General features: G+C 38.8%; 7 protein-coding genes, 3 long non-coding RNA genes and 3 pseudogenes across 21 annotated transcripts in view; 4 read left to right on the top strand and 9 right to left on the bottom strand.

Moving 5' to 3' along the window:
- Nucleotides 1-6678: 6678 nt before the first annotated feature.
- LOC133730924 (proton pump-interactor 1-like) lies at nt 6679-11166 on the bottom strand (annotated as a pseudogene).
- Nucleotides 11167-11268: 102 nt separating this feature from the next.
- LOC133730923 (cysteine-rich receptor-like protein kinase 29) lies at nt 11269-15746 on the bottom strand (annotated as a pseudogene).
- A 21958-nt stretch (nt 15747-37704) lies between these two features.
- Nucleotides 37705-40715, top strand: LOC133727974 (uncharacterized). 2 transcript variants are annotated; one of them, XR_009855474.1, is made up of 2 exons: nt 37705-38501; nt 40490-40715. It is a non-coding gene; the product is annotated as an uncharacterized LOC133727974 (long non-coding RNA). The 2 variants fall into 2 exon arrangements; XR_009855475.1 differs by lacking the exon at nt 37705-38501 and adding an exon at nt 39292-40379.
- Nucleotides 40716-44434: 3719 nt separating this feature from the next.
- Nucleotides 44435-47592, bottom strand: LOC133730922 (cysteine-rich receptor-like protein kinase 44; annotated as a pseudogene).
- A 509-nt stretch (nt 47593-48101) lies between these two features.
- Nucleotides 48102-54414, bottom strand: LOC133727970 (proton pump-interactor 1). 2 transcript variants are annotated; one of them, XM_062155400.1, is made up of 8 exons: nt 54263-54414; nt 52959-53360; nt 51711-51899; nt 51436-51621; nt 51129-51323; nt 49387-49485; nt 48799-49302; nt 48102-48693 (listed from the first exon to the last, which is right to left on the bottom strand). In XM_062155400.1, the coding sequence occupies exons 2-8, from the start codon at nt 53322-53324 to the stop codon at nt 48391-48393; spliced, it is 1842 nt and encodes a 613-aa protein (XP_062011384.1). In that variant the 5' UTR covers nt 53325-53360; nt 54263-54414; the 3' UTR covers nt 48102-48390. The 2 variants fall into 2 exon arrangements, with proteins under 2 accessions (XP_062011384.1, XP_062011383.1); XM_062155399.1 differs by lacking the exon at nt 54263-54414 and adding an exon at nt 54043-54236.
- A 6940-nt stretch (nt 54415-61354) lies between these two features.
- LOC133732034 (uncharacterized) lies at nt 61355-62919 on the bottom strand. The gene is made up of 2 exons (XR_009856912.1): nt 62228-62919; nt 61355-62102 (listed from the first exon to the last, which is right to left on the bottom strand). It is a non-coding gene; the product is annotated as an uncharacterized LOC133732034 (long non-coding RNA).
- Nucleotides 62920-66376: 3457 nt separating this feature from the next.
- On the top strand, nt 66377-66896 carry LOC133734550 (large ribosomal subunit protein P2-like). Its single transcript, XM_062162178.1, has one exon. It carries the CDS (start codon nt 66397-66399, stop codon nt 66745-66747), a length of 351 nt encoding a protein of 116 aa, XP_062018162.1. The 5' UTR covers nt 66377-66396; the 3' UTR covers nt 66748-66896.
- Nucleotides 66897-75691: 8795 nt separating this feature from the next.
- On the top strand, nt 75692-79474 carry LOC133727969 (beta-glucuronosyltransferase GlcAT14A-like). 2 transcript variants are annotated; one of them, XM_062155397.1, is made up of 5 exons: nt 75692-75924; nt 76830-77536; nt 77648-77723; nt 77837-77952; nt 78667-79474. In XM_062155397.1, the coding sequence occupies exons 2-5, from the start codon at nt 76969-76971 to the stop codon at nt 79164-79166; spliced, it is 1260 nt and encodes a 419-aa protein (XP_062011381.1). In that variant the 5' UTR covers nt 75692-75924; nt 76830-76968; the 3' UTR covers nt 79167-79474. The 2 variants fall into 2 exon arrangements, with proteins under 2 accessions (XP_062011381.1, XP_062011382.1); XM_062155398.1 differs by lacking the exon at nt 75692-75924 and adding an exon at nt 75974-76217.
- A 4009-nt stretch (nt 79475-83483) lies between these two features.
- Nucleotides 83484-89400, bottom strand: LOC133727964 (protein SPA1-RELATED 4-like). 5 transcript variants are annotated; one of them, XM_062155390.1, is made up of 8 exons: nt 89081-89396; nt 87846-88850; nt 87519-87676; nt 85880-86840; nt 85656-85802; nt 85214-85525; nt 84521-84580; nt 83484-84001 (listed from the first exon to the last, which is right to left on the bottom strand). In XM_062155390.1, the coding sequence occupies exons 2-8, from the start codon at nt 88731-88733 to the stop codon at nt 83813-83815; spliced, it is 2715 nt and encodes a 904-aa protein (XP_062011374.1). In that variant the 5' UTR covers nt 88734-88850; nt 89081-89396; the 3' UTR covers nt 83484-83812. The 5 variants fall into 5 exon arrangements, with proteins under 5 accessions (XP_062011374.1, XP_062011372.1, XP_062011375.1 ...); XM_062155388.1 differs by having other exon boundaries at nt 87846-88847; XM_062155391.1 differs by having other exon boundaries at nt 89135-89396.
- Nucleotides 89401-99463: 10063 nt separating this feature from the next.
- On the bottom strand, nt 99464-102229 carry LOC133734761 (uncharacterized). Of its 2 annotated transcripts, XR_009858557.1 has the most exons (4): nt 102152-102229; nt 101901-101956; nt 100283-100407; nt 99464-99946 (listed from the first exon to the last, which is right to left on the bottom strand). It is a non-coding gene; the product is annotated as an uncharacterized LOC133734761 (long non-coding RNA). The 2 variants fall into 2 exon arrangements; XR_009858556.1 differs by lacking the exon at nt 102152-102229 and having other exon boundaries at nt 101901-102113.
- Nucleotides 102230-113513: 11284 nt separating this feature from the next.
- On the bottom strand, nt 113514-114314 carry LOC133730921 (L-type lectin-domain containing receptor kinase VII.1-like). Its single transcript, XM_062158423.1, has one exon. The coding sequence runs from the start codon at nt 114312-114314 to the stop codon at nt 113514-113516; it is 801 nt and encodes a 266-aa protein (XP_062014407.1).
- A 382-nt stretch (nt 114315-114696) lies between these two features.
- Nucleotides 114697-123289, bottom strand: LOC133727961 (probable serine/threonine-protein kinase At1g54610). 2 transcript variants are annotated; one of them, XM_062155383.1, is made up of 9 exons: nt 123001-123289; nt 122111-122758; nt 119819-120103; nt 119221-119538; nt 118204-118431; nt 117587-117687; nt 116711-116822; nt 115427-115885; nt 114697-115274 (listed from the first exon to the last, which is right to left on the bottom strand). In XM_062155383.1, exons 2-9 carry the CDS (start codon nt 122516-122518, stop codon nt 115068-115070), a joined length of 2118 nt encoding a protein of 705 aa, XP_062011367.1. In that variant the 5' UTR covers nt 122519-122758; nt 123001-123289; the 3' UTR covers nt 114697-115067. The 2 variants fall into 2 exon arrangements, with proteins under 2 accessions (XP_062011367.1, XP_062011368.1); XM_062155384.1 differs by having other exon boundaries at nt 122111-122549.
- Nucleotides 123290-136673: 13384 nt separating this feature from the next.
- Nucleotides 136674-137633, top strand: part of LOC133727960 (probable hexosyltransferase MUCI70) — a 5865-nt gene continuing 4905 nt past the window's right edge. Inside the window, exons 1-2 of one of the 3 annotated variants that reach the window (XM_062155381.1) lie at nt 136674-136844; nt 137253-137573. In XM_062155381.1, the coding sequence (XP_062011365.1) occupies nt 137309-137573 (265 nt within the window). In that variant the 5' untranslated portion in view covers nt 136674-136844; nt 137253-137308. Of the gene's footprint in view, nt 136845-137132; nt 137574-137633 lie in introns of those variants that run through there. The other 2 variants (XM_062155380.1, XM_062155382.1) reach the window with 2 other exon arrangements.

Genomic DNA, 137633 nt, shown 5'->3' with positions numbered 1-137633 from the left:
TTGGTCCCTCATCTTTTTTTTTTTAATCAAACCCATCCCTGATCTCTCAAATTGCATCAATCTAGTCCAAAATTTGAATTTGGCTCGAAAGATGACGTCATGTGCTGAGTTGGAGCCGACACTGGGACCCACTTTTCAGATTTTAGAAGGGCAAAATGGACATTTCATATTTAATCTAATTTCTAATTTTTTTCTTCTAATTTTCTCTATTTTCTTCTCTCTCTCTCTCTCGATCTCTCTCTTCTTCCTCTCTAGATCGACGACCACAAAACCCCTTCTACCACCTCCACCTCCACCTCCCTTCAATCTGAAGCTCCACACCACGCCGTCTCGCTCCTCGTCCTCCTCCTCGATCGGAATTGGTGGCGTAGGCACAACCTTCTCTCTATCTCCCCAAACCCGATTAAAGCCCTAATTTCTCACATTCACCCAATTCCATCAAATATCACCCCCGGTTGGTTTCTCCATGACCTCCGAGTCGAGCTCCGGCGACGAAAACTTCGACCCGAAGCCCAACCAGATTGCAAAGTGAAGGAATCGATCGAGGGTTTGGGGTGTGATGGAGGTGGTGGTATTCTGTGGGCGAGGACCGAATCGGAGCTGGGGGCCGACGGGCCAGCGAGGCCTAGCAGCAGCGGTTATGCCTGCAGGTGGGGTACCCCTGACCTCCGATCGCTTCCCTTCCGATCGCCGCCTCAGATCTCTGGTCCATCCTCAGGTAAACAATCACAGAGACGTGCTCTGTTGGTTTTGTTATCTATTGGGAACTCTATTGTTTTGGGAGGCCTGTGATTTGGATGTGCCCAGAAAGAAGAGTTTTTGGGTGTAGAGAGAAGATTTGGGGGCCGGCCATTTCGGTTTGGGAGTGCTGCTGGTGAAGCTCCAATCGAGATGTTCGATGGTAGAGGACGTAGCGAACGTCATCGTTGCAGGCGGTGCGGTTCCAGCTTGGTGAAACATCTGCAAGCGCCGCCGTCGACCGGAGTTTGATGGAGGTGTTTGGACCCAAAATAAGCATTTTGGCCTGACAAGGCGTGTCTTGGAGAAATTGAGCCAATGTCAGTGGCTCCAGCTATATATTGTCGACAAGTTCGAAATATATATTTAGAGGCTAAATAAAGCCTACTATGAAAGCATGGAAGCATGGAAACATGAAAAATCAACTTTAGCACATTTTCCTACTTCGGCTAGGAGAAACCGAGCTAAACAAGGAATGAGGGGCGGCAGACTGACCAAATGAACTTGAAATGAGCTGAAACTCTGCAGATCCATTCTAGACAGCCCAAGGATCATTTCTTATGAAGAGTGCTAGAGCTTTTTTTGAGTGAAAGGCCTTCAAACAATCAGCCCAATTTTCTACAGAAGCAAAACTGGAAAACTGGACCTGTAAGAGGTCCAGCAGCATTTTCGGCCCAACCACATGGAATAAAAATCTGAAAATTTGTCAGGATGATCTACACTCATAGTGGAACATTTCATATGAAGAAGTCGAAGGCATATAATGAAGTCTTGTTGGAGAAATAATTGAAGGAATAAAGGGGGAGAAACTGACCTAAAACCAGCTCAATATTCACATGTTCATGTTTCCTACCCACATGAAGAAAGCTAGATGCTTTTCTCTTTTTCCTTGGATATATTTTTCTTCTACAATCTCTTTAATAGATCATCACCACTTCCGTGTTGCTGCACCTTCATGCTTTGCTTTCATTTCATCTTTTCTCTATCTTTTCCATATTTTACAAGTGAACTTAGATCTACTTTCATTATTTTTCTTCCACTCATCATTTCACTCTTCTTTTTCTTCCCTATATAAACACCTTCTCCTCTCATTCTAAGAGACACATTCACAACACAACATCAAAACATCTCTAAGATGATCTAAGTTCTCTCTAGAGCAAACCTCTCTAAGAGCAACTCCTCTCCCTCTCCTTCTCTTTCTCTTAGCGGTGATCACACTCCTAGTCCTAGTCTTCTCAGAAGCCGACTTTCAGTGCCACCAAACCCTCTGTCAACGTACTTCGGTCCTAGTCTCCTCGGGAGCCGACGGTAGTGCCGCGACCACAACGGTTACAGAACCAGCCAAGCAAGGGTAACGCCCTAGCAACCCAGCCAAGCTAAAGTCACGCTTTAGCAAGTTCTCCTCACTTCCCGGTGGTTCTCGCTCTGCTCGATCTACAACATCGAGTATCGATTGTGATTTTCAAGAAGCTCAGCAAAAGTCCTCGCCACGAGGCACAAAGAATCCCACGACGAGGTTGGTGCTCTCCTCGTCCACAATTGCTTGATAGAAGTCAGGTCAAGGGACATCCCCGACGACCGCACCAGAACGGTGCTGGCACGCCCGCGCAAGAAAAGAGACTGTTGACCAGCTGCAGCAAAATTGGAGCCAAACATTTTGGCACGCCCAGTGGGACAACATCAGAGTCTTTTCTCTTGAAGACATTCAACCACCGGGCTTCAAAACATACATTTTGGCACACCCGGTGGGACCTACTGTAGAAGCTTTTCTCTTGAAGCACATTCAACCACCGGGCTTCAAACCAAACATTTTGGCACGCCCAGTGGGACAAGGTTAGAATTTTTTTTTTTTCTTGAAGACATTCAACCACCGGGCTTCAAAACAAACATTTTGGCACGCCTAGTGGGACTACACCAGAGTCTTTTTATGTTCACCATCATTGGGATGCCAAAGGAAATTCTTTACCAAAAGAAATTCCTGAAGTCATGGCGACGATAGAAGGCTATGTGCCCATTCCCATTCCAGAGAATGCGAGCATAGAAGAGCGGCTTGATATCCTTCAAAAGAATTCTACCGCATACCATGAGAATCTGAGTAAAGCTCTCGCGGAGGACCGTCGACGGCTCGATGAGTTCACGATTCTAGAACCTGCTCGTGAAGAGGTCATTTCTGAGACTAACTTGCCTATAGGTGGCAATCAACGTAAGGGTCTCACTGTTGAGTCACAGCCTTACACAGAGGTTGTGCATGGAGAAGACGGTCCACAAGAATGTTTTTCTGACAATGAAATTGTCTATGAACATATAGCTGATTTCTCCACTGATCAAGCCAAATACGTGGCCACTGATCAGATGCATGGGGGGCAAGATATGGCCCATGATCATCCCTTTGATCAAAAGAAGCAAGTTCATGATCATTTTAATTGTGACTCTGCTACTGGACGTCATGGGGAAGGTGATCAAAATCAGGACCAACTTAATTATCAATTAAGTTGTGGTCTACAGAAGCCAATTTGTGGCTTTATTAATCAATTCAACTTGAAGTTCTTCATATATTCTTCAAGGCCAAGCGGTGGCTTTGATATATGTGGAGGGCACATCTACAACCCAAGTTGCATGAATGGCCAGAACAATTATTCTAGTGGCCAAGTTGTCCTTCGCAACTGTAAATTTGAGTATCATCAATACAAGTTAACTCTTGTTTACAATTATCCAGCAAGTGAAGCTCTTGATATTGAGAATTCAGACCAGCAAGTGGTCGTCTATAATGGCCAATCTGTGGCTAATCCTGAAGACACCATGTTCTATGACATGGTAGTTGGCGACAAAGCCGATCTTGAAACATCTTCATCTCCAAAAGTGCAATTGAAGATCATGCTTCGTCAACCAAAAAAGATACTTGGGGGGCAAGATTACCCCTCTCACGAGCCAAATTCCTCCAAATTCTTCAACGAGAAGTATCTTTGTTCTTTTCCTACAAGCTCTCACAGGAGGGATTTTTACCCTACAAATTTTGATACATCGGAGCTTGGAATGAAGCATAGATGGCCTCCCCCGTGGTCTTCTAGAGATTAGCGAAACATGGTGTTGCTAGCTTCTTTCTTTCTTTGCTTTTATTTTTCTGTTACTTTTTCGTTTTCTTTTCATAAAAAAAAAATTAAAAAAAAATAAAAAATAAAAAAAAATAAAAAAAGTTGAATTTGGTAAAGGGGTTGTGAATCATAACGGAATAGGTGAAGTCTCTTTTGTTAATATTGGCCTAAACTCCTTATTGGTGCCTAGTTCAGGTCCCTTAAGGTTAAGGGCGGCTTTTATTAACACTTGTTGAACTGTCTTCACACTTATGACCTTTCTCATCTTAGTAAGTATAGCCTATGTGAAATGGTGTCTAGAAAGGGGACAACGTTCATGACAGGTTCTTGAATCCAGAAGTGCGTGCAAATGGGCCTAAACCACTATGTGGGAGTAGCTCATGCCAAAATGGATTCTGCCTCTCTTGTTCGCCCTCCCCCACCTGGCCATTTCAGTAAGGTTGCCCAAAGGATTTGAAAGAAAATTTGTGTCTAGACGACTATACTTGGGCCGCATGTCTAAACCTTGATTCACAATGTCTTATTAAAATTAAAATAAAAAATACAAAAATACAAAAAGAGTTTCAAATTTGTGCGTCGCGGAGGATGCAAAAAATTGTGTTCTTGCCTAATAGTGGCTGGAACTTGCTAATATACTTAAGAGGCCATTGGTATTGGTCTGGGCACATATACAAGAGGCATTTAATATGCCTAGTATGGTATTAGCAGTGGAGGAGGTCAAATCAATATTTTTGCCAATAATTGTGGCGAAAGCTGGGTTGCGAATTGTTGGCAGCGAAGTGGTTTTAATTACATGGCCTCGCAAAGGATGGTTCGCGAAGGAAGACTGGCGATTAATATATGTATGCTCACTATGTATAATTAAGAGGGAGAGAGGCTACTGTTCAAGTAATTTTAGTCAAGCCAATACAAGTGGCTTTGGAGCAACGACATTATAAGAGGAGTGCTGATTCAAGACCTCTTCAGTCAAGACGAAGACCTTTGACTTCGAGGTCTGGGGGGCAATGTTTGGACCCAAAATAAGCATTTTGGCCTGACAATGCGTGTCTTGGAGAAATTGAGCCAATGTCAGTGGCTCAAGCTATATATTGTCGACAAGTTCGAAATATATATTTAGAGGCTAAATAAAGCCTACTATGAAAGCATGGAAGCATGGAAACATGAAAAGTCAACTTTAGCACATTTTCCTACTTCGGCTAGGAGAAACCGAGCTAAACAAGGAAGGAGGGGCGGCAGACTGACCAAATGAACTTGAAATGAGCTGAAACTCTGCAGATCCATTCTAGACAGCCCAAGGATCATTTCTCATGAAGAGTGCCAGAGCTTTTTTTGAGTGAAAGGCCTTCAAACAATCAGCCCAATTTTCTACAGAAGCAAAACTGGAAAACTGGACCTGTAAGAGGTCCAGCAGCATTTTCGGCCCAACCACATGGAATAAAAATCTGAAAATTTGTCAGGATGATCTACACTCATAGTGGAACATTTCATATGAAGAAGTCGAAGGCATATAATGAAGTCTTGTTGGAGAAATAATTGAAGGAATAAAGGGGGAGAAACTGATCTAAAACCAGCTCAATATTCACATGTTCATGTTTCCTACCCACATGAAGAAAGCTAGATGCTTTTCTCTTTTTCCTTGGATATATTTTTCTTCTACAATCTCTTTAATAGATCATCACCACTTCCGTGTTGCTGCACCTTCATGCTTTGCTTTCATTTCATCTTTTCTCTATCTTTTCCATATTTTACAAGTGAACTTAGATCTACTTTCATTATTTTTCTTCCACTCATCATTTCACTCTTCTTTTTCTTCCCTATATAAACACCTTCTCCTCTCATTCTAAGAGACACATTCACAACACAACATCAAAACATCTCTAAGATGATCTAAGTTCTCTCTAGAGCAAACCTCTCTAAGAGCAACTCCTCTCCCTCTCCTTCTCTTTCTCTTAGCGGTGATCACACTCCTAGTCCTAGTCTTCTCAGAAGCCGACTTTCAGTGCCACCAAACCCTCTGTCAACGTACTTCGGTCCTAGTCTCCTCGGGAGCCGACGGTAGTGCCGCGACCACAACGGTTACAGAACCAGCCAAGCAAGGGTAACGCCCTAGCAACCCAGCCAAGCTAAAGTCACGCTTTAGCAAGTTCTCCTCACTTCCCGGTGGTTCTCGCTCTGCTCGATCTACAACATCGAGTATCGATTGTGATTTTCAAGAAGCTCAGCAAAAGTCCTCGCCACGAGGCACAAAGAATCCCACGACGAGGTTGGTGCTCTCCTCGTCCACAATTGCTTGATAGAAGTCAGGTCAAGGGACATCCCCGACGACCGCACCAGAACGGTGCTGGCACGCCCGCGCAAGAAAAGAGACTGTTGACCAGCTGCAGCAAAATTGGAGCCAAACAGGAGGAGAATTTTAGTGGATAGTGGGAGCGTGTGAGGTGTGAACCCAAGAGAGAGAGAGAGAGAGAGAGAGAGAGAGAGAGAGAGAGAGAGAGAGAGAGAGAGAGAGAGAGAGAGAGAGAGAGAGAGAGAGAGAGAGAAGAAGAAAATAGAGAAAATTAGAGAAAAAAATTAGAAATTAGATTAAATATGAAATGTCCATTTTGCCCTTCTAAAATCTGAAAAGTAGGTCCCAGTGTTGGCTCCAACTCAACACATGACGTCATCTTTCGAGCCAAATTCAAATTTTGGACGAGATTGATGCAATTTGAGAGATCAGGGATGAGTTTGATTAAAAAAAATGATGAGGGACCAAACTGATGTTTGGCTTAAAGTTTGAGGGACTAAACTGAATTTAATCCTTTGAAATTACATAAACCATACAAAAAATATGTCTCCTCCACTGAAAGATACTTTGGACTGAGCTACCAGCCTACCTTCAACATTATGAGTTCCGAGAGCATCCTTGCACACATGCAGGATGTAAAGAACAGGAAAACTTAATTTAACTAAAAGATAGACTTCTTCTCTTGCAAACTTACCAAGTAGAAAGCATTAGTTCTCAACTCTCTCTACCTTGGTTCCTGTTTTAACTTCCTCAGAGAAGATAGTAGTAACTGAGAGCTAGAAACACCATAACCAACAAAGCTGCAGGAGCAGCCCATACCCAATAATTATTACTCTTCTTCCGCTTCAGTATGGCTTTCAGAGTGAGTCTGGACCTCTTGGACGACCCCTATTCCTGATAGTTTTGTCCTTTTGCACCTTCTCATTAGCAGGGACCGGAACTTCAACATTTTCATTTACCTTTTCTGGCTCCGCAACTTCAGCAATTGGTTCCGTTGCCTCATCAGGATTGCTCTCAGTTGCTGATGTAGCCTTCTTCTTTGCCTTCTTTTCACGCTCCTAAGTTCAAAATGGTAAATGTCAGTTTAACTCCGAAACAAATCAACAAAGATCAACATGAAAAACAAAAAAAAAACAAAAAAACAAAACAAAACAAAGAACAAAAATCAAATAAATAACGACCTTGAGCTTCTTTTCGGCTTCTTTTTGAGCTCTAATTTCTGCTTTAACTGCAGCTTTTTCTGCCTTTTTCTTCTTCCTTTCCATGGCCTGCTTAGCTTTAGCAATTTCCTCTTCTCTTTTCATCTCCTTCAACTTTGCTTCATCAATTTTACTTTCTTTACTGTCCTTTTTCGGCTTCTCAAGCCCATAAATCTCCTCCTCTTCGTCTACAGTAGATTTTGGAAGCACTGCTTTACTTTTGGCTTCTTTCTGAACCTTCTGCACTGGCAAACTATCTAATGGAGCAGATCTGCCATCTTCCTTCACTTGTTTTGTATTAGCTTTTGTTGCTGACTCTACTACTTGTTGGAGAGGAAAGATCCAACATTGGAAAAGTGACAAATAAAAATATAACTTATAAGTGGGTGGCTCTTACCCAATTGTACCGAGGCCTTTTGTGATTAAAACCCAACACCTATCGGGTGGTTAAGTTGGGACAGTATTGGTACAATGGTGGGCCACGGACCACGCTTGTCGCTGTTTAACATGGTATCAGAGCGGGTCCTTCTCCAATTGCGTCTCCACGTAGGCACGTATCATGAGCCCAAATTGGGGTTCCCTGTATTGCCATCGAAATTACCAAGTGTCCAATGTGGGCCTTGGATTGTATCGACCAAGTCTCCGATATGAGACTTGTGTCCCAATTTCTAATGTGGAAATTGGATTAATTAATTTCACGTGCAGACCTAGAGTTAGGTTGCACGTGAGGGGGCGTGTTGGAGAGGAAAGATCCCACATTGGAAAAGTGACAAATAAAAATATAACTTATAAGTGGGTGGCTCTTACCCAATTGTACCGAGGCCTTTTGTGATTAAAACCCAACACCTATCGGGTGGTTAAGTTGGGACAGTATCGGTACAATGGTGGACCACGGGCCACGCTTGTCGCTGTTTAACACTACTACGGGTGTGGACACTTCATGAACCACCAATGGCTTCTCATCTGGGTTTCTTATTCGTCCATCCCTACTCAATTGCCGACTATCCAGAGACGAAAAAATTCTTTTCTCATAATCATCCCTAAATCCTTTTTACTATTCCACTGGGACATAAATTTCTCCACCTGTCAAATATATCAAACCTTTAAAATACCCAACTACATTTAAGTATTTAACAATGAGTGACAATATCTAAGGAGTGGTTGTTTAAAAAACCTCTGTATGAGTAAGCTCTTCAAGCGCTTTAACATCATTCTTCATAGCCAAACCTCTAGCTTTGTTCAAGATATTACGGCTTAGGTAAAAGGAGGCATTCTGCAAATCAGTATCAATTAATTGTAAGAGTGACAATATTACATTCTAAATAAAATACAGCCATTTCTTTCCACCCCTTCATGTCAGAAGGTTACCCTGTTAAAATTTGAGAACATTTGATAGAACAATAGGTTAACGACCTCCACTACAGTTTACAAACGTATAACTACCATGTGTCCAAACAAAATTAATTCACTACGATAAACATAATTCTGATAATATATTTAGACATGGTATATCAAAAATAGGCAACTTCAGACATGAAGAGAGAGAACAGAAAAGATAATGAAAACAAAATCAGAGGATCCCAATTCGTACATTTTATGATTGTAAAATTTCACATTGCAAGATGATCCAAATGAGTGGTTATATACCACCAGACACATATTTTTCACTAATTTCAAGGAGTTTAAAGCTTGGATATCTACCCGCTACCCATCCCAGTCCAGGCCACTTGAGTAAAGGCTCCTGGGCACCAATACAGTCTACTCAACTAGATTCTAACACACCCTTCCAATAATGCCTCAAATTTTCACCTTTATCAAGAAATCTCTACATGTGACCGGAGTGAATAAAAAATTCAATTAGACCCAAAGACACTTCCAAGTTCATAATATATATATATATTAAGGAGAAACAATGAGAAGGTGAGTTGCAAATGAGAAACTAGAAAGCACTGCTGAAAGTAAGCAACTAAGCAAGTCTAAAGATTATAGAAACTAGAGGCAACCCAATCACGATATTAATTTTGCTGAAGGCCATCTCTTGTGAAGATGTATTTAAAGCATTAGTTGAATTGTGAGCAATTGGATTACGAAGGACGCAACCAGTGAACGGAGAGGAGCTTGTATATAGGAGACAGGCAATGTAAAATTATATAAAGAATAAAACAAAGTCAAAAAAAAAAAAAAAATTTGAACAAAGTCAAAAATTATTTCTAGCAATACACTGTCAAAGTGTCCAACTGATATAACTATTCCTGTTGGAATAGTACCATGTTAACAGTGGAATCTTTTTGCCCTCTACCCTCAAATTTCAAAACGAACTTTGAAATCCTATTTGCAAAGACTAATTTAAAGCTCCAGCAACATATTGGATTTTGAAGTGAAACTAAAAGATGACAAAAAAAGGTTCACTTTATCATCCATAATTCCATATCCAGTACATCTGGCATCACTAAAAATCTTATTTATTTATCATAAACAGTCCAACCCTTCCTTGTATCTTTCCTCTGCCCAAAAAATACATCTCTGAGCTTAGAGGATTGAAAAGTTTCTTCATTTTAATACGCATCTAGAGAATCAAATCAATTCATTACCTATTCTGTTACAAATGCTATTTTCAAAATTCAGCAAAAACAAAAAATTCAAAGAACAGTTCAACAAACAAAAGATCGGAATATCCAAGTACTAGGGTTGACCTATAACAACAGAATTACAATGAAAACAAAAGGACTCGTGGTTTCTCAATGGAATAAGCATCATGTGGTTTCATAATCACAACAACAGATGTCCTCAAAAAAAAAAAAAAAAAAAAAAATTACCAACCCAAGAGTACAGTAGAGAGAGGATGAAAATGCGAGAGAGAGAGAGATGTTGCAGCAAAATTTATGTTCACTTACTTGCTGATCAAGCTGCTGCCTAAATGTAAAAATGCTCTGTTGTGTTTGATCCCTCTTATCAGTTACAATCTTCAGCTCATCCCGTATTGATGAAATTTACTTATCTACGGCCTTAATTGCATCATCAAGTTGCTGAATTTTGGACCTAACTGCTTGTTGCTCTTTCCTTACTCCCTCCGAATCACCACCTATAAGCTACAATCAGATGATGGTGAAAATGATTAGCATACAATACATAATAAAGAAAGTCTGCAAAGAAAAATCAAGAGATTGTTCAAAAAGATGCAAATGTTAAAAGTCCGCTTACTTTAACCTGGTCTTGAAGGGCCTCTTTGTCTATATGAACCACTGATTCCTGAATCTTGGCTCGTACAGCAGCATTAGCAATGACTTCTCCACGTGTGTTTTCAAGTTGTTTGATCTCTTTAAGGATTTTCTTCTCCTCGGACAACGGAATGCTCTCATGTTGTATGATATACTGCAAGCCTTTGATCTGTTCCAACAGTCTAAAATTAGAGAGTAATATATAAGGCAAGTAATCACAGGACAACGATTAACAGATGAATTTGGAGATAACAAAGCTTGGTAAGAAGACATACCCGAGCATCAAGCTCTTCCTCAGATGAGCACAAACCACCATTGCGACCAGCATGATCTGCAGTGCGGAGCTTTTTGAGATCCTTCTGCAGAGGCTCAATCTCCTTAAATTTCTCATCCGCAATTTTTCTAATTTGCTGGTTGTCAGATCTCAGAGCCTTAATCTGCTCTATTAACTCAAATCTCTCTGACTGAAGGAAGGAGATAGAGAGAGAGAGAGAGAGAGAGAGAGAGAGAGGGAAGGAGATAGATAGAGAGAGAGAGAGAGAGAGAGAGAGCAGTGAATTAGAGGTTTGCTCTTCTAAATTCTCAAATAAATAGCACTCGATTTGATCAACTTACATGCATTCTGATGCCATATTAATTTAGCTCAGCTTACAAATAGGAACACAATTTTCAACAAGTACACCCCCTTTAAACAATAAGATAATGTCATAAGAGACCCAACATGTGAATCCTTTTTAAACAGCAAAAAGAGATATTTGATATGGAGGCCGTGAAGGTACTGAGATTTTGAGAGAAGGACTATTAAGCATGGAAACAACTGAACCGATGGTTGGTCTGTCATTCACATTTTCTTGGACACATATATAATAAACCAATCTGGATGCATCTGATTATTTCAGATCTTGAGCCTATTGTTAACATGGGATCTATGATATTTAGAACTGTATCATCCCTCCAATTTCTCCAGGCCTACAAAATTTCAAAATTATTTCAGGAAAAAAAAAATTACACTTAGTTGCAGGCTATAGGGATAAATAGAGAAGTAATGTAACAAGTTGATTATATATTCCTACTCACATAGCTTAATAGGTCGTCTTCATTTTCACCATTTCGGAAACTACCACTCTTCTTGCCAGTAATTATTTCAAGAACTAACACACCAAAACTAAAGACATCTGACTTGACAGAAAAGCGCCCATGACTTGCATATTCAGGTGCCATGTATCCACTATATAATTGCATCCACATTAGAAATTCAATTATTTTGGTTCTTAAAATTGAAAAATGTAAGTTAGAGTGCAACATTTACTTCCTATGTCCCAACAATGGTATTTGTATCTCCTTGAGTTTGATCCATCACAAACAACCTTGCCATACCAAAATCTGCAATTTTAGGATTCATATCTTCATCCAACAAAATGTTGCTGGCTGTTGGTGACGAAAAATTCTGTAGAGGATTTTGACTCACCAATGAATGCGGACTGGAGCGGGAGCTGACCGGGAACAATCGAGAAGCTTCCCTCGAGCGTTGGCTCAACGTTTGACCGTCGGCTCGAGGAGGAGGGGAGGTACCTGCAGAAAACTCTCCGATGCCTAAGTCAGTACGTTTCTTAGTAGTGGAGTAGAGAGAATTGGAATTCGATGATTTACCTTGACGTCGGGTGGCCTTTATATAGGCGATGACTTACTTGGGGGACAAGCCGCCATTATTTCTGCTTTTATGGCTGCATTTATTTACACACTTATGATGACAATTATTGCTGCACTAATAACAGTTAATCATTGTGTACTTACGACCGTCATTTATTGCGTATTCATGATAGTCATTCATTGCGCACTGATAATCGTAATCATTGTACGTAGTTATTGTCGTAGTAATTGCCGCATTCATGACTGAAATTTAACGTCATACTAACTACGGAGTTAATCGCCTTAATTGCGGGCCCAGCAGAATTTGACAACTCCCACAATGCCCCCAAATTTTCTCTTTGAACACTCGTCCTAAGAGGAAATTTCCATTCTCTAGCTGTTTCGAATCTTGCCTCGAATATTTCCTCAAGCCCTGGTCGTCCCGATTCTTTCCTCGAGCCCTGGCCGCCCCGATTCTTTCCTCGAGCCCTGGCCGCCCCGATTCTTTCCTCGGGCCCTGGCCGCCCTGAATCTTTCCTCGGGCCCTGGTCGCCTCGATTCTTTCCTCGGCCCTAGCCGCCTCGATTCTTTCCTCAAGGCGAAGATTCATTTTTAGCATGAGACATGGAATTGCCCCCATTTCCCTTTGAATCTGATCGCAACAACATTTTATTCTCCTTGGCCACCGGCCTCGGGTATTTACTCTAGCCACCAGCCTTACACATACATTTCAACAACACTGACCACAAATATATTTCAAATATAAAAGAAAAAAATCATAATATTATTACTAAATGAAAGAACGCTAGTCTACATTACGCAAACTTTTGTCACTTCGGGGCTTGTATTCCATCACTCCCAGTCCTTAGTGACAGAAATGAAATTTCTTTAGGTGCAGCTCCCGCCATCACTTTTTAGGGAAAAGTGTTTCCCACAGACGGCACCACTTGTTGGTGACGAGAAATTCCGTAGAGGAGTTTGACTCACCAATAAATGCGGACTGGAGCGGGAGCTGACCGGGATTGATCGAGAATCTTCCTTGGAGCGTTGACTTGAAGTTTGGCCGTCGGTTCGAAGAGAAGGGGGGGTACCTGCAGAAAACCCTCTGATGTCTAAGTTAGTACATTTCTCAGTAGTGGAGTAGAGAGAATTGGAATTCGATGATTTACCTTGACGTCGAGTGGCCTTTATATAGGCGATGACTTACTTGGGGGACAAGCCGCCATTATTTCTGCTTTTATGGCTGCATTTATTTACACACTTATGATGACAATTATTGCTGCACTAATAACAGTTAATCATTGCGTACTTACGACCGTCATTCATTGCATATTCATGATAGTCATTCATTGCGCACTTATAATCGTAATCATTGTACGTAGTTATTGTCGTAGTAATTGCCGCATTCATGACTGAAATTTAACGCCATACTAACTACGGAGTTAATCGCCTTAATTGCGGGCCCAGCAGAATTTGACAACTCCCACACTGGCTTTGAGATCATGGTGAATAATTCGAAGTCGAGAATCTTCATGGAGGTAAATAAGACCGCGAACAATTCCTCCTATGATTTTGTAACGTGTTTCCCAGTCCAAATGTCCATGATTGGTTGGGTCTGAAAACAATTTTGTTAGAACAATGTAATGTGTGCCAGTGTTGTGTGTTGTGTACCTTAGTTTTATCTACCATATATAAAATCTAGAATTATAATTATAAAATACATATACTGAGGATGTAGAGGATACCATACCAAAAATGAAGTGATCAAGACTTTTATTAGGTATATATTCGTAAATGAGGAGCCTTTCCTCTCCTTTCAAGCAAAAACCTAAGAGCCTCACTAAGTTCCGATGTTGAAGTCAAGCAACTAACGTGACTTCATTTTTAAATTCACGATCACCCTGTTGAGAACTCTTAGATAGCATTTTCACAGCTATATATTGTCCGTTATATAGCTTACCCTGAAAGTAAGTTTATTAAATTTAAGAGAAAATACAATTAAAGAAAACAATCATTTCGGTAATCATATAGTGTACAAAAACAAAAATAGTTTTTACCACTTCAAAGGTTAACAAATTAGCAAAAGCACAATTGCAATTGAAAAAGTAACTCAGTTTTTTTACCTTATAAACGGCTCCAAATCCACCTTGTCCAAGCTTATTTTCATCAGAAAAGTCATCCGTTGCAGATCTTATATCTTCAAAGTTAAATTGTAACGATTCCACGAGGGTAATTACTCCAGAAATATCATCTGAAAAGGTACAACATATTTAGATAAAAAAAAAAATCGTTTGAAAACACAAGACAAATACGTACAATCTCCAAACACTAGACAGTTCAACTTACCGTCAAGTTTTACCCTTGGGTTCTTGACTCTTAAGAAAATGCATATGCCACCGAGAAGCATCGTGACAAAAGCAATCACAACCAAAATGATGATGATTTTTCTTTTTGTGTTACTCTTCTTTCCTGCAGAAAATCAGAAGGGGGTGTAGGGGTCACTCCGCGATTCACGTAAATAATTCGGAGGCATAATACCTTGTGTATTGTATGGTTGACCGGAGTGAGGATGGATGTACTTTCTCTAAGAAAAGATGGCTTGCTTACATATACATAATATAATATGAACATATATTGTGTGTGTGTGTACCTTGCTTCGGTGGAAGTACTGGAGTTGTTGGAGTAACCGGAGCTGGAGCTGAAATATTTAATTCTGAATCGGCTGTAGACTCATAGAAAATATTGTTCTCAAACCTTATATTACAACTTGGTTTAAGAACTCTTGCTCCTGACTTTCCACTGCAACATTGTGGAATAGCAGATATGCAACTGTGCAAGCAATTACTGCAATTGACTTTGTCGATGTCCGGAGTGGCGGAGTGCACTGCGCATTTGCATATATCGTTTCGTATCCTGGATTACCTGGAACAATTTTATGTCCTGCTGCATATTTTTTTCGAGAATCACCTGAAGTTGCTGTGTCTCTTAAAGTTTCCAACACGGGGTTAAAGCACCAACTCGAACGCTTGCGCGTTCTTAGCGTCGTTCGGGCTGGGCAGATATATAAAAGGGTGCTCTTCCTCAATACCAAATATGAAGTCTTGAGAGTAACGTACCATGCAACGCTCTGCCCATACGATTGCTTCCTTTTTATATAAACAGTTTCGCAGGAGACTCTGAGTGGACTCACTGAGACAGCTACTACAGCCTTCGAGGTCTCCTCTGCACAATGCCAAGGCATTCACTTTGTTGGAGCCTTGTCCAAGAGAAGAGTTTTGAAAGCCATAGTTGGTTTGGTTTTGGGAAGTGTTGGAAAAGGAGGAGAGGAGGCTGATGAGGTTTTGTTGGTAGATGCTGCCATTAGTGTATTTGCGGGAATCAGCACAGCTCCAGCACAAATCAGCTGCAAAGTGCATGAGACGTCATCTTTTATTATGGTTTGAGCAACAAGGTGGTGTAAGGTTATGGGAACGAAGAAGAAAAGAAGCAGCCAGATCGAGGATCCCATATCTCTTTTAAACTCGAAACTAGTTCACAAATATTCTTTCAATGTTCTTGAGCTTTAAAGACTAGTTAGCAAGCATGATCAACCCACTCGATGTCCATTCTATAGAAACGAAAATTAATTCTGTCTTATCTCTAGTCCTATCATTTGTGGTTTAGGTGGTCTGTGCTACAATATTGACCAATCCTCGTATTTACTTTCCGAGGATTTTCCGGAATTTAATTAGTGGTTATTGGACGATTTTGTGGCTCGTGGATGGAGCAAAAGTGTTTTGGGTGGGGGGGGGGGGAGCAAGGATTGACTTTTTATTCGTTGGGTATCTCTGAAAACTTCCTTCACGAAAGTCGTAGAGCGCGTCGATACAAGTTCGTGGATATGTGGAACGCGGAAATCAGAGTTCGTATGTGGAAGTTATGGTTTGCGGAAGTTTTGGATATTTTTGGAAATCACTATAAATAGAAATTTCCCTTTCGGGAAATTTACTATTTTCATTTGGGTTTCTATTTCCGGAAATCAGAACCTCCGTTCTCTCTCTTCTTTGCGTCAAACCGACCCGAACCCAGAAACCCGACCCGACTTTTCCGGCGATCTCCGAGCACCTCTAGCGGCGGGACCTGGGCAGACTGACTCGCCTACTTGTTCTGGTCCTCCTGGTGGTGGCCTCTAGCATCGATTCTCGGTCACGGTGGTGCAGCAACGCGGCGAACTAGAGTGCATTCGGACCCGATCTGAAATCCTAGTTCCGGCGACGTCACGGCTTCAAGTTTTCTGGGTTGAGTTCGTAGAAGCCTCCTTGATCGATCTATGGTGTTTGTTTTGATCGATTCACTTTGGAATTGGATCAACTCAAGGTGACCAGTTCACGGTGGCTTGTGGCGGCGATCTAGGCTGTGTTGGCTTGAACCCTAGGTATTAAAGTTGATCTATTTGGTGTTCTTGACATTTTGGACGGTTGGATTAATCTAGTTTTGAGTTTTGACCGGTGATGGTTGTGGTGGTTGTGCCACCGACTGTGGCGGCGTTTTTGGTGGCCTTCCGGCCATGTATTGGATAGTTTCTGGTATTATATATCATCTACTCGTCGATACGAGCGTTTCGATATATAATACTTAATTTTTGGAGATCGTATGAATATGTTGTGATTTTTACGGTTTTGGACCGTCCGATGTTTCGATCCGTGAGGATTTGAGCGTTCGATCGACTTGTGGTTTTGTCACATCGATCGTAAAAGCATTCCGGAGACTTTGGGTGGTCTCGGATGAGGTTTCTCCTCGATTGGCGTTACTTTCAGGGTTGTTGTTCTATTTGGGGATTCGAACTTTAATCACTTGGTGATTCGTATACTGATTTGAGACCATTGGTGATTAGGTGCTTCTCAAGGTGATTTGGACGAGTTGTTGGTGTGAGTGTTAGTTCGGTTCTGTATAGAAGACGCCGCGGGATTCTGAGGTGAGTAATCTCACAATGTTCATTTATGAACGAAGTACCTTTATTGTTATGAGAGTTATTTAGTTAACTGCAAACTATAGTTGGTATTAGTGGCATTCCTGAGTGAATGACCACGTGTATATATATTTACGTGAAATATGTATATTCTTATGGGTTGATGAGTGATTTAAGCAATAGGGATTGATGGGTTTCATTCTATTGTTTTGGGGCTTGACTTTTCGGGAAACATTGTTTTAGGAATTGGGAATTTCTATTGTTTGAAAAGTGTCAAGATTTGGTGTGAGTTGCTTAATGTTTTGATCTAACGACCGGGGGTCGGAAGATCTGAGAGTCACAAGTGGTGATTTCTCCTTTTGATTTGATTTAACATTTTGATCTAACGACCGGGGGTCGGAAGATCTGAGAGTCACAAGTGGTGATTTCTCCTTTTGATTTGATTTAACATTTTGGGTCCAGTGCGACTTGATTAATGTTTTGAATCTGACTACCAGGGAGGTCGGATGATTCAGAGGTCACGGGGTGACATCTCCTTTTGAGAGTCGAGTAACTTTGGTCCTGAGTGACTGCTTTGAAATGTTTTGATCTGACGGCCGGGGAGGTCTGAGGATTCGGGGTTACTGGGAGTGACCTCAGGCAAATATATCGGGACTTCACGCCTTTGGCCGGATTTGTGGATACGATCAGTTAGAGCTCTAGTCTGTTGCCATTGTACATCATGGGGGGTAGCGGGGAGATATCTGATGCTCATGAGTACGTATTTTAAAAGGGAGTTTAGGGGATTCTTTCTTTTAAATGTCCGGGGAGGACTTGTGTATCATATTTAATTGTCAGAGTTTCAATTATTATGATTTTGTCACGGGGTGACTTGTGTTGATTTGAGAATGTCTTTTAAAAGGGAGTTTCGGGGATTCTTTCTTTTAAATGTCCGGGGAGGACTTGTGTATCATATTTAATTGTCAGAGTTTCAATTATTATGATTTTGTCACGAGGTGACTTTTGTTGGTTTGAAAATGTGTTTTTAAGGGAGTTTCGGGGATTCTTTCTCTTAAATGTCTAGGGAGGACTTGTGTATCATATTTAATTGTCAGAGTTTCAATTATTATGATTTTGTCACGGGATGACTTTTGTTGGTTTGAGAATGTATTTTTAAGGGAGTTTCGGTGATTCTTTCTCTTAAATGTCCAGGGAGGACTTGTGTATCATATTTGAATTGTCAGAGTTTCAATTCATATGATTTTTGTCACGGGGTGATTTGTGTTGTTTTCTTTTGGGAAAAGAATGTGTTGTTTTGGGAAAACAGGGTGTGTGTTCCTTTTTCACAAGTTGATGAGTTTCCTCGTGGGCGAGTTGTGCGTGTGTGATTTGAGTTACTCATACGAGCTTGCAAAAGCTTACCGGGTTTGTTGTGTGACAACCCGGTGCACCATTCAAACGGTGTAGGGGTTAATCCTGTAGGTCAGGATAATCATGGCTGAAGTTGAGGTAGCGCCTTTGCAGCTTTACGGTAGGAAGCCATTTTTGTGACTTTACCGTTATTAAGACTTCCGCTTGTAGTAAGCTCTGAGGAGCATTTACTTATTATCTTGTTGTGGCAATTTAATTTGTAAACTCGCGTAATATATAACTCTGCGGAGCGAGTATATATTGACTTTGTGGGTTCCGGGCGTCAGTATGTACTTGGTTTAAAAGGAAAAAGTTTCCTAAGTATTTGTATTGATGGCTGATCATCACGCATGTATAATTATGGGATTATATATATCGATTTTTATTTATGTTTAAAAATCAGGGGCGTGACATTTCGACCGTTCAGTTTTTAAGTCTATATGAGTAGATCACTTAGGCAAATTTTTCGCCAAATTGATGATCGTTAAATCATTCATAACTGCGTACAATCATAAGCACAAATGGTTCAAGTTGGACAGATTCGATTCGTTTATTGATTTAATCTAGTTCGATACCTTAACAGTCATCAATTTGGTTGAAAATTTGCATAAGTGATCTATACATTAATTAGGACCTAAAAACTGAACGATCGAGATGCCAAATTGCAATAGAAAAGTGAGTCCCACAAGGGATCCCTTAAAATGATCGAGAAAAAAAAAAAAATCTTTTTATGGCCATTCTAAGGGATCTCTTATGGAACTCACTTTTTATCACATATCCACATCTCGACCATTTAGTTTTTATGCAAATTTTCAGGAAAATGGATCGATTATAAGGCATTTATAACTGCAATTTACAATTATAAACATGAACGGTTCAGGTTGGACAGATTCGGTTCGTCCATTGATTTAATCTAGTTCGATACCTCTACAATCATCAATTTGGCTGAAAATTTGCATAAGTGATTTATACATTAGAACCCAAAAACTAAACTGTTGAGATGCCCAAATGCGATCAAAAAGTGAGTCCCACAAAGGATCCCTTAAAATGACAAAAAAAAAAAAAAATCCTTTAGTGGAAGGGCTAATACAGTGGAAATTCTTCTATGCACCGGCGGTATAACTAATCCGGCACTTATTAGGTAACCTCAACCCTTAATATTTATAATAACATTTTTTTTAATAATAAAAAAATGTATTTAATGTTATCCACCCGTTCATTGTGTTGGAGGGAATGCACGGTTGTGCTCCGAATCCTCTCCCCTTATTCGAGTAGTCAAAGTCGGCAACTAGATGATATTGTGGATATCCAAAGCAAATTAAAATAATTAATCTCAAGTTGTGATTCACAGCTCACAACCAATGAGACAAACTTGACTGAAAACAACATTACTAAAATAGGTAAAAAATTGAACATGTTTTCTAAATAACTAAAAAGTTAAAATAAAGTGTGACACTCAAATTGTTGCTTTATAACAACAGTCCCCCTTTTTTTTTTTTTTGGTAAATATCGTCAAAAACGTTAACTAATAAAACACTAGGTTGTAGTCCAGCGCGATGCTGCGGGGAAGAAAATTGCTAGTGCATTTAATGCAGGACTTGTCTGAAGCAGTGATGCATTATCAAGGAGAACTGTTTAGTTTCTTTCATCCATTTGATCAATGGGTGAAGCTTACCTATGTAAGATTAGAATGGACATTATCATTTAGTCCAATCAAGCAATCAACAACTTGTCAATCTATTTTCAGAATAAGCAATGGAAATCTTGTGACTTAATTGCAGATTGCTTATTCATTGTGTGTCAAAATGGATAATGCAAGAAATCTGATAAAAAAACTTGGAAACCAAACCAAGTGATAATGTTGTACAACTAAAATTATGTGATTCAACATTGAATGGTTTCCTTTATGGGAGGGAGCCAAACCTCGAATGAATCATATATAAACCAGGTCCCTGCACTCTCACTATCATCATCAACACACATACTTGTCCCATAGAGAGTTTTGGTTAGTGAGCAGTGCAGAAGACTTGAGTTTGGGATCAATGGCCTCATCAGGTTTGTTGATCCTCTAAGGAACTCCTAATATGCTTATTGTGTGATATTTCATGATATGATCTTCTTTTGTATTTATGATCCTTTGCGTGTTAATTTACTTATCAGTATTTTATAAGTTAACATGTGGTATCAGAGCCACACACACAAAGGCTTAAATCAAATATGGTTTCTCTGGTGAGTTTACACTTGCATGTTTTCTAGGATTTTCATTTCCAGAAAATTAAGTGAATAAATGAGGGAACTACTGGGGCCTAGACCTTTTTTTTATCAAGGCCTATTTTACTCAAGCACCATCACACAAGACACGGGGCCAACAAGTCCAAAAGATTAAAACAGCTGAGAGAATAACTTCTCTCTAATATTGCGGATTAAAAGCTGACGGTCATCTTTTGCTGGGAAATTTTGGGGCTTAGGGTTCTTACATGTCTCAGAAAAGGGGTTTTTCATTACTCTCTATTTGTGTTGAATTGGTATGTTTTCTGGGATCAGATTATTATGATTATATGCTGCTACATACTATTTGCTTCCACTAACATGTTTTATGCAGCGCGGGATAGCGATCGGGTCAGTTTTCGAATTGCCCATAAAACTTTTATCTTTTATCAATTTACAGTACTTTGATCATAATTATAGCACTTGTGGACTAAGTAGATTATAAATTTGTGCTTGATTATAGAATTATGTATTTAATTCAAACTGATGTTTCGTTCATGTCTCATGAACTATGAAAATTCTATGAATTGATCAATATTGTTGATTGATTTATTGCTTGTGGTGATCATCATGTGATGCATGTATAAAGATTAAGTCTCCAAACTTGCATAAATGCATCCGGTTTGTGTATAAATATATATATGTTCATCACAGGTACAGTTGGTAGTTCATCAAAATCTTGATGAATATACGGAAAACCAACAACTGGTTTTGAGTCAATAAAGGTTTCAGGGGTACATATTGCACAAAGCAATCTATCTCTGGGATTTTCATTGACCTTGTGGATACAAAAACCAGGGATAATTGTGTTTATACATCTTAGTGCACAACTGTATCTTACAAATAAGGTTTAAACTTTCTGTGTTCTTAATTTGTGTAAACAGCACATCACAAAATAGATTTAAGTGCATCAGGTTGCCTAGGTCTTTTCTTCTTGCCATTAAAGGTGCTGACTGATCTAAGCAAAAAGCATTTTCATCTGTTTTGGTTTTGTGATACAGAAAATAAGGAATGTTGTGTTATTTTGCCACTAAAGGTATTACATGACATTGATAAATATGGGACTTGATATGAAGTGTGTGTCTGCTGAAATTGATTGTTTTTGAGAATTGCTTGTTTTTGATTGCTTTTGACTTAATTGTATAGGTCTTAAGCAAAACAGAAAGACTTAGCAAAGTTTCTTTTATTTTCTTATCAGCTTTGGGAACATCAGGCATTAGCCTAGCTACCATTGAACCCTTAACTGGTTCAAATTTTAAGAAGTGGAAGGCAGATATTGAGATCTACCTTGGCTTGCTGAATATTGATGTGTGTTTAACTGAGGATGAACCTGAGCCCATTACTGACAGTACCACAGACCTTGACAAGGTTAAAGCACAGGAATGGATAAGAGCTAATAGAATGACTAAGCTCATTGTCAAGAGGACCATGAGTGAGACTGTGAGAGGAAGTGTCCCAGATGAAGGCACAGCCAGAGAATACCTGAACAACATCTCTGAGATGTATCAGGAAAGTGAGAAAGCTGAAACTGGTCAGCTTTTGGATTCTTTGCTCACTATGCAGTATAGTGATTCCACAGGAGTGAGGGAGCACATCATGAAGATGATAGAGACTGCCACAAAGCTGAGGGATTTGAATATCTCAATTGATGACCAGTTCATAGTACACATGGCATTAAACTCCCTGACACCAAAATTTAGCCAACTGAAAACTGCTTACCACACTCAAAAGGACAAGTGGTCCTTGAATGAGCTTATTGCTATATGTGTCCAGGAGGAAGAGTTTCACAGGAAGGAGGTGGCTGTGAACCTTGTAGGGAAGAACAAGGGTAAGGTTTGGAGATTTAAAGGGAAGAAGGCTGCTACCACTAGTGATATATCTAAACCTAGTACCTCAGGCACCAAACCAATTGTGGCTTTCAAACCTAAAAAGGGCAGTGTCTTTAAATGCTATTTTTGTAAGAAAGAGGGTCACATGAAGAGGGATTGCTCTAAGTATAGGGACTGGCTTAAGAAGAGAGGTAAACTCATAGTCTTATATATTGAAATTAATCTAATAAATGTTTCACCAAATTCTTGGTGGCTTGATAGTGGTTCACCAATACACGTTTCAAATTCCTTGCAGGGGTTTCTAAAGTGGAGGGAACCAAAAAGGAGTGAGCAGTGTGTCTGCGTTGGGAATGGTCAGAGAGTCACTGTGAAAGCAGTGGGAGTAGTTCGTCTAGAATTAGAATCAGGACAGTTTTTGATTTTGAATAATGTTTTCTATATTCCTTCATTGAAAAGGAATCTTATTTCAGTTAGTCTTTTGTTAAGAACTGGTTATTGTTTTTGGCTCAGTGAATCTGAAATAAAAATCTCTCTACATTCCAATTATATTGGCTCTTGTTCTCTTATTGGTGATTACATTCAATTGTGTTGCTCTTATCCTTCAAATAAATCTGTCTTACTCTTAGAGTCTACTGAAAATGTTGACAAAACAATTGGAATCAAAAGAAAATTTTCTGAAAACTCTTCTTTTCTATGGCACAAGAGACTTGGCCATGTTTCTGTTGAAAGAATGAAAATTTTGGAAAAACAAAACCTTTTGCCTCAGTTAGATTACACTGATTTTCAAACGTGTGTTGAATGTGTAAAGGGAAAATTGACTTCAAACAGAAAGAAAACCTCCACTAGAAGCTCAAATTTGTTAGAAGTCATTCATACAGACATTAGTGGACCATTCAGAGATCAAACTATCTGTGGAAATAAATATTTCATAACATTTATAGATGATTTCAGTAGATACTGCTATGTGTACCTCATGAGTGACAAACTCCAGTCCCTAGAAAAGTTTAAGATTTTTAGAGCAGAGGTTGAGAAGCAGTTGGATAAGGTGATTAAGATAGTAAGATCTGATAGAGGGGGAGAATATTTTGGCAAGTATGATGAATCTGGGCAGCATATGGGACCTTTTGCAAAGTATTTGCAAGAGAATGGGATTACAGCCCAGTATACCACACCTGGCACACCCCAACAAAATGGAGTGGCTGAAAGAAGGAATAGAACCTACCAAAATATGATTAGAAGCATGATGAGCGCTTCTGGTCTTCCAAAATTTTTGTGGGGTGAAGCATTGAAAACAGCCAACTATCTCACAAATAGAACACCAAGCAAAGCCATAACCAACACCCCATTTGAGCTTTGGTGCAGCAGAAAACCAAGTTTTCATCACCTACATGTGTGGGGTTGTAAAACAGAAGCCAAGGTGTATAATCCGCAGCTGGGGAAACTTGACAGCAGAACAGTAAGTGGTTTCTTTATTGGATACCCTGAAAAGTCCAAGGGCTTTAAGGTTTATTGCCCTTCACATAGCACCAGGATTATTGAAACTAATAGAGCCATTTTCTATGATGAGATGCTTGATAACAAATCTGCAGAAGAATACTCTTTTGAATGTGAAGAAGCTTTGAATGATGATGAGACACAAAGCACACCAAATAGCATACCAGACACCATTCTACCCTTAACAAAATTACCAGCCCCAACTATAACTGAACCTGTTTTGCAAGGAGACAACTTAAATTCTGAAAATGACAATCTGCAAGAACAAAGTGTTGAGCCTGAACGTGAACCCCAAGTTGATCCATTGCCTCAAGCTCAAGCAGAGATTCAACCTCAGCTTGCTGCACAACCACAGCAACTAAGAAGATCTGAAAGAGAAAGAAAGAGTGCAATAAACACAAATGACTTTGTTGTTTACTTGCAAGAAGCTGAAACAGATTTTGGGGAAGATGATGATCCACTGAGTTATAAACAAGCTACAGAAAGTGAGAATGCACAGAGATGGGAAGAAGCAATGGAGGCTGAACTGAAATCAATGAGTGAAAATAATGTGTGGGAGCTAGTTGAACCTACCGGAAAGCACAAGGCAATTGGCTGCAAGTGGGTATTCAAAACCAAGAGATGCGCAGATGGTACAGTTGAGAGATACAAGGCAAGATTAGTTGCCAAGGGCTTCACACAGAAGGAGGGAGTAGACTTTAATGAGACTTTTTCACCTGTGTCCACCAAGGATGCTTTTAGACTGATTATGGCCCTTGTTGCCCATTTTGACATGGAGCTGCACCAAATGGATGTCAAGACTGCTTTTCTAAATGGTGACTTGGAGGAGGAGATTTACATGAAGCAGCCTGAGGGTTTTATTGCAACTGGAACTGAACATCTAGTGTGCAAATTGAATAAGTCCATTTATGGATTAAAACAAGCTTCAAGGCAGTGGTACTTAAAGTTTGACTCTGTCATCAGCTCATTTGGTTTTGTTGAAAATATGGTTGATGAGTGTGTGTACATGAAAGTCAGTGGGAGCCAATTTATTTTTCTTGTGTTGTATGTTGATGACATATTGCTGGCAAGCAGCAATTTGGCCCTGTTGAATGAGACCAAGAAGTTTCTGTCAATGAATTTTGACATGAAAGATCTTGGCGAAGCTTCTTATGTACTGGGAATAGAAATAAAGAGGGATAGAAAGAAACATCTACTTGGTTTATCTCAACAGAGCTATATCACCAAAATTTTGAGGAGATTTGAGATGCAAAACTGTTCTGGAAATGATGTACCAATGGCAAAAGGTGACAAGCTCACTAAACTGGAAACTCCAATGACTGAATTAGAAAGAGAAGAGATGAAGAACAAGCCTTACTCTAGGCTTGTTGGCAGCCTGATGTATGCACAAGTGTGCACCAGGCCTGACCTTGCTTTTGCAGTTGGTATGCTAGCAAGATTTCAATCAAATCCAGGGAATGCTCACTGGATAGCTGGTAAGAAAGTTCTGAGATACCTACAAAAGACCAAAAATCACATGCTTGTTTATAGAAGAGTTGAAAATCTAGAAGTTGCAGGATACACAGATTCTGACTTTGCTGGGAATTTTCCATCTTCAAAGAAATCTACTTCAGGCTATGTTTTTGTACTTGCTGGTGGAGCAGTGGCTTGGAAGAGTGTGAAGCAAACCATTACAGCAACATCAACCATGCAGGCTGAATTCATTGCCATTTATGAAGGAGTGTGTCAAGGACTTTGGTTAAAGAATTTTCTCTTGCAGACCAAAGTTGTTGACTCCATTATTTCTAGACCATTAAAAATTTTTTGTGATAATACAGCTGCTGTGTATTTCACCAAAAATAACAAGAGGTCTACAAACTCCAAACACATTGACTTGAAGTATTATAGTGTGAGGGAAAGAGTGAAACACAGAGAGCTAGAGGTTGCAAATGTTGGCACTCTATCTCAGCTAGCAGACCCCTTCACCAAAGCCTTGCCAATTGTTGCTTTTCAGAAACACATTAAGAGCATTGGAGTTTTAGCAAATTTTGATTGTTAAAAACAGTGGGAGCTTGTATTGGGTTTTGTTTTGTTGCTTTCTGGTATGTTTCGTTTTTGAACATTCCTACTTGTAAATGAAGCCTTGGGCTTCATCAGTCAAGGTTATGATGCCCAATTTATTCAAGAATAAATTTCAAATTCAGTCTCAGATTGTGTTTTGCATTGCTGCAGCTTTACTATACTCATTTGAATTGTCATTGGATTGTTCATTTGGGTGATATGTTGAATGAATATATGTGATATGCAACATATGAAATAGCTATTTGTAAAATTGTTGTTGAGGTTGTCAAAACAACATAAAGTATCCTATTTTTACAGATATTAAGAAACACATCCAGACTGCAGATTTGTTAAAGACATTGTGTTTCTTGTGGACCACAGCATTAGAAACTATATTGATACATTCTGGAACTCTAATGCAATTACAGGTACATCATTGTTGGTAATTCATGTAGTTTGTGATTATTCCATCAGTAGTTATGCAAGTCTTCAATTCTGTTGAACTTGAAGCTCTTTCATAGCTCTATGTTACAATTGCAAATTGACAGAATTTTGAATCAGATTATTGAGCACTTGATTTCAAAATGTGCACTAAGGAACTTATTGCTATATCTGGTCATCTTGGCATTCTTGTTGAATGAACTTCATGATATGTCCAAGTGGGAGAATGTAAGATTAGAATGGACATTATCATTTAGTCCAATCAAGCAATCAACAACTTGTCAATCTATTTTCAGAATAAGCAATGGAAATCTTGTGACTTAATTGCAGATTGCTTATTCATTGTGTGTCAAAATGGATAATGCAAGAAATCTGATAAAAAAACTTGGAAACCAAACCAAGTGATAATGTTGTACAACTAAAATTATGTGATTCAACATTGAATGGTTTCCTTTATGGGAGGGAGCCAAACCTCGAATGAATCATATATAAACCAGGTCCCTGCACTCTCACTATCATCATCAACACACATACTTGTCCCATAGAGAGTTTTGGTTAGTGAGCAGTGCAGAAGACTTGAGTTTGGGATCAATGGCCTCATCAGGTTTGTTGATCCTCTAAGGAACTCCTAATATGCTTATTGTGTGATATTTCATGATATGATCTTTTTTTGTATTTATGATCCTTTGCGTGTTAATTTACTTATCAGTATTTTATAAGTTAACAACCTAAAGTTGGTAAGATCTCATATGGAGGTTTAAATTTCCACTTGCCAGCTAGTTTTCATATTCAAATTAATGTCACTAGATTAATTCAGTATACGATTTCCATGGATTTTCTTATCCTATTGGGGCTGAAACTTTTACAGCATGGAAGAGAGGGGAAGAGTGGATGTGACCCAAACTGAGCTGATTAAAATTCAACAAAAGGACAATAATGTAGGGGATGTTCAACAAAAGTTGGATGCCGAAAGTTGGAGTGGATGCTGTGAAATTTGCTGAAGTTTCAGAATTTTTTGTCAATTTCTGAAACTTCCCAGTTTCCCACCGACACTGTCGACACATACCAAATCAATATTTACCATCAGTACATATGCCTACCAAATTCAATTGTTAAATGTGAACTAAATTCACAGAATCAACCAATCAACCAACCAACAACTTCCCAATTATTGGTTTTTATGGTCCTATCTACCCTATGGCATTTTGACCAAAAAACATTGACCTTAGTTTTGGACTACAGGTTCAACCATGTACAACCATCCAACCATCAAAATTTCCTTTGTTACGTTTCATCTGAAACTAGTTCATATCTATAACATAGAACAACTAGCACAGTACCACGCTGAGAGCAGTTAATGATGTTGAAAATTATACACACATGTCCAAAAGTTAAAAACTTCAGCAAATACAAAACCCGCAAAACAATATGATGAGAGCAGCAACTGAGTTAAGCTTACACATGGAGACTCCTAAAAACCAGGCCAAAGAGTTCTCTTGAAGATTTAAGTCTAAACTGAGCTAGTAGAATTAAAACAACCAGCATGATGCATGATGCATGAAAGCATGGATCCCGCTCCCATCTTTAGCAAGTTAATATAAATATTTGCATTATCCTCAACGGTATTCTGTTTGCTTCTCTTGCCATTTCTGATTTTTATCCAATCAATTCAAGGTTTTACCTGTATCGTTTGGAGTTTCAAAGACATACCCTTTTTATACTTTTGTCCAGTGGAAGAACATTCACCATTGGGATCTCTTATAATGCAAGCATTCAAGTTGAAAAGTGTAGCAATGCCAATATAGTCAACATGTTAAAAAGTCGAAAAAGATTCAACCTAGCTAGCTTCGATTTGTAAACCATACGAGTCAGTTATACAAACGTTGGGTACAGACATGATTCACTTTGTTTTTCTTACCCCTCAAGAACTGCTTGATGTAAAAATCATTTCCCTATATGGAAGTGTAACTTGAAGTCACAATCTATACTGGAAAAGATATCAGTTTTCGTTGAGATCCAAATTGCTACATTACCCCTCCACTCAAAATTATGTTACTAACCAAAAGCACATGTAATATTATCACAATATTACCCATGAAAAGCACATAATTACTTAATCCAGGTAATGCAGTAAATAATGACTGGTAGTAGATATGGAATTACTATGTTCATTAATTAGGTTCCTCAAGCTGAAGGAAGGGCGACGTGGACATTAATGCGGAGACTATCCATGAGGAGGAGCAGAAACCATATCTATAAGAATTCCCCCCTGCCAATGAACATTGTAATCACATTTAGCAAGTATTTTGGAGAACAAAATGTCCCAGAATCAAAGCTTCAGCTAATATAAACAACTAAACAGACAACCGATGGATAAATGATAATGAGATAGCACATACACTCTTAACAAACTAAGCTAAAGACCTTTTTGATTGGTACTTGCATGATAAATAAAGAAGTATTATAAAGGAAGTGCAACACTGAACAGTCAATCTATCTATGATTGTACATTGAGCTTTTTCTAGTAAGTATTCTGTTCAAGGGGGTAAGACGGGAGGGAAAAAATCAAACTCTACCCAAGATACTGGCTGAGTAATCTTCAAGACAATATCAGCATATATAGAGGTGTATAGAGAGAATTGTTGAAAATTAAGTAGATACAGACCGTAGGCAAGAATTTGCACAAACAGAATCCTGAGTTCCTGATCATGCCAACTTATCTCTTCACTTTCACGAGGTTTAGGGGATGGCTGTTTGAATCCCTTTGGAGGCTGTTTTTCACGTCTTGATATATAGGCACATCAGTTAGATCAATCAACAATGCATCTTCAGCTACGTCACTAACCTTCCATATATAGGCACATCAGTTAGATCAATCAACAATGCATCTTCAGCTACATCACTAACCTTCAGCTACATGAGTGAAATATGTGTCATAAACAAATAAGAGGATTGTAGAAAGTTCATCGAGGTGAACAACAATTATGAGTGAGCTACATGAGCTTCATGCTGATATGAGTTCTTTTGGAACAAGTTACGTACTTTTGTTATAAGTGTCATATGAGCTGAGTTCTAGGACATCGAGTGCTACTTGAAAGTAACCACAAAATGAAGTACACTGTACATTACAAAATAACGGAAAAGGTACATATGGGAGATGAAATGATTTAGAGAAGGACGTTTTGGCAAAACGCCAAAACCTTTTGGCCAGCCAAAATTAATGTGCTCATATATTATCCTAAGCATGTCTGAATCCTTCACTCGAATGAGTTTCCTGGATTACCACAAGAAATATTTGCAGTATTCTGATTTAAGTCGCAATCAAACCAAACACTAGTACTATACCAACCGATCACTTTGCACCCTATATAAATTCATCAACATGCAAGAAAGGGACTCATCAAAGAGGAAATTTCTTGTTTGCAGGCTTGCCAATTTTCTGCGTTTAATCTTAGCCGTCTATTACTAGTACAACGATTCTCGTATAGTAAAAATCAGTAGTAAAACTCAAAGTTAACCTTGTATGTGTGATGCAAGGCTGGTTAAATTTAAAAAGTCAAGCAATGCCAATACAGCGGCCATCGAACTCGGACCAGACCTTGATCAACCACATACCAAATCAATCCCACCCAACAAGCAAAGTTCCGCCGTTGGTACCAACACTCCCATTAATGGAGCAACTGATGGACCAAAAGAACACTGGCGAGGCCAGAGGCCAGCACTGCACTACAAGAAAAAACATGTTTAACAACATGCAATTTATGTTGTCAATCATTTTCGACAACATTCAGCGCATGTTGTAGATGCCAAAGTCATTAAAAGTTCAAGAGACCTTAACATCGCCATTTGCACGTTGTCGAAAAGAGGCGAAGCAAATGCGCTTTGCACATTGTCATAAATTATTGACAACGTTTCAAGCACGTGTTATAATTTTTAACTAAACTCTCGGCATGTTGTCTTTAGTTTTCGACAGCATACATGATATGTTGTCATATTACTAAATACGTTGTTATAACGTATCAGTTTGCACCCAATTTGCTAGGTTCTTCTTTCCTGTACCTCTATAAACATTCGCCATTACTTAAGCACATTCATAAGCCAATATTAATACACTTTAACCATGTAAAAGAAAATTACATTTCATTAAAGTTCTGATACATAATTCTTTACAAAACATGCATGACAAAGTTCTGAATTCTTCTTTGTGCATCTAGTACAGCAGAGCACTTCCAGTTTTCTAGTATAGCAAAAGCACATCATGAAGAGGCAGGCTAAGACAGATCCTCTGAAAGACAACAAAAATACTAAAGCAGCAGAAATCCTTCAACTTAGCAAACACTCGCAGGGTGCAGAAGAGTAAGAAATGGTGGTCCAGAATTTAGGTACTTGTCATTGCTTCCAATCTACACCGTAAAATGAAGAAAAGTACCACAATTGAATATCAACAGGAAACTAATTCATCAAGAACTATGGATTGCCATTGAGCAAATACTAAGTGATAACATTAGCTGGCATCAAGTGGAAGTAGTTTTGGTTACAGTACTGCAAACTAATAAACAGGATGTACCTCGGGAAGTTTAATATCAGACTGAGACAGAAGATCATGAGCATTTCTTAAGATATCCAACAGCGAACCATCCGGAGTCTGCATATGAGTTTAACATAACGATATTAACTTAAGGAGAAACATTACCCTCTGCACTGTGTCGCAACAAAAAGGGTACACTTCAATTTATACTCTCAGGAAAAGGAGACATAGAGCACCATTACATACTTGGGTAAAGATTTGTCTGCATGTCTTCTTTTCCTCTTAGTAGATGATGTAACCCGTCTTCTTTTCTTAAAAACAATAAAGGTACGTATCAAGCTTATCTGCCAACAGTTAGCAATATAGTTACTCATAAGCATCAAACATAACAGAGATAAGTAGTCAGAGTAATTTGCAATTTAGACAGTAATAATACCTTCAACGCCTTTATAATCTCTAGATGGACATGTATTAAGAAAGTTGTCTGCAATATTTTGCATTATGCATTCAAGCCTGCCACCAGGAACACTACAATACAAGGAAAGTGTAGAATTTGGTTTTCATTGATTCAATTGTGTTTACAATGTACAGATATATAGGCTAGATATAATCTACAGTTACAAAACTCTATAAAGAGCATTAAAGACTATATGTACAAAGGATCAAAACTGATTAACAGTTACTGAATCAGTTTTGAATGCAGAGAGGAAATCTCTCTAACACCCTCCCTCAAACTTGGCGGTCCTTGACGAACAAGTTTGCGAGTAAGTAAGACATGTCGATGCTTATGGAGAGGCTTGGTGAGAAGGTCTGCAGGTTGATCAACAGATGGAACAAAGCAAACACAATGGCTGCCAAGAGCCACTTTCTCACGAACAAAGTGATAGTCAAGTTCAATATGCTTAGTGCGTGCATGAAATACCGGATTAGACGCCATATATGTAGCACTAAGATTATCACAATGCAAGAGTATAGGATACTGAAGGCGAGCACCAAGCTCATAGAGTAAGAAAGCTAACCAAGTGGTCTCAGCACTAGCATGAGACAAAGAACAATACTCAGACTCAGCGCTTGAACGAGCAATGGTGGGCTGCTTCTTAGAACACCAAGAGACCAAATTGGTGCCAAGAAAGACAAGATATCCGGATGTAGAAAGACGAGAATCCGGACATCCAGCCCAATCCGCATCAGCATAGGCAACAAGGAAAGGAGGTTGGTGTTGAGGACCAAAGAACAAGCCATGATCAAGGGTGCCTTTGATGTAGCGAAGGATGCGTTTGGCAGCAATCAAGTGCGGTATGCGTGGCTGACTCATGAACTGAGAGATGGAGTTTACGGCAAAGGAAATGTCAGGGCGGGTGATGGTAAGATACTGTAAAGATCCAACAATTTCCCGAAAGATAGATTGATTAGGAAGGAAGTCTCTTTCAGTAGCAGTGAGAGTCGCCTTTGCTGACATAGGAGTGCTAAATGGTTTACTAAGCAACATGTCATGCTTCACAAGGAGATCATAGGCATACTTGAGTTGACTGATATGAATCCCTTTATTGTGAGGTGTAACCTGTGTAGGGAACCAAGGTCCTTGATGTCAAAGCCACGACCCAATGCATCAATAAAACTCTGTAAAAGTCGATCATCACTGCCGGTGACCACAATATCATCCACGTACAGTAGGAAATAAATAGTATGACTCCCAAGATGAAAAATGAACAGAGAAGAGTCAGCCAAACTTTGAACAAAACCAACGGATAATAAGAAGGATGTCATACGATGAAACCACGCACGCGGAGCTTGCTTAAGGCCGTAGAGAGCCTTGTAGAGCTTGCAAAGGTGAGAGGGCCGAGAACGGGCAATGAAACCCGGTGGTTGTGTCATATACACATCTTCTTGAAGAAATCCATGGAGGAATGCATTCTTAACGTCCAATTGAGGAAGTGATCAGCCCCTAGACACAGCAATAGATAGCACAACACGAATAGTTGCAGGTTTAATCACAGGGCTGAAGGTTTCGGTATAGTCAATACCTTCTTGTTGATGAAACCCTTTGGCCACAAGTCGAGCTTTGTGGCGGTCAATAGTGCCATCTGGTTTGTGCTTCACGCGGAAGACCCATTTGCAACCAACAAGATTCTGGGAAGAAGATGGGGGAACCAGAGTCCAAGTATTATTTTTCAACAATGCATTGATTTCATCAACCATTGTAGCACGCCACACTTAATGTTTAGAGGCCTGAGAGTAACATGTAGGTTCAGCCGATTCAATGGCAGTTAGGAGAGCACGAGGAATTGGGTATTTGACTGTGTCATCGGTTCTAACTCGAGGCTGCACAATACCATGCTGAAGCCGCATCCTCCTGGGCTCAATTGGAGGCGGGGCTGGATTTGGAGGAGATGGAGGAGTGCCGGCCGGCACCGGAGAAGGGGAAACGGGCGGTGGAACAGGAGCATCCACTATCGGCGGCTAAACGGAAGAGGATGAAATAGGCGGTGGTGGAGCTTGAGGCAACCGGCGGCTATGATAAGTTTGTAATGGGGCAGGAGTGGGTGCCGGCGGTGGCGACGAGGCTGGTGGCGCTGGAACTGGAAGAGGAAGGCTCACTAGAAGCGGATCAGAGTGAGAGGACGAATGAGGTTGTGCGACAACAGTAGGAGAGTTGTCGTTCCCAGCAGGATGGTTTAGGCTAGATGAGGTGGGCTGTGAGAGAGGGAGGCCCGGACTAGATAAGAGTGTAAACTCCAATGGGCTAGGTGCTGGAACTGAATGTGCCTGCAAACTTTGTAAGGAAAAATAGTTTCGTTAAAGATAACATGCCTAAAGATGTAGACATGACCAGTGGTGGGATCTAAACAACGGTAACCTTTGTGTTGAGGACTGTAACCTAGAAAAACACACTCAATACTACGACTGGAGAATTTGTCAGAGACATAAGACCCAAGATGAGGAAAACAAGAACAACCGAAAACTCGAAGAGAAGAATAAGAAGGAGGAATACCATAAAGACTAGTATGTGGGGTATCCCAATGTAGAGTAGGTGTGGGAAGAAGATTAAAAAGATAAACAGAGGTTAAGACAGCTTCAACCCAAAGATTATGTGGGACCCCAGAAGTGAGAAGAAGACTGCGAGTCATAGTGACAATATGACGATGCTTGCGCTCGGCAAGACCGTTCTATTGAGGTGTATGTGGGCAAGAAAATCTCTGCTGAATGCCCAATGATTTGCAATAATGAGAGAAGGCAGTATTAACATATTCAGTGCCATTGTCGCTTTGAAGAAATTTGATGGTATGGTGAAAGAGATTTTGGATCAGGGCAACGAAAGTTTGAAAATGAGTGAGCACTTCATTTTTGCGACGCATGGGGTAAATCCAAGTGTAACAGGAGAATTCATCAGTAAAAATAACATAATATTTAAATCCACTAACAGAAGCAACAGAAGAGGCCCAAACATCACTATGAATAATATGAAATGGAGAACTGGCAGTCTCCTTATGTGTAGGAAAAGGTAATTGGTGAGATTTGCTAAGTGTACAATCTCGACAAAATGAACGAAAAGACAATTTGGAATTTATTGAAGAGCCTAGGCGAGATAAAACAGTGGATGACGGATGACCCAAACGATTGTGCCAGATGGATGAGTGAATGGAAGCAAGAGCTTGTGGAGGAGTAGAGACACTGGACAGATTAAGCGGATAGAGGCCATCTTTACAGGGGCCCTGAAACAAGAGACGACCAGTAAGTAAGCAATAGATCTGATAGAAATCAGGAGCAAAAAGAAAGAAAACAAGATTGTCTTTAGTAAAACGAGCAACATAGAGCAGATTTTTACGAATGGATGGAATGCGAAAAACATTTTGTAAAGTGAATTGAGAAGAGCCTAATGAAAGGGGAAGGCTACCAGTATGGGAAACAGGCATCGAGTCCCCATTACCCATATAGACATTATGAGGCCCATTGTAGGATTGAGGATTGGTGACAGGCAAGGCGGTCATGTGATGGGTAGCACCCGTATCCGGGTACCAATTAGGATCAGCAGCATAATGAACTCCAGCGAAAGGAGGTACAGTAGTTGGGCAGGAAAAACGATGCGGGCATTGATGCAGCCCATGTTGACTTGAGTGACAATTAGGACACCATTGTGGAGCAGGACCAAGAAGCCCATTAGAGGCAGGACGCGCGGCCCAGGCAGGAGAAGTAAAAGGCCCAGGGGCATTGTGTTGTTGCATGACATAAGGAAGCTGTGCGATATGATGCTGCTGATGTGGCGGAGGAAAGGAAGAACGCGCACCTGGACGTCGGTTCTGGCCAGTGGAATGAAAGGGACGTCCGGAATGTGAAGGGCGACCGGTGGATGGGCGGTGATCACTAGTGGAGGAGTGGTGATCACGGCTAGAGGAGGGAGGGCCATGATTGAAAAGAGCTGTGGCCGTACCATTGTCAGAGGTGCGAGTCTGTTGAGCATCAAATGAAAGGATATGAGCACGAAGCCTAGTGAAATCAGGAAGTGGGGATTTTTGTGTAAGAGCGGTGCGGAGCATGATGTAATCGAGGCCAAGACCGTGGAGAGTAGCAATGACCAAATCTTCGTCTGACACAAGCTTGTTGATGGAGACCACGGCGTCAGCAACGGATTTGGCATGGCGGAGGTATTGGTCAACAGATTGGGTGCCCTTGTGGAGATCCAGGAGATGCACTTTGAGATTAGTCACGCTAGCCACAGACTTTTGGGAAAAGTGACGTTCAAGGCAGTCCCAAATTTCCTTGGATGTGTCATAGCCAATGGTAAGCTGTGCGATGCTTTCTGTGAGGGTAGTGGTCAAGGTGCTGACGATTAACTGATCCTCCGTATCCCATTTTTCATATGCAGGGTTGGGTTCTTGGGTGGTGGTTGGGCCATTGGTGGAGGTGAGAAATCGTGCAGGAGCGGGCTTGGATCCATCAATGTAGCACCAGAGTTTATTCCCTTTGAGATAGAGTTTGATTTGACGAAGCCAAACAAAATAGTTTGTTTCAGTTAGTTTGATGAAGCTGGCAGTATTGGGAGAAGGATTGTTGGAGGTAGCCATGAGATGGGAAGGAAGGAATGAAGAAGAAAGTGAAGAAGACAGACAGGATCGAGGGAAGGATCCTAGACTACTGATACCATGTAGAATTTGGTTTTCATTGATTCAATTGTGTTTACAATGTACAGATATATAGGCTAGATATAATCTACAGTTACAAAACTCTATAAAGAGCATTAAAGACTATATGTACAGAGGATCAAAACTGATTAACAGTTACTGAATCAGTTTTGAATGCAGAGAGGAAATCTCTCTAACAGAAAGTCATTACGAGCCGGGCTAACATTATTCATGTTTGCAAGTTCTGTTTCTTTCATAGTGCAGTCTATAATGATTAGCATACCATGTACATATGCACCCGTTACAAAGAATTAAAATAATAATAATAATAAATAAATAAATAAACAAATAAATTGTAGGTAGATGGAGTCTACTGAGGTTTTATCTTTGGAGGATCTGCCGTCAAGTATTATTGACACAGACATAAAAATCAATTGTGAAAACAGCAGTTAACGGTTTTAAGAAATACATGTACGTGTGGATTTCCAAAATTGTCTACAAATGATATTGCCTTTTTAACATTTAACACCATGCCAGGTAAGCTCTCTGTATTCTTACTTGAACCCACCAACTCCGCGGAAGGTAAGTCTACATACGAAATGTTTATATTGGCAGGGAACTCTGCCTGCAAAATTGAACATAGAAAGCATGGTTAATGTTGGACTATAGAACTGAAAATTTAAATTACCTAGTAAAAGTCTTGGTGAAAGTGACGCAGACGGATTGATATCTAGGTTTACCAGCAATAAACCTAAGCAAAGGATTCTGGAGTCCACCAGAGATAAAAGAGAATAATCTCAATTTTATTGATAAAAGATGAAAAATATCCGTTCTGCAGCCGCTTGCGGCTGCATAAATAAGAGAAAAGTACCCTAGGGCGACTAACAGCGAAACCCTAAGGCCCATGGATAAAAACGACAACAACCAAAAAATAACTAGGAAAACCAAAAACGGGTAAAATAGAAAAATGCAGTTTTGAGGCCCTAAACGACCCCGAAAGCCCGAAAAATGCTACAGCTCATGGCAAAGCGATGAGTCTTGTTTCTGGCGCGATTCCCTTTCCGGAAAGGTAAGGTGTCCCAATCAGACACCGAACTGCTGTTTCCTGTCTAGTCACTTTTCGTTTTTCTCCTTTAGCACGATCTAACTGTTCCTCAAATTGGGCTGCTATCCGCTCTGCATGAGAAAGAAACGAATGGCCAAAGAATAAGAGAAAGGAATAAAACACATTGACAAACAACTTTGGTGCTTTAAGTTGGAAAATGTCTTGCATTTATGGTTAAATGAATTACACAAAATCACAATTTTGTCACGAGGTTTGCAGTAAAGGTCTAGATTACAAATTTCAAGGATAAAGGATATGAGATCACACCATCTACTACAAGTTATATTACAAATTTTTAATAAGATCGAGATAGTCCATCCAGATTTTTCTTATCAATTAGAACATTAATTTCTTCTATAGTCCCCGAGTTCCTCTTGATTGCGCTAGAAGCTCCATTACTGTTATCTGATATCTGCACAGGTATGTAATATAAGCTTAACAATTCACATAACCTGATGCAAAGCTTTCCATATAAGATCAAAGTTCAGACGAAAATGAATTCGAAGACCAAAATAGTGGACTGACCCAATCACTTCTCCAATGCAGTTATAGAACTGTTCAACCTCTCCCAAATTCTTCAATAGCTTCTTTTAAGTCCTCAAAATCTTCATCATTCAAAGCAAACCGAATCTTCTTCTTCTTCTTCTTCTTCCCCGAACCATCACTATTCACATCCAATTTCTCAATCATTTCAACAATCGGGTAAAACGCTGTCTTCACGGGGCTCCTGGCCGACTTCACCTCGCTCTTGGCGAACTCAAATCCAGCGAGGCCAAAACCGCAGAGAAGAGTCGGTTGTTGCCGGAATTGAAGAACTTTTTCACTCTGGAATCTCTCTCGATCACTCTGATTTTGGCGCGGGAGATTCGGGCGGGAATGACAGAGCAGAAGCGGCCTCCCCCTTGCTTTTAAAAGCCAGAAGCCAGGAAATCACTGTGGCGCTGGTTACATTAATGAAATTTTGATAATACCGGTCTCTATCCTCCCTTGTTGAGGCAATTACTTGATTGCCATGAAACCCGTCTTGATAGATGACAGACGCTGTCATCAATCTCTCATCACAGACGCCCCATCAATCTCTCTCCCTCTGACGCCGCCTCATCTTGCCTTTCATCACGATTTTGGGTTGGAAATCGAAGCCTCACTCAAGCAAGGCTGCTTGGCGATTTGATTCAGGTTAGTTTTTTTTTTTTATCTATTTCAGTTTCAAATTTCTATGATTTTGATGAAGGCCTATGATTTGAGTACTGCCCGCGTCCTTGTATCATTTGATATCAGTGGGTTGAGTTCGATTTTGTTTAATTTGGTGAATTTTCTGGACCCTTTTCACTTGTGTTGATTGGTGTTGATCCCCTTTTGTTTCTACTTCTAGCACAGACACAAAAGACTGTTGTGATGCTTTTAAATGTTTGAGATGTTGATATTCTGCAATTGGTATAGACCCATGTAAGTAGATATTTAAGTTGGAACTGTGATTTTCGAACTGAGGAGTGTTAATTTTGGGAACTGTTGCCTTCTGGTTTTGGATACTGATCTCAACATCATGGTTATGCAACAGTTATAGATTGGGATTATACACTCTGTGATGCAAGATTAGATTTAGCTGTATAGATTGGAATTTACTCTCTGTACTGGTTGCTTGTTGTTTTTATTTCACTTGATTAGATAGAGTTATAGATTGATGATAATTTGCACTCTCTGTGCTGCAAGATTAGGATTTGCTCCTGCTAGTTACTTTGTTTGTTACTGGTCTTGATGATAATTTACACACTGCTGCAAGATTAGGATTTGCTCCTGCCAGTTGCTTAGTTTGTTATTGGTCATGATTTGCTCAAACCTTTGTTTTAGTTTGTTATTGGTCATGATTTGCTCAAACCTTAGTTTCTCTGCTACCTTTGCTCCATTTGCAGAACCTGATAGATCAGATGCTCCTAAGTCCTAACTGCTTTCTTACGAGATCATGAAACCCATTCTGGTGCCATAATCTTTTTTTTTTTGGATAGAATTCTGGTCCCATATCTTGTCATGAGCTAGAAGCATATCTTTCCATTCTTTATCCAATTTTTTAGCATGGTCTGTTGGCCGCCAGTGGGATTTTACCTTTTAATATACTAGTCTAACATGTATGTATATGATAATATGAAGAAGCACCCAGAGTATTTTAATAACAATAGTACCCGTAAGGGGTAGACTCCATTTAATAATAATAGTTTTTGTAATATTTGATTCTACAAAAAAATGAATTTTATACTACATATATAAATTCCAGAATGTAAATAGCTATGTAACATGTATGGTTATGCTTGTTCCTTCATTCTGCAGTTCCGTTTTTGCTTGTTCCTTCATTCTGCATTCTTCATTCTCTTCTGTCTATTCCCCCTGTCCACTATCACAGATTCATAGGTCAGGATGTCGTCCATTTTGCTAAAAATATCTGGAACAATACGTTTAAAATATCATTGGGTACCCTTTCCTCAACTCTCTCAAGGAGAAATTTGTTTAAAATACGTTTAATATTTTTCTGCTGGCGCTTATTAATCTCAGTATGGAAGTTCTGGCAAGTATATGTTAGGAAAGCCTGGTTAAATGAATGACACAGGTTTCAAAGCAGGTTGTGTGGAAGTTGAATCCGTTTCTGTATATGTTGCTGTCACTGCACTACTATTAATTGCTCGTTTCTGGTGTTAAAAAGGTTTTCTGGATGTCATCATTCAAGGCAGTGATTAAACTTAGAAATTGATAAAATTATTTTATAGGGAAAGTGATATTCAGAATCTCATCATATATTCATATCTCACTGTTCTGTGGGAACATGTCCATGTGTTTTTCAACTTTTTGGTTACATACTTTGTATAGCTAGAGCATCTCTATATGCTTGTATTCCTTTCAAATATGCTTCCTGGTTTGAAGAATGTAGATACGGCATCCTTTCACATGTTACAGTTTTTACTCTGTCTGCACTTTGGAGATTACAAATGGATAATATCAATGGAGCTCCATCACATAATTTTGTAACATATTTTGTGTGGATAAGTGGTTTAAAGAGATACATGGGTATGCTTGTTGCCATCCCCTGCTTTTATTTTTCATCATTATCCTTCATTTTCCTTCATTTTCCTTTGTTTTATATTTAAAGTCTCTTGGTTTCTTTTCCTACTGGATAGGTGACCTTGGAGTTCTTGGAACTGGAATACCAATAGGAAAACTTGATATGTATGTTGCTGCAGCTGGTATTAATTCAGAGTCATTGGGAGATCAAGTGGAATACCAAGCAACGCAGCAAGTTATATTATCTTTCATCATGTAAAACTTAGCTAGGAAACTTGAAAATTGAAATGTATGAATGCAATAACAATGTTCCTTAAATTCAGTATTTGATAAATTGATGTATCACAAGGCTTTTGGTACAAATATTGATCATGGTTTGCATTCAATTTGATTTCCAATTGATTATTATTGTGCGTTAGGTAAAATGAACTAAAAAACTAGAATTCGGTTATCTAATATTAATCATATGGTCATTGTGATTTATAAAAATTAAAAGTTAACAAAAATTTATCACGCCATAATAAAGATTAAAATGATAACAAGAGCATTTGAACAACATTGTATTACCAAACAATCAAGGCAAAATAATCTCTTATGTCCAATTTGGTCATTCCACAAACAAAAAGCACAAGCCAGTTTGAGTTTACCAAACACTTTGACACTGCTTTTGTCACTGACAGCACTTATAAAAAGCCAGTTTACCAAACACTCAGCTACTTTGCTTTTCAGCCACTTATTCTCAGAAATAAGCAGAAGCCAGCTTTTCTGAGAAGCACAGCCATACCAAACATAGCCTTAGGGCTGCACTTCGAGGAGTGCAAAAGGCTGAGAGGCAGTAGCTTCAAAATGTCGAGGCTTCTGTTTTTTTTCTTTCTAAGTTTCTAATGTCTAGGGCTCGAGGCTTTCTGTTGAGCCCATATAAGAAGAAAGTGGGCTAAAATTATCCGCTGTTTTTTTTTTTTTTTTTTTTTGAAATAGGGTCAGTACGGCTGCCCTCAAGCCTTGACCATTAATAAAACCTCAGAATACATGGGGGGGACATGATACCTAAACCCCAAAATACAATAAGCATAGAGAGAACATCCTAGATTAAAACCGGGATTCTCCACAAAATCTATGTATTCTAACAAGCACCAATTAGCGAAGAGTGCATCATTGGCTACTCTATTCGCTTTACAAAGGTGGTGACATACCGGAAAGATTTTGCTCACGCGGAGCCATAAGTTACTATGACTATCAGCTTTCCCACTATGTTGCCACCGAAAAACAATTTCGGTGACACTAAGTTTCATCCTGCCACTAGGAGGTTGCGACCATTTGGGAACTCGCCACCAAGCTAGGGCAGACCAGGCACACAAAAGGTGCAGTCCGGGACAGAGCCCACGTCGCCCTACCACTACTCGGTAGGGACTTATTACCGGCATAAAGCCACAATTAACTAATAAAAACCAAAGACAATAAAACATAAAATAAAAGGAAATTGGGCCCATAGCCCAAGCCCAGGCCCAAACCCCACTTAGCCCAATCGAAGAGAACAGCTGCCTGCAAGCATCTCGCCACCGATCTGCAAGCATCTCCCCACCACCCCGTCTGCAACTCCTCCGTCGTTCCATCACCGGCAGTGCCTCCGCCGGCACCTCCCTTGCAGCATGCGAACGCAGGTCGCCCCACCAGCCCTTCCTCATTCCCAGCACACCAAAGAGATGAGCCGCCTCGCCCAAGCCTTCCTCTCTCCAGATCGGATCCACACGAACTAAACCCGATCGAAAAATTCCGATCAGATCCAACCCAGACAGAACCCAGCCTCGACCACCTCCCCAGATCGGATTCCGATCTGATCTGAGATCCTCAGATCCAGCCTTCACTCCCTTGGACGACTCCACCACTTGCAGACCGCCTTCCGGTCGTGGGGAGATCGAGCCCAGCCCCACACTCAAGCCACCGAGCCCGCAAGCACAGCCACCACGCGGTTTGGGCAGCGAAACCACCACGCAGCCTCCTCTCCGATGGGATTTATTACATGGACAACCACCACCGGGCACCAGGCCCCTTCCAAACCCGTCCGACGACGCCGCCACTAGGGCGAGCCGCCGGAGGGAACACACTCTGGTTTCTCTCTTCTCTTCTCTTCTCTTAGGGTTTCTAGTTGGGCATGCTGTTTTTCTTTCTTTAATTCTCAGAATTTTGACTGCATTCATCACACGTTGTGGTTATTAAAATTTGAGTTAATTAGATTGAAGTCCAAAATCTAGACCTCATATTGATTGTAGTCCGCATCAATTTTTCTTGTTAATTGCGGTCCGATGACTCAGCTGGCACCTCGGATTTATTTTCTTTTCCATCTTGCTGACTCAATCCTCATTCATTTTTCTTTTTTACATGACTAATATGCCCTTATTGAATGTCTTTGAACATAAAAGGTAAGAATTAATAGGATTAAAATTAGCAATCTGATTAGTAATTTAATATCATATTTGATGTATATCTTTCTTAAATTATTCTTATTGATCCGGTATAAAATTATGGAATTGATATGACATTCAATACCATATTTAATGTAAATCATCCCTAAAATTATTCTAATTAAAAAGATGTCTTCTATAAGTTAAGAATCTTTCTAAAGCAATTTTTTTATAATGTTTTTCTTCAACACCAAAGCTTCTATGGTTATGGCTCTTATATGTAATGTCAAGTTTTTTATGAACGTGGTTCTCCTTCTTTAACATTAAGATTTCTATGGTCAAGGTATTTTCTTGTTGGCCCAATACGATTGTGATCCTTTTGGTGTAAATCATTCCATGGATAGTAGCTATTCTTCTTCTTCTTCGTCTTCTTCATTTTTTAATTTTTTTACATTTCCTTCTTAACTTACCTTTAACCTAGAAAGGAACATGTCTGTCTGTGTGTGTGTTGTTGTTGGTTGACAAACCACTATTGTAACCTTAAACCTTATTCTAAGGTAAACATTACGCAATTTTTGTGGTAGATGTATTAAGAGCTCAAAAATTCAGCATTGTAGTATACCTCATATATAGATAGTTTTTCTCACCATATGCATCTCGATTATTTATACCTACAATATAGAAGAAAACTAATCCGTAAATTTATATCTCTTACTGAGGTACCTATCTCAATTATAGTAATTGAAGAACATTACCGTAAACATATATCTCTTACTTAGGTACGTATCTCTTACTTATGGTATACCTACAATAGAAGAAAGTTATTCCGTATATCTCGATTATTTATACCTACAATAGAAGAAATCTAATTCGTAAACTTATATCTCTTACTTAGGTACACATCTCGATTACAGTAATCAAAGAACATTAATCCGTAAATGTATATCTCTTATTTAGGTACGTATATCTTATTTATGGTATACCTATAATAGAGGAAATCCTTAAATTTATATCTCTTACTTAGGTAATATGTATCTTTTAGCTAGAATGTTTTGATGAACTTTTTTTTGTACCTTCCAGTTAGGTTGATTTCTCATCTCTATTTGCTAATTTTATAATACTAATTATATTTTCAATTATTGCAGGTTCATCATGGGTTCAAAATTCAAATTGAAAAATAAATAAATGCTAAAAAGCTATTAATTTGTTTCTATATTTAACTCAATGGGAAAAATGGGCATGAAAATATAATGACAATAGTCAATGGACCTAGATTAATAATAAAATTACCTATGGACTACATCCATTATGACGAAATGAAATTGGAGTTATATTCAAAAATCTCTTAAAATTTTCAACAAACGTGCATGCTTGCTTGTTGATAACTTAATTAACAACTTACAAATAACAACGTGCAAATGTAAGTTATTAATAACCAAATTGACAACATGCAAATGACGCATGTGGTGATAAATAATTTTCTACAACATACATTATTTCCCCGTTGTAGAAGACTATAGGTAACAACATGCTGAAACATGTATATAGACTTTCTGCAACTGTTTTGAGTTTGATGAAAGCAACTAGCTAGCTAGCTTAAACGATCACGTAACAAATAGAAGAGTCTTCATTAATGCTAGTAAATTATATACTTGGCCCCTACCGCGGATATGGTTCAGTAATATTTGAAATCTCATTTCTCGACACATGCACAAAGCTTTTGGATTGATCAGACATCTCAGTGACTCTGAAAGAATGATTGTTAAGCATGGAAGGAACTGAAGACAGGGAAGAATGATATGCAGGTCTTAAGGGTGTTGAGAGTGTGAAAGAATGATTGAGCATGGAAGCAACTGAAGACATGGTTGGTCTGTTGTTTACATTTTCTTGCACACATAATAAACCAATGTGGATGCATCTGAATGTTTCAGATCTTGACCATGTTGTCAACCCAGGATGAGGATCTATGATATTTGGAATTGTACCGTCCCTCCAATTTCTCCAGGCCTTCAAAAATTAGAAAAAAATATATAACTTCCAAATTCCGATTATATATGTTGCAGGCTCAAGGCAAAACTAATGTAACAACTTTGATTATATAATCTTACTTACGTAGCTTAGAAGGTGCTCTTCATCCTCGCCATTCCGGAAACTGCCAATCTTCTTACCGCTGACTATCTCAAGAACTAACACGTCAAAACTAAAGACATCCAATTTAACAGAAAGGCGCTCGTGAAATGCATATTCGGGTGCCATATATCCACTGCAATATGACATCCAAATATGAAATGCAAGTATGCTGATTCTTAGAGGCGCCATGTAAGTTAGAGTGCAATGGTTACTTACTAGGTCCCAACGATAGTCCCTGTATCTCCTTGAGTTTGATCCATAACAAACAACCTTGCCATACCAAAATCTGAAATTTTGGGGTTCATTTCTTCATCCATGTAAGTTAGAGTGCAATGGTTACTTACTAGGTCCCAACGATAGTCCCTGTATCTCCTTGAGTTTGATCCATAACAAACAACCTTGCCATACCAAAATCTGAAATTTTGGGGTTCATTTCTTCATCCAACAGAATGTTGCTAGCTTTGATATCGCGGTGAATAATTCGAAGTCGAGAATCTTCATGGAGGTAAAGAAGACCACGAACAATTCCTTCTATGATTTTGTAACGTGTTTCCCAATCCAAATGTCCATGATTGGTTGGGTCTGAAAACAATTTTGTTAGAATATATGTAATGTGTGCCAGTGTGTTATGTGTTGTGTACCTTAGTTTTACCTACCATATATAAAATCTAGAATTATAATTATAAAATACATATACTGGGGATGTAGAGGATACCATACCAAAAATGAAGTGATTAAGACTTTTATTAGGTATATATTCATAAATGAGGATCCTTTCCTCTCCTTTCAAGCAAAAGCCTTAGAGCCTCACTAAGTTCCGGTGTTGAAGTTGAGCAACTAACGTGACTTCATTTTTAAATTCACGATCACCCTGTTGAGTACTCTTAGATAGCCTTTTCACAACTATATATCGTCCGTTATATAGCTTACTTAAGTCTATTAAATTTTTTTAAAAAAATACAATTAAAGAAAACAATTATTTCGGTTTTCAGTGTACAACAAGAAAAAATATTTTTTACCACTTCAAAGGTTAAATTAGCAAAAGCACAATTACAATTGAAAAAGTAAAGCTCAGTTTTTTTACCTTATAAACAACTCCAAATGCACATTGTCCAAGCTTATTTTCATCAGAAAAGTCATCCGTTGCAGATCTTATATCTTCAAAGTTATATTGTAACGATTCCACAAGGCTAATTTCTCCAAAAATATCATCTGAAAAGGTACAACTTAGATAAAAATAATAATAATAATAATAAATAAATAAATAAATAATCGTTTGAAAACACCAGACAAATTCGTACAACCTCCAAACACTAGAGACAGGTCAACTTACCGTCAAGTTTTACCCTTGGCTTCTTGACTCTTAAGAAAATGCATATGCCACCGAGAAGCATCGTGACAAAAGCAATCACAACCAAAATGATGATGATATTTCTTTTTCTGTTACTCTTCTTTCCTGCAGAAAATCAGAAGGGGGTATAGGAGTCACTCCGCGATTCATGTAAATAATTTTGAGGCATGATACCGTCTGTATTGTATGGTTAACCGGAGTGAGGATGGATGTACTTTCTCTAAGAAAAGATGGCTTACTTACATATACATGGTATAATGCGAACATATATTATGTGTGTATCTTGCTTAGGTGGAAGTTCTGGAGTTGTTAAAGTAACTGGAGTTGTTAAAGACTTAAAGTAACAGAAGCTGGAGCTGGAGCTGGAATATTTACTTCTGAATCGGCTGTAGAGTTATAGAAAAGATCGAACTCAAACCTTATATTACAACTTGTTTTAAGAACTCTCTTGCTCCTGACTTTCCACTGCAACATAGTGGAATAGCAGCAGAGATGCAACTGTTCAGGCAATAATTGCAATTGGCTTTGTCTATGTCCGGAGTGCACTGCGCAAGTGCATATATCGTTTCGTATCCCGGAGCAACTGCATGTCCTGCTGCATATTTTTTTCGAGAATCGCCTGAAGTAGCTCTGTCTCTTAAAGTTTCCAACAAGAGGTTAAGCACGAACCCAAAAGCTTGCTCGTTTAAGGCGTTGTTCGGGCTGGGCAGAAATATACTAGGGTCCTCTTCCTCAATACCAAATATGTGGTCTTGAGAGTACCGTACCATCACTACCATGCAAAGCTCTGCCCATAAGATTGCTTCCGTTTTATATGAACAGTTTCGCAGGAGACTCTGAGTGGACTCACTGAGACAGCTACTACAGCCTTCGAGTCCAAGGTCTCCTTTGCACAATGCAATGGCATTCACTTTGTTGGGGCCTTGTCCGAGAGAAGAGTTGTGAAAGCCATAGTTGGTTTGGTTTTGGAAAGTGTTGGAAAAGGAGGAGAGGAGGCTGACCTCATTTTGTTGGTAGATGCTGCCATTAGTGTAATTGCGGGAACCAGCACAATTCAGCTGCCGAAGTGCATGAGGCGTGACCTAGGGTTATGATTTGAGCAACAAGGTGGTGCAAGGTTGTGGGAACGAAGAAGAACAGAAGCGGCCATATTGAGGATCCCATTTCTTTTTTAAACTCGAAACTATTTCACAAATATTCTTTAAATGTTCTTGAGCTTTAAAGACTAGTTAGCAAGCATGATCAACCCACTCGATGTCCATTCTATAGAAACGAAGATTAATTCTAGCTTATATCTATCTCTATCTCAATTCTCAAACCTTACCCTTAGTCCCATGTCGCTGTCTCCTGAACTGTTTATAGTCTAGTCCTATCATATGTGGTTTAGGTGGTCTGTGGTTCAATTTTGACCAATCCTACTAAAACCAAATAAATTGACTACCCACAGTGCTTTCCAATGGTAGGGACGTAGGGTTACCAAAGCTCCGAAGAAACACGGAACCAGGCTAACTAGTAACATCACAACCAGGCTAACTAGTAACATCACAATAGCAACATGTCTCTGCGTGACTATTAAGAAGAATCACCGCTAAAATTACTTACGAGAATAAACAAAAGTTTGTGGTGCTGTTGACATGGTTGGCGAATTGGGTGAACACACCATATTGCAGTGCCCGTATCTACTTACCATATTGCCTGTATGATATATATTTATTTTAAGCAAACCTAATGCACTGACAGATGTGTGCATTAGCGCAAGAAGCTAATTTGGTGCAATTTATTCCCAGTATTTATATTGATGTAGCTTACTGAATGGAATAAATATAAACGAAGAAAATTGTGAAATTCTGTAAGATCACAGTTGAGTTTGAGATTAACTTAAACGAAAAAAGACGGTCAAAATTTGAAATTACATAAACCATACAAAAAGAATGTCTCCTCCACTGAAAGATACTTTGGACTGAGCTACCAGCCTACCTTCAACATTATGAGTTCCGAGAACATCCTTACACACAGGATGTAAAGAACAGGAAAACTTAATTTAACTAAAAGATAGACTTCTTCACTTGCAAACTTACCAAGTAGAAAGCATTAGTTCTCAACTCTCTCTACCTTGGTTCCTGTTTTAACTTCCTCAGAGAAGATAGTAGTAACCGAGTGCTAGAAACACCGCAACCAAAAAAGCTGCAGGAGCAGCCCATACCCAATAATTATTACTCTTCTTCCGCTTCAGTATGGCTTTCGGAAGTGAGTCTGGACCTCTTGGACGACCCCTATTCCTGATAGTTTTATCCTTTTGCACCTTCTCCTTAGCAGGGACCGGAACTTCAACATTAGGTATTTCTGGTTCTGCAACTTCAGCAATTGGTTCCGTTGCCTCATCAGGATTGTTCTCGGTTACCGATGTAGCCTTCTTCTTTGCCTTCTTTTCACGCTCCTAAGTTCAAAATGGTAAATGTCAGTTTAACTCCAAAACAAATCAGCAAAGATCAACACGAAAAAAAAAAAAAAAAAAAACACACAAAAACAAATAAGAAACTACCTTGAGCTTCTTTTCGGCTTCTTTTTTAGCTCTAATTTCTGCTTTAGCTGCAGCTTTCTCTGCCTTTTTCTTCTTCCTTTCCATGGCCTGCTTAGCTTTAGCAATTTCCTCTTCTCTTTTCATCTCCTTCAACTTTGCTTCATCAACTTTACTTTCTTTACTGTCCTTTTTCGGTTTCTCAAGCCCATATATCTCCTCGTCTTCATCTACAGTAGATTTTGGAAGCACTGCTTTACTTTTGGCTTCTTTCTGAACCTTCTGTACAGGCAAACTATCTAATGGAGCAGATCTGCCATCTTCCTTGACTTGTTTTGTATTAGCTTTTGTTGCCGACTCTACTACTATGGGTGTGGACACTTCATGAACCACCAATGGCTTCTCATCTGGGTTTCTTATTCGTCCATCCCTACTCAATTGCCGACTATCCAGAGACGACAAAATTCTTTTCTCATAATCATCCCTAAAATCCTTTTTACTATTCCACTGGGACATAAATTTCTCCACCTGTCACATATATCAAATCTTTTAAATACCCCTACTACATTTAACAATGAGTGACGATATATAAGGAGTCGTTGTTTAACAAACCTCTGCATGAGTAAGCTCTTCAAGTGCTTTAACATCATTCTTCATAGCCAAACCTCTCGCTTTGTTCAAGATATTACGGCTTAGGTAAAAGGAGGCATTCTGCAAATCAGTATAAATTAATTGTAAGAGTGACAATAGTAGATTCTAAATAAAATATAGCCATTTCTTTCCACTCCATGTCAGAAGGTTACCCTCTTAAAATTTGAGAACATTTCATAGAAAAATAGGCTTACGACCTCCACTACAGTTTACAAACGAATAACTACCATGTGTCCAAAGTCCAAACAAAATAATTTTGATAATATATTTAGACATGGCATATCAAAAATAGGGAACTTCAGACCTGAAGAGAGAGAACAAAAAAGATGGCCAAACAAAATCAGAGGATCCCAATTCATACATTTTATGATTGTAAAATTTCATTGCAAGATGGGTCCAAATGAGAGGTTATATACCACCAGACCACAAATTTTTCACTAATTTTAAGGAGTTTAAAGCTTGGATATCTACCCGCTACCCATCCCAGTCCAGGCCACTTGCGTAAAAGGCTCCTGGGCACCAATACAGTCTACTCAACTAGATTCTAACACACCTTTCCAATATAATAATGCCTCCACAATTTTCACCTTTACCAAGATATTCTACGGGTGACCGGAGTGAATAAAAAATTCAAATAGACCCAAAGACACTTCCAAGTCAATAATATATATATATATATATATATATATATATATATATATATATATAGAAGATTATAGAAAGTAAGCAACTAAGCAAGTCTAAAGATTATAGAAACTACAGGCAACCCAATCACGATATTAATTTTGCTGAAGGCCATCTCTTGTGAAGATGTATTTGAAGCATTATTTGAATTCTGAGCAATTGGATTAAGAAGGATGCAACCAGTGAACGGAGAGGAGCTTGTATATAGGAGACGGGCCATGTAAAATTTTATAAAGAATAAAACAAAGTCAAAAAAAAAATTGAACAAAGTCAAAAATCATTTCTAGCAATACCCTGTCTAAGTGTCCAACTGATATAACTATTCCTGCTGGAATAGTACCAAGTTAACAGTGAAACCCTATTTGCATAGACTAATTTAAAGCTCCAGCAACATATTGGACTTTGAAGCTAAACTAAAACATGACGGAAAAAAAAGGTTCACTTTATCATCCATAATTCCATATCCAGTACATTTGGCATCACTAAAAAATTTTATATATTTATCATAAACAGTTTCAACCCTTCGCTGTATCTTTCCTCTGCCCAAAAATAAATCTTTGAGCTTAAAGGATTGAAATGTTTCTTCATTTTAATATGCATCTAGAGAATCAAATCAATACATTACCTATTCTGTTACAAATGCTATTTTCAAAATTCAGCAAAAACAAAAACAAAAAATCGACAGAACAGTTCAACAAACATAAGATCAGAATATCCAAGTACTAGGGTTGACCTATACCAACACAATTACAATGAAAACAAAAGGACTCGTGGTTTCTCAATGGAATGCAGGGAAAACAATTTGAGATTTTGAGTAAACTATGGTGAAGCAATTACGATTTTCTGAGCCAAGAATAATATACAATTTTTCATAATCACAACAACAGAAGTCCTTAAAAGAAAAATAAAAAAATATATATAATTAAAAAATACCAACCCAAGAGTACAATAAAGAGAGAATGAAAATGTGAGAGAGAGAGAGAGAGAGAGATGTTGCAGCAAAATTTATGTTCACTTACTTGCTGATCAAGCTGCTGCCTAAATGTAAAAATGCTCTGTTGTGCTTGATCCCTCTTATCAGTTACAATCTTCAGCTCATCCCGTATTGATGAAATTTGCTTATCTACGGCCTTAATTGCATCATCAAGTTGCTGAATTTTGGACCTAACTGCTTGTTGCTCTTTCCTTACTCCATCCAAATCACCACCAATAAGCTACAATCAGATGATTGTGAAAATGATTAGCATACAATACATAATAAAGAAAGTCTGCAAAGAATAATCAAGAGATCGTTCAAAAAGATGCAAATGTTAAAAGTCCACTTACTTTAACCTGGTCTTGAAGGGCATCTTTGTCTATATGAACCACTGATTCCTGAATCTTGGCTCGTACAGCAGCATTAGCAATGACTTCTCCACGTGTGTTTTCAAGTTGTTTGATCTCTTTAAGGATTTTCTTCTCCTCAGACAACGGAATGCTCTCATGTTGTATGATATACTGCAAGCCTTTGATCTGTTCAAAAGTCCAAAATTAGAGACTAATATATAAGGCAACGATTAACAGACGAATTTGGAGATACAAAGCTTGGTAAGAAGACATACCCGAGCATCAAGCTCTTCCTCAGATGAGCACAAACCACCGTTGCGACCAGCATGATCTGCATTGCGGAGCTTTTTGAGATCCTTCTGCAGAGGCTCAATCTCCTTAAATTTCTCATCCGCAATTTTTCTAATTTGCTGGTTGTCAGATCTCAGAGCCTTAATCTGCTCTATTAACTCAAATCTCTCGGACTGAAGGAAGAGATACAGAGAGAGAGAGAGAGAGAGAGCAGTGAATTAGAGGTCTGCTCTTCTAAACGTACCAATAAACATCAAAAATCATCTTCTTTTATCTCATTGCAGTAATTGTTATTATCAGCAACAATAAACAGTGGAAGCAATCATTTTCCAGGACAATAATAAACATTATTATCAGCAATAACATTGCTGTAAAAGTGTAAGCTATCCCTGCCTTGAAAATGTGTAAGCTATTAGCTATAAATGTCAAAAATCAAACTCAATGGCACAAAATTATTAATGTATAAGTGGAACACTTCACAGAAGCATGGAAACCAGAGGAATGGCTTCACTATATGGATATCATAGATATATGTATGTATTGGTACTTCAAAAACAGTGTTTATATATATACACGTGTACATGCACAGGCATTCATCACCAAGTATGATATTTTCACAGCAGCTAATGATCAAGTTCCTATTCCTGAAATTCATACATAGCTATACAATGTATCTATTACTTTGTCAACACATTTACCACCCGTGCTGAAAGAAATACTTACAACTACAGTGTAAATAACTTACTAAAAAGCTTGTTATAACTTATGAGGACCCATTGTATAAAACAGTCTCTTCTATATGTTTCTGATTATCTAAGTAGCTATATCTGATTAGCTTCTACAGCTTTGATAGTTAATTCATTACTAGTAACTTGTTAACATCACCTCTAGTTCGTCTCTCTTGAGGCTCTCAAATAGTCTTCCATTAAAGAATTAGTTCAACTAGTGATTATGCATGCAATCATACTGCTTTCAATCCATCTTTTCTCTGCTTTCAGATTATATAGTAGATTAATAGCATCGAGTAGTAAATATAGGTTTAGCATAGCGATGAATTCCTGCAAAATTATCATATTTCAGTAGCAGCAGATGAGAGCCTCTGTTTCAATGTTCTAATGCCATGTGTCCACATGTAATACTGTAAGGAACCAATGATGTAAAAACAAACAGATAAGAGTAGGTTATGTTCAAAACAAAGCTCTCACTATTAAGGGCCGTGGACTTCAACTCACCCTCTTTGCATTTAATGCTTCAAGGACTCGAGATCGAGCCTGATTCTTCTTCTGAACTTCTACATTAGCCTGCTCAATTTTGGCTTTTAACTTTGGATCATCAAATGTCCGGTACCTGACGAAATAAAAAGAATGGATCTGCTTAGGGGCAGGCCACTCATCAACTGCATCTTGAGGGAAGTTTTGTACCGCAACCCCATTCCCTTCCTTTTTAGTCATTTCATCACCATGTGATCCAAATTTTATGGGCTCATTATGCCCTGACCCTTCTTCCAGTTTCCCATTTTCCTTGGCAGAATTCTCTCCTTCACTAACAGTCCCAACTGGTCCTTGGACCTTCTCAAATCCCAAATCTTCGACCCCCATATCTTCCACCAAAGAACAGCCTTACAGACCAAAGTCCTGATATAAAGGCAAAATCATGTCATCTGAAAGAAAAACAAGGAAAAGGATACTGTAGAAAAACAAAAAAAGCCACAGCAGTTCAAATCAAGATTATTTCAACAGGGACTCTAACCAAGAATCACAGGATTAATCTTCTAAGGCCATTTTAATTGATCACAAGTCTACCAAAATAATCAAAAAAAGAAGAAACGCATAAATCTAAAACTCATAAATTTGCGCATCCTTCACTTAAGATCATGAAAACAAAAGACTAAAACTTTCAATCAAAACCCAAAAGATAACTGCAGTGCAGAACACTAAAAGCTTCATAGATCATTCCAAACACCAAAACAAGATAAACCCAGATTCTAAAATTAAACAGATACACAAACACCCAACAATCAAAATCAGAGGCTCAATACAACTACAACCATTCTCACCATTTTACCAACCCAATATCCACACAGACATGTAAATCTGATCAAGAATCACATTACACAACATGGCATCGGATTCCAGAATCAAGCCATTCAACAAATCCAATCAAACAAAACCAAACAAAAAGCCAAAGATTTGATCTGAACACAATTATTTTACCAAAGACAAACGAGATCAACCGGATCAACCCACCAACCAAAACAACATCCAAAACTGAAAATTGAAGCAACAATGGTGAAACAAACAGACAGCGGATCATTACCAGGAACAGAAACAAACGGGGAGCAGTAAAACAGAGAGAGAGAGAAACCGCGAGAGACAGAGTATATCCCTTTTTATCAAAAGAAAAAAGGGCCCCAAATCCGAGTTTGGCAAAACCCAGAATTATGGTCAAGATCTCGTTTCCTTGTACTTATATATAAAATTTAAAAAAAAAATTAAAAAAAAAATTCCTTTCTCTCAAAAACAGAGACCCTTCCTACCCTGTTTCCTTCTCCGTTCAAAGTCTCTCTCTTTCTTCTTCTTCTTCTTCTTGTTCCTATTTCCAAGAGAAGGGAGTGACCGGCTAAATTAACTATGTGGGTTTATTTAGAGGGAGTGAGATGGAGACATTTCAGGTGAAGCAGAAGAAGATTTTGGGGTATATCGTTTAATTTCTACTTTCAGTAAATATTCTTGGACTGTTTGAGGACGTTTCTATTGTCCCCCCTCCGTTACAAAAGTTTCTTATAAATAGTAAATCACAATAAAAATGGGTTTCTCTTTTTCTTTCTTTTCTCTTTTCAATAATGAATATTAATGGATATTTTTCCTTTTCTGTAATCTCATTAAGGGTCTTGGATTTTAGAATATTTCAAGGATTGGGGATACAGATCCTTCCTTTTTATAGATTCAAGTAAAACATAAAATATCACCATTTTTGGAGGTATAAGATACCATGTTCATAGGAGCCTATAATTTGGCAAGTGAACTTTCCATATAGAGAGAATTTGAATCTTTACGTGCCCATAATTTGAAAGATGTTTCTCCAAATTTGTGCGGATGCACGGAATAAACATTTTTGTAATATATTAATGTAGGATGTCAAGCCTAAAGTTAACATGATCTTATCTTTAGGAATCATAATGTTGGTGAAGATTTTTTTTTTTTTTGAAGAAATGTTGGTGAAGATTTTAGAGTTATTGAGGTAGCATAAAAATTGAACTTGAGATTTGTATTGAAGTTTGAAAATTTTTCAATATTGTTCTTTTGTTATATTGAAAAGATTAGTCTTTGATCCACCCTCCATCTTAATCACCATTTAGCTAACTCAATGGCTTAATCTTTACATATTTTATTTGTGAGATTAAGACATGAAATGTGAGAGTAACAAATGAGTGAGATAGCTTCTAATCTAAGAACTTTCACATATTTTAAAAAAGTTATAGCATTTTATTTTTTTAGAACCGATAAAACACTGTATGGATAAGAAGAGAGTGACCTCTTACACTATGGTTATATTTCATCCTCTACTTGCAATTGAAAGAAACAGGATAATAGATTTTTGTAGATGAAAGAATTTCAAGCTCATTATGGGAATCTCTTTATCCATCTAGTTGTAATAAACAAAAATCCTTTTTTTAGTGTTTTTCCCCTTAGTTCAATCAAATACATTCGTTAATGGAATGTAACTACTCATCTAAAACTTCATAGTATTATAGCTTAATCTTGCTCTCTAGTGTAATGGCTTCTTCTTTTTTGTACGAAAAGACAACAAAAAATAATAGAAAATTTTTCATGATCACTTGGTAGAGACACAAGTCTCTCATTTGCAATTGGGATATTCTGAGTCAGCTTACAAACTAATTGTTATGCACTATCAATTGTTTTGGGAATGAAAAATAATTATTAGTTATCAAAATCTTGGATATTTTTTTCCACAATTGGAGATAACCTAGGAATTGTGTATGTAGACTCTAGCATTTGACTTTTTTTTGTTTAAAAATGAGGTCATGGACCATATATTAATCACAAACCAGAATAACCATTACATATCTTTCATTCTTTCCGCTGCCATTAATACACAAACTAGTATTTCTCCACACATGCTCTGCATGTGCAAGTTTTTTTTTTTTTTTTCTGAAAATAAAAAGAAACGGTTATTGTAGAGGAGATAATGGGAGAGAAAAGTGGGTTGTGGGTTATATTTTTATTAATTTTTTTAATAAAAATATATTTTGTAAATGTCATAACTGTCCTTATGATTTAATTAATTCTCAAAGTTTATTAATTTTTTAGGGTCATTTCTGTCAAAATTTAAAATTTTGGCTAACAAACCCTCTTCTCTTAATAATAGTATAGATATGGTGGTACTGGTACCAATACCTCTAGTCTTTGACTATTGATTTCTGATGATATCTATTTTTTTTTTTAAAAAAAAAACCTTATAAATTGTTCATTTGTGCTAAATGTTGGAAACCCTTCAAGATAAATTGAAAAATTTGAAAATTAAAACTGAGATCTCAATTCTCTTGTTCTTTTTTTTTTTTTTCCTTTTTCTTTAAATTACACTAGCAACCTCTCACATGCTATGCATGTGGTGAAACAGTTATTGCAGAGAGAATAAAATAGAAAGAGAATTTTGGTTTTGAATTTTTTATCTCTTATTTATTTTATTAAAATGTATTTTATAATTGTCATAATTGTCTTTATAGCTAAACTGATTTCTAACAACTTATTTTAATGTTAAATAATTTTCGTAAAAGATTACAGTTCTAACCGACAAGCCCATATTCTCTTAACAATAGTATTGATAATTGTTGCTGTTTTTTTTTTTTTTAAATAAAGAATTGATAACAAGCTAGAGTCTAACTGTTGTTGCTGTCGTTGTTGTTGAGAGTCCCACCTACATCAGACATCTATCTTTATTTTTCTTCATTTTATTTTTATTACTTATCCTCTCTCTCTCTTTTTTTTTTTTTTTTGAAAATTTAAAAGAATGCATAATAAGTGGAATACAATCCACTTAACAAAGAAGACTTCCCTCCTCACGAAGTATTTCACCTACCGCATAAAATATTAAGGAGCCAAACACGGCGTGAATTTACCCTCGGCGGTGAATTTCGACACGTCCAACAAAAAGAACCTCTCCGCCCCAAAACGACGTAGCATCATCAGGGGCTCGTGGGCTGGTTGTGGCGCGAGCGAAAAGTCCAGGCAGTTAACGTTAACGCTTGCGTCTGGCGAAGTCAGTTTCTTCTGGACAAAAAAACACGTGTTTCGGGAACGCGCTTCAGTGCCGCCACGTTTGGTCGATGTTCACAAGAAGAAGAGAAAGCGAATCTAAGACGGGGGATTGGGAAATGGGGCAAGGAGTTGAAAGTACGGAACTGCCCCCCTGTCTTGAATGCCCACCAGATTCACACGTGTCGTGTCGTGTCGTGTCGAAGTCTCTGACCTTTTCAGTTGGGGGGTGGTGATGATGAGGGGGTCTGGCTGGTTGTGGATTTTTATTGCTCTTTTGAGAGGACAGAGGGTTGGGTTAGATCAGCAATGGATTCGGTTTTGGATTTGTTGGAGCAAATTCTGAAATTACTATTCCTGAATTGATGGTTGGGTGTAGGACAGACAAAGGCAATGACTTCATAACTAGTACATTTTTTCTTTTTAACTACCCGAAATTGGTGTAACCCAGAGAAGAATAAGGTTACAACCAAAAAAAAAAAAAAAACTCAATAAGGTAAACTTTGGTCATGCAAACCGAATTCCCAACTCGTGCGGCCTGTCATTTTAGTGAAAGATAGATGTTCAAAGGTTGTGAATTCATGTTGCCAAGTTTTACTCACTAAATTTCTAGTGTTAATATTGCTATATTTGATTTTTTTTTTTTTTTTAATAAAGGGCTAGTGCGATTGCTCTCAAGCCTTGATTAATGAAACTATCAAATACCCCTAGGACATGAAGCCTAAACCCCTTATTACAATAAGCATTTAGAGTATGTCCTGAAATAATATCAAGAATCTCTACAAAGTACATGGATTCAAACAAGCATCAACTAGCAAAGAGTGCTCTACTGGCTGCTCTATTTACTTTGGCATAGCTGTGACATAACGGAAAGATGACTTGATTATGTAACTCGATTACAACGTAGCATAATTACCAATTGCACAGCTTTTCTATGATATCCAACGTAGCTGTATTTGATTATTGATGTTCAAAGGTTGTTGAGATTGTTGAGTTTATGTTTCCAAGTTTTACTCTTTTTGGTGTTATTTTGTTGTTTGGTTACTCATGACTAACTCAATCAGCGTTGTATCGCTTTACTTCTTAATTTTTTTATTTCTGTGGGTATTGTTTGCTCACCAATAACACATTTCAAATTTAGCAGATACTTTCTCATGCGAGAAATTAAGCACTTGACACGTGCTTCTTAAAATCACTTTCAAATACTCTTAAAACTCAAGACATATTATATATTTTTTACAGTTATTTTATATTTATAACTAATTTTCCTTTTCTTTACTAGTTCAAAAACGCTTTCTGACCCACTCAAAAACAATCATAAACGAGCTTTATGTTTTGGGTTCAAAATGAGACACAATATTTTACACAAATTTTTACATATCTTATGACCCATTAGATTTAAAAATATTTAACGGTCTAGATTTGTTGTTTGAATGATGTCAACACAACACTAAATGATGTGAAAAATGACATGGCATTGCATATAACAAAATCAAAATTCGGGGAAAACTGTTATGATCGGAATTGTACACGATCCAAAAAAAAAAAAAAAAGAAGAATTGCAGAAGAACAAGGATGAGAAGAACAAACGGCAAAAGAAGAAATAAAAAAGAAAGAGAAGAAACTAGGGTGATGTTTGTTACATGGGATTGGATGTGATTGGATGGGCTTATCTAATATAACAAGGATTATCCCTTGTTTGGTGTGACCCGGGACTCATTTAAATGAGACTCTAGAGTCCCAAAAACGGAGTCAACCCCTTCTTCCAGAGTGACACCAAAACTCATCGGACTGTGGAAGCTTCCTTCTTCGCTTCAACCTCGCCTCGTCATTCTCACCTCTTTACTTGCAATTCTTCTCCATCTGAGCATCTGGATCTTTTGGGTTTTCAATTTCTTGTCATCAATTCCTTATTTCTTATCATTGTCTGGGTTTCTGGTTCTTCGATGGTGCTCTCTCTCTCTCTCTCTCTCTGCAATTTCATGGAGGTACCAATGCTTTGTGGGTTTCCAGCAAAGGACGAGTTGCTGAAACACTAGAAATTGACCTCCGTCTTGCGATCCAGATTTCCAGCAAAGGACGAGTCCCAGCAAAGGCCGTCTTGCTAATTTGAGTAGGAATTGGAATGGTTAGATGGTTTCGAGAGAAATTGAGAATGCCCAGAACGTTTGAAGAGGGTTTTGCAACCGGAGGAAGAATTGAAGAGTTTGAGGAAGAATTGAAGAGTTTTGCCCAGAAATTGGTTGCAAGAATTGAAGAGTTTGAGATAGAACCAATTCAATTCCAGGTATGGAAGAGGGTTTTGCAATTTGTGTTTGATTTGCTTGCTTCTATTGTTGAGCAAACCTAATTTTGTTGTGAATTGTGAGGATTGTGCATATGATTCATGGATGATTGTGCATATGATTAATTAGTTGCTTCTGTGTTCTTTCTTGCTGCTCCTTAGTCCTAGACAGTGCCAAACATGATTCATGGCTTATTATAGCATAACCCAAGTTAAAGGAGTCCAGGACTCTTGTAGAAATTAAGGTCGGGAGTGATAGTCCGGTGAAACAAACATAGCCTAGGGGTGCTAATGGATCAACTATGAAATAGGGTTCATAGCTCTATAATCACCAAACATGATTACGGCCGAATGCAATTCAATCAAGTGGTATAAAACAATCAATTAACATATTCAGATTCTACACATGGAAAAACAGAAGATATAGTGGAGGAACACAACAACATGAATATCAATTCGAACTTGAATGTATTGAATGAATAGCCAAGTTCGAATTGATAAATCGATACAAAGGCAATACATTCAAGTGGAGGAACTCATTAGTTTCTGGGCTATTCATCGAACTTAAACAAATTAAATTGCCATGGGAAACATGTATGATTGCCTAGTTCATACATCGATATGATTTGAATTTGAATGTATGATTGCCATGTTTATGTTTTCTGCTCTTCCTTTTTTCTTTTTTCTTTCTTTCTTTTAGCGTTTGTTCTGTTGCTCGTCCTTTTTCTTCCGCTATTCTTCTTCTTCTTTTCATTTGGTCGTGTATAGTTTTTGATAAGAACAATATTCCCCAGATTTTGATTTTGTTTTTACTATTTAATAAAGAAAAGTTTAACCTATTATAATATTTGATATGATCAGTCATGTCATTTTTCACATCACTTTGTATTGTGTTGATATCATTTAGACAACAAATTTAGGTCCTTAAACGCTTTTAAATCTAACAGCTCACAAGATTTGTAAAAATTTATGTAAAATATGATGTCCTATGATCCGGACCCTTATGTTTTGCATTGTTTCACTATATCTTTTTTTTTTTTTTTTTGAGTTGAAAAGATCATCAATTATACAATTCGGCAAGCAGTATAATAATGATTTGCCCGTTAGAGCTGTCAGAAAAAGCCAATACATAAAGCACACAAAACTAGCACACCCCTCACACGAGCATACTACTAAGTACACCTTTAGCGCACCCACCTTTTTTTTATTAAGCCCAAAAACAATAAACAGAGCTACCCCAAGAACAAATAAAATTAAGGATTAAATTTTGTTTAGTCCCTATACTCTGACCCTTTTTTCGTTTCAATCCCTGACATTCTCAATTAATCTGAAAAGTCCCTGAGGTCACAATTTCCGTCTGATAGGTCCTCACCGTTAAGATTCTGTTAAATTGAGCTGTTAAGTTGCTGATGTGGCCATCCAAGCCACGCCACCTCAGCAATTTGCTTGCCATGTAACCTGTAAAATAACCAATATACCCCTTCTGCATTTTCCCCCATTCTTCACCAAGTTTTACAAAGCAAGACAACTGTACTGAAAATTTTTGGTCAACCCTAAGCATAAACAATAAGATTACACCCAGTTAAAATAGAGACAATCTAGTGGCCAAATTTTTTTTTTTTTTTTTCCTTCAACAAATAGACAAATTTCCCAAAACAAACACCAAGTAACGAACGCATAATATCATGCTCTTTCTAAGGACAATGACCATAAATCACTTCAGATTTGTCAGAGGAAGAAAGGAAAAAAGAAAAAAGGGAACAAAACAATTTTGCTCCAGAGACTGATAACATTGACACCAGCTTTGGTAGTTCCTACAACAAAAATTCCCTCCAAAGTGATTGAAATTTTCACAGTGATTTCATGGAGAAAAAACAAAGACTCGAAAATCAGCTGCTCCCTTCAAAGTAATATAAACATCTCTACAATTGTGGCTTTGAAATTTTCATATAACTAAACCTCTGTCAAGTTATATGCTTATTTACCAAACGAAATTTTTTTATGAAATCACCAAGAGCCATTTTATCAACACGGACAAATGGATAGTTGATCACATATAGAACACCAGTTTTTGAAAATTACCATCAATGGTAGCATGTGTAATAGATAGAATACAAAGAACACTGGGTATTCAAGCTTAAGGTCAGTGTCAAGAGTGAAATAGCAAAGAATCACTTATTGAACATTTTGTCTAGAATAGATAGAACTCTGTATCATCTAAAGCATAAGATAACAGGAGAAATTGGACCTTCAGTTCAAGACATCAAGTTGCCGCCTCAAACTGCTTCAACATGTCACAATGTGGTGTTTCGCGTACAAATCCCCTCCGAAGACGGCATGAAGTTGAGAAGCAAAATAAGTAGCACAAGCAGCACAGTCCGAGCATTTAACCCACTAGAGCCATACTCAGCAGACCTCGGGCCTTGTTCTTATCCGGATGAACCTTCAAACACAGCTTCCTATAAGCTTTTCGAACATCTTCAACACTACAACTCCTCTCCATCCCCAAAATCTCACAATAATCCTTCTTCTTCTTCAATTGCCTCACAATCGTAGCTTGCTTCTCCGTATACCCACTTGCTGACCCAAACCCAACATGGACAGCCCGTCGACGGTTTTAATGCCATCTAAAGTCGGCGAAGGATCAAAGTCTTTCTCAACCGACGATAACATATCGTCGATCGGTAACGACGGATCAAAACGACGAGCTTTAGACAAAAACTTTACGGCACAGCTGCAATCTCCGCTGTCCAAAGCTTCTTTCCCAATTCTAAAACATTTCAAGGCGTCGTTTTGTTTCCGTCCATCTCAAATCTCTGAGAGACACGAACCCAAATCAATCCCAAAATACACAAAAACTAAGGCAAAGAAGAATAAAAATTGAAAGTTGATTTGAGTAAAGAAACGAAATTTAACCCAAAATTGGGGAAACTGAACTTACTGATGAGATGGATATGAAGGAGGCCTCTTCTGGGTATTGATCTTTTTCTGGAGATTCTGATCGAATCACTGTGATTTCATGGAGTCACAGTGATTCGATCATGGGCCTCTCTTGGTCTCGCAGATACAAACTGCTCAGCATGGTGAAGAAGCACTCGGGCTTCTTAGCAAAGACAGTCGTTGGCGCCGACGACGCCTCCGATGTCGAAATGGACCGCCGGTTGAGGCACAACGTCTTGGATTTGTACTTCGTTCGCTCACACAAATCGAGAATTGCAGAACGATGGAGAAGATCGATATAGGTCTCAATCTGGGTGTCGAGGCTGGAGGCGAGGCGGAGGCGGAGTATTTGGGGTTGATCATTTGAGAAAGGAGGGAGACAAACAGAAGGAGAGAGGAGGGAGATAAACAGAAGGAGAAGACAGAGATGGGGAAGAAGAAGAGATAAACAGAATAATAAAGGGCATGGATAGTATGGACATTTCGCAATTGAAAAGGCTGAGTTGGCGTTGACTTTAATGCCACGTCAGCCTACAAACGGAGCAATTGGACGGAGTGTACCAATTAAATGGAAATTGTGATATTAAGGACTTTTCAGATTAAATGAGAATGTCAGGGACTGAAACGAGGACAACGTCAGAGTACAGGGACTAAACAAAATTTAATCCTAAAATTAATCAAGAAGCAACTTGTCTCTTATCGATCTTCTCCTCTCAAAAAAAGAAAAAAGCAGGCTCATTATCTTTTCGTACAAAAGGAAGAATGCTCATTATGAAAATAAGACTAAAAATAAAAACAAAAAACCCAGGATCCAAAAAATCCACCCCAGGCCCAACAACTATTCTCCCATGAAACCCTAGCATCAAAGTAGCTGCCCCACTCATCGAGAACACCGTCAGCACTGCCGTCACTGCCCCCATAGCCCATTTCAGAGCATGACAAAGTTGGTTCTAGTTTCGGCAGGGAAATCGTACTCCACCACCATCGCTCAAACCCAATCTCAGTCCAACTTCAATGATCGCCGCCACCTAAGAAGGACTGGAATTACCTTTGATATCATCATCCTCGACCGCCGAAGTAGCAAATCGATGACCACCCCAATTTTGCCAGAGTTTGCTATTATCGCTGCAACCCGCAAAGCCCCAAACACCGATCCCCGCCCTCGCAGCCATCAAACTTTGTTTCACTATATCTAGTTATGCTTAAGGCTATAATTTTGCTCATTTATTAATGAAATGCTTTTTGAGGGATTATACACACACACACACATACATATATCAAAGTTTGTAATTTGATTTTTTTCTTTTTTAACTAAATATAGTTGTGTTCGTATGCTCAATAACTGAGCAAGAAAATTATGTTCAACAACTCTTGGATGTACATTTAATGGTGAAAAATAAAACAACTGAAACTTAAAAATAATTCTTTCCACCATTGAATCTAAATTTAAGGGTAGTTGAACATAATTTTTTTCTCAGATTACTATCACTAAATAATCGTTAAAAAAACATAAATTCATTCTTCTTCTTTTCTTGGCAAAAAAACATGGAGAGGTTCTATCAACTTGTTTTTATGTCCCCAACCAACAAGCAGGCCTAATTGTCACAAAAACTCGGAGCAAAGTTGTATGCTTGTATTGATGTGTGTGCGCTAATTGCTAAAGTCTACAATAGTCCAGAGTCCAGACCAAATAAAAAGATGGGCTACAATAGAACTGGTCCATGCTACATAGGGTTAGTTTGGGATTGCTGTGACTTTAAAAAAAAACTGTTGCTGCTGTGTTTTGAGAATAATCAGCTGTGAATTAAAACAGTTTCGTATTTGGTAAATAATATTTTTAAAAGTGTTGTTAGTACATAAAATTATTGCAGAGCCTGTTTTGATCCACAACAACTTCTAAAAGTAACATCTGGGCTGCTTCTAAAATCTGCTGCCAGAGACCTATAATTTTCAATTGAAGCTGCTTTTTATTTATTTACCAAACATAATAAAATCTAAAATTTTGAACAAAAGCTGATTTTTTTTAAAGTGAAGCAAACCCAAACGGGGCCATAGTCTTATCATTGTAGATATGTAGGTTAAGGCGGAGAAGTGGGCGAAAAATGAAGCCCAATTAAAATCTAGTAATACTTAGTATAATAAATGGATTAAATTAGTGGTCCATATATCTGTAATCCGGTAGATGTAGATATTGATTTGGATTCATAAACTCTCTTTTTTTTCCTCCCTTTTCAGAAAAGATACACTTCAACTTTTCTCATGGTCTTAAATATCCACTTGTTTTGTATCAATATCTGTAATCGTATCTGTATTCAAAAAAAATTCCGGCGAGGTCACAAAAGATACTATCACTAGCAACAAAAGCTACGCTGGTGAGATTTCCGGCGAGGTCACAAAAGCTACTATCACCAGCAACAAAAGCTACTATCACAAACAAAAGCTACGCTGGTGTGATTTCCAACGAGGTCACAAAAGCTACTGTCACCAGCTTGCTGTTGTCACCGTAACAAAAAAATACTCTCACCAGCAAAAAATGGCTACTGTCACCATCACCAGCAACAAAAGCTGTTCTCACCATCACCAAAAGCTACTATCAAGCAAAACAAAAACTATACTAACCAACACCAAAACCTACTCTCACAAAAACCAAAAGCTACTACCAATAGAAAAAAAGCTACTCTCACGAAATTATTCATATTGACATATCTAGTCAATCCCACCAGCTTAATCACTTGCTAATCAAAGAAACAAATATTCCAGTATCAATCTTTCTCTTTCAAGGTCAGAACAAGTAGCTTTCTCTTCAAGGTCAGATCAAGTAGCTTTCTGTGCATAGAACATGGAGAAATCACCCAACATATGCTCAACAATATACTCAAATTCACACCAAAAAACGACGTCATTCGAGAGAGGGGCTTACGAGACGGAGGATAGCTCTCTGACCAAACGGCGGATTCGAACCAGACCTCGCCGTAATCTCTCAGATCACCTAGCCGTAATCGTCGTCGAACCAATGGTTCGATCTCACCTGAACAAATGCCCTTGAACCCGCTCCTCCACCTCCTTGTCCACACCTTGGAAAACGTTGTCTCCGGCGGAGATCACAGCGCTGGGAACTTAGAGAAAGACCATTGGTCGCCTGTTAAACATCATTTTTGTGTCACTCCAGATCGCCGGAGCCTAGCTCCAAATCCACGACCTCAACTCGCATACCAGATCCACGACCCGCGCTCGCATACCAGATCTTGTGGACGACAAGGATGACGATCTGGTCGCAACGGAAGATGGAGGAGACTCTGACCGTGGTCGATGAAGCCATTCCCTCCGGTGACGCACACCTCCTCCGGCCAGGCCCGCATCAGAAATCTCGACAATGAATTCAAACTGTGGAGAGGCTTAATCACTCTCTCCCAGCAGGCCGACGACCAATTCGAACAGTGGAGAGGCTCGATCACTCTCTCTCGGTGATAGTTAGCTCCGGTGGTCCAAGAGCTCCTGAGAAAGGTTGGTGGTTACAGGTATGGGGGAGAGAGGGAGGGAGGGAGAGAGAGAGAGGGTTTGTTTTGTTTGTAGAGGGGCACAATTGTCATAGATGAAATAACTTGAAGATGGAAGTGGCCTGATGTGTACAATAAAACTTTGGTGGCCTTATGGTTAATTAAAGTTTCAAAGTGACACTTACGAGTCATTTTCTAAAAACTTGATTCATCCATATGTGATTTAACTCACAATCATTATTTGTATTCGTTTGAGTATCCGTATTTGTATCTCAAAATGCAAACCCTAACTCTTCTATTCGTCTTTACATACAAATCTACTCCTTACCAGAATAGAAAACAAAATAAAATAACAAAAAATTGCATGGTATTTCCTTGTAGTACCCGGTTACCTTGAAGCCCAAGTAATAGCATAAGATACTTACCATGCCATAAAACTATAATCACCATAATTCCACGTAATACCTACCATAAGAAGTAGATACTTACCATGATCACCACCTGATCCTCCTTGAAGCCCGAGGATTGCTTTTTCGTTACTTGCTCTCCACGTCCTCATCAACCGCCAAGGTCGGATAACCGACTAAACCTCTCTCAAACTCTATATAAGCCACCACGCTGTAAATATTGAAGCAGCCCTAATTGAAGAAGCCCTCTTCCATTGTAAGACGAGATGAAGGTGGTTGCTGCCTATTTGCTTGCTGTTCTGGGAGGGAACACCAGTCCCTCTGCTGATGATGTGAAGAAGATTCTCGGATCGGTTGGAGCCGATGCCGATAGCGATAGGATCGAGTTGCTGTTGTCTCAATTAAAAGGAAAAGATGTCGCCGAGGTAGTTGCCTCCGGAAGAGAGAAGTTGGCATCTGTGCCTTCTGGTGGCGCAGTTGCTGGTGTCGCACCCGCAGCCGGCACCGCTGGTGCTGCAGCTACTGCTGCTGGCGAGCAGAAGAAGGAAGAGAAGGTTGAAGACGAAGAGGAAGAAGATGATGCAGATATTGGTGGTCTCTTTGGCGACGACGACTAAAAGATCACTCATAAGCTAGAACTTGTTAATGGATGTGTTTGAGGTTTCGCGGTGCAAGTACTGCGTTTGATTTATCTATTTCTAAAATTGTTTGTTTAGATTTTGAAGTGTTGTAAGACATGGTTTTCTTTATTACTTTCGGGTTTTTGTTATTAGAGTTTATATTTCAAATTGATCTACGTCTTACTCTCCTTATGAATAGGTTGCAATTCATTCTTTATAAACCTACTGCAAAAGATAACCCTGATGCTTGTATAAAGCAAACCTCATCAATGCCCAAAATCCAAAGTCACAAACGGTTCAGAATTAATCAAAAAGAGAGGCATAATTACCTTATATTGGACTCAACGATCACAATTGAAGGATATCTCATCCTTGTCAGCGTACTGCCGTAGCCATTGTAATTGTTTTGTTTGTTTGTAATATTGGTGGTGTATATAGTTCAAACTGGCACTATTAACCTATGAACATGCCGCTTCATAATAAATGTGTTTGGAGATCGAGTAGTCTCTCCTGACATAGCACTAACGACCGAAGCAATTACCATTGCAATTTTCTTTCAGAAAAGGTCTTCTTCTCCATCACAGCAGGTGAAGATCTTGATCAACCTCTCTGATGGTAGAGAGGTTGATCAGAGACCATGCTCTAGATGGTAGAGACATCGCCTTAAACCAAAATCTACTGAGATTCATGACCCCTATACCTGGGGCCCAGACCCAAACCCAAACCCAAACCTCAAGTGTGGCGGTTGTTGCGTGTCCAACACTCCAAACCTGCCTCACAACCTAGATCCAACTCCAACACCCAGCAAAGCCTCGCTGAAGGTTCAAACAAGATTTTCAGGCATCAGGACGCTGCGTTGATTCAGCTGGATCCAACAAGCGCGAAGCCATCATGGATCCAAGCCCGAAGCCTTGTTATTATTAGACCCCAGCCCCAAACCTTCGCCAGTTCGCCTGGATCCAAAGTAGGCCATGCCTTCCTCACAACGGGCACCAACGAGATCTTAAACGAGGTATGAGATCCTTGATAGAGCGACGACAAGCACTAGTAGAGAAGGGCAGCGGCTCTTGCTGCATAGGGTTTTTTTTCTTCACTCTGAATTATTTTGAATTAAAACAAACAAATATAAAAAAAAAAAAATTAGGGTATTAAAGAAGAAAACCTAGTCACTTCAAAAAAAAAAACCTAGTTTATGGTAATGTGATGTTTGTCATATATCTCTACTACTATAAAGAGAAGCCTAACTTTAGTGTCATAGGCTTAACCAAAATTTTGAAACACCTAAAATTATTTAATAAATTATCATATCAGTATTTTTTTTATTTTTAAAGGTTAAAAAATGTAAAACATATTTTTATTTTTAATTGTTAGATAAACATAAAATGAAAACAAACAAAATTAAATGAACAATCACAGTATGGGTTATGGCAAAGGCAATCTTCTCTTTGGTCGTCTGGAGGGTCGTTCCTGTTCTGGAGTTGGGTCAGCAGAAAAAGTCTGGCTGTGGCATAGACAATCATCCTTGGTCTTCTAGTGGGTCGGGCCTGTCTGGTTTCGGGTCGGAGGCGATGGCGATTTGGAGCAGTAGTGGATTGACGGTGTTGACATTAAGGTGGTGACGATGTTGGGTTTACTTTAGTCCCAGGTCTGACAACCCAGCAATTCACTTTGGTCGGGTTCGAAGTCACAACGAGTGTAGGCTTGGTCGATCAAAGGTAGGTCCAGTGGACTCTGGGTGGCGAGTTAGTGTTGACAAAGTTGAGTGTCAAGGATTCACTGTTCCTGTGTATGTTGTCTTTGCCATATAGTCGTTGTGCAAGTTTTCTCTTAGTCTTGTTTAAGTCTGTAGTTGTCATTTTGTGAAACGCGATGGCACCAAGATTGCTCACCGTTTGGGCGGTTTGGCAAAATGGCTTTGTTTGGAGTCGGGGCCTTTTGGGTCTTTCAATCAGTCTTTATAGAGTATTAGAGTTCCAGTGTGAAGTCTAGTAGCTATTTCTATGTTAGAGATGTTGCCCAAAACTCGTTGTAACCAGTTCATTATTAATGAAGTTCTTCTTTGATCAAAAAAAAAAAAAAACAATCACAGTATCACACGTTACTCTCTTCAATTATTCTTGTAAACACGCGAGTTAAAGGCTAGTCATTTTTAATTGAACCAAAACTACATATGTAATTTGGTTCAAACATTGATAATAAGATCATCCATTATATTTCTACGATTGATACTTGATAGTACTGTAGAGCTTTCCTTAAAAAAATAAAATAAAAAAATAAAACTTCTTATCTTGCCATTTACTTAATACACCTCCGAAAACATGACAATAATAAGGTGACAAAGTATTCAACAATTTTCAATTGAATGCATCCAAACAACATTTTTTTTTCTTTCTGTTACGGGTGGAGCAGGTTCATAGTATTAATGAAACCAATCAAAGGTCGGAATAGTACATACACCAATACATGAAACACAAGCACATACTTTTACATTGGTACATAAACTACTCCTTAGACAATAAAGCTCCAAGTCTAAGCTAAACAAATTCACTTCGCCTTCGAAGGAAACATATAGACTGCTACTTGTGCCTACCAAGCACGTAGTTGTGGTACGAAACACATGTAACACTTCTAAGAAGACTCAGAGAAGAACTTCAATGATGATAGACCAGAAAAACTTGAATAGTTTGTCACCTAAACTAGAAAAAAGAAAACATACAAAATGCATAGGCCGAGTTGAAGCCTACTACCATTCCCTAAAAATAAAGGGAATTATTGAAAAGAAAACCTAATCTATTGAAAAGGGCAAGGCAACAGCCCAAGCAAGGCCTAGTCCAAGCAGACCCAACCTAGCCCTGCCTTAGCCCTCTGTGCAGATCCTTGAAGAGCACCCAAGTCCGCCACCACCGCCATCAAAGAACGAGGAGCTGCTCCACCCCCACCTCGATGTCACTAACAGAGCAACGCACTGTTGCCACTGCCTGGAACATCCCCTCCCACGCGTGCCTGACGCTGAATCAAAACCACTGCACCCATCTTCACTTACCTCAGAGCAGTCTAACAGAACTAAATCGGAGCACCACTGTCTAGTCTCCGAGCCGAGCCAACTTGAGAACCATCACCCGTCTAGCATAAGCAAATGACAGTAGTACGATCAAGGTTGACATTGCTGCCGGCCACCACCGGACGAGTCTCGATTGGAAATCTCGATTGGAAATGGCGAAACGGCTAGGGCACAGATAGGTAGAGGTAGGCAGCTAGGGTACATTAAGCTAGCCAAAGAAAATCGCCTCCAAACAACATTGTTTAAGTGACTCTCGCTAAATATTGAGCTTTGAGCATCCACTCAAATAGTACGTTTTAAGTTTTGTTGTCTCTCCATATCTCTCTCGTGCATAGCTCATCAGTATGATCACGTCAATCCTACCTTGACGATCAGAACACATCTATACAAGTATACATCCTTGTTTGCCCGACTATCTAATTAAGGCATCAATTGAGCGTACAACAACCATAACGAGGAGGATTTGCTTTTTGGGTCGTGCAACCTTGCCCGTATTTTTGTTAGCTAAGGTGAAATTGGATATTAAAACTTTCCAAAATTAGGAAGGAGTTATTAAGCGTGGTGTTTATATATATATATATATACATACGGATCCGTTCGAGAGCGGACGTCCGCAACCCAGAAAAAGTGCGGACGTCTCTGCTCCGGCCTCGATCAAGCGGCGACGGCGCGGCGCGGCTTGCGGGAGGGATGCTGGGGGTCGTGCGGAGGGGTCTGCGGACCGATGGAGTCGCCAGCGACGGTTCTGCTGTGCTGCACAGAACCTGCAACTGCAGGTGAGGTGGCTGCCCAGAAACCGGCAAGCCCGACCTCCTCCGACCTCGAACTCCGCCCAGAAGAGGTCTGGGACACCTTCGGCCTCCCTTCGGCCAGCCGGCGCCGCCTGGAAGCCGCCTGCTGCATTGACGTCCGCACTTTAGCGACAGTGCGGACGTCCGCCCTTGATCGGGCCTCTATATATATATATATATATATATATATTTTTTTTTTTTTTTTCTTCTTTTTAAACTTTTAAAGAGGATCAAATGATTTCACTCCTACCCCCATGGTGACTCGAACCCATGACCTGGAGCAACCCGTGAAGTTTATATATATATATATTTTTTTTTTTGAAGTGGGCCTGGTGCGGCTGCCCTCAAGCCTTGATTAATGAAATTGCAGAATATAAGGGGGGGACATAGAGCCTGAACCCCAAATGACAATAAGCATAGAGAGAACATCCTAGATTAAAACCCGGATTCTCCACAAAATCTATGTATTCTAACAAGCACCAATTAGCAAAGAGTGCACAAATGGCTATTCTATTTGCTTTGACATAGCGGTGACATACCGGAAAGAGAACTCTATTACGAAGAAGCATAATTACCTGCTTTAGCACAACTTTCCCACTATGTTGCCGCACGGAAATAAATCCGGCGACACTCAATTTCATCCTGCCACTAGGAGGTTGCGTCCATTTGATCAAACAAATAGCTCGCCGCATCGCTAGGCCAGACAAGGCACACAGAGTGTGCATACCGGGACCAAGCCCACGTCGCCCTACCCAAAAAAGGTTGGGACTTATTGCTGGCATAAAGCCACTTCTTACTAAAAGTAAATAATAATTAGACAAAACAGAAAAGGAAAAGTAAAGTAGGCCAAGGGGCAAAGCCCAGACCACGTTATCAACCGGCCCAAACCCAAGGTTTTCATCACAGAGGCCATGACGCCACGCGCAGGCGAGAAGCTCCCACGCCGTGCCACCACCGGCAGCAGCATCACCATCCCTTAACGCCCTCCCGCTTGAACTGCCGCCCCTCCCCAGATAGGATCCGGACCACCTAGACGAAATCGGATCCGTCTGATCCGATCGTAGCCACCAGACCATCAGACAACGCCGTCCGGTTCTGGATCCACGCCAAACAGATCGTCCGCCAAACAGACCGTCCGACGATCTCCGATCCCACCAAACAGATCGTCCGCGCTCCTCCCTGGAATTCTGCGACACCAGCCCCACCGACCAGCCTTCTATTCGCCGCTGCCTCTCTGCGTCAGAGACTCCACGAGCCCAGAGTTGCGACGCCGTCACCCTGCAAACCTTCCTTCGACTGGACCACACAACATAGGACACAACGTCCCTTCTGGCCTGTCCGACGACGCCGCCGCGAGGGCGTGCCGTCGGACCAGGCAAGCACTCCTAAGGGAAGACCAGACACCTAGGGTTTAGAGAGAGAGAGAGGCACTTATTCTAACAGATTTGATATACACCGGACAATCCTCGGGTCCAAATCCCGTGAAGTTTATATATAATTTCTCATAAACTCTAACTTAAGCTATTGAAGTACTCACAGACTCTTAAACAACTAGCACACTGATTTGGGCTTATTTGTGTATTCTGATAAGCAATTATGGTTTGCAAGACAAAGCAATTCAGGGATTTTGGAGTTGGAAGCATCGCACTACTTGGAAGATTAGATGAGATACTCTTCTTGTTGACATTAATATTTGGTAGGTCGACCATTAGATTAGTATTCCATTTAATCATTCTACTTGAAAAACAAAATTATCTTCCAGAAGAAGCAACAGTATTAATACATGAATTCCTTTCACATTGCGACCGGCCGTCAGAAAGTCTTTAACCGGTCGAATCTCGTTAGTCTGCGCCAAACGAAGAATGTTCGTTGCTTCAAATCTGGTGCAGGATTGGCGGAGATATGAGATCAAAATTTATATTCCCAGTATTTTATTACATGAAATGATTTTCAGGTCAATAATGACAATTTCGTCCAAGTTGAAAATTTTGGTGTCATGTCAAGTTGGGACTCAAGACTAATCGAAATCAAAGGGAAAGTCAAGGGTTCAATGTCGTTCACAAATTTGAAGAGGGTAATTCAGAGATATATTGTATAATTTGAAGAGTGATTGCATTAATAATGAATAAAGTTAAAGTCATGCATACACTATATATGAGCCTCGTTTGTTTATGCTCTAGATAGAACTCACCATTTACAAATACCTTATACTTCTCTTTACAATGAAGAGCGACAAAAGCAAGGTTATAGACTAACAAAACACGACAGAAAAATCGTTTACGAATGAGAGTCACAAGTACATTTTAATTTTTTTTTTTTATAGAAAACAGAAAATTTGGTAAAAACAATCTCTTTTCCCTTAGGCATATGTACTTCTCCAATTGGCTTCCTTTTTTGCGCTTAATGGTTTGTTCCTTCAAGCAATATGATCCTTAATCACTGGTATAAACATTCTTTTGCAGAAGACAATGTTTTGGAATTCATCTAAGATATTGGAATGTGTCCCGGTCACATCGATCTCTATTTCAGTTCTCTAACAATGATTCGTAATTTTAGGCTTAACAGTGCGATCCTATGATGGAATCCACTATAACCTTAACGTAACATAGGACTCTCTCTAAACCAACTGAACTCAACTTAGACCTCGTTTGGTTCACGGAAATGAAAGTAATTCCTTTACGGTGCGTTTGGATGAGAAAATTATAAAATCCGTAGGAATTTATAAATGATGAAATCTTTAACTCCATCAATCTAAAATTCCATTAATTGCAATTTCTGTTGTTTGGTTGCATCTATTTAGGATTTGAAATGTCTAATAAATTAAGAAAGTTTAAAACAAATAAAAAGATAAAATAGAAAAACATCTTGTTTTGGAAATAAAAATTGAATACTGCAAAGGAATTAGTAAATGACACCTATTTTGGTGGAAATTGAAGTGAAGAATTTAAATAATAAATTCCTTCGTTTTTTTCCACAGAGAAATTTAAAATTTCCAATCTGATAATGCCAAACGAGGGAATTGGCTTTTAGGAATTATGAAATCCTCACTTTCAATTAAATTTCATCATTTTTTCCCTCATCCAAACACTCTTATATTTCCCATGGGAAGAGAAATGAAATTTCTCAACAACTTTCCATTCCGATGTTTGGTAACATAAGGAAAGTTATCAGGAAAATTGTTAAAAAGTTGGTAAATAATGTAATAAAAAAATATGTTGTGAGTAATAAATGCAAGAAAAGAAAGGGGGGAAAGTGATTCATTTGGGGTCTGGAATGAACCATTTTCCCCCTTATTTTCTTTTTTTCCAGGAAATGATTTCATTTCCTTTTGCATCCCAAACACAGGAAATGAACAAGTTTCCTTTCCTAATGCATACTTTCCGCGAACCAAACGTGGTCTTAATAGAATTACATATCTTAATAACTCATATTACAGGACATCTTGAATTTAACTTACGACCTCATCATCGGACTATCTTAGCTCATACAATCACCTATCTAAAGCGTCCAGACATCATCATAACTTGCATATCTTAAACTTCCATGATCACCAAAGTTTGTTACCTCATAAATTTCTAAAGTAGTGTACTAGGAGAACGGCCTTAATTCTAATCAATGTTCCCAATGCAAAACGCAACCTAATACAAAATACGTTAATCCCACTAAATCATTAAAGCTCGCTAACAATGTTTGGTTTCGGTTACAATCAAGTTATCAACATTCAACACCGCATTCATGGGAGACAATGCATTGATGGTTCAGATCCCAAAATGTAAACGAAAACGATGTTCCCAAAATGTAAATTTTATTTTTCTTCCAAAATAATGATTTTTGCAAAAACAGTATGATTTGGTATGCTGTGTGGATAATTTAGACAAGTAGAAGACTCAAAGTTTTTGAATGACAAGCCGCCTTTAAATGAGAGATTTTTTTTTTCTCCCAAAAATAAGATGACAGATTTTTTATTTTATTTTATTTTTCCAGAATGACATAATAGGAAACTAAGAATAGTAAAGCAATGACATTTTCAGAGACTAAGACTATAATAAGCTTTAATTAGCACAAGGTTTAATTATTCAGAAACCTTTTACATTAAACCATGGCCAAAGATGGCAAATTACATAAATCACTCCACGAAATAGGAAATTGATCCTTATGGAAGCAAAAACAGTCAATAATACAAAAAATGTGGCTCTAATTTTTCATAAGAACTTGAAGATTAACACTAGTCAACCTCGAGTTAAAGCTGATTTCATTGGGATGATAACTGCCTAATTGGTCTAATTTTGATAAAATTAGTGTGGATTGGACAGTGGGATGATACTCGATCACCTTTCCGATAGACTTGTCTCATCTTGCAAACCTCAAGTTGGTATTGTGCAGACGTGCAATATCTGGCGCAGATCAAAAGAGGTGGTGGCATGGGGAGTTTTAGTGCGCATTAGAGGTTATGAAAGCTTCTTGCCAGCGCGCAATGGAGTTTTAATGTGGATTGACACCGATATGGATGACATGTACTTATATATTTTAATAAAAGATCGTAGCACTAAGCTCAATTTATAACTGTTTTAGGACTTAGATGCATTCGGCTTGTTGTACGGTAATTAAATAATATGTGAAATTATTTAGATTATGATTCATGATTTCATTCTATCAACTTTAATAGGTAAGGTACAATGTATTATTTTACCATAATCATTATTCTGACGTTTTCTTTTTTATTTAAGTGAAAATTCATTGGAAAATCTTTTTTTTTTTTCTAAATTGGATGATTACATCCAATTTTAAGTCAAAGAATTGGATATGAATATGACCATCAAATTACCCTCTTTAACCCTTTTCACCATAAATGAAAATCCCATTTCATTCATGACACCCTTGAATGCCTGCTTTTCCCTTTGGAATCACAATCACCACACCAAAGTGACGACGTGGGTTTGTGTGAGGGAGGAATAACAATAAAAATTAACAACAAAGTAAAAACAGAAAAAAATTAAAACAAGTTTTGTACCTGAAACGCAAAACAAGTAGAAAAATAAATGAAAACAGAAAAGGGCAGGAAGGATAGATTGAAACGCAAAGCTGAGAGATTGATAATTAGAAACAATGAACAGTTTGCAGTTGTTGCTGGCGTCTTGGTGAATCCCAGAAGAGACCAATATAAGGAGAGAGAGAGAGAGAGAGAGGGAGACCCAACACAACGAGAATGCCCAAAAAGTCCAAGGGAGAGAGATTCCCTCATTCTTTTATGGTTGAATAGTATTAAACAAACCTCAAAACAAACCCACTTCTCCTCTCACACAAACCCACGTCGTCACTTTGGTACAAAACCCTCTTCCCTTCCTACTTTTGTTTCAATTTTATATGTCTTGATGATTTCTGTGATTGTCTCTCTCTCCAAATCTTGTTTTTATTTATTTATTTGTTTTATTGCTCAACGTGCAAAAACGCTCTGTGCTCTTAAGAAATTTAGGTTCTAGTCTTTCTCACATCTCTAGCTAGCTGTGTTGTTCATCAAAGTTTTGATCTTTTTGGGCTGACTGTGTTGGATTGTATTATAACTCTTCTGGGTATTGTTCAGTCTGTGTGTTTGAGCTTAAGACTCAGCTGCCTTGGTATGTGATACATGTTTTTCACACAATTTCAGTTATCTGAATTATTGTGATTCTTATTTGGATTTTGTTGATGGATTAGTATAAAGTTTGCAACTTTGTGGTCTGGGGTTTTGTACTTTCTGGATGACTGAATCATTATGGTTGTATTAACTTGCTTGCTCTGTTAGGCTCTGCATAAATTTGATCAGGAATTTTATTTGGGATTGTTTGAAGAATGAAAGATTGATTTTTGTTTCTCTGGTTACTGATTGTGTCATTATCAATGTAAACATCTGATAGTTTATTTATATCAACTCATTGGGTCACAAGGCCACAGGGTATTGTTAATTATTTAATTTTAAATTTTTGTTGAATCCTTTGCTGGTGTCCATTGTCGATTTTCTTGATGCCACACTTCTGTCTCATCTGATATCTTTCTAGGCTGCTCTTTCTCCGTCAATATTGTTTACCTGCTTTTCTTGATTATAAAAATATATAGTTTTGGAGGTTCTAGGACCAATTCTTGAGCTAAATGTTTACGGCAATCTCCGATATTCTTTGTTTGCTGCTTCTTCAATCCAACAATTTAGCAATCTATGTATTCATTTTAATATTTGGTGTTTGATTCAACAGCTGTTTCAAAAGTCTGAATTGTGGAGAATATTTGTGAGGAGTCGCAGTCTGTATTTCAAGGGCAGTACATAGATTCCGATTGTTTGAGGAAGATGAGTGTGTGACTGTAGTTGATTGTAGCCCATCTTAAGGTTTGGTAATGGGGTCTGCAAACATGGAGAAGAAATGGCTATTCCCTCTTGTCATAAGCTCTTGTGTATGCTTATTCCTTCTAGCCACTTCCTTGAACTTGGGTCTTGTCTCTTCACCACACAAACTCTTCTCCTCGATGTTACAATCTCGAGTAGCAACAAACCAAACCGGTGCAGCTTTCGCTGAGGCAAAAGTTTCACAAGCTCCACCCCCTCCCGCAGTACCAGCTATTCCTCGTTTTGCTTATCTAATTTCAGGGTCAAAAGGGGATATGGAAAAGCTTTGGAGGACCCTTAAGGCTCTATACCATCCTTTGAATCACTATGTTCTTCATTTAGACCTTGAGGCACCAGTAGCAGAAAGATTGGAGCTTGCTTCACGAGTGCAAAACGAAACAATGTTTAATAATGTTGGGAATGTATTTATGATAAAAAAGGCTAATATGGTCACTTATAGAGGACCAACAATGGTTGCTAATACTCTTCATGCCTGTGCCATTCTGCTCAGGAGGAGTAAGGATTGGGATTGGTTTATCAACCTCAGCGCCTCGGATTATCCGCTTGTTACTCAAGATGGTTAGTCTATATCATATAATGTTGTATAGTTTTCTGAATTATAAATTTTCTGTGGTCAAAGGATGTATGGTTATGTGCTAAAAGATTATGTTTAATGTGTTTCCTATGCAGATCTTCTTCACACCTTTTCAGGTCTAAATCGAGAACTGAATTTCATTGAGCATACTAGCCAGCTTGGTTGGAAGGAGTAAGTGCTCTCTCTTTCCTGCACTAAACATAGCTTAAACATATGTAATACTGTCAGATACTATAGCCATAACGGCCCATAACTGATCTTCATATTAAATGGCTTTTTTTCAGGGAAAAAAGAGCAATGCCTTTAATTCTAGACCCTGGTCTCTACTCAGCAAATAAACAAGATGTCCTTTGGGTTACACCCCGGCGAACATTGCCAACTTCCTTTAAATTGTTTACTGGTGAGTAATGACTTTGTTCTCCTATAGTTTTGATTTCTGGTTACTCACAAGACATTGAACTATGCAAAAAAAGCGGAAACTTTTTTATCTTGAGGAGACAATATGAATCCCACATGGGAAAATGGGGACCTTGCTATGGGTTTATAAGGATTTGGTACTTCATCCATTGCCAATTGGTTTTGTATGTGAAACCCAGATTACTTTATCACTAACTGATCACAATCTGAACATTGAAAATTCGGTCAAATGTATGTGTTATGATTATATCTGTTACTTATGGAGGGAATAGATTGCTAGGTTGCCAGAATTATGTTTACTGAGCTTATGGAGGGAGTTATTCACTACAACTAGGTGTCAAAATCTTCTTGTGAAATTAATTTTTTGTTCATGTCTGCTGGGTGTTTTCTAGTTATTCCCAGGTGAAAGGTTTTACAAAAGATTTAGGAGTCACTTTTGAAGATAGAAATTTCTAATAGCTGTGTGCTGTATGAAAAATAACTGTTGCTTTGAACAATTGGATAGAAATCAGTTGCATGAGTTGGATCACCAGCTGATAAATTGATGAATTTCTGTTTCTTTGCTCTCCTTAGCAAAACCATAGGGTTGGCTGTAACATAGGCCTGTACCGCATTATTAATCTTTTCTTTTCACTTTTTTCTGTTTATTTGATTTCTTTGTCTTAGACAGTTATTTGAATGCCAAATTTTGTTGCAGGTTCGGCATGGATGGTCCTGTCACGATGGTTTGTTGAGTACTGCGTTTGGGGTTGGGACAATCTACCAAGGACCCTTCTCATGTATTACACAAACTTTGTCTCCTCGCCTGAAGGCTACTTTCACACTGTTATATGCAATGTGCCAGAGTTTGCTAAAACTGCAGTCAACCATGATTTGCACTATATTTCTTGGGATATTCCTCCCAAACAGCATCCTCACACCCTTAACATAAGTGACACAAGCAAGATGATTGGAAGTGGTGCTGCCTTTGCCCGGAAATTCAAACACAATGACCCTGCCCTAGATAAGATTGATAAAGAGTTACTTCACAGAAGAAAAGATGGCTTCACTCCTGGTGGTTGGTGTGCTGGAAAACCGAAATGCACTAGGGTTGGGAACCCGAACGAGATCAAACCAGGTCAAGGGGCTGAAAGGCTTCGTGCCCTTGTGGATAGGCTGACATTGACAGCTAAGTTTGGTCAAAACCAGTGTAAATAGATTCTCTGGAAATTCTTTGGAGCAGGTGTTAAGAGATTTAGTGAAAGGAATTGAAACTGTAAAAGAAGATAGAAGTATCTACAAGCTGGACAAGAGTTCTGTTGTTATTTATGGGATACATTTTGATGTCCAGCTTGTTAGATTTGAGGCAGGTTAACGTCCTTTCGAGCAAAACCAAAATTGTCACATTCTTGGAACCAGAAAGGTGTTTAATCATCACTGATTTGGTAGATTCTAAATCTAGAACTTTTACAATCATATATCTTAGGATCCTATATCTTATCAGTAGTATACTTTTTTTTTCCCCACCTTGCTTCTGTTTCTTCAGATTCTTATGCAATTTTCAGTCTTTTTTATTATTACTGCTTTTGACAAGTATTTTTTTATTTTATTTTTATCAAAGTCTCTCTAGTCTTTTTTTATTTATTAATTTATTTTTATCAAAGTCTCTCTAGACTACAACTTTGACAGCATCATCACAAATTTCTAGAACTGCGAGATGATACAAATATCTAGAACATGAAGTCCTTGGATTCAGGTTCTTCATGCCATGTTCTCCAAAATCCCAAAATCCCCATGTTCGATATTATGAATTCGATTTTGGCATGTTTACCCATCTAGAATAGTGAAGTATGAACGGGAATAAACTGGTGGGAGAGCTTACTTTTTGGGGTAAAGCTATAGTATGTTAACATTTCTCATACATCAACTATTTTTACCACTTTAAGGACTCATGTTACCACTTTGAGGACTAATATTACTATTTTGAGGACTCATATGGTAAACTAAGAAAATTTACCACTTTAAGGACTTATGTTACCACTTTGAGGACTAATATTACTATTTTGAGGACTCATGTGGTAACTAAGAAAATTTATCACTTTAAGGACTCATGTTACCACTTTGAGGACTAATATTACTATTTTGAGGACTCAAATTACCACTTTTAAGGCAATTGTATGCATGTCATACGTTAACATTTTGTAGAATTTTCCTACTTTTTGATGGAGGGCTTGCATTCAGGTTTTTTTTTTTTTTTTTTTTTTTTTTTTTTTTTTTTTTTTTTGGAAATAGTGGTTAATGTCATTAGACCAACAACTAAAAGGTCATGTTTAAATAGATAAAAGCAATGCTACTCATTACAAGTCTATATGAGCTCGCTTAAGAAAGCGAACCTACAGGACTTGCATTCGGCATTGCTTGTTTGTTTGTTTTTTTTTTTTTTTAACCAGTGTCATTAAATCGACAGCCAAAAGGCCAAAGTATACATACACTTAAATATTTCTATCTAAGCAATGCTACTCATTACAAGTCTATATGAGCTCGCTTGTGAAAGCGAACCTACAAATAAAGTAACTATGTTTTCTAGGGCAAAATCATTTACTAGCATCTCATTGGCCAAACACACAATTGTGGTACCAACAGAAAGTCACTTCCTAGCAAACAAATAGAAGCACCTTATTATCCATATGCCGCTTGAAAAAATGCAAATCTAATTTCAGATAATTACCAACTCTTGTAGCAGTTATGATCCGAAAATATTTGGTCATGGATCATATATCGACCCAACTGTCCAAGAATGTCCACTTCTTACGCCAGCCCCACCCTCACCACTAAGTGATAAATGAGGGTGGCAAGACACCTTTCCCTACAGGTCCATAAATTATAGCCAAACAGCCCAAGTTTGAGCTTAGGCCCAAAGGCCCAAGCCCCAACAAGGGAGCAGAAGTCCTAGCCCTCCACTGCCAAGCTACCTCCACCGTCGTTAGGCCCTCCGACGGCCGGTCTTTCCACCACAGTATCGTTGATCGATCAGAACCACCAAATCCCAATCGAAATAGCCTGCTAAAGCCCAATCCGGCAAACCTCAACCAACATCACCTCTGCAAACTACTATGGTCAATGATCTCGACCGGAGAAGCAGGGACTCTTCAAGCAGACAACCAATCGGAAAACAGTAGCGGACGCAGCTAAGGCCCAATGAGGGCAGCTGCACCCACTCATTTTCTTGGTTTTGTTTGATTTGCTTTATAGTATTTACCATAATGAAATCGTTTAAGCAATATTGCCTCCGTTGAAGAGCAATAAAAGTCCATACTCTAGAGTAGTACAAGACTTTTATATGTAGTATTAGTAAAAAACTGTGTTTGTTGGCCCACAAACATAAAAGAAATGAATAAAAAAGTCCTCTTTCTAGTCTATTTTACATGTATTGTTAATTACATGCATGTGCTTTGCAGATTGTTGATTGCCGATTCTCTTCTTTTTTTTTCAGAAATTCCTTTTTTTTTTCTTGTATATAATTAGAATTATATTGATTGATAGTTGTAATGTTTTGCTCAAAAATGCTTCTTCTTCTTCTTTTTTTCAAAATATTTATGGATTTTTTTTTTTTTTTTTTTTTTTTTTTTTTTTTTTTGTAGTGTGAAGTTGTGAAAGTATTAAAAGCAAATATTAACCCAACTCTTTTGTTAAGGTTCATTCTATTTCTTTCAAAAAAAATTTGCCCCCACATAAATATAATCATGCGTCCGCCACTGTCAGAAAAAGGGAGATTGAAGACCGTCGACCCTCTTCCTCCAACTCCGGCTGCCGAAGACAACCCAAAATCAGCCACTTCGCGCCCCGACCAACCAACCATCGACAAACTTTAAGAGCCGACCAAAACCAAACCCGTTGCCGCCGAGACAAACCAATACTGAGCAACAACCTCAAAAGCACTGTGCTCCTCGTCAACGAAGACAAGCCGTCACCTTGCTTGCCAAATGAGATCGGAGGTGAGCCAAGGATGCCACCACCGCTAGTCTTTTCTTAAGTAAAATTAGAGAAAATTTTACAGATAGTACCCCAAATAAAGTCCATTCATCATTTCGGTACCTCAATCTTTAAAACTATAACATTGAAACCTGACACAATATCAATGCTCTCCGTCAATAACGCCGTGAAGCTAGATTTTTTCCATGGGAAAAATCGTCTCTCCATATTTTCCCGCAAATAACAACTCCATCAGCTGGTCACATCAGCCTTTTCCCTCCAAAACTATCTTCCATTCCCCTAAGAAAATGCAAAACCTGACGATACTAGTCTCAATCGACATTATTTTCCCGCCAATCACCATTGTACTTAGTTATCCACCTTAGCCATTTCCCTTAAAAACAAAAATCTCCCTTTCACCATTTATATCAATATCTATAGTGAGCCACCTTTTGTCTGCATACAAAAATTAGAGGCATCTGGAAATTAGAAGACACTGTTGGCCATTAATAGAGTCTCAAAATATAACCTCTGTTACTCAAAAGTTTACAAGCCAAGGACTTGAAGTCTACAGCTGCTTGCAAAAATTCACAAAAGAGCATTGATAGAATGATAGCAATATCACAGAAACATGCAAAAATGCTACCATAATCAGTTGGTTATACATGCCAATAGGTTACTTAAATAGTCATAGTAAGATTAGATGTGAAAGCCTTCAACACTTCCACAGTGGCTTTTTCTTTACTTCATTTTTTGTTCGAGCTGCATTCTGAGTTGTTGTGGTAGAGCTTGATGATTGAGGTTGCTTCACTGGCTTGATCCTTCTTGCATATGCCTTGCATGAGGCATCTCTTATCCTTTGCCTTTTTTTTATAGATTCACTTGAACACAGAGAGAGAGAGAGAGAGAGAGAGAGATTTTGAAGGTGAGAGACTGAGAGGAGTCCTTTTGCGCATGGAAACAATCTAGGTTCACAATGTTATTTTTTTTTTTTTTTTTTTTTTGAGGTTTGGACGACAGTAATAACCACACACACCCTCATGCAGTGTATCCCAGCGTAGCCGGACTAATCACTGCATCGTAGACGCACGAACCTTAGTGTTTAATCAACCTAATTCCCTCAAATCTGCTGGCCACGGGGTGGAGCTGGGATTTGAACGCTAGACCTGGGGGTTCCAGACTAGGCCGCTCGACCAACACACCACACCACGTGATTAGGTTCACAATGTTATTGACGGAGGGCATCGATATTGTGTCGGGTTTCAATGTTGAGGTACATTGTTATAGTTTTAAAAATGGAGATGTTAAAATAATGGATAGACTTTATTTGAGGTACAAATTTCTCATCAAGTTACTCTTTCTTCTCATATGTATGTTATTGACCGCACATCTGTATATTGATCTTTTTTCTTTTATTTTCATTTGAGATCAAATAAGCGATCATGTCAATTGTTGTATGATATAAGTCTTAACACCTCAGCGCTTCAATTACCTATGGAAAGTTTAGGGTTTATGACCATTCAAAACTACGTATGGTCTTTGCCGCCTCAAACAGAATACGTATTTGTGTTTCAGAATTTGAAACTTATAATATAGATTGATTTTGAATTATATAATTATACAGAAACACCAATTTTTTTTACCTATCTTTTTCCCTTTAAATTTCTATCTACATATAGCATTGGAACATCAAGTCTCACTTTTCACATTAACCACATCCCGCTATGATCTAATACCAAAATTTGTTATGTTGCTTGCAACCATTGAATTCCTACAACCTTCTAAAGCCTATGAGCTACACAAGCTTCTCTGGTATAAGATTCCTTTACCCCATTCTCAATATCCATCCAGCCAGAATCAAGAATTACCATGAACAAAAGGTTCAAATCAAATCAAACCATCTCCAGGATTTTGATATTCCCTGTGGAATTTGCAGCAATTAAGGTGGAGGATTGGCCACGCCAACAAACAGATGAGATAAATTGTGCAGCATCATCCGTATCCTGGCCAGAAAGCGGGTCTGTGGCCTGAAACTTGTACGACAACGCCGGCATTGGGAACACCTTGTGGTAGACGAAAACCTGTTCAACCAAAAACTTAAACACCAATTAATAGGAACATTAACAATGCATTGGTATGATTTCTGAGGCTGTTCAACCGAAAACATAAACACCAATTGATATGAACATTAACAATGCATTGTATGATTTCTGTGGCTGGGGGAAAGAGAGAGAAATATTGTTCTTCAGATCAACAAAATATCAAAGTAAATCCCGTTCTTCTATAGTCTCCCATAAAAAGAAAAAGAGAAAATGGCCACCCACTAGGTCTTTTCCACAGAATCCTAGTGAGAGTTTACTCTATTCCCAGGCCTTGGGCCTCCTTCAAAGCAAAAAAGGAAAAATGTCCTTATTGGGAAATCCATAAATTGTCTAAACTTACTGGGAATTTTTCCCCCAAAATTGTACTTATTAGCAATTTTTCTTTAAGAGAATACAAAAAAGAAAGCTTGCATTCCCTCCCTGGTGACAGCATTATAGAGGCAAGAGGAACAACCAGACAAGCATGAAGATTCTTGTTTTAAATAAAAACTAAAATACCTCATTAGTCTCTGAGCCAGTAGCAATGTAACCATCAGAAACTGACAAACCCACAAAGTTCTGCAACAAGGGAAACATACAAAACCTTCAGATTTTAAGCTTATGGGGTCATATATGACTTGCATTGAGTGAATGGAATTAATACATCCGGGCTCAAAATTAGTGTAACAGACTCCAATGACTGGAAAACTGTACAACAGCATTTTGTTAAATGCAATCTTATTTGTGGTTTCAGTTTGCAAATATCCATAGCCATGAAGATATAATCAAATAAGAGGCTTTTGCAGTTACCCATTGTAGGAAAAAAAAAACAAAAAACAAAACAAAAAACTTGAACTACCAGATTGCACTTAACAGATTGGTCAAAAAGACCAAACTTTATCTTGAAAACATTACTCTCAACATATTAACACCACCTCTAACATCGTCACAGAAAAAAATTGGTATATGATTCACAAAAGAAAATATTCAGCATTCATTTCAGCTTCTAACTATTTAGAGAAAATCATTTACGTCTAGTAGAACACACAAACTATTATATACTAATTTCTACTCATCTCATTTAGTGACCTTCAATAAATTTTGAAATTCTTAATTACAGGCTTACAGCAGATGCAAATAGAAATAAAAGGAAGAAAACCTTTAATATGGCTGCTGCCTAGAATTGCTCGTACAATAAATGAGTGAAATTACCTTCACATTCATGTGACCTGTGAATGACATAACCGGAGTGTCTATGACTCGAGATGTGCATGTTGACAAATCCCAAAGCTTCAGTGTGTTGTCGGTGGATGCAGAAACAAGATTCATCCTATCTATGAACTTGACATAACTCACAGTTTTGTTGTGTCCAATCAATGTACAAAGAGGAACCTTCAAGTTACGAAGATCATAGTAATAAATTTTATGATCCGCTGAACCGAATGCAAGGGAACGACAAGAATCCAAAGGAAACTGTACACAGCAAACATTGGCCTTTGTTTTTATTGTACCAATACTTTCTCCCTGTAGAAGCAACCACAGAAGAAATCAGCTTATCATACATCCAGAATTAAGTATTTGCATCATGCAAATAGATGACTACAGTACGTTTAGTTTCAAAGCTGACATCCACCAAGTGCAAGAATATAATTGCCTGATTGATACTCCATAGCTTAACAGAACCATCATCACTCCCGCTGGCTAGCATTGTTGGGTCTGCTGATGAAAAGTCAATGGACCATACACGCTTCTCATGTTCTTTCATCTCCATTAGTACTTGACTTCTTGTAACATCCCACACCTTAACAGGTTAAGCAATTTAGTTAATACAATGTGATAGAGAGCTAACAAGTGAATCACAAATAAGGCGTGACCTACCTGCACTACACCTTCAAAGTTACTTGAAGCAATCTGGCTTTTGATATAACTGTTCCAACATATATTGCTTAGCTTTGATCTGGTAGCTATTTCAACCACAGGATAATGGATATCACGATCCTCGTTTATGATTGAGTCACATTCAAATATTTTGATTTTCTTATTAACACCAGCTGTAGCAAAAAATTCTCCATCCCGATCAAAACTAAGTGAGCATACTAGATTTGAGGAATTCAGAAGATCTGCCTGCTTCAAATCAGCCTTCACTTTTAATTTTGAGAAAGATAGATACTTGCATAATCCCTCAAGAAATGGTTCTATCCAACCACTTCGTCTACCTTCACTATGTTGTTCTTTTAATGTCAAATTACTCACAGAACTTCTTTCAGTTGCAACAATAGAACCTCTACCATCACTACTTATTGATGAATGTCTAGTCAAGGGTTTGGCTGAGTGCTTGATTGGCCTACATCTCGTCAAAAAATATGCCGACTCTAGCTTTTTAAAGTTGTTCATCAATCTGGAACTTCTCAAAAGAATACTTTCTTGATTACCAGTTTCTGACTTCTGACCATCCAAATTATCATCACACTCCTCTCCATTGTGAATATGGACGCCTGGTCTGAACCGTTTTCTGGATCCACTAGCCGAATCATCATCATCAGTAATATTCATAGATGGGAAACTTGATGTTGAATGATCTTCCTTTACCAGCTCTGGGCATGAACCACCTTTTCCCTTGGAACTTGTTTTGTGCTTCACAACTTCTTCAATATCGGAACACAGAAATGAAACAGTATTCCGCAACTTATCAGCTGCTTCCTGTTTCCTTTGTTTTACAAGCAAGAGAAATTCCAGCAATAACTCCTGCTCCTCTATTTTCTCTCTAAGCTCTATTGCTGCTTCACGTTCTTCTAAATCATCTCTTGGTTCATTAAGAAATTCACTCTGTAGCAATTCACTGCAACAGATAGGAAAGTGGATTTACAAATCAGTAGAAATTTTGTTACAAGTCAATAAAAGATGCAGAATGCTAGAAGATGCATGGAGATCCCTAAAATGTCACACCAAATTATTGAAGCAATGATTATCCTGTATTTGCAAACACTTTCAAAGTCGAAAACAAAAGATTAGACTTGATCAATTTCAAAAATGCAAGCAGTTTACATATCCACCAAATGCAATTACTAAATATTCTATTTGCCAAGAAAAATATCTTTTAACACCAAATCAATCCTAGAACATCAGAATACAACTTAAAACTGTAGTACCATTTTAAGCAACACTAGGCTAGTGGCTCCTTCTCGTATTTTCTTCTTACCCTCTTTTTTCCAATACACTGGATTATATCAATTTCGACGGTTATGAATCCATAACAACCTTGAAACTGACCTAATCTAAAATTTTCATTTAGAGACTTATCTTTTGGATGGTCCACAGGAGTCTCATCATGCCTAAGATAGCACACCACGAAAGGTAAGCTCTGGTTATTTTTTATTCCAGGTGCAGCCAGAATTTTAGATGTATTACTAATACACCTTAGACTTTGAGATATATTGGTCCTGCCAATCTAACTATATGGCTTAGGAAAAAAAAAATCAGAGTCAAATTGGAAGTTAATCTGTAAGAAGTAATTTACCCCATTTTAGGCCGACTATTTGGCTCAGGGTGCAGTAGCCATAAGCAAAATGAAGCTTCTTTTGGCCATCTCAGCAGTAATTGCGGAGGTAGAACTCGATGTCTCAGACTAGACATAGTCCTGCTCTTTTCTTCTCTTGAGCTGAATGGGCAGAATAACTGGTCACACGTACATCATGTTAGTCAACAGAAACAAAAGAGCTCTAAAGTCTAAACAGAATTGACTTTCATCAACAATTGATGCACCTTAAGATCTTATTTTACTTATAATGTAGACACAGAAAACTTATAATGCAAACAGAGAAATAGGAAGCTATTATTTACAAACCTCAAAAAGAAGAACTCCTAATCGATAAATGTCTGAAGCACAGGGACTTGGACCACCAGCAACCTCTTCAGGACTAGTATACCAATTGCTCTCCATGAGCAATATTTGTTTCATTGGAAATGGCTGTCTCTTATCTTCTAGTTGAGCACTCCTCTCTCTGGTTCTATGTTCTTCACTCTCTTGCATTAATGATTCACGAGCTGCATATATTGAGCTTGACTGCATGCAACCTGTATCTGACAAAGTATTTGCGGGAGCTTTCATAAATTGAAAATTTCCTCTTGCTATGTTGCTTCGTTTCTGATGCAAGGCAGAGGTTAAGTTCTTCGATTCCAGGGTTGGGCTATTTAACCCATCCTCGGGAGAATCAGTGCCAGAATCTGAGCAAGATGCAGACTCGATGAAAGAGACATGATTAAAAGAGGACATAACAAAGCAGGAAGGCCGCACATTATGAACAACAATTCCTTCTGAATGTGCTACATTAACAATTTCCACTATTTGCCTAAATACATGCAAGCATTCAAATGCATCAACAGATCGATCCGGTCTATCCAACCATTGCCTCAAGCTAACATCTCCCCATTCAATGGCCCGAACAAAAGGTTCAACTGGTACCTCATCCTCACACACCCCAGACAATCCACCCTGGTTTCCTAGGTCATCAGTGTGTGCCACCACAACCCCATCTCTCTCATTCCTTAAATCCGAATCCTGCAATGAACCACCCAAGAAGCCGAATCTTCTAGAATGACTAAGCCTTGGATTCCGGTTTGAGACTCTGGAAGTATTCAAATCTCTAGAACTATTAGACCTCTGCCAAGCAGACTCAGATGAGCCTTCCATTATTATCCTCCTATAGCAGCATGAAGGCAATAACACACACATCCAAGAAAGTCTCTCACTTCCACCACCATGTTGAATCAAAACCTCATCTCAGATAAAACCCAGCTTCTCACCAAGCAGAGCACATCAACAACTTGTCAACGACAGACAGATTTCCTGCTGGGCATAAAAGTAACTTGATGAACATTCACTAACAAAATCTCAGCACATAAGAAGAAAAACAGATACAAGCAGAGACCACCATCAGCACACTTAAGAATGATCCAAAAAGATCAAAACAAGTAGAACCAATTCACCAATTCATATCACAGTCACAAGAAATGCAAACAAGCAATCTAAACCAAGCAAACAAAAAACCCACGAAGAAAAAACTTGTCTTTGGCACTTACATGAAGAAAAGACCATCACTTGCATGTAAGAGAGAGAGAGAGAGAGAGAGTTACCAATTCCACCATGAAAAAGGGTACACTGTTTCCTGTTGAGGCCTATCAGAATTAACAGTAGAACTCTCCTAAAAAAGAAAGCTCTACAGTTTCTTAGAACCTCTCTCCAGCCTCATAAATCCCCCAATATTTTCTCCAACAATAAAACAAACAAAATCTCCCCACATAAAGCACACTACTGTTTATAATTTTTTATTTTTTTTTTAAATTTATATAAATTGACTAATAGAATTCTCCTAAAGTATGAAACTTTGTTTTTTTATAAGTAAATTTGGAGCTCAAAATCTCGTATCCTGATTGGGTCTACCGTCTATCACAAATGTGATTACTTTACTGCCTGCTTGGCAGACAGAGAGTCGAGCAAGGCCACTTCTTTCAACTCTCTTCTTTATCTTCCCGCTTTATTCCAAACTACTAACGTGGATCAACAGAGGCCTCTAACTAATATGAGATCAGAGGCAAAACAGTATCATCATCATCATCATAAAAACCCACGTGGCCCATCCATGAAAAAACTTAACTAGAAGACAAAACAAACAACTGGGTCTTTTCTAATTCTACTCTGGTATGGTGTGTATGTTTATTATACGGGATTGTCTACGATACATTAATGTACTTATACATTAAGTTGATTAGTTTAATACAGAGATAAACTACCTCGATATAAAGATAGATCAATTCAAGCTAGTCTGTTTATTCATAGAGTCGTTTCATTTGCTAATAGGTAGTCAATCTCCTACTTTCTTTTCACCCTTTTGTTAGGGAGGAATGGTGATGCTTCAAAGGTAACCTAGACGGGCCAACTGGAAATTATGGAACAATTTACCTATATTTTTTGTATTTGGGGTGTAAGAGAAAGACAGAATGCTGTAAATAGTGAAATCGCTCACTTATATATTGTAGTTTATTGGACCTGTTGTACTTTTCATTCCTCAACAATATTCGATGTAAAAATGATTGAGAATGGTGGTTGAAGCATCGTCTTATGCAACTTCTATGGTCAAAAATGGCAGAGCTGAGACCATGTCTCCCCGACAACTTTTGAATTTTGGTGGAGAATTTCTGGCTCTATAAAAACATGCAGAGGAGAAGAAGACCGTGAAAAATCAGTTTTGTTTTCATTTTTCGGTAGGGTAAAATGGGTAATTTTAGTTACATTAGTAGAAAGAGGCAAGCCCTAGATGCAATAATTTAGCAAGTGAATCATGAGATAACAATGTTTATTATTCTCATTTGGGAGTGGAAAAGATGACATTCCCGAAGAAGAAAGTCTGAAAACTGATTAGGTTCCAAAGATCAGGGTAATAAACCTCTTTTTGGGATTAATGTTTATTATTATCATTTGGAAGTCGAAAAAGATGATATTCCCAAAGAAGAAAGTCGTGAATCTGATTAGGTACCGTACAAAAGCAAAGTAATAAAGTACTAAACCCATTAAGGTGTAATCCAATGAGTATCAAACACAATCTTCATCCTACTTGTGTAGTTCCATTGCAAAAAGCAAGGGACAACTCCAAGTTGATTATTGGGAGATAATGGACCGACCTTTTTATATTCGTATTCATTTATATGACAAATTGGATGGCTTTTCATCAAAAAAAAAAAAAAAAAGGTTGGCTTCCGAATTTGTTTTTGTGGAAGATCACTAGGTTAGTAACTTAGTAGTACACACTTTTTGTAGGGAGTGAGACAGTGTCCAAAGACAACAATACTGATACACACACACGGAGCCGTTCAGAAGAGGACGTCCGCACAGACGCAAAAGTGCAGACGTCCCTCCTCCGGCCTCAATCAGGCGGCAATGGCGGCGCTACGGTTGCCGTTGCCGAACCAGGCCTCGATGTCGAGCCTCTACTTGCCCCTGAAGTTGTCGATGAAGAGTTCGAAGTCGACCTCGATGGGCTTCTATGGTTTCAGGCGAGCTTGTCGCACACACCTTCGATTCCGATCAACTGAGCCTTCATCTTGATGGTGACGCCGTCTGGGATGTCCAGAGGGTTCGTTCGGCAACCGCAGCGCCTGAAACCGCTGCCTGATCGAGGCTGGAGGAGGACGTCCGCACTTTTGCGTCTGTGCGGATGTCCGCTTCTGATCCGGTTTAGAAATACAAACAACAACTAAAAAACAAAACTTCTACAAACACCTCCTTCTAGCTGATCCAACTGGAACGCTAGGGACACTGAAGGGGGTAAACAAAAGAACCAGACATAATGATTATTAGAAGTATGAGCTACCAAAACTAAACGATCTGCAACGAAATATATTGGTATTGTAGTAAATTGAAGGTTTGAAATTTTTCGTTTCAACGAAAAATTTTAGTATTTTAAATTTGTAGAAATTTTGATAAATATCGGTATATATTGATACGAAAAAACTATTTTCAAAGATATTTTAGATATCATTCATATATTGATAAAGTAAAATTACGAAAATTTCAATTCAAATTATTTAAATTAATATTTCACACAAATTTTAGTAGTTTTTAAGAAATTTAAACCATTGAAAAACTTAAGTTATCGATTTCGGCTCTAGTTGGAGTACATTCCGGTTCTACAAGAAACTCATCACACATCTTTTTTTTTTTTTTGAAAGTGAATTCATTGAAACTTTTAACGATTACAATCGTTTAGAATGACATCCCAAAAAACCTTGGGAGCAGACACAAACCATTGACGGCTTGAAGCTAGAGCTAAGCTAGAACAAACCAGAAGGTGTACTACACCAATAGGAAGTTCATGTACAATAAAATACTGCTCTGAATCACTTATAGAGAAACTAACAGACACCTGAAGATAAATTCTTAGCCTCCTCAAAATAATTACCAACAATGAGACCATTGCCACTCTTGAGATTTGGAGACCAAACCATCAGAATCTGTAATTCGGGCATGCAAGAGATCGGTAGATAACTCAAAACTATGTTCGTCCCAGCACAATTAACACTGCTCGCCAGGCAAGCAATTGTGGTACTCACAACGTGATTATACAGAGATCTTTTATAGAATATAACAATGAGCAATCTGCCTGCACGTAAGCACAACACACCCAAAATAATAAGAAGAACACATTTAAGCAAGCAAGTATCCAAAACACCTCCTGGGTGCCAAATCCAAATCTGTGGAGAACTCAAGCCCAACCATTGGGCTCTATTTTGGGCCCAAAGCCAGCCCACGACCTTATACTGGGCACCCAAAAAACTGATATGGGCACCCAGTCAAGGCAGAACCCGGCGCAGAAAGGGAGAACCGGTACCGTCGTCCCCATCACCAGCAGCAAGCTCGCCGTGCCGAAGTCTAGGCCTGTCGCCACCGCCGTCATTTGCTGCACCTCCGCCGTCCAACTGCCCTGAATCCCCGTGCCCGGCGGTGCTTGCGCTCCTCGCGCCTCAACCGCCAATCCCAGATCCAAGTATCGACAACCATAGCCAAGAACCCTCCCCGCGACGGACATCCCAACCTTCATCGTCAACCTCGCCGCGCCGAACTCAGGTGGCCCACCCCATCGCCACAACATGCGATCTGAATCAAATCCCATCGAACCCAGCCTGTTGGACCAAACGCAGCATCACAAATCCAAGATCGAAGACGAACCCCAACTCAGATCCACTCCACACCAGCCAACGCTGAACAAGAACACGATCAAAGACGCAATCAACGCCTTCATCACCGCATCTCTGGTACCAGCGGATCCTCATAAGAGTGCCGCCGTCTCTCTCTGCTCAAACCCTAGGGTTTGCTCTTTGTGAAAACCAATTACTGCCAAGGTTTTTGATACATAACTAATTTGTTTACAAGAAGTCTAAATAAATAACAAAAACTAAAGATACTTTCTAAAATATATCTTTACAATCTCGCTTTTAAATTCTAAATTCTGGTTCCGTCTTTCATTACACATCTTATTTAGAGTGAATAGCAAATAAAATTAACCTTCCATTTACCTATATTTCAATTAGAGCTACTCATATAGTTTTTAAGGAATTATAAGAGACAAGTGGATCTCAGGCCTTGGTCACATGTACTAAAATCAAAAATTAAAATGGTAACAACTAAGACTCTGTAGTATTTATTCACAGCTTGAGATCCATTTGTCACCCACAATCTTTAAAAACTATTCATTCAGTAAGCATGTTTGATATCTTAATAATCATATAAAAACAAAACAATCATAGTTTCCAACTTGTATGCAGCATAATTTAAAAGTATAAGGTTACACCATCAATAATGCATGTAGCATGAGCTAATTAGGGACCAAGCTCCGAGCAGACCAAGTGTGACAACTTTGTTTAGGGATGGATGCCCTAAAATGAGAGGTAAATCAGCAAAGGAACATGCATGATACCTATCATCTATATGATCTTTTATTCTCTATAATGACACCTTAGCTCATACTTTTAAGCTAGATATTTAGTTACTTCATGATAGAGTACACTTGATGAATTATTTTTTTGGGAATGGATGAATTTGAAGGTCATTGTTTATTTATGTAATTAAATTTATAAAGATAAAGTGTTCAATCAATTACTTTAATATAGTTAATTATAAGGTATGCAAACTCACCTGTAATAAAAAATCAGAGCCAAATCGGAGCAATCTTAACTATCCCTTGCTTTGGAATTTAGACACCAAAATGGAAGGTCCTCAACTCCTCAACTAAATTCAAGACTTCAATACTTCTATCCCAAATGTCATACCAAATTACCAATATACACCTAACTCTCACATTTGAAGCCTAGTTAACCACCAATTATCAACAAGTAAATATTTATTTAAAATGCATTCAATAAATATATAATTCCATGTTCACTAAACAATGTCTTTATGCATGACTTAGTTGACTAAAGTTTTTATCTAAATAACATCACTATTCAGAAGAAGATCTTCTATCTTTTTTTTTTTTTGGAACAAAAGAAGAAAATCTTTTATCACGCTATTGAACCATATATTTCACTTGACCACCCAATAAAAAAAGTATATCTGAAAAAAACCAGCAAAATTACAAACTCGACACGCCCCTTGTATAGAGATCTTTTTTATATTGGATGATCAGACTAATTGATGTTCCATGTTCACTGAACAATGTCTTTATGCTTGACTTAGTTGCCTAGAGTTTATATTTGCATAAATCACAAGTCCAAATTGATGAGGCTCCTTCTTTCACGCTATCGAACTATTTAATTAGTCCAATCATTAAATAAAAAAAGTATACATACATACATACATACATATATGAAAAAATAAGTAGAAATTATATATATAAATATTTATATATATATAAACCCGTGTATTTGATCTGAAAATTTTAAATGTTTCTTACATTTTACATCTATTTTTTTTTTTTTTTTTGACGAGAATTTTACATCTATTCTTTCTTTTAGATGATTAGACAAATTGATGATCCAACGACTTGACTGAAGACCTTCTCCATGGCTCGACGCAGACCACAAGATAGGTCTACGATTCGCATCTGTGTACTTTAGGGCATTTAGCCCTCCACTTCACCAAAAAGAACAGATAGATAGATATTCTCAATGCTAAGTGTTTCTGTTGCATTGTAGATTTGTAGACCAGGTGGCCTCATTCTAGACGATGAAATTATCATTGTCGACTAGCTAGAAGTAGAAGATATAGATTGTGTGGTGGTAGCAACCAAGCTACCACTTCTCATTAATATTTTTTGTTTTCTAGGCTCGTGGTTTGACGTCAAATATTGTTTTCTTTTTTTTATGGACAAAACGTCAAATATGTTTGAAACCCCTAAATTGCGAGATATTTAAATATGCTCTTGAACCGAGTCATTACATCATGACAAATTAGAAAAAACACCTGAATGAGAAATGTTTGTTTCTTGTAATTTTTAAATTCCATGGTTGAGTTGATAGTGGCCTTCCGCATCAACAAGTGGTCGATCAAACATTACAAATATATGTTTACCAAAATTAACGTTTAAAATTATGGTTTTGTTAGATATTTTAATATGTTATATTTTAAGTGTTTTTCGATCCAAGTCATTTTGATGACAATAGTCATATCAATGTATATCAATATGAGCCTGTTTTATGGCGTCACATGAGAATGTACGTAGAAGTCATGATTCTGCCATAGATGAGACAGAATCGGCATGCCTAGGGTTTTCTATCCCTTATGAGTGGAGGCAACATAAGAGCAAGTTCACACGTTGGGTCACCTACTATTCACTGCTTTTTAGTGTTTATTTTCACTCTCTGAGTCACGGGCACAATTTTCAATAAGATCTGGGTCACCAGGTCAGCTTGCAGGTCACCAAGGTGACCAAGAAAGTGACACAGGGCACGAAATACACTGTGCTCGTGACCCAGAGAGTGAAAATACACATAAAAAACAGTGAATAATAGGTAACTTGGTGACCCACGGGTGGACTTACTCTAAGTACTTAAATATTGTAGAAATGAGATCTCAAATCTCATACTTGTACATCACCAAACAACATTATCTAACAAATTGTAAGACCTTGGAAATTTGTTATTAATTCCTAAATGTTTCTTGGGTTCGTTTGTACGATTTCGTGATTCGAGGGTGGAGTGGAATTATTTTCGGACGAATAATTATTCAAAGTGCACGTTTTAGGGGGTTCACAAAGTTTGACTTTTTATACATTTAGATTCTGTGAGAACTTCCTTCACAAAAGTTGTAGAGCGCATCGATACGAGTTCGTGGACATGCGGAATGTGAAAATCGGAGTTCGTATGATGAAGTTATGGCCGTCGGAAAAAGTTTCCATTTTGGTTAAATAGGAAAAAAATCAGAAGTTTCCAAAACGGGAAACTTTTTCTCTCTCCTCTCTCCCGACCTCAGTTCCGCCCAGCCAACTTCGGCGGCTTCGTTCTCCGCCGTCCGGCCACCATAGGCCGTGATTTTTGTCCCTATTTCTTCGCCTCAGTCCCAACTTCGTCTCCATGAAGTTTCAAGGTGTGGGTAGACCTGTGCACGACGCAGCAACTCCGGGAAGATTGGCACCCGAACTGCAAATCTCCCAGATCGGAGATGGCGTTTCCGGCCACCTCAGGCGGTGATTCTTGGGGGCTTTTGAAGCCCAGAGGACGTAGATGCTTCCCTCCAAGCGGCTTGCAACGATTCAACCTGTGGAGCTCGAATTTTGAAGATTGTGATTCTAGGGTTCTTCGAATTTCTGAACTTGCGAGGTAAATTCCTGCCAAATGGCTTTGATTCAAGCTTTGTGTTAGAAGTTTGGTGTTGGAAGTTTTGCCAAATTTTGACTTTGGGCCGGTGGCGATGCCGCCACTGTGGTGGTGTTTTCCGGCGGCTTCCGGCCACCCCAGTGACAGTTTCTGTTCCTGATTTCGATCTACTCGTCGATACAAGCATTTTGATATATAGTTTGTAATTTTTGGAAATCGTATGAGCATGTTATGAATTTTCCAAGTTTTAGGGTTTTCGGTTCGATCGGTTTTCTATCCGTGAGGATTCGGCCGTCCGATCGACTTGTAGTTTTGATTTGTTGATCGTAGAAGTGTTCTGATGACGTTGGATGGTCTCCAATGAGGATCCGACTGTTGGATCGTCGTATAATTGTGTTTTGTGAATTGTGTGCTTTGTGTTGTATTGAGTGTGACCTTAATGTGATTAGGTGATTGACGAAATTGTGTGAGTGGAGTTTGGACGATTTGGTGCTTATCTTGGTTTTGTGTGAAGACGCAGCAGGATATGGAGGTGAGTAAATCTCACGGTGTTTCGGTTGATAAATTAGTTATGTTTTATTTTAGTATATTTTATTGTTAGCATGAGAAATCATTTTCGAAACAAATTATTTGTTTTAAAATATATGAACTTGATCGACAACGGTTCATGGGTAAGTTAAAACAATGTTTTGATATAAAATGATTTTCGAGAAGTATAATTTATAAAACTATAGTTGGTATTAGTGGTCATTCATGCGTGAATGACTACGTATATATATATATTTACGTGGAATATATATATGGATGGTGTGGTGTTGGGATATGTATATGTTTGATGATTATATTGTTGAAAGAGTTATTTGGAGTTGTGATGTGACAATTGTGAGTCAGAAGGTTTCAGTGGTAAACCTGGGTTTATTCTGAGGACCGAAGGGTCCGAAGTTTGAAGGTTACAGTGGTAACCTGGATTTCTATTCTGAGGGCCAAGTGGTCTGAAGTTTGAAGGTTACAGTGGTAACCTGGATTTCTATTCTGATGACCGAATGGTCTGAAGTTTGAAGGTTACAGTGGTAACCTGGATTTCTATTCTGAGGACCGAAGGGTCTGAAGTTTGGTCGTAAGGTTGAACCTCGGCAGAGGTGACAGGTTACGATTCAGTTGAGCTCGAGTCTGTCGTAGTTCAGGGAAGGTTTTTGGGGTTTTTCGTTTGTGTTTACGTGAAATTTGGATTTCTATGAATTCTATTGTTGATTTAATTGTAATCTCCTTAACTAAGTTATATGCAGGGATTACCGTTTTTTGTTTTGTTTGTTTTCATGTAAATTCCTGAACTAAACTGTATGCAGGGATTTATATGATTTCTTTTGTTTGTCTTCATGTAAATTCCTGAACTAAACTCTATGCAGGGATTTATATGATTTCTATTGTTTTCTTTAATTGTAATCTCCTGAATTAAAATTCAACGCAGGGATTACTATAATTTGAATTGGGTGACTTTGGTGATCTCCTGAACTAAACTTTCGATGCAGGGATTACTAATTGTTATCTTGTGTGATTGTATGTTTGGTTGTGTTTGTGATCTTAAATATTGTTGTTTTAATTATCTCACGAGCTGAGAAATTATAAGCATGAGTGACGTGAGTCACTTTAATTGAGTTTACTCATACGGGCTGAAAAGTTTACTGGGTTTGTTTTGTTCAATCCCGGTGCACTATTCTATGGTGTAGGGTTTATTGTGCAGGTTAGAATATCGGGTGATCGTTATCGAAGCTGAGGTGGACTTTCCGTCACGTGGGTGTAGAATGGCGCTTATACTTGTAGTCTTCCGCTGTGTAGTGAGTTGGTGAGAGTGGTTACACGTTGAATTGATATTCAGTTTAATTTGTAAACTATTGTAATGTAATATGTGACTCTAAAGAACGAGTCGGTATTGACATTGTGAGTTCAGTTTGTTTGTTGCTTATTTGAAAAATTTTCTAAGAGTCTTCTTGTGATTGTTTGTTCTCGCGTTTCGGATTTGAATTCCTTTATTCAAAATTCGGGGCGTGACACAAATAAAGATAATCTAAATTAAACCACTTTCAAAAGAATCTATATCGAGTTATCATTAATCTTTAATTAAAAGAAAAGTATGTATTATTAACAAAAAAAAAAGCCAACGATCCGCAAAGTGAGAGATCAATACATTTTGTCCCTCTATAGTATATATAAATATTTCGAAAAGTCACCCCATATGTCATGACGTCATGTATATTTGGCACATGTTCTTGTTCTCAAATTCCCCCCAAAATAACGCTGGAGAAAGTTTTAGTTTATTCAATAAAGAATTTGATTGGTTGCATGGTATCCCCTCAAATTAAGGGTTACTATCAGGCTCCAACTTCTGGCCCTAACACAAACACTACTAATCCTCAGCGCACAGTATTTGAAATGATCAAAGATCAATGCATCGATTAATCTAGGTTTTTTTTATTATGATCGAGAACTAATCAGATCAATATAGGTTGTAGAGAACCCATACATGCACCTAGTTTTATGAGCTTGGATTTTCGTATTTTTTGTGTACCAAACGACAGGGATGTGTGCTCTTGATGGAGCCAATAACACAATCTAATAGGGCTGGCAATTTGGGCTGCATTCTGTTTTCTTTAAGTTCATCAATTCTAGGCTGTTGCATCAAGTTGCTGCATTCTGTTTTAGTCTCTAAAATTGACAAACTGAAACTGTGCAGCGGCATCCCCATAATGGTCGGAACATTAAAGCAACTTAGCAACCTAAATTGTGTTTTTTTTTTTTCAGTTTTATTTATAATGGGACAATGCGTATTTTCAGTTAATTGTTGGTAATGTAATTTCTTTATAATTGCTGTGTCATTCATTTTTTTTGGACTTTTGGATGAGTTGCAGCTCTGTACTTTGTTGTGGACTTGTGCAATGTGCCATATGATGTACTCTTACTCTTTAGGTTCTACTAGAAATGATACCCGCGCATTGCTGCGGGATTTTTGTTAACAATTTTGTATGTAAGGCTTGTTGATGAGTTCATTCATCCAGTTGAAGCATTTGCAATAAACTGAATGCATTCATTTTTCAAGATCAAGAGACTGGTAATAATGATAACAAAATGCATGTAGAAAACTAATGTATGGCACAGAGCTAAAGGTATATGCATACAATTATTCTTTTTTGAAGGAAGAATATTTACAAATTGGTAAGACATATACATCAGAATATATATTACCAAATCCAAATTTTTTAGCTAGTCAATATATATAAGTAATACTTTCAGCCTCAATAAATCATCTTTGCTAATTGAAGTGGTTCCTCTACAATTTCATCTAAAATCTCTTATCAATGAATTTGGTGGACTCAATCACCAATTCCCACTAAACTTGAAAATAGAGTTGCACGGGAGATCCACACATAACTGACATAAGAGAAAGAAATTACGTTTGAATGGAAAACCAAAAAGTAAATAATTACTACTATTGATTAATTGCCTCAATCACCGAATTTGTTTCAGACTTATTCTTGAAACTGGCATCTCTAATGACTAATGAGGTTAGCAGAAATATATTTGAAAGCCTAATTGCTTCCATGACAGAAGCCTTCAATATATAGCTGTGCATAGAGGATGGTGCTGAAGAAAGAAAAAGAAAAAGGAATTCTTTTTGTGACAAAATAGCTTATTTTCAATTATCCATGGCTTTCTTTCTAACTGAATTAACAACAAACAGAAATATAATGAAGTCCTAAGTTTCATAATTATTTTACATATTCACCTATCCGAGCATAAATCTTTCTTATAGTGAAACTTTGTCAGGATTGAGGATATAGAAAGTGCTTCATGTGCTTGATAGTGAAATTTTGTCTAGAATACCGAATATATGAAGTTAATATAAAAGAGATCAAATAAAAGTATGATTTTTCTGTGATACTATATCTGAATGACATAATGGAAGTTAGTATGGCTTACTTTGATATTGTTTCAATTTGAGGCTTGTGAAAACTGCAAGTGCAGGTGGCCGTGTTGTCCTGATAGCCTCAATATCAAGACTGCATGAAATATCCCCCCACAATGTCACCAGTATATCTTCTTTCCTGCTTTTTTAGATTTAAACAGTTGTCAACATAACCATACCACATTCAAATACAAACAAAAAAGGACAATGAAAACGGGCAAAGATAATTAAGGTTACCTCAGAGATACAGATAATAGAAAATAAAAACTCAACTAAACCCTTCTTATTAGGCAGTATGAAGAAAAAAATGGTCATTTTCAAGTTACTTGATCATGAACTATCTGATTTTGATGTCAAAGTTGGTATATATTGACTGAGCTCTCACTAATGAGCATGATATAAGTCCTATTTGTGTGTGTATACACCGACTAATATTGATTGTCTAATAACGTCTTTCAATATGAATCTGCTTCTCACCCTTTACCATCCGATATAAATTACCAAGATGCACAGCAGATACTGATCAGTTTTCAAGGGATGAATTCAGGAGTTATTAGTATTTGCTCTGATATATATGAATATATGCACAACAACACTGATCAGTTTCAATTCAAGATACACAGCACATTAACTGATCAGTTTTCTTACATTTCAGAACGATGTTATTGGATCACAATGGAAATTACACACCAATCTCAATAGCAACTTAAACATGAGCAGCATTAAGAACAACCAGTGGCGGAGCCAGGAATTTAAGTTTACTGGGGCACAAAAAAATAATAATATAAAAATATACAAAATATGTAATTTCTATCAATTACAATGGTAATTGTGCTAGACCAGATTTCATATTTTGAAATCGATCGTTGCATAATAATCTCATCATCTATACTAATAAAACTTTCTTTCTCAATATATGAAATCAAGCAATCATTCATAAACTTGTCACCCATTCGACTGTGTAAACGGGTGAAGACTCGTTCATAGCAGAAAATACTGAGAATCATTACTTGACGATACACGCACACATGTTATTGATATAATAAAATATTTTTTAAATCGTATCTGTATTAGACTTGAAAACCTGTAAGTAATATGGAAATAGGAATTATTAACTATAACCGATTCTATTATTAATGTTAAAAAAAATTTGGGAAAGAAAAATATTATGTAAATATTATATCGAGGTTGAGAGGCTGGGAGCACCAAACACATCTCAAATTATCTCACAAAAAAGAACCAAAAAAGGAGCACGTGAGTTTATCATCGTTAGCCAAAGTTTTAATTAATTTAAAAATATATAACAAAATCAGATTGTAATATAATATTAATAATATTAATATACTATATATATTATTATTTTTTACAAAAATTGAGTGGGGCACGGGACCCACTGGGTCCCTGCCTCCCTCCGCCCCTGAGAACAACCAAAAAACAAAAGAGAGAGAAGCCATGCGTACTTTGCTTAAACAAAATCTGTCACTTAGCCACTCCTAATTGCTCATAGAAACCCATTCTTTTTGTATCACTTATCTAGATATGGAATAGAAACAAAATACGCCAAAGAAGGCAGAAACAGGGGAAAAAAATTAACAAAGAAAGAAAGAAAGAAGGGAGAGCAAGTTTTGTCACCCTATTGGTTTGGGGCCCTTAATTTTTGGTCCTCATTTCCTCCATTCCCTCATAATCTGCATAGGAATAACCAAAAGCTCTTTAAAGGTCAAGAACCAAGAGCCAAAACCTCACTTAATAAATAGTGAATAGAACATGTATCTTATTTTTCCTGTCTTAATAACAACCACATTAGCAAAACACATCTAGCTAGAGGCACAAAATAATACGTGATAACAGCAAAATTAAGAGAGAGAGAGAGAGAGACATACTATATGAATTTATTTCCTTCTTTTAGTTTTTTCTTGCTGAAATGATAGAGAGACACCATATCTCCACCCACACAAAATGCCTTGCCACTGCCCTTTAAAATTTAAAACCACTTTTTATAAGTCACCACTTGTGTAATCAAAACCAAGCAATATCACCTAATAGTATGGGACAAAAGAATGGTAGCCTATGTTAAAGAACAAAATTAGTGGCAACGGGGAGAAAAAGAAACACAATTACCTTGAATGCAATAAAACCGACATCCGGATTATCTTCCCAACTTGTGCCAATCTAGATCACCACAAACTACTCAATAATGGGTGTTATCCAAAATCCCAAACCAAACAATATAAACTAATGGCCCGGATGATCAAAGGTCAAACAGACAAATTGGAATAAGATAACAGCTACAATACAAAGCTCTAGAAAAGGAAACAACAAAGTCACTAATAAATCCAAAGGCTGGGTGAGATAGGACTGGACTGCACATCTTCTACGAACTAAGCTCTCCTAGTATTATTCCTCATCTTCGCTCTGTTACCCTAACCCAAAGTTACACTGATGTAGATTAGGCAAATACAATTCCTGGATCAGCTTCTCCGATTTCTATTGGGGGCTATTCTGGGCACAGCGGAAACAAACTCTCCTTTTCTCTCCCTTCCTCCGCCTCTCTCCGCGCAACCAAAAAATCCAAAAAGAGAGAGCAGGATTCTGGAACGACTGAATGGCAGGGCCGTAGTTAACAAAAATCTGAGTCATTTCAGACACCCAATATGAACAGTAAAATGAATAGTGCAGGAGCTTTAGTATATAGTAAATAACCTGTACTTGTAGTTGCAGCTGAATGATTAATCTGTGGATGATATGATGTAGTGGACTGCAGCAGCGGGTAAATATGGAAACCATAAATAGGCTAAAACTGTGCTGCAAGAGCTAGCCCAAAAACTGGAAAACTGACTAGTCAATAAGTATGAAAAATTGGACTGCTAAAAGTAAAAAGTTGAAAAATTGAAATGGGCCTTGTGAAACCCAAAAAACTTAGATGGCCCAATAGTTCGGTGGAAGCTCATTACAGAATCAAACCAACCGATTAATTGGCATACCGAAAATTCGGTTTGGGCCTTGCTCGGCCCGGTTTCGGTTAGAGTTTAGGCTTACCGACCAACTTCGGTTCAGCAGTGGTTTGGCCCATTTGTGGTCGGTTTTGGGCCAAATCCAACCTTACAATCTATCACCGCTACATACTCATAATTTGGGGCGCGACAAATTCATGCCACTTGAATTCTGATTATATTAGAATATGCAAACTTATAAACTAAAAACTGCCATAACTCATATTTATTTAATGTGATGGAAGCTACTTCTCTCTCGATCACCGCCGCCTAGGTTTAACCTTCAGCAGTAGCTCTCTCTGCAGGGAGGTGGTCATGGCATGGCTTTCCCCATTGTCGTTCTCTGCCCGAGGTTGGACTCACCGTCTCTTCTCCTCGTAAATTGTGGAAGGCTCGGTTTGGTTATCTCTGGTGGCCATGGGCAGATTTTTGATGTCATCTTGTACCGGTCGGTTTGGATTGGTCGAGGGTGGCTACTTCCGCTGTGCTGGGTCTATATTTATACGCTGCATGGTAAATATTTTATACTCACGTGGTCAAATTTTACTTAAAAACTATCACTCCCTCTACTAACAAATCAGAATTCACATTCACCACATTTAGAGGCAAAAAGTTGCTTTTGAGCTCAGATAAGTTATAAATTTCCAACTCTCTCTCTCTCTCACACACACACACACACACACACATATATATAGGCCCATTCTAGGGCGGACATCTGCACTGCTGCAAAAGTGTGGACGTCAATGCTTCTGCAGCAATCAGGCGCCGATGGTGGGGTGAATCTTGCAGGACGAAGGCCAGAGGCATCTCAGACCTCTTCTGGGCAGCGATCGAGGTCGAAGGTTCTGGGCAGCGACCTCATCTGAAACTTCAAGGTTTTGGGCAGCGACTGCAAATTGGTAGCCGACGAGTCCACCAGTAAGAAGAAGGTCAAGATCGACCCCTGGCCTCCGTCCGACAAGTCCAGCGGCGCCATCGCCGCATGAACGGAGCAGAAGCATTGACATCCGCACTTTTGGGGCAGTGCGGACATTCGCTTCTGATTATATATATATATATATATATCTCTGCGACTTAGCTCTCTCACCGCGAACAGAGACAGGATGATGATGCTCCGACGACAGTGAATGATGCTCCAGGCTCCGATGATTACAACTGACTCCTTTCTCTCGGTGCTGCCGAGGACGAAATGAGGATGCTCCGACGACGGTGGAGGATAATCCGGGCTAGCTCCTGTGACTACCGCCGACTCCTCTCTCTCTCTCTCTTCGCGACGGAGGACGGGATGGATGCTCCGCCTACTTCTCTCTCTCGTCATTGTCACCGAGGTTACTACTATTCCTTCTGCATGCATGTGCTCAGCTTAGAGCTCTGAGTCTTGGGAAATGGGTTCATGGTTTAATTAAGAGCAAAATTCTTGAGTCTAATATCTATCTACGTGTTATATTTCCAGTTTTCTATTCAATTTTATTCAAAGAATCATTGAATTTCAAGAAAAAGATAGACCAACCATCAGTGCCATTGTTTGCCTTCTATTTTACTCACCCCCAATAAATTTTTTATTGATCCTCAATAAAACAAATAATCATTTCAATGATGAGCAAAAGACAAGTATGATATATCAAAGATTCAATTTTTTGTAAGGCCTCTCTCTCTTTAGTCGTTGTCTTCCCTATAAACCCAAGTCGGTGTTTTTCAATATATTGCTCTTCTAGCAGTGGCTAGCAGCAGTAACGACCTTGGTCGCGCTACTGATGTGGCTACTGTCAGACATGTGGTGTCTATGGCCTGATTTTAAGGGTGGCTCGGTCTGATGGCTTCACTGGTAGGCGGCTTTTGATTTGATCGATTTATCTTGGTGGAGGGGCGGCTTGTGTTCACTGTTTTTCAAGGACAATGGCGGGACTAGTTCTGGTTCCAAGCGGAGGCGATGGCTGGGCTTTGGCTTTTGGATTGTTGGCGGCTTGGTTTCTCCCCTGCTGGTTTCAAGGCGGCAATGGTACACAAGCGACAGATCAACAGTGGCTTAGTCACGGGGGTTGTGCGCATCTCTTCATGGACTGAGGGGATTGGTTCTGGGTCGAGCTGCATATGGGCCTTGGCTGGCTTTCCATTAGGCCCTTCAGGCTGCTATTAGATATATTTTTCTTTCTAAATAATTCCCTACTTATGGCATAGCTTATAGGATATGTAATAGCTATTCTGACTTACGATTAATATATGGTCCATGACCTCATTCAAATTAACAGAAAGAAAAACACAAGTTAGTGATTACAAACCCTCAATAAAACTTTTATTGAGGGTCAACAAAATAAAAATATTTTATTAAGGGTCAATCAAGGTTCGGTGAGATTTCCGACGATCTCTTTGGGAACCTCCGGCAACCTCTCTAGCGAAGTCCGGCAACCGGCGAAGTATTTAACGAAGTCTCTAATGACTTCTCTCTCTACGTGACAAATGGAGAGAGGGCAAAATAGTCCCAAAAAAAAAAATTTAATTGGGTCTTAGGGAATAAAATCAATTTTTTTTTTTGAGAAAAATAGGAGGTCATACAAAAGTATGCTCGTGGTTCATAGTTCAAGAGAGTACAAAAGACTACGTTGTTGCAGACAGTTTAAGCTCAGAGTAGTCTATGCCAAATAAAAATACCTCGCCTTGCAGGCAATCTAAACTACCTAACTTTACACGCCGAGCACGCAATTGTGGAACGCTAAAACTAAACACTTCCACAAGACTCATAAAGACATTTTCACTACCATAGACATTATTCTAACTAGTTCAACTATGGCAGCCATAAAAATTCTAAGCCCAAACTCCAGCCCAAAAATCAGCTTCATGACTTTAGGTCTAGTTAGAGGCTCAAGCCCATAAAGGGAAAACCCTAGTTGCCAAACTTGTTGCCACCACACTGACGTCGCCGCAGCCAGAAAATCCAGCCCCGGGCGGTCCAGTAACAACCGCGCAAACACTATCCATAGCAAAAACCGTCCGCCGAATCGCCACGCATACACTGCCGCCGGCATAGCCACATCGCCCGTTACTTCCAACACCACAATCCCGCCGCCATAGCCAACACCAATCCTCTCGCCGTCAGCGTAACGCCTCTGCTTGCTTCCACCATTAATAAGAAAAAGCAGCTGGAATCCTCACAGGCTAGCCTTCCGCCTCCAAGTTAAATCGTCGGGAGGCCCCCTCGGCACAACCGAGGTCGTCCGACCATCGTCAGAGTAAGAGGGCAGGCATGCCTCAACAGGAGCACCTATCTCCTTCAGAAACACAACACCAGATTTGAGAAAGCCGATCAAAATCAAACCCAAGAATACAAACAGCAAAGGAAGGGAACGACCTTGTCGCTCCATGCGAGGGCAGCGAAGCCCGCCGTCTTCATACTCAGCGCCCCTAGTCGGCACCGCTAGGGTTCTACGAGAGAGAGGCCGCAGAGCTCTCGACATCTTTTTTAGCAGTTAAAAACTTAAGGAATAAATCAATTATCTTAGGGGTAATGGTGGAAAAATTAAAATTTGGTGGGGGAAGGGAGATTAATGTCCCAAAAATTAGGATATGTCTTAGACATTTTTGTTTTTTGTTATATGCTCGATCGTCATAAAAAATGTTACCACTGTTATTAAATCCCACTCGAAAGCGCTATGGTATCATGGATATTACCTACAGGAGAAACAAGACAATGAGTTTTACTTTGTTCAGTATAATCAAATATTTAAATCAATGGAATAATATTTCCCATAATTATTTCTCTCTCTCTCTCTCTCTCGAAGTTAGAGGGCGGCTAGGGTTTTTGGGTAAGCTTGGAGGCTCTCGTCCGGCGGCTCCCGCGCCGTGCCAGGCTTTTGCCTGGTCGGTGAGTGGTGAGTGCAGCCGGGCGGGGATCTTTTTTTGTTAGTCGTATCTCAGCCTGTGCTGCGGCGGCGTGGATAGAACCTTGACGAGCTTGCAAGCCTTGTGGTGGTCCTACGTTTTCTAATCGCTAAGAGATTCTAGAAGGAGCAGCCTGCTAGTACCGGTGTTCTGTCCCTTGATCGGAGGCGGTTGGCAGGATAAGGCGGGGTTTCGACGGGCGTCTTCGGATCGAATATCTGATGGGTGTTTCGGAACCATGCGGGGAGGTGCTTTTGTCGGCGTGCTGGCGATGATGGAGGAGTGGATGGTGGCCGACGGCTACTCGTGGCGGTGGCTAGAGTCTTGTAACCGTGGTGGAGGCGTGGTGGCTGCTGCAACTTGGAAGTTTGGCTAGGGTTTGAGTGCCTTTGGGTCTGGGCTGTGTTTTGGGCCCAATTTCTTTTTTTGTTGTTAGTTCTTTTGTCTAATAATGTTCCATCTCTTACAGGTGGGTGCAGTGGGTCTTGGCCCTGTATACTTTGTTCTTTAGGACGTTACAATGTGCCCATTGATCAGTATTGATGTACACCATAAGGGTCTTAGGCGGATGTACTGATTTTTTGGTGTTGTAGCTTCTTATTGTTCAAGGTGTAGTAGTCTAGGCTAGTAGTCATTTTATGTGCAGTCAGTGCACTACCTGAGCAATGATTGTAATATGAGGGGTGTTTGTACCCTTCATGCTTGACCGAGTGAGGTCGTATGATTTTATATCAATGGATCAGTCTTCCATTCCCCTCAAAAAAAAAAAAAAAAATTTAAATCAATGGGAATGACCTCCTATAGGTTGAGGGGGATCACCAACCCAAGCAAAATAACTTGATAAAAAAAATAAAAATAAAAAAATCCCAAGCAAAAGAACAATTTGACTTGGCCATAAAACGAGAAAGATAGAGAGCAAATCAAATTGGCTTCCTGCTATGATAGAGAAAACTGGCTAGGAAGTTTTTTCTATGGAAACTTCTGTTCATACCTCCAAAATTGGCATTTGGATCTCTCTCTTTTTCCAAGTTATAGTTGACTTTGTCAACTCATGTCAAATTACTAATAAGGATACAAACAAGAAAAAAAAAAAAAGAGTTTCTTCTTACCTTCAAGAAAGTATGTAGTCTTCAACTTGGAGAAAACATTATTCTCCAACGTAAACCTTACAATATACATCAAACTCTATGGAAGAAAGTGACGATTCAGTAATTGCGCAAAACATCCTTTTGGTGTCTTCGCACAAGGTATGGGTTTAGAAGTTTTATGTTCTTCTTTTTTCACTATCTTGATTACAATGGGTCTGTTTATTTGAAAATCAAAACATCTTCAGCTTTTAACGTTTTGCTTTCAGGCCATTGAGATATCCTAGATATAGATCCCATCCCTTTTCATCTCCCACGATTTTCCTGTTCTTTATTTTTGTTTTGTGCATGAATTCATATATGTATTTCTATTACTATGAAATTCATAAGATTTTTTTGTTGTCGTTAAGTGGGGGAAGGGTTAAGAATAGTACAATGGGTTTTTGGAGGTATGAATAAAATCTTCCAAAAAAATGGCTTTTATTGATTTTATTGGACAGTGGGCATTTTGGGAAAATTAGGAAGGTGTAGATAGCATATTGGTTATTTGTAAAAGTAAATTGGAGGTCTATTAAGTAGGGAGATCCAAATGCCAATTTTAGAAGTATGAATAGAAGCTCCATTTTTCTATTAAAAAAAAAAAAAAGTAATGTCGTCATACACTTGTCCTCCATGCAAATTTATGGGGAACGACATCCCTAATAGCTGACACCAAAGAAGGTGATCCCCTAGCCGCTTGAGCATCCATCACCTCCACCAAAACAATATGACGTAGAACCAATTCAATGTTCGATGAGGATAAAACTAGTTTCTCTCAAAAAATAATATGCTCCAATTTACTTTGCCATCGAGTTAACAATTCAAGTATATGAACATTAAACCAAATTTTAGAAGTAAATCCAATCACTCTATTTTTTTCAGCGGGAGTCGATGCTGCGAGAGCTGGCCGCTCTGAATGAGGTGCTCGATGGCATTTTTCAATGCCCAGCAGATATTGGTGGGGTGGCCGGACTCCTTATGATATGTACAATATTTACCGTTATCTCGGGGTTTTGCCTGGCCAGGTTTGCGTCGCGGTGGGCGAGGGATGATGTCCTTGTGGTTATTCCAGATATCCTCATAAGAAGCGGTGAGTGTGGTGTAAATCTCGTATCGGGGTGCCTCGCAACGCTGGTCATCCCTATGTCGGGTGCCGCTGTATGGAGCATCGCGATACCGACTGCTGGAGGAGTTGTATTTTGGTTTCTCAGGGCTCTTCTGGTACTGTTTATCTCTTTTGTTGTTGTAGCCTTGTCTCTCTCGTTAGGATCTGTCATGCTGGACAGGTTTGCCCCTGGTGGATTCTTTGCTCCGACTATCTGTGGTCCCGATGGGGTTGTTGACTTGAGGGACGCTGACTGGATGCGCGTTAGAGTTGGTATCGCGACCAAAGGTATCGTATTCAGCTTGTGCAAAGGCGGTAGCGGCGTCGAGGAGGTCATCATATGTCATAGGGGGATTGGTGTTTATCTGTAATAGAAAGTATCCTGGCTGGAGTGCTTGCTTGAATGCCGATGCCGCTAGGGCCGGGTTGAGGGAACGGCACTGTGTGGCTTGTTTATGCCAGCGGCGGACGAAGTCTCGTAATCGCTCGTTTGGTCGTTGTTTGAGCCGAAATAGGTCAAGTGTCGTGCGATAGCCGCTGCCACACATAATGAATCTGCAGAGGAATTTGTCCCCGAGCTCCTGGAAGCTATCGATGGAGTTGGGGGGGAAGATTAAGAAACCATCGCAGGGCCTCGTCCGTTAAGGTTTCCTCGAACGCGTGGCAAGCCATGGCGTCCGTGTATCGGGTACCATGTAAGATGGACTGGAACACTTCTAAGTGGTGGTAGGGGTCTCGGGTGCCGTTATATTTCTCAATCTTAAAGGGCTTGGCCTCTGGTGGGCGCTTCTCAGCCTGTATTCGGGCAGTGAACGGTCCCAACTTTCCTTGAAAACCTGCCATGATCGGTTGCCAGCCAGTCCTGCTTTCGGCGCTCTCAACTCGTGCTTGTAAGGAGGCGATAGCTTCGCTCATTTGGAGCAATAGCCGAGTATTGGGGTCGGGTGGAGGTATGTTGGCGGCTGTGACGGTGTTTGCACCCGAGGTTCTCGCTATATCAAGGACAGGCTGAGGTGGTGGAGCTGTGCCGAGTTGATTGGGGAGTAGGGGGAATTCAAGTAGATGACTTGTGGTCCTGTACTCGTGCTGTCAGGCGTGGGGCCCGTGGGGCTTCCCGATGTAGCGCTTGGAGGCACGAAGGTGCCAACGAGGCCGGTGCCTGGGTCGGTGGTGAGGACTGCTCCTGGTGTCGGGACACCACCGATAGTTGGTATCGGGGTCTCCTGCTGGTGGGCCCTGTCTAATGCTCCGTTATGCGCGACTCGCTGTTAGAGTACCTCGTGGAGGATGCGATTCTGGTTTGTCATGTTTTCGACCTCCCGGCGAGCCGCCATGGCTGCTGTGCCCTCGGCCTCCGCCTGTGCGCGTGTCTCCATGAGGTCGCGCATCGCTATCTCTAGCGCGGTGGTTGGATCGGTGGTCATGACTGAGTGAGTCTCGGTGTTCGGGCTTTGAAACTCGAGAGTGCGTTGAACCTCGCATGTCGTTTCCTTGTGGGGCGGATCGTCGTTACTGGTATCGGGAATCCTGGTAGCCATTGATGCGTTGTCCTGCCAGCAAGGAGCGAGGGGACTCCTTCTAGCGCCAAATGTTTCAGCTGTCTCGAGAGGGGTCTGATCCAGCTAAACACGAGAAGTATCGGTCTGTTACTATCGCTATCGGTCTCGCTTATCTGCAAAACAGACGAAGGTCAGAGGGAAGACCGGGTGTGCCGGCCTTCAATGCTCCGATGCCTAAGTCAGTATCGAATAAGATAATGATAATGGAAAGTGATAGTAAACAATTACCTCTTTGGGTTGTTGGAGATGACCTTAATGTAGGAGATTTGTGGGAGCTTGGTTCCGTTTCTTTTAGTGTGGGACCCTCGGGGTTCCCGATATCGCTCCGAGGGGTATCGGGACCCTCGGCTGGGAGTTTACCTTGCTTGTGTATTGGCGATACGAGTCTTGTGCTTCCGATACTTGTGCCTAGGAGGTATGTGCATACCAACACTATTTGTAATAGTATCATATGTAGTCTAGTAGTATAAACATTCCTTTGCTTCTTAGGTCCTTTAAATTTTTCTGGTCTTTTTAGTAGAAACATTTCTTGGCACTTTCCCTTCTGTCTTTCAACTTTAAAAGTTCTCAGGACAAGAACCTTAATTGCTTAAACTGCTTCTGTGTTTCTGTAGGCATTGGCCTACTCAACCAAATTGAGGATTTGCTGATCTTAATTAGAACATAAGATTTGTTTGGAGTATTGAGTTTTTTTGGAGTACCATAAAACATAAATAACCCAGTTGAAGGGGATTCAAAAAAAACCAGTCGACTTTGTTCTGCTAGGGTTTCTCTGCCCTAGCCGTATCATTGATCGAGTTGCGGCGCGATGGCGGAGGAGAACACAGTGGCTCCTTCTGCACTTTCTGAGGAGGCCATGGTGAGCCTTGTTGGAGGAGAGGATGCAATCCATGATTCATTCTTCTACCTTTGTGGTCGGCTTTTATCCAAGAAGACAGTGGTGATCCCGTCATTCTCGGCGGCGATCTCCAACGTTTGGGGGTTGAAGGAGAGAGTTCTGATCCGGCAGGAGGAGGAGGATATCTTTGTCTTCCAATTCAAGGATAGTGAGGTGAAGAATCGGATTCTCTCAAGCGGTCCATGGTTTTACAACAACTCTATGTTGCTACTAGCAGACTATGATGGCGTTTCAGATCTCGGGGCGGCTCCATTGCATCTCCTGGAGGTTTGGGTGGCGGTGAAGGGGTTGCGCATTGCTATGCGCAACGAGAAGGCCTTAACCCTAATTGGCAGAGCGTTGGGTTCCTTCGTTCGGGTTGATCAGGGGGCGGTGCAGCGGAAGGATTCGATTCAGAGGTTCCGTGTGGCACAGGACGTTCGGCGGAGGATTTGGGCGCGGCGGACCATCCAATTCTCTTCGACGGTCTCGGTGGTGGTGGAACTCCAGTATGAAAAATGTCATGGGCTGTGTGCGGCTTGTGGCTTTTTCGGTCATGGTGGGGGTATCTGTGATGGCAGATTGGAGGCGGAGGCGCGTGCTGCGCTGGCTCTAGCGGTGTCGGACCGCGCGGTGGATGCAAACCCAGGTGGGTTGGCGGCGTCGGAAGCGGCGGTGTCTGGGTTGGTTGCTGGGTCAGAGATGCTGGTGACGGTGGGACTAGGTGCGCCAGAGGTTTCTGGAGTGACGGAAGTGGCTGGAACGCTGGTGATGGGATCGGGTTCGCTGGCCGCGAGGAGCTTTGTACGCGTTCCGGAAAATTCGGCGGCAAACCCTAATTTTGAATTAGGGTTGACCGGTGGGTTGACTGGGATTGCTCAGCATGGCCTTAGGCCGGGGCTGCATGGGACTGGGCCAGACTACTTTGCTGATGGGGCCAATATAAATGGCCTTGCTGTTGGGGTAAATTCAGAAAAACATTTTACCTTGGGTGTGAAAAAGAAGAGTTTTAAGCCTAGGTTGGCTTTCATACCTCCGGAATTTCACCTTGGTGAGTTGGTGGAGGTTCCGATTTCGTTAGGGACAGCTCCAAAGAAAAAAGGCCGTCCTGTTGGACGAAGGAATAAGCGTACTTTGAGGAATGAGAAAGATGAAGGTAACAATGATGGTGCAACTATCAGCTCCAACTCGCCAGGGAAGGAGATGGCTATTGTTTAATTGCTTTGATTGGGGTCTTAAGCCTGTTTGAGTGTGATTAGGGTTTCTATGAGTCTTCTATGACGTTTCTAGTTTCTTGCTTGTACCACAATTGCGTGACTGGCAAGTGAGGGCTAGTTGAATGATTCTTTCCGTAGGAGGCGAAACTTTCTTATGCTTGGGCAGGCTTGCTTAAATGTGAGCTTCCCATTGATTTTAATTAGTTTGCTTTAGCTTGGATAGGTTTTCCGGATTTTCTTGCCGGGCTGCTTATGTAAGTTTTGTAAGCTATGGCCAATTGGCTGTTGATTTATTGAATAACAATCAACTTCTATTCAAAATAAATAACCCAGTTGAAAATCTGAACCAAAAAGTATTAGAGTTCTATAATGTAACTATGTAAAATAACCAACATACATGTAGCTTCCATGAAGGCAGCTTACTTATTACAAATATTCCGACCCAAATTCATGACAAGTAATTGTGAAGAACCACAGAATGAGCACTATTAATTTCAATTACTGAAGCTCCAACTCAAAATTTTATGATTTACCATGTTTGCTCCGGTTGATGCAGTGAGCCCCACGTACATTTCATCAAGGAAAACATCAGAGAGATCAAGAGGAACCATAATCAAAGGTCTCCCTGGCTTTTTTATGTTTTCTGGAGCCAATGTGATGCTGAGCTGGTTGTTCCAGAATTCAATCCATGCTTGGTAATTGGCTCCATCGTTCAGCTCTAGTTCCTTGAAAGACCAATTAGTGTTGTTACTGTCCTCCTTCGTGTCATCGGCAAACCAGTATCCGGCTTTGTAAGAAGCCAGAGAAGTTAGAGAATTGACGTCAACACCAACATGATTATTGTCAATATCGCCGTATTTTTTGTCTTGGAACACATCAAATTCGATACCAAAAGCATGGTTGCTAGGATTACCATCGTTTGTATTGTTCAAGAAGCCAAGATACTGCGCTGCAGAGGCACCTTGGATACCAGGAGCAGGGACAAAAATGAGGACGAATCCATGGCCCCCGAGAAGATCCTTGTTTGGAGATATAGAAAAGGTGAAAGAGGTTGTGAAAGGCAGAAGGTTTAAGGAGTTTGGATACCTTGTGGGTACCTTGGCACTGTAGAGAGCTCTACCAATTGAATAGGTGCTATTTTCAGTAAGAGAAAGAACACCAGAATCTATTGTTGCATTGCCATAGAGCAAGATATCAGAAGAATTGAAACCATTGAAGGCAAAATCAATTGCAAAAGTAGATTGAAGCAGAAAAAGTTTGGATAGGAATAGCACAAGTAATTGAAGAGAAAGCATTGTTTAGAACAACTCTATAGGCAGTAGGAGCAATCTGTGAGTTTCAACTGCAGCATTAGCAGTCAATATATAAAGCATGAAATCGACTCCGAATTCAAGTTCTCGATGGTTGTCTGCACCACTTTTTCAATATGACAGGTCCAACACGACTAGCATAGATTTTCAACCTTATAGTGCCAATCACCCCAACCCAATTTACACAGGACCCAGTTATATTGAAAATTCAAGGTTAAAGAAATCGGCAGCATCTTTCATTGGTGCATATACCATTAGTCAAGCTGTAAGAAACACGGTAATCATAACTAGATGTGAAAGTGAGAGAAGAAATGTGAAATGAAAACAGTAAGTAGATTCCTACCCAATCACCTCTGTATTCCCGGAATGAATAAATAAAGATTAAATTATCACTAAGTAGGACATATCTGGGCAACTTAATTTCAATCCCGAAAGACATTTCATATTTCCCACATACTCCACAGCTTATGGCTTGTAAAAAGCTGTACAAGAATGGGCCATATTTGACTTGAGTAGCAAAGTGGAAAAAAGATACAGGAGAGTTCTAAAGCTATAAAGTCAATTTTAGATGGATATTGGCTATTCTTCCACTGAGTGCCCCCCCCCCCCCCCCCCCCCCCCCCTATACAAAAGAAAAAACAACCTCCCCCCAATAAATAACTAGGTCACAAGAGAACCAGCAATTATTCTGCCGTGAATTTCCTGATGCTCAGATTTTGGGGTCTACTAAAACCTGGCTCATCGACCAGAAACAAATAACGAATTGGTGGATATTTGGTTGCCTTCAGCCTGATATTTTCGGACCTTTGCCTTGTCAATTCGTGCTCGTCTAACAGCTTCTTGGACCTGGAGATCATGGTCTTTCAGCATCTGATCCATGTTGCCAGAGGGGACTAACAACGGACCTGAGTAGTGAATTTTGTGACCCTTTGATCCATAACCAACCTGAAATAAGCAGGAAAAAAAATAATAGATAAATCATTGATTGGCCAATAAGAATATTGAATAAAAGTCAATATAGACTAAGCAATCAAATGCTGAACAAGAGTAAAGAGGCAATAATCATAAGGGGAAACAGCACGAGGGGAAGTACTCACCATAATTGGATCTTTGTTGCTTCTGACATCATCTTTTCTATTAGAACCTACAACAGGCTTTTGCTCATGTGGTAAAGGATCTGAGGCCTCCTTGAATGAACCTGGAAACCGGCCTATTGCTTTTGGAACATCCATTTGGGAAGAATTAGACCTTTTTCTGCGTTCCTCAGTCAACATACTTCTCCTCGCTGCCACTAAACCTGACATTCCCGACAAGTCAGCCCCATTTGAAATCTTTGGGGCGTCATCTGGGTTCTTCGTAGACTTCGCCCATGCCGCGCGATGCGACAGTGGCCCTGAATGGGAAGCTCTCTTATGATTATGGCCATGAGATTCTATACCCGCTTCTACAGCATGTGATGGCCTAGGAGGATCAATTGGAAAGCCAGAAGCAACTTCTTCTGGATGAGGGTTAAACTTCTCACTTCGACTTTTAGAATTAGATTGATCTTGTCTTTTCTGTAACAAGAAAGCCACTGTATCATCCCATATGAAGTAAGATTCAAACAATACCAAATAAATTACAATATGAATTATAGCATCTCATAAACTGAAAGAGGGCAGTTACAAGAACTTTGAGTCCAACTGTGCAATGTTCTGAATAGTCACATGCAATAAGGCTCATCCAAAATTTGTTAAGAAACAAATTATCTCAATGACCAAAAAATGCAAGACTAAGGTTCCATTGTTGACAAACAGACAAGTTTGTTGTTAACAAGACGTCAATGTTATGTGAAGTATATTATTGTTGGGGATCGGTATGAAATACAAAATGGGATCTGTAACAAGGATTAGACTTAAAGGCAACTGAAACTTGCGTAAATCATTATGTCGGGTTCATGCATTTAATTGAGATGAAAACTGGAATTTCTTGCTTATAAAAAAATTAAAAAATAAAAAGCTTTTCCCGGCCTTCCATATGCAGTCATGATTTGAAAATGCTTACTCTCTTCATAAGCATCAGTGAGCCTATGTGCAGAAGCAAGAGAAAATTAAGAGAGAGAATCTCCTGGGTAGGATATAGTTGTTCACTGGATTATTGTTATGGTGGTCCATGCATTGAGACAACTGATTTAAAAAGTACAGAATATATTCCAAGTTCCCATCAGCTTCCCAACAATAACATGAAATAAAAAATCCCAGTAAAAGTCACATAGAAATGCAAACTCGTGTAAAAGAAAAGAAGCACTCAGACAAGTATCAACGCACATGACACATACCAATTACAACATGAATCAGCAATGAAGATAGGTGATTACTCTTACTAGAATAACATCAGTTTACCTGCATTGACATGACTAATTCAGCATTGGCATCAGGTGCTGGCATGGCTCGAGAATCTCTTGTTCCTCTTCTTTCAGGGTCAGGCCTTTGGCCCTTGCCTGCTGCTCCTTGTCTACCAATGCACATGGAAACAGATTATAAGGATGACCATCACTAAAAGTTCTCAGGAGTAGAAGAGATGCACCACAATAAATTATAGGACAACTATGAATATTAAGTTTGAAAAACCCATCGTAAAATAAACGTTTAAAGAAGTTGACAGAATTTGACTGATGATCGTCAGTTAAGCAAGCACAGATCTTTAAAATGACACGTCTAATCCCAAGAACATGTTATCATAAAGCTAAGACCATGGAATAATGTGTCACTTTTACTCTTATGGCACTTATAAATGAGACCGTTGCATTATAGCAGCCTATTATCTTTTAATAGCTATAAATTTAACGAGGCCTGTGTTCAAAACACCATTACTTTAGGCAAACTTCAGAGTCCACCCTTTAACTTTTCAAAAGAGAGTCCAGGATCATATGGTGCCACTTGTTAATCACTAAGCTTATCCAACGCCATGATATACATTAAGCACAGAGAATCATCAAGTTCCAATATTTTCCCATATATGGAGAGGCTATTTTGTTACCCCAGAAGCATGAATCCGGCCACAGGACAGGAAGCATGCATCAAATGAACCCAGGAGGTCAAGACCATTAGGTTGACAATGCATGAACCAATAGGTCCCAATAATTCCACAAATATAAGTAAACACGTGTCTATGTATAAGCACAATATAGGGTGCAATGCTTTCAAGAAAAGATTGAGAATAAAAACAAGTAAACTTGTTCCAAAGAGTAAGCTACTGATTTATGTAACAATATTCACCTTCTAGCTTCCTCATCCCGTACTTTAACATCAAACTCTTTGCTGGGAGGATACTTTGGTAAACTTGACGGATCACAAGGCAGAGGTTTTGTAGTAAAGAACTGTTAGAAAAAATGAAAAAAGTAAATAAATAAATAACCTTACAGTCAGAAGCTTTGTCAAAATAAACTACTTCTAGCCAAAGTATAGTGACATCTAAAATTTAAATAGTTGCACAGAAAAGAGAATCAACCATCTTGTCAAGTACTTCTCCAACTTAATAGTCAAGAATAGGCAAACAAAAGAACTTGCTGCAATCTAGATGGTGCAACTTAACATGATATACACAGCTGATAACCATTAGTGACGGAAAATAATAACTTTCGTGCATTATTTTCTTGCCACAAGTATATATCTGATAGGGGTTGATATCTCCCATACACTTGAGAAAACAATAAAACATAGTGAAGTTCTACTTCTCATAGCACCAGAGGCAACAGACTTAAACCTCAAAAATAGGATCTACTGCACATATGAGCATGCAGAGGCACACATAGAGCTCTAAAATTGTGTCAAAGTAACTTTCAAGATAACACAAAGACTGTCCAAAGGTATAGGACTAAATTTAGAATCCAAACCTCACTCTTGAGAGCAGAAGATGCAGATCCACGATCCGCAGGGTCTATGGAAAGAAGGGTGTCCATAAGTGCTAAAGCTGGTACAGGGAAATCCTTAAAAGTTTCTGCAACACAGCGTCTATAAGGCTGTTGAGGTTTAAATATGGTTGCATGAGGCAACTTTGATTTTCTCCAATAATCCTCAGAAGGTGAGCCGCAAAGCTTGAAAATCTTATGCAACTGCTCCACCTACAAGGGAAAAAAACCACAAAGTAAGATCATCGGCAGACATTACTCAGTTACACTTACATTTAAGAGAGGCAAAAGACACAAAAACCCGAAAGGGACATCACAACAATAAGAGAACCCATACAACTATAGGGGATGTATCCTACCAGCCAATATCTTCACAACCAGAAGAAGTTACGAAACCAGATCCTAAGGAACCCTCTTTTTCCATCTCATATTCTGTAATGTGCCATTTCAGACAGAGAAAAAAAAAATTTACATACTACAGTCAGACTACTTCTGACTCTATATCGTACTTCCAAAGAAAAAGCTGATTCAAGAAGCCAGAAGACAGACATGGGAGATGCCAGTGCCACCACTTGGGGGTATGTTGTAAAATCCCACAAAAACAGATCAAAAGAATGAAAGAAAAGTTATGGCATTCATATTGAATGAGATATCAAGACATGGTCCACCAAAGAATGAAATAAAATTCCATAGAAACTTTGTTAAACCCCACCCCCAACACATACACACACAAATCCAGTGGCAAGGAAAATCAAATATTAGTTTATAACTTTATAATTTGCAAATCCAAATATTGTTTGGACTGTCAAGAGCAAGAACTACTTGGAATTTTAACCTCTATTCCCATGTTTCTATGCATTTGTACCACAATTCCGAACGATATCAAGTAGTTAAGAGCATCATCTTGACAACTGTATGCATTTGTTCCACAATGACTCCAAACAATATCAAGTAGTTAAGCGCATCATCTTGACACACTCAAGAGGGAAAAACTATATATACCTCGGTTCTTCCCGGCATAATAGGTTTGCCAGCATAGAGTTCAGCGAGTATGCAACCTGTACTCCACAGATCAACGGCAGTCCCATAGTAAGTAGCACCGAGTAAAAGCTCAGGCGGTCGGTACCAAAGAGTTACAACACGGCTAGTTAGAGGCTGATTTTGATGGGGATCAAAAATACTCGCCAGACCAAAGTCAGCTATTTTCAACATGCCACTGTTGTCAATTAAAAGGTTGGAACCTTTAATGTCACGATGCAGAACCCCACGACTGTGACAGTGATCAAGTCCACATAATAGTTGCTGCATGTAACATTTAACCTGCCAATAGATGAATGAGATCTCAATGCTTCCATCCCAAATAAACAGTTTAAATAATACCATACTGAAGTTTCTATGTTAAAGTGTAAAGAGGAATTTGAAATACAAGATACTATGCACACAAGTATACAAGTGCTATGGTAAACAAAATACACCAGTAGCATCAACTGTTGGTGATGATGAGGGCAAGGTCATAGTGTTATTTGTAGAAAGCAAAGTCGAAGAGGAAAAACAGAGCTTTATATATTTAGACTGAGATGCAAAAATTACTAATACATACCTGTGCTTCTGTAAATTTCAGGCCAGGGTGTAAAGCAAGCCCCGCCAAATCATGCTCCATGTACTCAAAAACAAGGTACAAGCTGCAAGACATCCTTGACGTAACTAGACCTTCTAGTTTTATCACATTTTGATGATCAAGCCTCCGTAAGATGAGAATTTCCCTTGCCATAAAGCGAACACTCTCGGGCTCTGAGTTATCAAACCTCACTTTCTTCAACGCTACAATTTTCTTTTGATCAAGATCACGAGCCCTATAGACGTTGCTATATGTTCCCTGACCAATCTGCACAAAATAAATGTTAAATAACCAAAAGTGGCAATCTCTAGAGGACAGTACTATTTGGGGAAAAGGAATAGCCAACACCATAATCTGTATTAAATGGTAAATATGACAAATCTATTGGTTAAGCCACAAATTGTAAAAATCTAAAAGCTAGACAAAGGAAAATAAACAGAAGATGGTTCTAAGTTACATCCAATAGAACACCCAAAACATAACTTAGCAGAGTAGGGATAAGAAAGACCAATCTTCTTACTTGCAAATCAACTACACTACTAGAATTTATGCAACCCCTTATATAACTTCTGCACTCAACTCGTATAATCACAAAAGTCTTACGACTAGGAACATAAAAATGGTTTCTCAACGCATCGACCAAAAAAAAAAATCTCCATGTTAACTGACTTCATCCATACTAGTAAATATAGGTTGCAAACTTAGGGCTAGTTTGGGATTGCTTGACTTCTAAAAAAAAATAGATGATGCTGTGTTGTGAGAATAATCAGCTGTGAATTAAAACAGGTTCATGTTTGGTAAAGAATACTTTTTAAAATGTTGTCAGTACATAAAACAACTTCAAATCGTGTTTTAATTGAAAATAGGTTGCAAACTTAGGGCTAGTTTGGGATTGCTTGACTTCTAAAAAAAAATAGATGATGCTGTGTTGTGAGAATAATCAGCTGTGAATTAAAACAGGTTCATGTTTGGTAAAGAATACTTTTTAAAATGTTGTCAGTACATAAAACAACTTCAAATCGTGTTTTAATTGAAAGCAGCTTCTAAAAGTAACCTTTGGGTTGCTTCTAAAATCGGCTGCCAGTGACCTGTAATTTTCAATTAAAGCTGTTTTTTATTTATTTACCAAACACAATAAAATCTAAGATTTTAGACAAAAGCTTATTTTTAAAAAAGCGAAGCAATCCCAAACAAGGCCTTAACTCGTGTTCTCAAGTCCAGTAGATTTCTTAGAGTCAATAGTAATTTCACATAAAATTATATGTATGAGAGTGAAGGAAACAAATGCATGATCAACCCTAGACTTTTTTTTTATTCATCATGTGCTACAGACAAAAGGTTTTTTAAGGAACTAAACCAGGTACACATTTGATCAGCAATTAGTTAATCACCAGCCAACAGCAAATCCAGTATGTTATTAAACCAGTAACAAATCAAAAGGAGATCCAACATATTCTCTTCATCTATTTTAGTTAATAAACACATCAACTGATACATGCTTTGACACAGCTTATATCTTGATGACAATGTAGGTAAGAAAAAGATTACCAAGTCAAATGGTAATCATGGTTCCGATTACAACGATCTTCAGGAAAAATTTTCAAACTGGCAATGATATTAAAATAGAACAAATTTTCTGCAATCTGCATTAGATAAATGGGAGTGAAGAAGATGCTTCTAAGCCACTCACTTGAGAAGAACTAATGAACGGCTTCAAGCATATAATACCAATCCTGGCGAAAGAAAAGACAAATGATGGTCGATATTGTTGTTTAATTCTCTACTCTTGTTATATAAGATTCTCTCAGCCCCAGAGTATGATAGCCCTAAGTGCAGATTTTTTGCACTCGCTTATACTTATTAGTATTTTTTATTTAGATTATAAGAAAAGCACCACATTGATGTTGCACCCTAATATAAATTTTGTGCGCCCATTCACAAATATACATAAAGCAACACGATCAATGAAGATGGCTGAAACTCAAGTACTTTGCTCACTCCCTGAAATTACTCTCCAATCAGAGCAATCAGTAATAACATTAATACTGAACTAAGACTAATATATAGACTAAATTTTTACGAAGATGAGGAAAAAAATGTTCAATGAGCTTTGAAGCACAAGAAAAGAGATTTCAAGGGGTAGCACATACCAAATTTCAATCTCAATAAGCAAAATAAGACAACCTAAATTCCATGGATCAATGAATAAAGAAAACAATATCTGCCTTGGTGAACATGAAGCTAACTTCCAAACTAATAAAGAAAGAAACTTACTTTGTCTAGCTTCTCAAATGAATCTGCACGACGTGGTATCCACCCCTTAATGGCCTCTCCAGCCACTCCAGCTAGCCAGGATGGCCACCCTGCTGCGACCTGTTCTCCTTCTGCAGCTTTCGGAATGCTGCCCATCCCGGGATGTAGAGGAGCAACATACTCCATTTTCTCCCTCTTCCTCTGATAATTGTCACCATGTGATCGAGCGGCCCCATTTGAGTGCTTATCAATCAACATTGCTCTCCCGTCATTGCTATCATTTCGATCTTTTGCTCGATAAGCTTCCTCTCTCCTTGAGGAAGCCACCCTCGCCGCCCGCGAGTCTGATGCTGCCTTGTTGGACAATCGCTCTCTGGGGCTCTCCTTGCTATCCTCAATTGCAGAGGGCTTGCAATACATGCAACCCATTGTGCCCCAAACCACCCACAACAAGGCCCTCCTTCACAACCAAATTCACACCCTCAAAAATCTTGCATTCTTACAACACAATTCTCATCCTTTATGCCAATAATGACCAATTTGCCATACTCAAAATCCCACACACAGAAGCTCAAAACTAGAAACGAAAAGTTATCCAACTAAAACCCAGAATTCAACTCAACCAACATGCAAAACCACCATTCACCAAATGCAAACAGCAAATCCACCCTTCACAAACACAAAGTTACAGTCTTTGTAAGAACCAAAACCCAAAATTGCAAAGACCCAACAGCAAAGTTCCAATCTTTCACCAGACCAACCTCAACCCACCACATAAAACCTCAAAAAGACCACTTCTTGCACAGTAAAAATGCCTATTCTCAATGTATCAACAAACCCCACTAATCCACAAGAAACAAAATCCCAAATTCTGAAAACCCAAGACAAAATCTGCAAAAAAGGTAGCCTACCTTCAGCAAAGAGCACCTCCAAAATGGCCCTTATGTCTCTGCTGTGGGAAAAAGCTGTCAAATCCAAGCACCAAGCTAGAGAGGGGAAGAGATTGGAGCCCTAGAGAGGCATTTAGGGCTTTGGGGAACAAGGACATGGATCAAGAGATTCAAGGAATAAAAAAAAAAGTAACATGTAGGTTTTGTTGTTTTAATAATAAGAGAAAAGAAAGGGAGTAGGAGTAAAATAACATAACATTGATAGAGAGTGTGGGGAAAGGGGGAGTGTCTCCAAGCACCAGAACCAGTGGCAGCTTTCAGTGAAGAGAATAGACTCTCTGTTTACTATAACACATTACACCTTCTTCACCTTCCCACGCGCCGGCTCTTTAATGACCCTAGAATTTATTGAAATGGTAATAAAAATGGATTAGGATTAGAAATGTGGCCAGACAGAATTGGGTGACTAAATTATTCAATGTCCTTTTGGTATTGCTTTAAAGTAACTTTAACAGCTTCTCCATATTTTGATTTTTCTCCATTTTAGGAAAAAATTTGGCTGTTTTGCTCAAACAGATTCCCTATATTATCCATAAAATAGAGATAGTGATGAGAGAGAAAACAAAATTCTCTATATTTACAGCAATCTGTAAAATTTTAGGGTATGATTTAGGGAATAATTATGGAATCTATAAAATAGAGAATCTGTTAGAATTGGAGCATATAATTTTTTTTTTTGGAGTTTTTAATTTTTGCTTCCCTATAATAGAGAAATTATAAGGAAGCTGTTGGAGATGTCAGATGCTCTTATTAGCATGGAAGGGTATAAACCTTATTTTAGAAAGTATATTCATAATTTTTTTATTTTATTTTTTTACTTAAAATGTAGAACAAATGAATAATGGATAAACATTTTGAATGAATGAGGATAAAATTACGGACCTCCATTATGTAAGCTCTTAATCAATAAAAGTGTTGAATGCAATAAGAGAGACATAATGCCTATTATGATAAAATGTAATATCTACTTGGCCTAGGATATATGATTCTTTTTTTTTTCTTAACTAATAACAATGGAAACTCATAAGCTATAATGAAATCTCTTCCTCCTCACATACTAGTTACAAGTAAATAAACATGTCATCATTGTGTCACTACCGCACTTCATTGACTTAAATTATTCCATCATCTTATTTCTTTGACATGAAACCATAATACAAAAAGAATATTTCAAGACAATTAAATTAAAAGAAAATAATAATAACTTTCAAACCTAATTTCATTGGAACGGGGGGGGGGGGGGGGGGGGGTGCTTCTCACATGCTCCCAAGAGCGCGTGCAGATAGTCTCACGTACAAATATCCCTCCGTAATCCGTATAGAAAAGTGGGCTGCTGTCCAAACGACTCCTTCAATCATTTCAAGTCGTTGGCTTTTCCACTGCTTTACTTTCTTTCTCTTCATCAAATTAGTTACCTAACAAAATTGCTCTCCCAACAAAATTACTCTGCTTTCAGTTTTCACCACTATTATTATGGGGGCATCTTATATCATTTCTATTGGACCAACCCAAAACAATATGGTTGACTTCGCTCCACAAAGAATAAATAGTTTCTATTTTATTTTATTTCTTTCTTTTTTGGAGTGGGAAATGAATTAAAAATCAAGAGGCAGCCACAAAGGAGCAAACAAAACAGTGAATTAATGGATTGATTATTTGTATGATTATTGGAATAGTACGATTCTTTTGCTAATATATGGTTTCTTTTATCAATAAGGAAGCTCTAAATGTCCCTGTCAAATTTTGAGCTATGCAAGAGAGGTAGAGGAATCCTATGGAAACCCTAGGTAAATGATTTCTTCCGCGACGAACCACGTACTTATACGCTAGTCGCTATGGTATGGGTTGCTCTACTGATGTGTTTGAAGGACAATCTCTTATTGCTTTGCGTATCTGTAGAAGCATGTTTATTGACTTTATCATGTGCTACAATTGAGTATGATTCTTCTCATCAATATATTCTTATCGATATAATATGTGTCTAGAAAATTAAAACAAACATTGAGGTTACTTCATGAACCTAATTCGATATGCGAACCTAACACATATGGTAACCAATACACTTGGTGGGGTGGTAAGGCTTTGGTCTCATATATAAGAGGTCAGGAGTTCGAGCCCCATCAAGGGCGGGAATGGGTGGGGTTTTTTTTTTTAAATAAATAAAAAAAAAAGAATCTCAGCTAAAAATCGCTCATTACTTGAGCAACAAATAATCCAACCCGACAGCTGAACTACACAAAGACTCTTGTTAGGAGAAGCGGGAGCGCTGCAGGTAACTTATTTCAGTCGTTATATTTCCCAACTCTATTCCACTATAAAAAGTTATTTACTAACTTAAACGTCATAGAGTTTTTGATCGGTTGGTACCATATATATGCATTTGATGTTGTTTTATAGGTAATTAACCACAACTCTTTCCCAGAAATTATGTTTACAGCCCTCACAATCCCTATCATGGGAGTGAGCTCACTATGCCATTATGGGCCACGCGAGACAGCATTAGGGTAGTGAACCTTTATTTTTCCAATGGGCAAGAGTCTTTATACAAGTAAGGGAGCTTCCTCTATTGTACATAGTTTTAGATGTGGGATACAATTTTTCTTTTTGAGCACTTATTTATTATCTTGAAAAATTTGACGAGCACAGGAGACATAGCCCCCTTCTTAGATCTCTGTCGATTCTCATGATTGTGAAGTGTGTCAAAATATTGTTTCATATCTTAAACCGACAAACCTGTTTACTAACATATTTACTTCTTTATAAAATATGTATGGTGATACTTGAGGTGAATGTTCCAAGAAATAGTGAAAATTGTCCAAGGAACATGTTACCACCCCTCCAACATATCCATTACATCCTTCCGTAGTGACAGGTCTTTTTCATTGGTCAAACTATGCTCCCACTTGGATAGTTGGTCAAGAACATTGTAAAATTGTGCAGAGTCTCCTCAACCTACAAGTTCTTACCTATTAGAGAATTTCATCAAGTAACATGGTTGTGCCAAGTTATACTGTAAAATGCAAATTATTCATTTGTGAATCTTGACCTCTAAAATTACATCATGAGTGTTCATTTATACACAAAATTTGATCAATTTTGTCGAACTATTAACTTTTCAATTTCTAATTTCGCCATAGTTTAAAACTCACTTAAACAAAAACAATAAATAATAATATATCTTTTTACTTACCATCACTAAAATTATCTTTGAGGTTAAAGTCACAAAAGCTACAATTATAACTTTTTACCTTTTTGCGTGCATAAAATTTTGGAGACAGTAATAATTAGAATCATATGATCATAATATCATTTACAAAATTTCGTGGGGTGCAAACAAACAGTAGGTTAAAAATGCATGCTTCATTTTTATTTTTTTTGGAGAAAAGGTTAAAAATGCATGCCAGTCATGATATTAACACACAATAGGGCGCGGTCCACAGAAGTTGTCATATAAAAGATTAGAAATATGAAATGCCATGAATAATGGACCCAACAAGAGGCAAAGTCATGTCCACATCTAATTAAATTGTGTCAACAGTTTGCCATGTAAATCAATGCATCCATGTAACTTATGACTCGGCCCTGTCTTCTCTCCCCAGGACAAACATACAACCCCTAGGGACCTACCCTTTTAATGTATTTTCGCTATTTTGTGTCTCCCCTATCTCTATTTCCATGCAGTCTTGGTTCAGCTGGGCTGAGCTACTAGTCGGTATTCAGTAGAGGTGACAGTTTTACGTGACAAGTTTGACTCACCGATAATTTATATGGTATTATATTGCTTGCATGTATGTTATAATAACATTAACAGTTCGGATACAGATTTTGAGGACAGAAATTGAACTAATCAAAACTTTTATCCAAATTTGAGTCCACACATTATCAATTTTTGATCGATGTACAAATATCTGGGTAACTGCTAACTAATAAATAGCATTACCCAATGATACTCGATTTTTTTAAATAAATTGTTTGATTACCAATGCAGTTGCCGATACAGATATTCAAAACCTTACACCTAACATGGCAGATTTGCCCTACAATCATATAAGTGGGTGAAAGTATATTCAATGTTATAATAGCTTTGAATACATTTTGAAGAATAAAAGGTTATAGTTGATGGATTAGGCGTTTTCACGTAATATAATATGATACGATGGTCGATACATTTTCCATCACAAGGCGAAACTTCTCTCGCGGCCATATATATATACCTTGGATTTTGTGGTTTGTATTTTAGTTACCAACTCTTCTAGGTTTAGCTTAAACAAATGCAAAGCTTGGCATGTGAAATTTGTGGTTATAAGAGAAAGCCATGGACGCATGACATTAATTCCAAGCACATTCGAGAGAGAGAGAGGAGGGTGGGGGAGGGGCCGGGCGGCCTGCACCAGCGGCCGACCTTAGTAATGAAAATTTAACATGGCATGGAAAATTGGAAATTGGTTGTTAGAATACAGTTTCTTCTTTGGTTTGATCGATGGAAACTAAATATTTATTTATAGTTTGTGGTAGCTCCAATTATTAGAGGACTAATTCAGCAATGGAAATTTCCCTAGATGAACCAGCAACTCGATTGTTCTAAATTTGATGAACTGTTGGAAAACCTTGATATTAAGGACGTGTAATAGTTTTATTTTTGTCATTGAATACGTATGGTAACTAATTAGTTAATCGCAATAGTAACTTTCGTCAATCATGTTCCTTAGAGACGGAAGATTTTGGTAACAAGAATGACTATCAGGAATTGGTTTTACTTAATTACCAAAACAACTTCTTCTTTCAATAATTTTTTTCTTTTCAAAGGAAGAATCACAATTTCATTAATAGCAATAGAAGATGAGAGAAGTTAAGGTAGCTTATGTGCCGTTTTTCTTTTAGGCGAAATCGAACAAAATTTTGGTAATAAACATTACAAAAAGGTAGAAAAACGAGTTTACAATCCAAGAGTCCAAACTTTCATATTCTAATTAATAGCTAATCATAACATTGAATTAGCCAAACATAAAGTTGAAATTGTCCATAAAGAGATTTGCATGGTTGAATCGATATTGTTACAAGCTTAAGAAACTCAGTTGGCCGGACCCAAGCAAATGTCATCCTTTTTATTCTTCAATAACCGTCACAGACCATACACCCAGACGGATCAGTATACCAAACTCATGAACTAAGAAACTAATTGAAATGACACCTAGTTTGGAATTGTTGCTGGGCCTGTTCGTCTTCCCTTCACTGGTTCGGCCATTGGGCCTATTTATAGTAACAAAATCCAAATAGTTTTCAGTTCCCCACCATTGTCTTAAGAAACTGTGATATCTTGAGGCTATGGCTCGCACTATGCCAAAAAGGCCTTTAGATGACAGAACTGTTCTGTCGTCTGAACGAACCAAAATGTGTCGTCTAGTACGGTGTCGTGTCTTGGGGGTATCAGACGACAGAAGTGTTATTCAGACGACATAAAAAAATAAAAGTCGTGTGTTGTCTGATGAGTTTTGCATTTTGGGAACATTGTGATCTGTCATACAACAACAATTAAATGTTGTGCTAATTGACTTTAAACGACAATTATTTGTGGTCGTAAAGCGCATCAGATGACAATTAAGTGTCGTTCTAGGGTAGGTTTATATGACATTTAAGTGTTGTGTGAAAGGTTTTGAAATTATACGTATGTGATGTTGGGAAATGGTTTAGACAATAGATATCATATTCTTTCTGTTATGTCAGTCTCATTACAACGACAATTTACTGTCATTTGAGGTTATTTAAGACAACAAATATTTGTGGTCTGAATATAAAAAGGACCACTAATAGTACATGTTTTATGTTGTCTGTGATCAAGTCCAACCACACTTATTTGTTGTTATTATATGCTTTAGCCAACAATTCCATCTAACTTATATTATTGTTTTGCCACTTATTTGTTGTTATTATATGCTTTAGCCAACAATTCCATCTAACTTATGTTATTGTTTTGCCATTTAGACTACAATTTTCTGTCGTCCCAAAGCCAAAAAGACAATAGACTTCTAATTGGTTTTTGTGTTGCTTCTGTGCAGCTGCAACCACACATTAGTGTGCTTTTGTTGTAGCTTGCAATTTGAGATAACACATATTAGTAGTCCTCTGTTACAATTGGTATGCATGAATTTTGGAAATTAAAATTGCCCATTCATGAAACCATAAAATCCACATCCAAAATCATTCATTGCAATTTCCATTAATCCACCATTGTCTCATGTACACAAACCTAATCATGAGCATCAGTTCAAAATGGCCCATATATACTAATCTGGAAGTCCAAATGCTTAATGAAGGAAGAACTTCTACTAGACACAAGTCAATAAAGGAACTAGCTAGCTGTACTGCTGTACCAGTTTCTTGAATATACTTAAAGGAACTAGCTAGCTGTACTGCTGTACCAGTTTCTTAAATATACTTAAAGGAACTAGCTAGCTATACTCCGGTATCTTCTAAAGATGGTTCTCTTTCCAACTGCGTCCGCGTTGCTTGCAGAACATCTTGAAGGATTTGAAAGCCTTGAGTTAGTCATCTGGAGAGCTCATGAGAAGAAACAAAAAATTCAGCATCCACCAAATTTAGGATTCAGGAATGCTAAGTTCTAATAATAATGAGAAAGAAATTAAAAATAAAAAAAAAAGGTCACTGAGCATGTAGAATCCTAATAACAGTTTAATAAACACTAAGCAAAATAATGTCTACCAGAAAACAGAGAGATATACACAACAACTTATATTATCTTACTGTGAATTACCTTTCTATGTTACGAATTGGTTCAACAATGCTCCAAGGCTCCTCAGTTCCACAGGTAACACTTGGTAGTAAAGAGGCGAATGCAAAATAATTCAGAGGAGATACGACATGAACATCATATGAGAAATTTTTCAGATTCCTTGAGAAAGTTGTTCCAGCCCACCTTCTTTCTTTCCACACCAGGTGTACGACTGATCAAGTGGGAGTCTTGAGTTCGCTTGAGCATAAGCCACATAGCCGCCGCCACTGCAACTCAAAGCAATGAACATAAGCCAAAAGATAATCATGTCATGTATCACACATGAATTATGTTCAAATTAGAAAGCACAAAATGAAGGGTTTGCACTTTGTAGAAACTCTAGAATCTGAGCAACTCTATATCTCACAAAAATATAAAAATGGAAAGTTACCACTGTAGGTTTCCATTTTCGGAAACCCGGTAACTCTCCCTCTCTCTTCTCCCCCGACCCCTTCCCCTTTCGGCCCGAACTGGTTTACCTCCGATTTCTCCCTCCTCCGGCCGACCCACGACGGAATCCGGCTACCCCCAGGCTCGTCTCCTCCCCCTTGACACATTGGCGGTGGTGTTTTGTGAAGATTTGGCCGGAGAAGCTTGATTTCGCGCCGGGAAGGTAATGGTTTCAGTTTGCGATTTTTGCCGATTTCCGGCGATTCCGGCCTTCTCCGGTCACCAGACCGGCGTCGAAGGTCGGGTTTTTGCTGGAGATGATTTCCCCTAAGGTCTTGCTTCTCAATTTTTCTGGAAAATTTTCACCGGCTTAATTGGAGCTCTTCCAGGTAAAATTGGCACTTGTTGTAGTTGAGAAAGAGATTAGGCATGTTGAGTAGGAGGTGCTGCCAAAATTTGGTGGCCATTGGTGGTGGTTGGCTGGTGGCGCGTGGAGCTGCAATTTATTTTCTATTTTGGCTCCATAAATCCCTTAACGATTGTAGAAGTTTATACATGAAGTTTGGTGGAAATCGGAGGAATTACGAGTTGAGTTTAATTGATTAATTAACGATTTTCGTGAATTCGATCACCGGAATTCTGTCGAATTCACTCTAGAATTTATTTATCGATGAATGAATATTGCTGGAATATTGTGGATGGATTCGTTGTGAATTAAGGAGTTGGATTTTGAAGGGGGACGTTATGAATTTCAATTTCTAATTATCGTAAAGTTAATTTCCGTCCTGTAAATGTATTTTTACGAGTGCTATTCGTACAGGACGAGAGGAGTCTTCGTACGAGGAAAATACCGAGCGACGTCAGGATTGAGCATATATTGTGAGTGGACTTTTATTTTTCAAAGAATGATGCATGCATTTATTTAATCGGTTCCGAAGTTATAATTTATTTATCAATTTACTTTCTCGAGCATATGGTTATTTCGGAAACGGTTTCGGTTAATTGATTTATTTGAAAGTTTTATGGCGTGCGGGGTCACGTCATTGGATGATGCTTATTTTCTTTTATTTATTTATTTCCGATGTGATTTCCGGATTTATACTATTTATATTATATTTATATTCGGCGATTTGAGATTTTTATGAGATTTTTGAAATGAGATTTCAATGGAGTAAATCTTTATATTTATTTATCTCCTATTTATTTTGAACTTGAGATTATCTTGGCGTGTGGGACACGTCGTTGGAAATTCTTTTACGAGAGATGGGGGAAGCCTTATGTATTTTGGATTTACTGGATTTTCGGTTATGTTTCCCTGTGCCATACTGAGGGGTGATTTTATCATGCTAGCATTGATTTTCCGCCTTTGTGGCGCAGGTTACTGTCTCTGTGACAGTAATTCTGTAGCCCGGTATCCTATCGCTACACTTAGTGGCGTAAGGGTATATTACGGGAGTTATGGGAGTATTTTAGCCTGGGAGGCTATCACCCGAGCCTGGGAGGCTCACTGGTATGGCTATTGCCTTCCCCTACTCACTTTACTACTTAAGCTGGCGGGGCTAGCTCGATTTTCGTTTAACCAGCGGGGCTGGTTTTATTTTCCTTGAGTAGCAGAGTTCCAACTTTTTTTTTCTTTGAAATTGTTTGTGACTAGCGGGGCTAGTCGGTTTTCATGAGTGGAACTCCTCTTGTTTTATTTTCGTTAATCCTTGCATGCATCGGGAATTTTTAAAGAAATAAATGTGGGAAAGTATAAAATCCATTTGGTTTAAATTTGTTTATTTTCGTCCACTCACGCTAACGTGTTTTTCAATACTTTTCCCCTGGGCCCTTCGGTTTCAAATGCCCAGTTTTCAGTGTTGCTGCTCGGCGTTCTGAAGTGAGCCATAGTGACCGCATCCGCTTCCGTCATCATATTTTGTAGGTTATTTATTTAGCCTACTGTACTCTATGCTAAACTTATATTCCTAGAATGCTCTGATTACTAAGGGATATGTGACCCAAACTTGTATGAATTATATTTGAGGTCTATGACCTAACTTTGGTGATTGTAGTAATTTGTACCTTTCGGAGATTATGTATGATGTTGTTAGCTTTGAGATGGGATTTGTGGAATTTGGGAGCAGGGTGGCTCCAGGAGTTGTGGTTGGATTATTAGAAGTGAATTTTGTTTTCCGCAAGATTTTGGGTTATCCATTTTTAAGGGAGGTTATGCCGAAATTTTTGGTAAATCTCCTTTAAATGTGGGTCCCGCAGGGCCACTTCGGATTCCAGGGTGGAATTCGGGGTGGGTCCTGTCAATGACATCAAGTTTGAGTCATTTTCAATAAAACTAGGTTATTAACCATCTTTGAGTAGGTTACTTAAAATACATGTACTATTAATGTAGTATATGTAGTAATGTTCATACTATTATGAAAAATTTTATGTTTATTTCTTAATATACATGTATGTGTATTGAAAACCATAGTATATAAAGCTAATATTTAGATAATCGGTAGATTATATATTTACCAAAACCAAACCAACTTTTTCGGTAATTTTCGATTTCAGTTTTATCGTTCTCGGTTACCAAAAAGTCAGTTTACCAAACTTAAAACATCGGTTGGTATTAGGTCGGTTTGGTAATTACCAAACCAAGTGGCAGCCCTAGTCACAGACCATACACCCAGACAGATCAGTATACCAAACTCATGAACTAAGAAACTAATTGAAATGACACCTAGTTTGGAATTGTTGTTGGGCCTGTTCGTCTTCCCTTCACTGGTTCGGCCATTGGGCCTATTTATAGTAACAAAATCCAAATAGTTTTCAGTTTCCCACTATTGTCTTAAGAAACTGTGATATCTTGAGGCTATGGCTCGGCAAGTTTCCGTGGGAGGGTTGCTGCTCTACCTTTCGGCATGGTTTGAGGCGGAGTTCTTGGCACTGAACCTCTAAGGTGCGGTGGCTGTGGTGTACGGTGGTCGAGCTTCGGCGCTGGTATCCTAGACTCGTCGGCGACGGGATTTGGATCTGGCAGGTCGTGATGACGATGAGCATGACGGTGCAAATCATGCGGCGCAGGAGTGGCGGCGTGGTCGTGCCGGCATGGTCGTGGGCCTTGATCGATCGGAAGTGATGAGGCAGTTGTGCGTGCAATTGTCGCGTAGAGGAGATTGGTACTGGGCTTTGGTCTGAACATGCTTATTGGGCTGGAATGGTGACTTTCCTGTGGTCTGCCTTTTTGGGATTTTCTAATAGTTAGTTTTTACTTTCTAATAATTCCTTATTGTTTAGGAAACTATGCACTTTGGTGTCTGTTGTGGTGCCTATTTGCTATGATGTTTTCATAGTTATAGGCTCACTTATTATAAGTGAGCGATAAGTTCAAATATAGTTGGTCTATCCTATGTACCACTGTGGCTTCTCCACGAATCCTTGTTCTGGCCAATGTTATGTGTCAGCGGGTGAGTATGTAATGGCCTTCTTGGCATGCGATATTATCAATGGAATTTCCATTATTTCAAAAAAAAAAAAAAAAAAAAACTGTGATATCTCCCAAAAATTCACCTACAGTATCAGAACTCATTTTAGCAGGGTGGCCAGAAAGTAATACCCTAATGAGCTCTTCCATAGTTAGTTTCTCCTACAGGTTGATTTTCATCACTTCACTTAGGACATGAAGTTATATGGTACAAACACCGGGGTTGTCAAGGGGCAGAAGAGGGCGCAATGGGGGAGAAACTTTGACCTCAATGCGCCACCCGGTGAGAAAAAAAATGCCGAGGGAACTTCAACTCTGGTTTTGCCTCCGGATGAGTTTGGCATTAGTGGACTCTTGGATCGGACTCATGCATATAATGTTTAGTTTCCACCAACAACTAGCACATGATTGTGGTATGTATTACGTAAACTGACTAATTAGTAGCATCTAATGATCTCTTCCACGGTGGTGTTCCAATTTTGATTAGCAGTTAGGAATGTCAAATACAAGGAATGTTTCGAAAATGATAAGCTTATAATGTTTCTATAAGCTTCTTATGGTTCTTTCTTTGTGGACGAGCGACATGGATGATAGTATTAGTTGTAGTTGTACTGCATCAAGCTTCATGGATTCCTGCACACCAAATTTAAAGGTGAGATAAAGACCATCTATGTTAATTAGTCGGTGATTAGTTGATTATGTCTACCTGGTTATATATGCTAATTAAGAATGTTTAGAGTAACTCGAGAAAGCCATGAGTCATGGGTCATGGTAACTTGGAAATCGATATTAAATAAAGAACGTGTTGCCCAGTTTAGTCCCATGATCTCAATAATGTCATTTTTTTCTCTGGCTTGATATTCCAATAATGAACACCCATACCAATAAATAATAATGCCTTACCTGGATTCACTGTATAAACTCGATTTGACATGTAGTAACCTCATTGTGTTAGAGATGAGACACCTCTGTCCTTTGATCAACATGATTGCAACATTTTAACTAACTTGTGTGTCTTATTAGTAATTATTGAGAATTAGAGATTAGCCAAGGAAAACAAGAAGACGGGAGAATTAGACAGTGAGCTTTTTTCAGGCATATTACTACAACATATATAGTCCACCAACCATGAAGAATCATCATCAAATTTAATTAGTTTAAATTAATCCTACTTATATTGCTATAACCCCAAGCAACAATCATGTTATGTAGATTAGAAGCCTAATGATTTCTCTCGAATTAGGAGTGTTGTTGTTAGGGCTTCGTCCTTGCCGTTGTTATGTTCATGTACCCTTGGAGTTGGAGCTGTTTGATTCCCGGAGTTGGAGATGGTTCTTTGACATCTCAGTTGTTCTGTCTATGGCAATTGGCTTGGTGTGATTGTAGTTTGACGACTGAGGTTTGGTTTCATGCAGGTATGGGTGGTTGTTATAGGGTTTTGTGATGAATGTGATGGCTAAGGCGCTGATGGCATGGGCGTTGTTTCTACGTTTTCCTGATAGAATTGATAGATAACATTTAGTAGACACTATCACATACAAAGACACATAATGACGCGATGTATGGTAAGTTCACCTAAGTCAATGTGAGACTAAACTACGTTCACTTAAGATAGTCACTATGGGTTAAGAGCTTACAGGACAATGCTACAATATGTTAATATATGACATCACTATTAAGTAGCTAGTGGATTCCTTAGTTGCTCGAGTCAAAAGTTAATATTCGGACCCAATATAAAATTATTTTCCTTATGCGATGTATATTTGACTTGCTTACGCTTACTTTTTGGGGCAAATATTAGCCTTGGTAATGTTCAACACACTTGACCGAGTCTGGCTCTGTTGTATGGATAACTTTGGAAATTTAGCCTAAAACTCCACCGTATTGTGCTGAAACGACAAATAAATCACACACACCGGTCAAATAACGCCGATATTACCCCCACTTCACCTACCTGAAGTGCAACGGATATGAGGTTTTAATAAAAAATGCATGAGCATTACTGTGTGGTACCATTCCTTATAACTCAAGGATAACTCTTCACCTTTTCTAATGTAGGATTCCAAATGTCTCTAATCAAAGTCACTAATTCTAACACACCAGACTGAAAGCTTCAAACCCAAACTAACCATTGTTATTGCTTCCATATGAAATTAGACACTTGTAGATCACTCCGAACACAAACCTCCACCGGTGACATAAGCACCACGCTCAGTGCTCAACCAGTAATCCACATATAACTTGTCATTCCATGAAAACATGAAGAGAATCTCCAATGAAGATGTTAAATTGATATGCCAAATTTGAATTTAACAGCTTATGTGGCACTTGGTGTTTTTGGCTAAACTCAACTCCAACTCATATGTCAAATGGAGTTGTATTTTGTATTAAATTTATTTGTAAAGAGATGTTGCACTTAACCCACTCACTTTCCATCAGCCTCTTTTGATGCAACCCAACAATTTTTTTTTTTTGAATAGGGGTTTGGAACTCAGTCTAATTGGGAGGCTCAGCCTCACGCCCGTACAAATTATTAATAGGTGAACTAGAATATACCGAGGATGACATAAAACCAAAGCTCCGTACAGAATCAATAATATCCTCGTAGAGCACATCCTGAATAATAGCGGGTGACTCATCTAACCATACTTCATCTACACAACTAACATTAACAAGGTGTGTCAAACGATGGGCCACATAATTTGCTTCTCGATATATATGTCGGAAGTGAACAAAGTTAAAGCTTGAAATATACCTCTTGCGTTAGCACATCCCGAATAATAGCTGGTGACACACCCCAGCTTTAGCTAATGTGTTAAAATTGTTAAAACTTCAATCCTAACTGTTGGGCACTCTAGTTGGCAAACTCTAAAACCCAAAAACTTGATTGTCCCCCCAAAAAACAAAAAACCCAAAAAATATAAGATAAAGATGATGATTTGGGTCCAAACTCCATAATAAGATGGACGACCAATACCAAATTCCCTAATAATTACTTGAGGTAAATAATATAAAGATAAATAAGACAACCGCGCAAATGGCAATCCCCAAAACATTGGCCACTGAAACCCTAGATACACACAGATGTGATGTGAGATTGTGAATGAGCTCTACCACCATTTTTAATTCAGTTCGAATTTGGAGCCCTTTTCCAGAGAGGTACGTATTGATTTTAAAACTCTCACTTGGCATTGATTCCTGTGCTGGCATTGATCTGGGTCAGTTCTGGTGGGCTTTGAATTCCCAATTTGATTTTGGGGGTTTTTGGTTGAGTTGTGATAAAAGATTTGATTTTTCGGAAGGAAAAAGTGTTTTCAGGTAGTGGGTTTTGCGATTCATGTGGGTTTTCTGGTTTTGGTTAAGCACATTGGGATTAAAGATCGTAGCTTTGGCTTTTGATAGTGGGATTTGTTGGAATAGAGTTTGATTCTGTGTTAATTTTTGCAGAGGGATTCTGGGTTTTTGTTAACTTGGATTTGGAAGACTTGTGAAGTTTGGTTTGTTTTGTCTAGTACTATTTTTGGATTGAAAAAAGAAGTTGGCTTTTTTCTGAATGAGATATTCTAGTAGGAGAAGAAGAAGGAGATGAAACTTGAACAACAATTTGTGGATTTGGAGATACAATGACTGGAGGGTCATTAGGTCTACGTACCGGAAGCTATGGATCACTACAACTACAGCAGATACAGAATGGTTTTCCACCTATTCTGCAAACAACCCCTCCTCCTCTGGCGCGAAAGCCTTCCAAGGTGCTTCTTGCAAGTAGGGAGAAGGAAAGGGTTCTGCCCTTTGTCTGTAGATTTTTGGGCCGAAAAAAGGTCATAATGCTTCTTTTGGTTGTCCTTGCTCTTTTGGTTTTCGTATCCAATTCCTTCAATGTAAATAAAGGTTAGTTTTGTTTTTCCTTGCTTCGTATACATCCATTGTTGTGTCGACAGTTTAGTACAG

The sequence above is a fragment of the Rosa rugosa genome, chromosome 2, assembly GCF_958449725.1.
Source record: "Rosa rugosa chromosome 2, drRosRugo1.1, whole genome shotgun sequence".
NCBI lineage: Eukaryota > Viridiplantae > Streptophyta > Magnoliopsida > Rosales > Rosaceae > Rosa > Rosa rugosa.
The sequence above is the reverse complement of the archived record's forward strand: the minus strand, read 5'-3'. Positions and strand labels throughout refer to the sequence as shown.

Coding starts and splice junctions, on each gene's coding strand:
- LOC133727970 (XM_062155400.1), bottom strand. CDS start 53,324: ATGGGGGTCGAAGATTTGGGATTTGAGAAGGTCCAAGGACCAGTTGGG. Junction 51,324..51,435: donor CCCTTCAAGACCAGGTTAAA/GTAAGTGGACTT, acceptor ATCTGATTGTAG/CTTATTGGTGGTGATTTGGA. Junction 49,303..49,386: donor AAGAGCTTACTCATGCAGAG/GTTTGTTAAACA, acceptor TATATGTGACAG/GTGGAGAAATTTATGTCCCA.
- LOC133734550 (XM_062162178.1), top strand. CDS start 66,397: ATGAAGGTGGTTGCTGCCTATTTGCTTGCTGTTCTGGGAGGGAACACC.
- LOC133727969 (XM_062155397.1), top strand. CDS start 76,969: ATGGGGTCTGCAAACATGGAGAAGAAATGGCTATTCCCTCTTGTCATA. Junction 77,537..77,647: donor TCCGCTTGTTACTCAAGATG/GTTAGTCTATAT, acceptor TTTCCTATGCAG/ATCTTCTTCACACCTTTTCA. Junction 77,953..78,666: donor TTCCTTTAAATTGTTTACTG/GTGAGTAATGAC, acceptor ATTTTGTTGCAG/GTTCGGCATGGATGGTCCTG.
- LOC133727964 (XM_062155390.1), bottom strand. CDS start 88,733: ATGTGTGTGTTATTGCCTTCATGCTGCTATAGGAGGATAATAATGGAA. Junction 85,803..85,879: donor ACTTTGAAGGTGTAGTGCAG/GTAGGTCACGCC, acceptor TAACCTGTTAAG/GTGTGGGATGTTACAAGAAG. Junction 84,581..85,213: donor CAGGTCACATGAATGTGAAG/GTAATTTCACTC, acceptor CCCTTGTTGCAG/AACTTTGTGGGTTTGTCAGT.
- LOC133730921 (XM_062158423.1), bottom strand. CDS start 114,314: ATGCTTTCTCTTCAATTACTTGTGCTATTCCTATCCAAACTTTTTCTG.
- LOC133727961 (XM_062155383.1), bottom strand. CDS start 122,518: ATGGGTTGCATGTATTGCAAGCCCTCTGCAATTGAGGATAGCAAGGAG. Junction 118,432..119,220: donor TTATGCCGGGAAGAACCGAG/GTATATATAGTT, acceptor TTTCCCTTGTAG/GTGGAGCAGTTGCATAAGAT. Junction 116,823..117,586: donor CGGGATGAGGAAGCTAGAAG/GTGAATATTGTT, acceptor GTGCATTGGTAG/ACAAGGAGCAGCAGGCAAGG.